Genomic DNA, 141501 nt, shown 5'->3' on the forward strand with positions numbered 1-141501 from the left:
TGCTAGTACATATTGACAAATAACCGAAACTGTGAGATAGAAAAAAACGGTTTTATTTGCGTTACATAAAATAGAAAAAAATGAATGCATCTGCTTTTTGGAGCAGTTCAGCCTTTTGAGCACCAGATGGCGCCAAGTCCCAAACAACTCTTCTGAACCTCTTTGGGTTTGTCAGCATTTCCTGTGCACCATCATTCTTTTCGCTCTTTGGCCTTTGCTGTTACGAGTTTTTCTGCCTCTTTTCCACATCTTCTCTGCTCTGAATGACAGTCTCTGTTTTTTATTCTGCTTCTTCTCAGCAATTTATCCTCATGACTCTTCTTTTCACATATTAATACCTCTAGAAAGTGCAAAAAATAATACATCTTCGTATTCTTATAGAAATCAAATTAAAGGGGGGTTTCTGCAATCTAGTAATTGACTTTATTTCTATGCATCATTTTTATGACCCTCTTTCTATTCTAGAAACTTTAAGTAATTGGTGATAAATCTTGATCCATATATGTCATTTTGAATGCATTTTATTTAGAAGGTTATAATTTTTATTACGACTTTGCATATTAAATGCCATGTACTACTCTGCTGCGTTAGGGTTGTAATCCTGGAGAACCTGATCCTGTGGATCAACAATATGAAGTGGTTCGTATTGTATGGGGTAGTTTGCAGGACCTGGGAGCTCCGGACTCATCTCTTTAGCTGAATCCAAGTAGACAAGTGCAGCCACTATCAACCCTGCCACCTCAGTGACAGGCGAGACGACAATAAAAAGAGACTGTAGACTGGCAGGGATAAAGGTATTAGAAAACGTAAGCGTTGCTCCAAGAAGGCAACACAGGAGCAGCCGTGGAGAATAAAATAAAACAAGGGGCACATTCAGAAACAGCTTAAGGAAAACAAGATAAAATAGCCTTAGTGGAAGTGAAAACTACATTATTCAAATGTAAAAAAGTGAGAACCAAAACTGGAGGGAAAATGTAAAAAAAAATAAAAGCAGAACTTTACAAATCCAAAAGGTCATATAGTTAAAATAAAAGCATTCAGTAAGGCTGTGAACTTTTCTTAAAAGAAATGACAGAAATGTTCAGAGTCTTCACTTCTGAGTCTTCCTCTAATTATTAAATTTACTTGATATCAGATTATGGAATCATTTTCAAACACAAATCAAAGAGTCTAAAAAATAAACTAAAACATATTCCAAAAAATATGATGTTGTTCCCATTTCGGCATGTCCTTTCAGGTGTCGCCACAGTAAATCACCTTTAACTGATTCAGGTGGTTGGGCAGAGAGATTTTAGGCCGGATGCCCTACCAGACACAACCCCGTATCTTATCCGGGCTCAAGGAGACCAAGGCCCACTTGTGGCTAAATAGTTAGTCAGTAGCAAGAAAATGTCAGTTCTTTTGTCTATATAGTTACATTATGTGTTTAAACTAACGAATCCACTTGTGTTGGTGATTACTATGTGCTGTATTTTTGTCTTTTTGTTTATTGTTTTCAAATGCTGAAGAAGTGTACCTTTATAGCTACTTAAAAGAGGATGAAATCCTACATTTTCTTCTTAAGGCCCGTACACACCGGGACGAATATTCGCCAGGCGTTATTCACCAGCGTTTTTCGACACGTTTTTTGTGTTCACACCCAGGCGATTTTCGCTGACGATGAGCCGAGCGAACATGCAATTTCATTCCCTGACATTAGATGGCGCTTAATGTAAACAGAAATACTCCCGTACACAAGGTGGCGCTGCGCAACTTTACGCTTCTTAAACTCGCTTCCCCTCAGAAGAAGAGATCGCAAGTATTTACGCACTTGTCAGAATCATACAAAGAAAACATGAATATTTCAAGCATCAGTAGCTCCAACTGATGCTTGGTTCGGGAATATTTTAGAATGTCCGTCATTATTTCTTCGCGGCTGTGTAGACGCTACTTGGCGTCTATCTTCTTCGCTGGTATGTGTGCTCAGCAAGGCAGTTTTGTGTTTGAGCGCCCCCAACTTGTGTTTTACTGTAACTTCAGAAGCTCCAGACACGTGTGCAAAAGCGCCATTCTCCTTGGTCGAATAGATTTCGACGCGACGCGTCAAAAAAACGGACCCGAGGCGGTTTTTTTTGACGCCTTGACGCGTGGCGTTTTTTCGCGTCGGTGTGCACACTCTCATTGGTGCCCTTTGTTTAGTTACGAGGCGTTAAACATCGGCGAAAATCGCGCGCACGTGTGTACGGGCCTTTACTGTTGCCTATTGTAACAAAAAGCAAGTTTTCTTTTTTTTTAAGCAAGTTATTTTTTTTTTTTTGTAATTGTTTTGTGATAAAATAAAAAATAAAATAAAAATTGACTAGATGAAAAGTGTCACCAGATGAGGTAAAACTTTAGAGTCTTAACTCCTCCTACCCAGTGTGAGGCATGGTGGAAGAAGGGTTACAATTAGGGGTTTTCCTGCAGCTGCAGTGTGTGGGCAGTCACTGACTCACCTGTGAGCTCCTGGATGTAGAAACATCTCCCAGTACTTCAAGTAAATATATCCTTTACAGTAAATAAAGTCATTTTGTGTTAACAATTGATGAAGAACATTTGTTTTTTGTTTTTTTAGTTTATTTTTTCAGAGTTTCTCTGCAAAAGGAAGCACATTCAGATCGATCCAGGGATAAAAGTGTACACAGCTCTTCTGAGCAGGATCCGAGTTAATGATCCATCGTGGGTTTGGAACCGACGCACTCCTCTCCCCTCCCAAAAGACTTTAAGGAATGAAAACAGCAAAGGGCGGGAGGAGACAGCAGTTTTTGTGATTCTGTGACCTTAACGTTCTGAGGGTTTGCTTCTGATTTTAAGCTCAGAGGAACTCATGAAATCCCCAACCTTTTCAGAAAGAATCAAAAGGTTCAGACAAAAGCAGGGAAGTTACTAGCAAACCAAAGCATTAAGCCATTCCGTCAGTGTCAGTTTCAGGTTCTCAGCCTTGCTTATTAACCATCTGCGTGGCTCCATGCTGGGTTGTGTTGACTCTGGCTTCACTCTATTGCAGGCTGGCTCTGAGTCAGACACAGCAGAAGCCAGTCGTCTGTTTGCTCTGCTGCATTATCTGCTCATCGCCGCGACACACAACCAGACAAACCCATGCTAACCTGCCTGTCCATGACTCCTACAGGCAATCTGAAGAAAATACAAAAGTCATTTTATAACGTATTAGTGGAAACAAATACATCCTGTTTTATAGTGCAAGAATGAAAGGTTTAAAATACAAATCAGAATTCTGAAATTAAAAACAACTGTTAAATAAATGTAAAATGATGGTTCAATGGTTTTGCTTGAAGACCTTTTAATCATCGTACATTTACTATAAAAGTCCATCTTCTTAACCCGCTGAATTCCTTTTAAGGTCACAGGATTGCTGGAGCCCATCCCAGCTACTGTTAGGTGAAGGCAGGGATCACCCTGAACAGGCTCCCAGTCTACAACACAACCACATGCGCACACACTCACATACACATCTATAGACAATTTGGAATTTTCCATCATGTAAAATGAAAATCCGACCCTCACAATTCAAATTTGGAGCCATTCGTGTACAACAACATGAACACAAATTCTTGAGTACTTAAAGCTTTTGTTGGTTTAAATACTTTTTTTTTTACTTCGTTTCAGCTGGCAAGTGTAGTGTTTGCTGCGTAAATTAGCTTTGAGTGGCAGACTTTACAGGACATATAGAGCCTCCAGCTGCTTCCTGCATCCAGAACAAGTTCTGTGCACGTTGAACCCACCTCTACCTACAGAAAAGGTTCTGTTTCAGTGCAACTGATGCTTATGCATAAAGACCCACTTCAATGAAAATGGTGTTTTTGGTGTTTTTACCATTTTTCTGATGATGAAAGAGACATACAAAGAAAATTACACTTAAAGTTGCATTTCTGAGTCAATTTTTTTTCAAATCGTTGTGAAACAGGAGCGAGCGAAAAAATAATGTTTAAAAAAGAGTGTATTTGTGACGTGAATTTCTGATTAGTTACAACCACTCTGCAGAATTTATGTCAGAGAAAACAACACAGTTTTTAAAATTTTGGTTAAAAACAGCATTATCATAATTAAACAGACTCTTTATCAACAGATCAAAAGATGATCAGAGTGGAACTTTGAATCTGAGTGAGGGTTTGTTTACTTCAGACCCTTTGCAGCAGAAATCTTCAGTGAGTCTGCCTGATCTTCTACTCCTTCATCACGATGAACACTTGTGGAAAATGTGTCAACATGACAAGATCCCGTTCACACATGGTGGTCATGAAGGGTTCTGGTTGGTCCCCGTGGCTGCACGTCGGGGTGAAAAGGGCAGCACGGCATGCTGGGAGTGCAGAAGCAGTTGGTCTTGAGGGAAAGAGGCCTTTCAGTGAAGAAGAAAAACACACCAACAGCTGGAGGCTCTTTTTTTTTTACACCCACTTACAGTACTCCTTGACCCCTTAAGTTACATTACACCACCCTCACCAACACTCATTCAAGTGATCACTTCCAATTATAAGTCTATATAAACAGCATAAACGCCTGTTTTGTGTTCACATGTTGCTACAAAAGTTTTTAAGTCCATTTTTGGGACTATGTCCAAAAATCACAGGCATAAAATGTGTGTTGAAAGTTAAATCAGATCAAACTTTGACCAGTCATGGACTCAGATATGACCTATGGATGGCGTCCCCTTTAATTCATGGAAAAGCCAGCGGTTTGATCATGGAGGAAAAATGAATTATTGGGGTTTGTTCCTGACTGGAATTCTATGACACCAAACCTTTTATGTAACAGAAGAGAGCTGTGAATGAAAAAGCCTGGAACAAGATTTGCACCACTTTGACTTTTTGGCACCGAGCCTTTTCCAACTGTAGGGTGGTGGTAGTAAACAAACAACAGACAAAGAAACAAAATGGAGAAGCCCCTCCCTGCTCGTCCAGTGTGAACTCTGTGGGCAGAATGTGCGTTCTAGAACCCGTCTTCACATGCCCGCTCTGAACGTAGCTTGACACTAACGGGACTGCATGAGATGAGGATGTGGATGAGTTTCTCTGGGTCTGCTTTAGTCAGGTGGTTCATCCTTGTAAATCTTTCAAGATGGTGAACAAATGGTGTCCTGTGAGTGATTCAACTTCAACCAGATCATTTAGCTTCACTTTAGCTTCGGATTCCAGTTGGCTCGTCTCTGCTCTGTACCTGACCTCGTCTCTGGCTCGCCTCTACTACTGCTACTCCTACACCTGGCTGTGGATTCTGTCTCCGGCTCGTCTCGCGCCCCCGTTCATCCCCCCAACTCCATCTGGATGAAGCTCGTCTGCTGGACTTTAAACATGTAGTTGTAGAGTTAGATAAGTTAATTCTTCTCTATGAGTTCTGGTAAATCGCCTGTCCATCCTGGGGGAGGATCCCTCCTTCATGTGGACACCCCTGAGGTTTCTTCGTTTTTTTCCGGAATCCATTTTTTTTTTTAGGAAATTTTCCTTACCGAGAAGGGGGGTCTAAGGGCAGGGATGCCAGTTTAGTTTAGTCAGTTTGTTAGTTCAATTTAGTATTTTCCTATTGAATTGTATGTATTCATTCATGATCCTTTTGATTCAATGTTTTAATTTTTCAATTACCTATACGAAGCCCATCGAGACGACTGTTGTTGTGAATTTGGGCTATACAAATAAAATTGATTTGAATTGAATTGAATCAAGCAACAACAACAAAACAAAGGTAACACAAAAGAAAAAACAAGACAAAGGGTTAAACATTTCTGTGTGCTTGTAGCAGTAGCACCACATTCCCCTCACAGCGGGTTGACGGTAACGTGTTCTTAGATGTAGTTTAAGTGGGGGGGGGGGGGGGGGGGCTTTAGAACAGCCTGGCTGTCGGGGGAGCATGTTCTGCAGATGGTTTTCCAGGAAAGGGCACTTTCAGAAGTCCTGGTTTTGATTTTTGATTATGTGATTTAAAAGTTTCCCAACAGAATTTTATTGTTCAAGGAAGTAAGCTAAAAGTCCCTTCTCTGCTGTAGACACTGATCTGCGGGATTTCAGGTGAAACGCTGAGTCATTGGAACCTAAATGATTTCATCATTTTATTCCACAGCCCCTCCCCACACCCCACCCCAGTGTCAGCTGCCCCAGCATGCATCTGGAGTCAGCTCTTTTTGTGAGCCTGAGTCTGGGGGGGTCTGAATTCCTTAGAAGAAGAAAAAAAGGATTTCCAACCCCCCCCCCCCCCCCCTCCTCCTCCTCCTCCTCCTCCCTCCTCTGTGAGGAATGAGTCCAGGTTCAGTACCCCCCCATTGTTATGGAAATCTGTGTTTCTGTGCATGTGAGCGTGTGCACAAGCGTCTGCAACACGCCTAAGAGAGCCAAGCACAACGGACCACTGCTCTTAACCGCCTCATCTCCCCTCTCCACCCTTCCTCCCTCCTCATCCTCCACGCCTCCTTCCTCAAAGCCAACAGTCTGGATCAGGCAGGAAGTAATCAGGGTGGACTCCATCCACTCCTCCTCCAACAGTTGGAGGTGCTTGTTCCTTCAGATCTGGGTTGTGTGACTCCAACCAGCTGATAGGGTGGAGTTCAGGAGCCTCAATGAGGAACTTGGTACAGAGCAAACATGTTAATTCGGGCGAAACTCTGTAACACGACTGAAGGAAGTGTTGTCCTGAAGGTGAGGTTGTGGCTTGAGTCCAGCACACACAGCGATGGTATGCACCACCCATCTGGGAAAGGATTTGAGGGAAGAGCTCCTCTGGAAATCCACTCAGTGCTTGTGCTGCTTCTCATTACTGCCAGTGTTGCTGCACATGGCTGCCCCGCAACACCACAACAACATGGTGGTGCAAAGGTCCTTTCCACACCCCCACAATGCATCACTGAACAAGATGAGAAACTATAAAGTACAGTTGAAAGTGGAATCAAGGCTTCAAAGTCACACTCTGGTCATCTTTTGATGTATTGTAAAAGTGTTCCCAGGGGTCTTTTAGTCATGATTTCGCCCTTTTTAGGCAAAATCAAAAAACTTGTGTCATTTTCTGAGACATAGTTTCTGCATAGCGGCAGGAGTTCATTTAGAAATTCGCCTCTGAGTTGTGGGCGGGACCGTTGGCATGGAGTTATCCCCGCTCTTCTTCCCTTCATCCAGAATTGAGAGTTCTCTCTTTACATAATCTCCTGAGCGGAGGAGCGAGCTTGTGGCCCGCCACAAATAAGCTTCTTCTTTTTTTAAAGTATTTTTCAAGTGCTCCTGATCCACAACAATTCGAATAAAGAAATACTCAGACATTCCATTTTAATCCTAATTTTCTTTATAAATGTGCTCCATCATGAGATAAATTCCACAACGACATGTTAAAAACACCAAAAACGTCATTTTCATTGACGTGGGTCTTTAATTAAAAACACAAAGCATCAAGATTTGAATTTTTTATATTCCACTGAAGTAAGACAGGATAAAGAAAACCAAAGAAAAGTTTGGATAACTTTAATTTTGATCAGTTTTAAGTAATTGTGCATGCGAAAAGCAGTCATTTTCATTCGAGGCCTGCTGAGGATTTGTCTTCCTCTGCATACTTAACAAACAATTAACAAAACAGTCTTGCCCAATTTAGTCTTCTTCTAAGGGGCTAACAGGAAAAATCTTTATTTAAAAATATTTATTTTTATGCACAAGATACAAAAATAGAGCCTGTTAGAAGGGATTTACTCCAGAAGAATAGTGTTGATATGAATTGCGAAGCACAGAAGGAGGTGCAGAAAAAAAACATAGCAGGAGTTTATTTACTGAAGTTTTCTGAAACAGGAGGAAACATCAGACTGAGAGTTGTAACGATTGAAGTCAATACAAAGGCTTCAGGTCATTTCAGATCCAACTCATTCCTCGTCATCCGCATCATTCCAATGAAGAGAAAAAAATGTTTGTCCAGTCTATCCAACAAAAACTACGATTCCCAGAGCCCCACCCCTTCAGATTTGGTATAATTAAAAAGGCCCAAGTGTGCCCTGTAGAAACCCAAAGGAGTTCATACAGTTATAGGCAGTGGCAAGGAGATATTCAGGTTTAGAAATATCCTCTACAGAGCATTTACATTGCTGGTAGTCAGGAGGTTAATAGCATCATTAAAATGGTTTATATTAGTAATCAACAGATTAGGTCAAAGGGTTACAGAGAAATCCCTAATCTGAGGATGCAATGGTGACATTAAGGAGGAAAACTGGCTCTGAATGGAAGAATAAGGAGAAACTTCGAGGAGAACTGGATCACTCTGAGAGTGGAACAAACACTCGGTTTCAACGGTATTTCATAATAAAATATTGATTATAGCGATCGTTGAAGCTGTAGTTCCTGAAATACTTTCAGCTTTAGTGGTTGGACATTTCTCTTGAGTATTTCTCTGATAGAGTGTATTTTGTTAGCAAAAAAGTTAATAAATCAATTTTTTGAAGCCCAGACAGTTTGCTTACAGGGAGACTGAAGTGCACACACCCCTAACGGTGGACATATGAGAACTGGACTGGACTGAGTGACTCCTCCCCCTTCGCGTTCCAAACAGGAAGTACCTGCTGGTTCAGAGAAGCCAAAATCCCATTGACATCTATAGGGAAATAAACAACTATTACTCAGTCAGAATAATATTGGTCAGAATAAACATTTTTTCTCTAATACTTTTTTTTTTTACATCTTCTTGATAATCCTATTTTTCTTTTCTCATGAATTATTTTTCTTTAGTTTTTCAAGTTACAAACTGACCAATCGGATGCCTCAATAAAAGTGTGTGGTCTCACGTCTAACCTTTAAAAACCTTTGATTGACAGATTTGCCCGCTTTGAAGTGGTAGGGGTTTGGACTGCCAACACGCTAGCTCCTGATTGGTGGAGAGTGGTTGCCATAGAGATGTTGACTCCCAATGACTTGGACCAATAACTGCTTACGGACATTGTCTGGCTCCAACATGGCAAAAAAATTACTTCTTAGTTGAAGTAGACCATGGGTACAAGCCAGTCACTGGACACTAAAAACATCATATTTTACTGTTCGACTGCCTCAAAACCAATTCTTTCCTCGTATTTCTGAAGATTTTCTCCTTCCCTTCATTTTAATTTTGTAGCATCTGTTGGTGTAAAACAGCCACAGTCTCTTCTAACATGACCAAGTGTTAGTTTTTGGTCACTTTTATTGAACCTTCTATAAAAAAAAAACACCAAAACATTTACACAGAAAATTCCCTCTCAACAAGGCAAATGTCTCCTGTTGACAAAGTGGGTGGATGCTTTAGTGTGGAAGATCAGCAGAGCTCTGTTCGTGTCTGCTCATGGTTTGGTCTCCAGCCGAGCAGGAATGCTGGAGTCCATCGTCGGAGCAGGGAGTGTGGTGTCATGAAGAAACCGCAAACTGCAAATTTAAGGGGAAATATTCCACCACTGAGCAGCTGAGAGCAGCTTCTCTTATCTTTGCTCCCTCTTTTCTTAAACTTGTGGGTTTGGTGTTTGCTCAGGGCGTGATGTGGGCTGATAACCAGAGCTAACGCGCACTCGAAATGCAATTCACATGATGTAAAACTAGTACTGCTTCAACTTCTGAATCTGATAAAACTACTTTTTTTGACCAGTTTGAACAAAAATGAGCCTGAAAAGGTCCAAAGACATCCCTTTTGAAGGCTCTGAATGTGTTAGATTTAACGTATTCTCTTCACCTCCATGCAATCAAGATACTTTCCTGCATTTCAAGTCTCACGAAGTCTGCAAAACAATCATCTGAGCAGAACTCATGAGCTTTGGAAACAAGTCATGTGAACTCTTGAACTCAAATAAATTATTTCGTAATCATCAACAGCATTAATTCATCACTATCCAAACTTGTAATAACAGGAACTTTCAGAGGCAAAAAGCTCCTCCCTCCAGGAGCAGTACATCAAGTAACCACTAGGTGGCTTTGCCAACAAGCACTTACAAGAAATGAATGAAAAGTTGGATTTCAAATGCGTTCTTCATCTCTATCTTCATGATAGATAGATAGATAGATAGATAGATAGATAGATAGATAGATAGATAGATAGATAGATAGATAGATAGATAGATAGATAGATAGATAGATAGATAGATAGATAGATAGATAGATAGATAGATAGATAGATAGATAGATAGATAGATAGATAGATAGATAGATAGATAGATAGATAGACAGACAGAGATGAGTCCTTTATTAATCCAGAGGGTACTCACAAGTCTATCCATCCAATAACACACAATAAATGAAGTGACTGAATGGGCCAAATAGTTTTTTTTTTAAACCTCATTGTTCACGGGGGAAGGGGGCGTGTTCTTTTGAAATCAATTTTCAGATCTTTCTGGTGGAATCTTGTGGTGTTCCAACTGCTGTCAGGCTTTTATCTCCTTTTGGATTTTTCTATTTTCTTTGGGCCAAAATCAACTAACTAACAACCATAGTGTCATGTGACCTCATTGGACGTCCATGTCTTGAACAATCAACACTTCGACTCGAGTCCAGCAATTAGCCATCTGTCTTTATTCTTCTTTGTTTTTGGTGCATAGAGTTGCAGTGAACTCTATGCACCAAAGTGTCATGGTGCCTCTGTCAGCCCCACCCCTCTCTGCTCTGCTCTGGAGGATTCCCAGCTGTTGCCACTCACCTCGTCAGCCACTGTGCTCTGCTCTGGAGGATTCCCAGCTGCTGCCACTCACCTCATTAGCCCTGCTGCCTTGTTAAGGAGATCCACAGCCAGTATTTGTCGCCAGTTCGTTGCTCCTCCATGGTGCTTGCCTAGTCTCTCATGTTTATGCCAAGAAATTTATTCCTGTTTAGTAATTTGTCTACGCCTCGCTTCCAGGACTCAATCATCACTAGTGCTACCTGGAATTTCCTCCGGAACCACCTGTTCTATCCACGCTCTCCTCACCTGCCGTTCATGCGATCTCAGCCTCCGCAGAAGCCATCCAGCCACGCCTCTCCTTCCTGCCTCCTACCTGCAGTCTCGAGCCGAAGGCATCACCTCTGGGAGATCACCTACAAGAACAAAATAAATCAAATTACTTACCTTATAACTCTCCTGTGTTCCTTCCGGGTTCCAGCATCTGGGTCTGTCTCAAAGCCTCGAATATCATGACACAGATAATTTAAAAAGAACGATAATCCAAAACATTTAGGTGTTGTAAAGAAGCATTAATTTAAATTAAAATAAATAACTTAAAGTTTATTTTAAATTTAACACCTGGAATAGGTTAGCAAATAACATTGCCAGCAACACCTAAAATTCATGCTCCTTAACCCTTGTGCTATCTTAGAAGACCCCACCCTTACATTGACGTGTTCTTCCTACCATGACAAAGGTGGATAAAGGTGAAGAGCATTTCATGTAATCCATGGACACCAGTGAAGATCACAAATCATTGAAGAAAAAAGGTTTAGTGCACTGTCTAGTGGGTCTAGATGACCCAACTCCCAATGTTAAAGTGCCTAGGATAGCACAAGGGTTAAGCAACCCTTTAAGTTTTGATACAATGCATTGATGCACTTTGCGTTATGCAATGTAAAGTATTGCACATCAGCACAAGGCTGCTTTTCTCCGCTTCAGAATCCACAGGAATGATGCTAATTGCGTAAACAATTGAAGCATTACGATAGTCGAATGTCAACTCTGGAGCTTAAAGCTCTGGTGTCAAACGGTCAAACAAAAAATGTGAATATGATATGTGAGGAGTTCTCATTAATGCAAGGCAGGATGTTACTTGGAAGTGATGGTTATCAGTTTCTGAAAGGAATTCAACTTTCTGGAAAAGAGATTCAATCAAATCTGGCCGATTTTTGGTTTTTACGGGGAAATTCAACTGTAAACGATAGATTTCCCGATAATGATCATTCTCTTCTCGTAATTAGCAGTTTCACTCAAACAGTTTGAAACATGTTTGTTAATGAATGTAACCTCCTCCATTATTCCCCAGAGTCAAGCTTTTGCCCCAACAGCAACACTTACTGTAGAACAGCTGTGATTCACCACTGAGCTAAAGAAAAAAAAATCCACAAAATGATTAGTTTTTAGTGTTGACCTTTGCTATCAGGAGATATTTTAATGGATCAGTACGAGATTGTCTGGCACTGAAATAATATTGTTCACATGTAAAAAAAAAAGACTTGTTTGTTGGCGTTTTAATCCAGGCTACAACATGTTGACCACATGTGTGGATTCTGCTTGTACACCAACAAAACATGTGTTGTGAAGTCAAATAATGAGTTTTTTTCTCTCCATTCAGACCCATCCACTCACATCTGTCCTGCAAGAAGGAATCTGTCTGTTGGCTGATGAACGCATGCAATAACAAAAGAGGTAGCTTTTTTTTCTTTCTTAGAAATCAGCTGAGAAAATTTTAAAATAAAGTATTTCATGTGAACCATTCCTGTCAGTATGCATCACAGCTGATTTTCAGAGAAAAAAACAGACTCGTCACTCTTTGACTGATTTAATCACATGCAGGAGTTAAACATGCAGCAGCTAAGAAGAGGACAAACAAAACAATCACTTGTTTTTTTTCTCAGTGACAGATGAGTGGAGGTCATTTTCTTCTACAAATTTTGAGTTATGACAAAAAAAGGTTAAAAAAAAAGTGTTTTTTGGAAAAACTTTTTACAAATAGTCTTCATCATTTCTTTTTTTCTAATTTACCTATTCAGAGCTGAAAAATGAACATCCTTAAACAGAACTAAACCATGAATGACAGTATGCAAAGTTCAAAAATAGCCTTGAATGACTTTTTTTAAATTTGTTTAGCTAATTGGAACAGTTTCTTACAAAAAAAAAAAAAAACTAACCAAGATGCTAAGGCGACTTTATTTATGCAGCCTCAGGCAACCAAGGGGATTACAAGTCATAACAAAATAAATATTTTAGACATAGTAGTGCAACACAAATGAGAATTATAAAAATCAATCATATATTTCTCAACTCAACCAGCAAACCAATAAAAATAAAAAACAAATAGAGCCTTATCGTAAATGTAATGATTACCACTTATTTAATACTTTACTACCTTGTTAAATTTTTTCAAAAGCGCTTTGCAGTCATTGTCCCATTCACCCATGCACACACTTCACATACTGATAGTGGCTCCATTGCCAAACACTGGTGCCAACCCATTACCACCAGGAGCAATGTAGGGTTTAGTGTCTTGACTAAGGACACTTCAGCACATTGGCAGACAGAGCAGGAACCAAACCTGGGATATACCAATCAGAGGTCGACCGCTCTACCTCTGCACCACAGCCAGCCAAATGCAAAAGAGAAACAAGTGTATTTTGTTTAGACAGATGATGTGAAATACAGAGAGACCCCACTGTACACAGGAACAGGAATTCCTTTAGAATGTAAAAACATGCATTTGTTGGGTTAACCCTTGTGCTATCCTAGGCACTTTAACATTGGGAGTTGGGTCATCTAGACCCACTAGACAGTGCTCTGAACCTTTTTTCTTCAATGATTTGTGATCTTCACTGGTGTCCATGGATTACATGAAATCTTTCCACGTTTATCCACCTTTGTCATGGTAGGGAGAACACATCAATGTAAGGGTGGGGTCATCTAAGATAGCACAAGGGTTAAAATCATTCACTGGCCTAGTTTTGATCTTTACCAGCACCCTTGCCAAAAAAGTTTTTTTAAACCCAAAATCTCCCCAGGCAGACAAAAAATGTGCCTATCAACATTAATACCCAGGTTTGTGATAGCAGGTTCAACATGTCGGCTCTGCCCCTCCTGTCATCTGCAAAGAAACTAATCGATGCAAGATGGAGAAAATGACAGAAACAAAGCAGAAACCGAATGACCATGAAAGAGGAACAGATGATGGTTAGAGCCAGACCAGTCACACAGACAAAAAAATCTACCTGCAAATCTGCAGATAAAAAAAATTTGTTGGAAAAATTTGTTACGTAGAAAATATGATGGGCGGAACTACTGGCTTCCTGCTGTGCACCATTCAGATGCATCCACTTGTAGACGACTAGATCCATATAGGTCTGTAGGTTTGTTTTTGACTGAAAATGGCATAATCATAATTACAAGACCATGGGAACACTTTTAGAATAGATCAAACGATGATCGGAGTGGGACTTTAACCCTTGTGCTATCCTAGGCACTTTAACATTGGGAGTTGGGTCATCTAGACCCACTAGACAGTGCGCTGAACCTTTTTTCTTCAATGATTTGTGATCTTCACTGGTGTCCATGGATTACATGAAATCTTTCCACCTTTATCCACCTTTGTCATGGTAGGAAGAACACGTCAGTGTAAGGGTGGCGTCATCTAAGATAGCACAAGGGTTAAATCTGTCTCACAGAGGGGAAAAAAAGTACATTTAAGGAACCATCAATTCTAAAAATACAAAGAAGAACTTGTCAGTGCTTTAAACGTCCATCTGGGAAATCACAAAGTAACCTGCGGAAGAAAGAAGGGCGGGACTACAGGCCTTCTACTTTTGTAATATGTCATATTTGAAATAAAGCCAGACACTGCTTTGAAGCCCACTCATGAGTTGGTTACAGGATTGGGGTTTTACTTCAGTCATGAATGACACCATGAAGAAATCCATTTTCATGCCCCGCTTGTCTAAAAATTGAAACTTGAAATAAATGCAAAGATTAAAGCCTGAGTCACGCTTTCAAGTGGAGGACAGGGAAACAAAACTCCAGAGGAGCTTGAAGCGAAAAGTTCCACTTTCATGGCTTTTGTTTCCCAAAGCAGGAATGTTGTTTACAAGGTTTGGACAGGAATGCAGCCTGTGTGCCGAGGAAATGCTTGCTGTCTCCAGAGGAAACGTTCACGGCCACGCTGCACAACCAGAGGGGAGAAAGCGCAGGAAACATGACATTAAGACATCGCCACCTCAAACTACAAGAGGAGGCTCCAAGGATGGTTTACGTCACCGTTTAAACAGTAACTATTATGATAATTCTTATACCTGCAACACCATGACTGGCATAACCCTTAAAATCAGTGAGTAGCCACTTTTTAAAAGGGAGGCGATTAAAAAAAAAGTTAGCAGCAATCAAATCAAATTTTGTTTCAAAACAAAGATTTTAAGAATATAAGCAGAATCTGTGTTACAGAAAAATGTGGATGAAATAATCATCTTTGTAGGTTTGGCTCCGGGTCGATGATGTCTTGCGTTCTTCGGATGAACTCGGACCACAGATGAATAAACCCCGGACAAGATTGAGTGAGAAGATGGTAGTTAGAGTCCAGACCATTGCAAAGCATCGCTCCAAGTGGAGAACCATCTAGATTGCAAAGAGACGAACATTGATGAATTTAAAGATGAAAATATGATTGTGTTTGGCAGAGAAGAAAGGGGAGCTCTTTAGCCATTGCTTCAAAGTGAAGGCCTACTTGATAACGGTTTGTAGAGTAATGTAACAACCCAGCATAGCTGCAAATGAGGTAGATCTTCCCTACTGAAATTGCACCAAAGCTTCACTTATATAGAACTTTTCATGGAATCCAAAAGTGTATACGTTTAATTTCTCTCTGGTTTTGTGTTTTTAGTAGCCTCGAGATCATCTCATTAGATCTTTTGCATTGTAGCTCAGTTAGTCATTCTGCAGGAAAAATTATGGACTTGCTTGGAGTAGATAAAAGTGACAGCGGCCGGTCACGAACACATTTAAACCAGGACCTTAGAGATCTATCAGACATCACAGATTTTTATGGGAATTTTTTACCACTTTGACTGCTGGCTAAGAGTTGGAACACAGCTCAGCCCAGAATACAGCGTTCTAGTCCAAGGTCAGCCGCTAACGTCACTATCAACACAAAAAAAGACCTTTACAAACTTCAGATTGTGCAGAATAGGACTCCGAGACTGGTTCATGGTTGTTCTTCTAGGACCAATGCCAACTGGATAGTCTGTCACATCCAAGACATATCCATATCCATAGTGTGTCACATCCAAGACATATCCATATCCATAGTCTGTCACATCACAGACATATCCATATGCATTGTCTGTCACATCCAAGACATATCCATATACATAGTCTGTCACATCCAAGACATATCCATATCCATAGTCTGTCACATCCAAGACATATCCATATGCATAGTTTGTCACATCCAAGACATATCCATATCCATAGTGTCTCACATCCAAGACATATTCATATCCATAGTGTGTCACATCCAAGACATATCCATATCCATAGTGTGTCACATCCAAGACATATCCATATCCATAGTCTGTCACATCACAGACATATCCATATCCATAGTCTGTCACATCACAGACATATCCATATCCATAGTCTGTCACATCCAAGACATATCCATATCCATAGTGTGTCACATCCAAGACATATCCATATCCATAGTGTGTCACATCCAAGACATATCCATATGCATAGTCTGTCACATCCAAGAGATATCCATATCCATAGTCTGGCACATCCAAAGGATCCATTTCCATAGTCTGTCATATCCATGACATATACATATCCATAATCTGTCATAGATAAAAGTCAAAAAGAAACTTGCATGTAGCCTGGTACTGTCTTCACCATTGACTGTATAGGAGAACTGGACCGAGTGACTCCTCCCCCCTCGCGTTCCCAACAGGAAGTACCCACTGGTTTCAAGAAGCCAAATCCTATAGACTTCTTTAGAGAAATAAGCAGCATTTACTCAGCCATTCTATTGGTCAGAATAACCATTCCTGATGAGCTCCTTTTTTTTAACACGCTCTTGCACATACGATTTGCTTTTCATTATATTTTTATGTTTTCTGCAGTGCAAGTTATTCAAGTTATAAACTAACCATTCAGATGCCTCAATAAAGGTTTGTTGTCTCATGTTGAACGTTCCAAGCATTTGATTGACAGATTCCATGTAGCTTGCTTTCAAGTGGTGAGTGTGTGGATTTCCAACTCCTCCTTCCAATAAGCTCCCTACTGATTGGTAGGAGGAGTTGCCATAGAAACATTCACTCAGACCAATCACTACTTACTGATATCTCCTGGCTCCAACATGGCAGTAATCACATTGCAAACAAATGGCGACTAAATTGACTAAATTAGGGCGTCTGATTTCAAAACTCTTGTGTTAACGCATTGCTACACAAGTCAGTTTTCGGGTTCTACTTACAAAACATGCAGCCCTTAAACACACTTAGAAAAACTCAATATTTTTGAAAGCTTTGTTTTAAGAGCCTCTAATGTTATAGTTTACTCTTCGTTTGCCACAAACTAATGCACTCAAAATAACAGTCATATTAAAAAAAAAAATTTAAATCTGTAAAAACATCCAAATTTGCAGCAAACTCATTTTTGTGAGAATCAGGATCCAAAACAAAATACCTGCAAAAAAGGATTCGGCAGTGAACCAGGGAAATGGTAAGCTTTTATTTCTACAGGATCCAGAAGGCGAAGGACTGTCAGTAAGTAACTGAAGCCAAAAACTTGAACAAAGGGACACTAAAGACATAAAATTAAGAAAATAAAATATCAAGAAATTAGTTAAAAATGAACGTTAAAAGTGAGAGTTTTCAGCCAAATCTGAGTATAAGAGACTCACCTGTTGAAAACATCAAAAACACCATTTTCATTGGAGTGGGTCTTTGATTCTTTTTGTCAAATACTTTTTGTCATTCAGGGTTAATGTAGTTAAAAAAAAACTATTAAAACTTTTGTTTAAAGAATCAAGACGTCCTGAGTAAATTAAATATCTGATAACTTGGTTAATAATTCCACAATTTTCTCCATTAAATGGTGAGTTCAGCTTTTCCATAGAAGACTGAAAGAAAGTCCCAACACTTTAAGGAGGGCATTGGGAAAAAAACAGCTAACATCAACGATTTATAAGGAAACCTGACTCAGATTAGGACAATAACCTCCACAGAAATGACTCAGCAGTCCTGAGACCTATCATTTGTTGGAATTAAAGAGCTTTGTCTGGAAATCAAAGCGCCCCTTTGTATTCATGAAAGCTGCACATCTGTCTGGTTAAAACACTCAAGTTTCCTCCCTTTTTTATTCCTCCTGTTGCTTCTGTGCTTCACATGCAGCAAACTCACATGTTGGCAAAAACATTTCTTCCTTTATCTGCCTTCAAACGCGTGGCTGAGAAATCCGCCCCGCATTACCTGTTCAGGCCTGTTGCAAGAAGAGAGTTTAATCAGTTCAAGGTGTCAAACAACCTTTAAAACTTCAAAATAAAATTATTTATTCAAGTGTTTTTATATTTTCTCTTACAGACTGGATGTTTTCTGATAGGGGTTGTGACCCCCCAGAGGGCGACCCCTCCTAAGAAAGATCAGAAACAAAAAAAAAGGCAGACAGCAGCAAAACATTTTAATGGGACCTTTTTTAAAAGGAATGTGGAAGCCCAGCCCAGAGAAATCTGCTTCCTTAAGACCATGCTAAATGGATTAGAGCCTTTGGATCGCGCACACAGTGATAAACCACAGATCAATACTTAAATCTGAATTACTCTGAACAAACAGTAGAGGAACTGACGTGACGTGACCTTTAATCTCAGCAGTCTTGTTCATTACTGAACGCAAACTGCAGGTTTGGGCATACAGATGAAGATGGCCCACGTCTTTTGTAGAGCACGTGTCATCATTTCAGTTTTAACCTTAGAAGCTTCACCATCTGAAAAACATTTTCCTTATGGGCCTGATGCATCTGGAACAAGTCAGACCCTGCTCTGGATTAACCCCCACGTCTTATCGGAGTGAAATGAGGGGGTCAAAGAGTCAAAGGAGCAAAGAGGAGGGACAGAAAAAGGAGATCATTTCAAAAGAAGTGTGAAGCCCAGCTACACACAGCTATTTTGACGAGGTGATTCTAAAATAAACATCCATATCTCTTTACAGTAAATTTGCATACAAGTAAAGGCATTGACTCTCCGTCCTCATTGACACCTCTGTCCTCTTCTTCTTGTGCCTGCCTCTGTTTTATTTTGAAATTTCTGATTTCTCTTGTACAGAACTTTGTGCTTCCTGTTTGTGTAAAAAAAAAGTGTGCTTTGAAAAAGTTTGCCAGTTACCACATTATTATTTTTTATGAGTAAAACCTCTTTGTTTATTTATGATTTTATTTCAAATCCTCCACAATGACAGACCTGATTAAAATAATTCAAAGTTTAACAAATTTGAATTTTATCTAAATGTATAAAATATGGAGATTTTTTTTTATCTTCAAAAGGCTTTTTACCGTACTGTGCAAAAGTTTTATAGGAAGATGGGAGAAATGTTTAAAACAAATGAAAGTTATAGAAATATTCACATTTCTACAGAAGAGGATTAGGGCCACAGAAAAAGGGTTGGAAAAAGGGCATAGAAAATTCTGACTTTAATCTCAGAATTTTGAGAAAAAAGTCGGAATTCTAGGACTAAAATCAGAATTCTGAGATTAAAGTCAGAATTTTCAATGCTCTTTTTTTTCTTTTTCCATGGCCCTAATCCTCTTCTGGACATATCTTTAATCAATTTACAAAATGAGAATAAAATAAAATCTTAATCCAGTCAAGATTTACTGTTACATCCTTTTGTCTTCAAACCAGCATCAGTTTTTTTCAGTACATTTGCTGCATCAAATTCACTCACTACTCCCTGGTTAGTGCACTATGTAGGGTGTTCATTTTTTTGTGGGGGTGTAAGAATCAACAGCTTCTGTTGCTACACGATTCTTTACCCCGCAGGCGTGAAAACTGTCTACTTCCACATGAAGTATGTCTTGAGATGTTAACAACAATATGTTCCCCTTAAAATATTAAAAATAATGGAAAAGTTTATTACAGTGTTTAAAAAAGTAACGAATCAGGACTGCACGATCCGTACCGGGGATGTGGAAAGTTTTTTTTTTCCTGATTCCTTTGATGACAGTTTACTCCATTTGTTTACTATTTTTGAGGGTACACCACCACTTACCAACACTTTATCAACTCAGTTAACACGGAAACCTTATTTACATTTCCTTTAGCTGCAAAAGCAGCTGCAGTAGCCCGGGGGCGTCTCCTCAGATAAAATGCCCCAATTTCCTCTCTTTTCCTTTTGCAAACGTATAAAAAATGAAAAACAATCAAACAGAATGACTCCAAGCCGTGGCTGTCATGATATCACGCGTCATTGAGGTTTTCATTGTCCGTTATGTGTGAATGTGAGTGTGCATGGGTGTCTGATTGGGGCCCTGCGACATATTGGCGACCTGTCCAGGATGTCCCCTAAATTTTCCCACGAGTAGCTGGGAGAGTTGCCAGAGGGTTCTAATGGCTTTTAATGTAATTTAGCCAATCCCAATCAAGAAATTGTAGTTTTTAGAAAGTGCTGGGTGCTGCATAGTGTTGATTTCACAACATGGTGCTGGTAAAATCTCAACAAGGGCTGGATTTGGCCTACAGGCTGGACTTTGGTCATGCCTGATTTACACCCATATCTATCTATCCATTCATCTCTTTCAGACTCACGGGGTTGCTGGAGCCTGTCCTGGCTGCTTTTGGGCAAAGGCGGGGGTACACCCATGATAGGTTGTGATTCGCAGCGCGCACACTCACTACACACACTCACACATACGCACCCTGGCCCATTTAACCAGTTAACCTATGCAGCATGTTTTTGGACTGTGGGAGGATGTACCCCAAGAGAACCCACACATGCAAGGGGAGAACATACAAACTCCACACAGAAAGGTCCCAGTTGGGATTTGAACCAGGGCCTTCTGGCTGTGAGGCCCATCATATTTACACCATAAGAAGAGATTTCTCTCATGCAGATGCATTTTACTGACTTTTAAAATGATTGAGATTATTTTTAGTATGAGATATTTTCACTCTGTTCTGGCTTTTATGGATGCAGTAAACAGCCCTTGTTAATCTTCCAAATTCCTTTATAAGTTTTCTGGTTTTGTCTCTCCAGAAATGCTGTTTGCATAGCAGAGTTTTCTTGACCAATGGATGCACTGAATACCTCAGTGATGGCTTTTGGTCTCAGCAGGAAGCAGGAGAGGTGGGAGGACAGATCACCAGAGCTACAGCCTGTGCTGCTGCTGCGGCCATCTGCTGCCTTCATTTCCTATCACATACTTGAGGTAAAACAAAGCAGGTCAGGTTCACGTCCTTGCTAAAAGCTCGGCCGCTGCACAAGCACATCGACGGGTCAAAGGAAAGAACTTGAGGACGCCTGCAGAGAAATAAATCAGAATAAAGTGAGGTTAAACTGTGGATTCAGACAGTCGTGGAGATTCTGGGGCACAACAAAAAAAAAAGTGTTGCTGTGGAGCTCAGACGGATTTCTCATTAAGGCAAAACTCTGGACATAGCGTCTCCTATAAGGCAGTGTTTTTCAACCTTTTTTGAGCCACGGCACACTTTAACCTTGACAAAAATCGCGCAGCACACCAGCATCCAAAAATAAGAAAAAAAAAGGAGAAACTCATAGTCTGTATTGATGTACAGCCCCCCCACAATCTCACATGCATTTTTGTGATAATGATTGTGGCAGAAAAGGCTGGAAGTTGCAGCTATTTTTTCTAAAAGATGTAATAAAAGTTAAGTTAGGAGATTTAAAAACTGTTTGATGTGTATTCGTTGTGGTTTCAAGACGTTCAACAACGAAAATTCATTGTGCGCTGAGATGCTGTCAATTTAACCCAATGCATCATGGGAGATGTAGTGTAAACAGCCGCCGAACGCAGACAGACTAGCGTCTCTGAGCTTCATTGTTTTGTTCACTTTTTCCACGGTCTGATACCGGATCCCGTGGAAAGCTACACCACTAAAGACGAGCTTTAGCTGGTATTTTTGTTGGAACTGAGAGACTTTATGAGCAGAATCTGAACAAGGAAGTGAAGACTTTAACCACTTCTGATTGGTCAGACTGATGACGTGTGATTAAGCCTCCAAGAATGATTGGTGGAGACGGTTAAAGGGGCGGGACTTTTCAGAAAACAGTTATAGCTGCAGCTAAATCGCGGTACTGTCATTCTTATCAAAGTGTCTTAACTAGAATCAAATAAACACAAAAGTATTTTACGATCTTTCATATTCCTAACTTCTCAGTGTTTTATCAGGGCCTGTTTGGATGAACAAAGAGCTAATATCCTGGAGATGGTAAATATTTTTAGATCAGTTAATGAGGGCAATTTCCCAAGGCACACCTGTGCCGCGGCACACTGGTTGAAAAACACTGCTCTAAGGTATTCTGGTCTCCTCATGCGGAGACTTGAAAGACCAAAGGCCTGCTTTTCTCTTTCTGTTACCGTTGACATTTTCTGCCCCAGAACACCTTCACCTGCAGCCCAAAGCTTGAGCGTTCTCCACAGAAGACGCCGTCCCTCACCTGTGGACGCAGCTGGAGACACGTGCAGTACAACTGATTCTAGACAGCTTGAGGTTTCTGTTTTTAAAGTTTTATTGTTGGACCCCTTTCAGAAAGCGTTTCCCTTTTCCAGAAAAGAGATGGTTAGCTCATCCATTCCACAGCTGCATCTGATAAAAGAATCTAGTTGATGCACAGAAATAGTACCGCTTTGCTTTAGCCTTTAAGGTTTTAGAAGAATCCCCAAGCCTCAATGGGTGTAAATACTTTCTAAGTGTGCTTTACAATTCCTACATCAGTTGAATAAACCATCTTGGATTTGCCATTCAGTTTAGTGACAGCTCACTCGTTTGATGATGTCATAAAAGTGGCATCATCACCTACAGGCTTCTGGTTCAAACATCTGGATTTCCTTTGCTCGTCTTGGTCCAAACTCAGAGCAGAGATCCATCAGCATCTCTCCAACAGCTTTCCTTCTTAGCAGGACCAGACAGAGGAGGAAGCTCAGCACTGGGACGATTAGTGAGATCACCTCGTTAAACAACTGTTTTGTTCATTTCATACAACTTTTGCCTCCAAAACATCTGGGGGATGTTGTAAAGAGAGTGCACTGAACATTATGTGCTAGCTCTCGGCAACGATTTGACTTGAACAAACGTTCTTCTACAGTAAATGACAGAAATGCTCTTTGCCAAAGGAAACCTGATGAAGTCAAACCCTCAGGGGTCACTACAATTGGACGTCTGTCAACTCGCAACAGTTTGTGTACATTTGTAAATACTTTTTCATACAACTGTAAACAGTTTTTATTCATTTATTTAATGTATATTTATTATTTTTTTCCACTATGCACTGCTTAGTGCATGTTTTCCAGAAGTGTCTGCAAAAAACCAGTGTGCATCTATGCTCACTAGATTGGCAAATATAGACCTCAATGCACTGCGTTTGAACAAGTTTGTACAACAATATGTATTTAAATGTATTTTTTAATAAACCATCAACATTTTCATTTTCAGAACTCAATGGATTCATAAATGGTTCTCGTAAGAAGCTCATATCAATTAGATTTTCAATTTGTGAAATCTATGACGTCATCTTTGCTGTTTAAAAAAGAAAAGGAATGAGCACGGTGTCCGAATTGCTTTTAAAATTCAGGGCACTAGATAGTCCCGCACTATTTAGTGTTGTAATTGTTAGGGATTAGGGTGGGCATTCGGTCACAGCCTAAATCTTTTTTAATCTTTAAAACCAGTGAATGCACTATTTATTTATGAGTCAATAACTAGTCAAATGCACTTTCCACAAATGTTAATTAGTGAAAAGCGGACTGCTCAAAAACCACAATCCAACATTCACCTTTAGGGGGCAGTAGCTAGGACAATGTAGAGCATCCATTAAAGAACTAGGGCCATAAGAAGCAATGTGAAAAAAATTGACTATATGTCTGAGTTCCCTCCATGTTCCCTAACCCCAATAAGACAAAACAGTGCGGGACTGTCCAGTTTCCTGGATTTTAACGTAATTCGGACAACAAGCACACTAGTGTTTTTTAAACGGCAAATATGACATAATCAGTTTGCTAGAGGGAGGGCCTACTAAATATGAACATTTTACGAAGACTATTTAGGATATTTTTATTATTATTATTATGAAAGGTGTTTTAAACTTTAATGACTTAGTGGCTGCAGTCTGTCTGACTGATTTTGATACATTTAAGACTTTGGTGGCTTTTGAAAAAAATGTTATTAGATAAAAAAAATTGCTGGTATTAGAAAAGATGATTATTTTATTTGGTGATTTTGGAAAAAAATGTCATCCTCAGAAAAAAATGTCCCTCATTTTTAAGGTCATACTTTTAACTTTTAAAAACTGCTGCAAGAAATTAATTTTATCTTTGTTTTTTGTTCTTTTTTTCTTCTCTTTATTTTGTGAATTTGATGAAATATTAACAATTTAATGTTATAAGAACAAAAGGTTATGTACTTCACAGGGTGGACTAAATCTGCATCACCACAAGAACAACTGATTTCATGAGCCACCTTAACTTTTTGCATTAAAACCATCTGGCTACCCCTATAAAAATGTTCTTGGCTGGCACCACCGGTTGATTTTTAACACAAACGCAGAACCAAACCTTAACTTCCACTAACGTTTAATTAAAAGTGCAAAACCCTTTCTAAATTCATCCTTAGAGGACTTTAAAAAATTGTGTTATTTTATTCCTTTTTTCCCTTTTATGCAATTGTTTGTTTTTAAAGATTCGAAGCGACATAACTTTAGAACATCCTGAACTCACTGTTCGGCATAACAAATGTGCAGTGTTAGTTTTTCTGCCTGGATTGTGACAGAAATAGACATAACAAACTTCCTTCCAGCTGATGAGACAAATACTGTTCTTCTCAGACCTTCTGGCAGGAAGTTCACATATTTCTTGGAGTCTCATTTGTTTTGTTACAACATCTCTGTCAGTGTGTTTAAACACACACTTAGACAGCCCCTAATCTGGCCTGAATTCAGGGCCAAGCGGCCGTCATCGCGTCTTATCACAAATACACTGACAGAAAGAAACAATAAAACGCAGTGCTATTTATATTTGGAAAACAAACCATTTTGGATAAACTATGATGCACTCTTTCTATTCTCCCCAAAAATCCTGATTTGGCCTAAACAAACCGATTGAATTACCCTAAAATAACATGGTTTCAAATATTTTTTCATCCTCAGAGATGAAAAACCAGACAGCAATTACCATTGTGACTTTTTCTTACAGTTTGAAGTCTTTTTTTCCTTAAATAGAGAGACAAATCACTTTGTGGAAACCAGCTGAAGTCATGAGTTATACATCCAGGTCAACTTTGGACATATAGCAAATCAGACTAAATAAATTAAAAAAAAAGGCTGAGGGAACATAAACTTTACAACAACAGCAGTAAGTGCGGTGAAAATTATTACATTACTTTGGTCACAGGCAAACACAATGAAGCAGTTATGGTAATATAAAGCAAAATACGAGGAAGATTCAAGAAAAAAATTCAGTTTTTGAAAACTAATGTATGGATTTAAAAAGGCTGCACATAAGCAACAACATCAATGGAAACACAAAATGGCTTGGAGCATCTCAGAAAATGGTTTGTAAGATTTTCTAACAAAGTGTTAAATCATAATATTGTTTCTGTATATCCCAGCTATTAGTCAGGTCCTCAAGAGTAATAAAGAACTATCAACTGACAGCTTAGGCTGGGATTTTCCATTCTGGTGAAACTTGTTGAGGTCATGCTTGTAACAGCAAATTCAAAGGCAAAACTCTAAAAGCAACAATATTCCAACCACAAGTTTCTATAAGACTTTTCTTTAGTCTAGGAGTATGAGTAATGCTGTTTTTACCAACTTAGACTGGGGGAGGTAGAAGTCAAACCTCAAATGTTTAAAACAAAAAAAGTACAAATGAAGCTTAATTCCTATATAGGCTACAGCCCAACAAAGGAAATTCTCTGTAAAAAAAAAAAAGATAGATAACATCTTAAGTTGCTGTTAATACTGTTTGTCTTAGTGTTGCAAAAACAACTATTTGGATCCAATTTTGTGTCACTCACTATTTCTTTACCCAGCAATTAAAAATGGAACAATAAGTCTATTTTGTTTCTTTAATTTATGTTTATTTCCTGCCTACCCGAAGCAAAAAGTCGCAGAGCTTTGGAGCAGTGTTAATGAGGAAGATCTTCCTCATCTTCAGGTATTCTGGGTTTGCTGGTTCATCTCTCACACGTCACTTAAATGGTCTTCACTCGGACCCCATAGCGAAAGTGCTCACTTTCCTCACAGCCAATCACAATCAATTTCCTGCCTTTAAATTCACTTAAGTTTTTCTATTCACATTCCAGACATTTCGCCAGCCCTCCTCCGCCCCCCTTCCCCTCCTGATTCTTTTATCACACTCAAGATCTCTCCTTATTGAAGTCTATTTAACTGTACTTAAGTAATACAAGTATACTTAGTCTATAGAGTCTGGTAGTATACTTGAAGTTTACTTTTAATATTCATATTATAAACTTAAAATGTTCCAATTTACTTGGAAGAAGTACCGTTATCAGTCTGTAAACTTTGTACACTACACGTACATGGTCAAAAGAATACTATCTATTTGTACACTAGTACTCAAGTATACTTAATAAAATACACTAAAGGTAAAGCTAAGCTATGCTGACAACTTTTATTCTTAAAGGCTTATTTTTTTCTTATAAAACCGATATTTCTAATAACAGTTTTTTAAATTTAGACTTTTAACCCTTGTGCTATCTTAGATGACCCCACCCTTACATTGACGTGTTCTCCCTACCATGACAAAGGTGGATAAAGGTGGAAAGATTTCATGTAATCCATGGACACCAGTGAAGATCACAAATCATTGAAGAAAAAAGGTTCAGCGCACTGTCTAGTGGGTCTAGATGACCCAACTCCCAATGTTAAAGTGCCTAGGATAGCACAAGGGTTATGGATCTTTTCAAGGACATAAATGACTTTCAAGCCTTTTTTATGGGTTTTTAGTTCATTTGACCCAGTTTTGTATGGAGCGATTTTTGTGCCATTATTCCAGGCACGAAACTCACTCCTCTGAGCATTAAACTTTTAGACACACTAAAAAAATGTGTGTTAAGAAAATATTTTGAACTTAAAACCAAAAGATTGCACTTGTAACTAAGAAAATGCTACCTTAAAAATATGCAATCAAAACAAGTTTCTCTCATGCTCTCGAGACAGAGCAAGATAGAATTTCTCTCGTGTGAATTTTTTTTGGCTTGCACGTATTTTTAAGTTTCAAGAGTTAAATTGTTTTGTTTGCACGTCTTTTTGAGATTCAAGTGCATTTTTCTGTTTCGAGTGCAAAATATTTTTTTGAGCACACTGAATTTTTACACTAAAAACAGTGAGTGTTGCACTTGGAATAATGGCACAAAAATCCCTCCATAGTTTCGTTGCTCCTAACTCTCATTTTATCTTTTAGTTTAAAGGCTACATCAAAGCTACAGTCTTATTTTAAAACTCTGTTGTCGTTATTCAGCTGTATATCAAGCAGAGATGCGTTACACTGCAGCATTAACACTCTAACCAAAATTGTACATTTCAGGGGCCCAGATGACCCCACCCTTACATTGACGTGTTCTCCCTACCATAACAAAGGTGAATAAAGGTGAAAAGGACTTCATGTAATCCATGGACACCAGTGAAGATCACAAATCATTGAAGAAAAAAAGTTCAGAGCACTGTCTTGTGGGTCTAGATGACCCAACTTCCAATATTAAAGTGCCTAGGATAGCACAAGGGTTACTGAGTTTAGGTCTATTTCCCATGTGGAAACTGTTTTTTTTTTTGCCTTTACTTGAACTGTAGGTGAAGCTATAAGCATCAACGCTATTCAGGGAGTTCTTTCTATTTGCGCAACATGTTTTATTAAGAGCTACTAACTAAATAGTGTTGTGTGCTGACATGACAGCAGCCGTAATCATTTCACCCAATGCATAAAAACACAGTGACCCTTGGTTGTTTTATGGTTTAAAGACTTTTCATTGTGTTTATTTATTTATTTAGTCCAGCTGTTGCATATAAAGATACACACTTCTGCTTATCCACAGTGGAAAAGGCCATCGATCCGCACAGCTCTCTGCTCATTAACAGCCTTTGGCTACACAACATAAACACACCCACTGACTATGACCAATAGAAAAACATGTGCAAACTTGTCCCAAATGTCAGCTCATTCTAACCACTTGCCCCGCTACATCCAAAACACACATTCCACTTTAAAAACGTTTGAACGTTGCGTGTCCTCATAAAGCATATTGTTTATCCAAATAACCTCAAGAAAATGACCTGTACAGTAAAGGCTTTTGTCCCGGTGCTAACTTTAAGACAGATGTTTATCAGAACAAAAACTGTTTGCTTTGGTCTGCTCAACAACATCTAGAATATTTCATGAGCCACTCACAAAATAAAAGAATGTTTAAATGATTTTGGACTTTCATTTTGGAATTATTTTTAGTGATATGATGCGTTTCTGCTCAAGAAGCCAGAAAGCACAAAGCTGGAGAGAAGGGGACAAAACAGAACCCGTTTTCTGGCTTTAATGTTGGGATATAACAATAAAACTATAGATCCACTATAAATCTGAAACCTATACAATCACTTTACTGTTATAAACATCTTAAATTATGAAAATAAGCAACAGGCCGGGACATTGCCTTTGTAAAGTGTATTGCAGATATAAAATATACAGTAGATCTTCAAGGAAAACAAAAAAAAAGGTAACTTTGAATCCATCAAAGCAAAGAACCGACTGGCTTTTATACAGAATTCCAGTAACTCCTGCGTCTTTAATTGTCCCTCTTTTTGTTTGGATGGTTTGGAGGGGTCACATCGACCCAAAAGGCAGTTTGACGTCTTTACAAAGAGTCATACATGCGCAGGGTGCGCTCCAGTTGCTGGACAACACGCTGGTAGAAGGCTATCTGTTCCTTGAGGTAGGCCTGCATCATGTCTTTGAAGTCCACCTCTCTCCGCTCATGGAAGTGGCTCATTTCTGCCTGAAGGGCGAAGCCCACAGTCCGGCAGCGCTTCCGGATGCCGTCTGCTTCCCCCTGATCCATCTTTCCTTCGTCACTCATCCGCTGGCTCTCCTTCACCTTCGCAAAAGCTCCTAAATGGAGAGAAAAAGAGTAAAAATCCAGTTAAAAGTGGGATAATACACAAAGAAATTAGGACTTTTTGCCACTAACTAATGCTTTTTCTTCCTCACATAGTACTATGACATCAAAAAATACTCCCGCTACACTATGAAAAGAAGTTACATGCTCCTGTACATGAGTTGACCCATTTTGCCATGAAAATGGAACATGCCATTGTTGTGAGTGTGGTAACTGTATTGGGAAGTATTTGTATGGATAATATAAGTTGCAAACACTTATGACGCATAGGTGATGCCATCGTACGGTCACCTTACGCCACACTTTAGTGGATGAAGCCTTAGTCACATGCATCCATATGGGAGGTTGACCCGTATGGGTGCTGTGGGTTTCCTTCACCAACAAGTTTCAGCATGGTTTGTCTCTCCAGGTTTTTTCTGCACCAATCCCACCTCCACCCAATCTTCTCAGCAGTCAGCATGGATCCAGCAGGGTTCGGAGCTGTTCCCTGCTGTTTTTGCTTTTCATATGCTTTGTCTGATCCCCTTGTGTTTTCACTATGTCTGATGCTTTGGTTCTGCATGGCTGCAGTTACTGGACCTGGTTCCGGAGCATTCTGTTCCTACATATTTTGGATGTGAGCTGAAAAGAACTCACTCAGAAAGACTTTCTTTGGGCAAATGACTGAGACATTTCCCTTTTTGTTATTATGGGACGTCCTTTTGTGCACAGTTCTCTCCAGGGAGCCGGCTGTTCAGCTTGTTCAGCCTCTTTGAGTGCCTGCTGCTGCCCCAGCAGATAACCTGAAGGAAAACTGCACTTTCTACAGTGAGTCCAGTCCCAGTGATGATGGATAAAACCACAGTAATGTCCCACTGACATGTCAACTGCTACCAAGGCAGAAACAATCCTGCAGTTAACGCTGGAGACGGACACCTAAAGCCTGGAAACGTGTGGTGGTGTTCATGTAATTATGGGGTACTGTTCAGGAAGAACACAAGCCCACCAATGCAGAGGAACATATGTGGCTAATATTCACAGTGGATTATGGGAAAAATACTGATGTAGCATTTCCATAAGCGAGTGCCTGCAGAAAAGGAATCTCCCAGTGGCCATGAGTGGTATTGCACGCCGAAGTTCTTCCACGTTTGTTTTCTACTGAATGAGTGTGAATCGTAAGCAAACAGTTGCCAGAGCAACCACAACCAAAATTCCTGAGCAGCATTGCTTTGGGCAGTGAGATAAGATGTTTCACTTTTTTTTTTTTGCATTGAGCACATGGCAAATTTGGGGCTAAAGCTAGCTTAGCACACATTTGCCAATCAAGTCTCGTTTTGGACTCCATTAAATCCCAATTCAGTTTCCAACGTTTAAAAAAAAAAAAGAGTCTGATTTGTTTAAAACGTTCAGTGTATTTTTTGTTGTTTTTAAATATTTGACAAGCTGGCGTTTAATTCCATTTACAAATAGTCCCAAACAGTGAAATTCGTGGTTCATGGAGGAAGTGTTACATTCCTATCCTGAACCCAAAAACTGCCACTTTGATTAATTTATTAGATGCAGAAAAGTTAGTAAGAGTTTTCCAAACATTTTTTGGTCAAAATCCCTCAAAAGATATTTATTAGCTGTGTTACGCAAAAACAGAAATCTATGCTAACCAGTAAACTAAACAGAAAAGAATATATTTTAAAGTAATTAGTCATGTTAAAATAGCACAATGTAACACAATAGAGCTCTTGGAAACAGACAGGGTAAGAGTTAAGAGAGTTTCTAAACACTTTAGAAATATTCTCAGAATAACTGCGCTAAAACATTACTCTTTAGGGCACTTTAATAGGACTTTTTTTACGTTTTTTCTCTTACTGTTTGGTTCTTTTTAACTTACCGTAGTTTTAATTAAAAAACAAAAACATTTTGCAAACTGCATTGAATTTTTCTTATTGGAGATCTGGACCTTTAATAGGAACTCTTTAAGCTTTTGTTTATTTCTAGCAGGAAGTAAAAGACCATTTAATAAAGAAAAAGTAAAATAAGGTATAAAATAAACACCAAAAAGGTTAAATTTAGAATTTTTACAGCGTTTTGCATGTGTATGCATAACAGCTCTGTAATGCAGAAGTTAAGGAGTAATTTCAGGTGAATATCTTCAGCTTTGGCTAAAACGACTAAGAACACATATTGTGAATTTCCAACAGAAGGAACAACTGGAAGCTTTGGCCTTTCGTTGGGGAAATGACGCAGTCACTTCTTGTTTTACTGCATACCAAACCTTTAGCTTCAGCCCATCGAGGACACGTTAGAACCGCATCCACACAGACTGCCATGAGCTCATTTTCCAAGCGGAAAACACGGAAGCCCACAGGCCCTCATGGCTTTCTAGCATCGGACTCATGAGTTGATCGCGTACAACCAACCCTGCACACTCTGAGTGCAAAACGTTGCCTTTTCTTTCTCTGTGTGTCGAGCAGGAGGGACTTTCAAATCCCTGAAGTGTCAGTCATGCTACGCTGCGTTTCTTCTGGAATTCCTGGCATAAGTGTGGGAAAGCATGAACAGCACTCGCACTGCGTTCCAGCAGAGGAGGAGGCGAACTGCAGACGGCAGAGCTGACCTACATTCATGGAGTCTGCTCCACACGTGAGAGGAGAATGTGCATCAATGGATAGGATGTGTGTGGGATATAAAGGAAAAAGCCCTTCTAAACAAGATGCTCTGTGTTTTATTACTATTATGAAATATTTAGTTTGAAAGCATAGATTTTTAATCTAAATAAAATTGATAAATGCTTGTTACATTACTTGTTTCAATAATAAAACTTAAAAAAAAAAGAAGAATTCTCCATGGAATGCAAAAAGACCCATTTTCCTTGATTAATGGGTGGTGGTGTGAAAAGTCAGGATTTGTTTATCTTGCTCGACCAGACAAGCTACCACAATGTTCCACGGGTGACAAATTTATGAGTCTTAGCCTGGAAAGATACCGAGAGCCTCAGATGGAGATGACAGTGAAAAAAGGGAGGAGAAAAGGAGATTGTGTGGCTGAGGAGACAGCAGGACCAAAGCTTTTGAGCAGGGCTTTTTTTGTAACCAGGATATGATCTACAAGCTTTTAAACCGACTACTAGGTCTGCAGGATATTAATGTTCAATATTGCGATATAACTTGCGATATATGAACAAATAGCAACCCAAAAACATCATTTCCATTTCACTGCAACAGTTTTATTTAAATAAAAGTAAACATAACTTAAATTATACTCCAAATGACCCTCGTCTGCATAAAAGGGCTCCATCCGATTGGTCAACAACATGAAGGGGTCTATCAGATAAATAGATTTATTAGATTCGTTAAATACTTCAAGCTGCCATAAGATTGCTTTAGCCTATTTAAGGTAACGATTTATAGCAATTTTTGCCGTCAATGACGATAAATTTGCGATTTATCGTGCAGGCCTACTTTCTGGAGGAGGATTGAACAGCTAATTAGCAAAACGGCTGGACGTCCACTTCAACTTATACCCAAGTTGCTAACTTTGTGATTTGAAATCCCTGTAGAACTTTGGAGACCTTTGCACACTTAAAACCTAAAGGAATTGAGATAAGCTTGGAAGAATACTGTATATACCTGCTTTTATGCTTGGCTATCGGCAGGAAGTCAAGAAAATGTTTGCACCTTCATTTGGTTCGCCTTCACACTAAACCAAACTGCTTCAAAAATGTCAATTGGTTAAGCTGTAGTCACATGGACCTGTACTGGGGGTTGTTCCGCACGAGTGCTGTGGGCTTTATTTGGTTTTACATATCCCATAATGCAGCGCTTCAGCTGCCAGACGAAATATAATGCTGGCATGATTTTTACTACACATCCCATAATGCATTGCCTCAGCAGGCCTCACGTTGCCGAAGAGAAAAAGATGATTCTGAAACCGTAGCCTTTTAAAACCGATTAGAGGCAGAATAAATGTTTACTGACATCACTGCTAAACCCGCTTGTCTCATATGAGGAGCGAATGTGGCTGAAATGAAAGAATATAGTTCAAGATGGCGCTACGAGACATCAAATACATATTTGCTGAGAGTTTGCAAGGCGCTTTGGTAACTTGGAAGAACCAAAAAAGCCATTTTGAGTTGTAACCTGAATCTGTGCAGATGCAGATGCAGTTGCATTGTTTTGGCTCGCTGAAGGTAAAGTTTGACACTGCAGGGCCGGGCGGTTTATTCACTCCATTCCTGCAGAAATGTCCCAGCTCCGTCCACATGCGGCTCCAACCTTGGGCATGTTTGGTCGCGCATTTCTGTGTTAGAAGCTCTTCTCAGTGATGAGGACTAACAAACCAGCAGACAGGTGTCTTCTCACTGATGGGCCCCTGCCGCCCATGCTGAGAATCTCCACAACACAGGACCTCACACCAAACACAAACCAACTTGGAGCAGTAAGGTTCATAGTGTCTGCAGTTGTTAACTGACGGTTATGTTTGACACATAACTGACATGTTTTGACATGTGTCAAACATTACCCGTGTCTGATAACAAAAGAACCAAGAAGTCAGTTACAAACCAACTTATTGACAAAAAAAAGATGCCAGGCGTCCAGCTCTGATAAAATGACACAAGAGTCAAGAAAACAGAATTTGATTTATTGCTGAAAAGCACAGATTTTATCCATAATTCCAGGTTTTTTGTTTGTTTTGTTATGCAGCATTCCTGTTTTGAATTTTTGTACTTTTGACAGTATATTTTATAGAGAGCAACATTTTTTAAATTTAAGTTTATTTTTTATACAAAATGACATAAGAGTGAATAAATTTCAAGCTTTTTTTCTTTTATCATTTACTTTATTTCTAACTTGTATCATTTTGACAGGATATATTTTTATGGAGAAAAAATAAAAGTTATTTAAGGTTTAAGTCCATTTATCCCAGAATGATAATTTCTGTCTATTTAAAAAGGTCTAGTTCCATTAACGTTTATCCTGTTCAGCCCGCGACCTTAAGCGTGTTTTGGATTCTGCACGCATTTCTATGTGAGAAGCTCTTCTCAGTGATGAAGACTAAGTTAGTAATCGAGTTTGACACCCCTAGTTTAAGAGATCACCGAACTGTCCCGCGCAGGTTTGATCATTCTTCACCTGCAGACAGCCCGTTTCCATCCGCAGGGGCAGTTGTGAGTAAGACTTTACAGAAGCTGCGTCTTTTAGGATGCTACTGACTGAAATGAGTGTGACCCAAGAAGAAGGAAAGACAAAGAAGCAAACTCTCTTCCTGCTCATCCACCAACTACTCATAAAAACCTTCATTTCATAATTTACTGCTTTTATTTTCAACACTCTTTGTTTTTTTCTCTTTGCTGGACTGCCCCCTTTAACTAGAAACACCTGATCCTTCACTTTCCCTTTGTTGCTCCACTTTAACACTACAACAGGGTTTGGTAACAAACGAGTTAAAGTCAGAGTTTCCCATTTTGTTTTCTACTGAACGTCTGAGAAAACCAAGTCTCCTGAGAACCATCAGACCCACGAGGAAACTCAACAACTCACAGTTTGTTCAAAGCTGCTTTTCTCCATGATGTCATTCCATGGGCCTAAGCTTCTCATCTTACCCCATGAATCCACGTGAATGGACAGAAACCAAACATGGACTGCCTTGGTTTCACTCACATGCCTTTTGCGTGAAACCAAAGCTTTAAACTGTGACTTTTTGTCTCAAATTTGTCTAAGTCTGTCAGTAGAAAAGCGTGTGGCGTCATTGGATCTCGTAGAAGAAATGTGTGTCGCCCATCTGGTGGCCCTGATCCACACCCCACCGCCTCCCCACCACCACCTCCCCATTGAAAATAGAACTAAAGAGTGACTTTATGAGGGAAATATTGTGTAAGGAAAGACGAAACCTAATTTACTTTGGAGAATTACTTATAAAAATAAACATTCATGTCATGGTGCAGCGGTAAGGCGGTCGACCCATGATCGTAATATTGCAGGTTCGATTCCCGCCTTGCACGCCCATGAGTTGTAGTGTCCTTGGGCAAGACACTGAACCCTACCTTGCCTCTGGTGGGAGGTTGGCACCAGTGTTTGGCAGCGGAGCCGTTTAATGTCACATTTTGTTCGAAGATGTGTTGCCTAGGTTACCAGGACAAAAACATAAAAGATATTGTAATGAGAGTCTCTAAAGGTTCCCATAGCCTTCCCCCAGACCCAGGGTCACCAACAGGAAATGGACTGTAAATCTCCTTCCATCTTTTATCTCTTCAATCTGATGACAGCTTCTCTTCCTGAATGTCCTCTGACATATTTAGGTCCTGGTGTTGACAGAACCTCTCCAACTCCTTGTGGCACAGCTTTAATGAGCTAAGTCAGCATGATTTTTGCGGAGATCCGCTTTTCTTCCTCTTCATAAGCAACTTAGGTTTACAGTCCCAGCTGTTTAAAGTCTTCATCCTTCCTGTTTGAACCTTAAAAAGTGGCGTCGTAAAAGCTGAGTGGAGTCTAAGTCAACTTTGTGATGTTTGAGCAGCTGATCAACCAAACATTGGCTGAAAAAAGTATTTTGATCAAATGTGGCCTCAAAGTTTTATGCATTTGACCAATCGGATGGACTCCTTTAATGTTAGATGCTCGCCCTCTTTGTAGACGAGGGTCATTTGGCATCTAATTTAGGTTAAACTGTTGCAGTGAAATGGAAATGGTGTTTCTGGTTGTTTTGCTATTTGTTCATCTATTGCAAGTTATATCGTTATCGCAACATTGATCACTAATATCGCAAATCGCGAGCCTTCCATATATCGTGTGGCCCTACACAGAACTATCCACTGTCAGTGTAAACAGAGCTTGGTCTCTGCCATTGAACATTTGGTTAGAGGCAGTGGTGCAGTTAAAGATTTGCTTTTATTGTCATTGTCCATTGTACAATGAAATTGAAGATCAGAATTCTGGGAAAATGAACGTAGGGGCATTTCACCCCACCCAGTTTTTGTATTTTCATATATTTACTTTTGTTTGTTTGTCGATTTGGCTATGTATCATAAACCATTTCTCTTTTTTTCCCATAGTCAACTATTATTAGGAATATATGTATATTTTTTATGTGTGTGTAACACACTTTGGTTTGCCTTGTTTTAATCAATTGCTGTCGTAGAGAACCCATGGGGGGGCTGCCACCATGTGAGGGTGGGGGCGGGTTTTTGGATTGTTTAAGTTACAAAAATTTTTCACAAAAAAAAATGTTTACGCATAATCTCATGGCCGCTTGAAGTGTTTAACGGATCAAATAAAGCTCTTTACGCAAACGACCAATCGGATGGACCCCTTTACGTCATTGACCAATCGAATTTAGTCCTTTTAAGTTTGACACCCGCCTTCTATATGGGTCATTTTGCATATAACTGAAGTTCTGTTGACTTTTATTTGAATTAAACAGTTGCTGTGAAATAAAAAATGATGTATTAATTGTTGTTTTATTTGTTTTTGCTATTTCACTCATATTACTAATATCACAAATCATCTGTTTTTCTCATATTGGGCAGCCCTAATCTTTGAGTTTCGAGGCTCACGAAAAACGCTACAATGAAATAGCGTGGATGAGAAGAAAGCTCCTGATCCTATCACTGATGCAACGTTCACATCGGGCTTGGAAACACGTGTTCAAGCAACCACTACCAACAAAAAGTCGCGCATTTCGAGCTTCCAAGTTAAAAACTCTCACACAAGTTTTTAAGTCCATCTTTGGGCTCTACAAACAAAACGTGCGTCCATTGAACGCGCGTTAAAAGTAACACTAATTGACCTTCAACCAATCAGTGGTAGGGACGTATGTGAGTCCATGCACTAGTACCGGGTAGTGACAGTCCAGGGTTAACACCATATGCTAAAGGTGTGCTTAAGAACCCGTGTTCAGTGCATTCTTGAATATACGTCAAATTCCCGATATGAACATAGCAAAAAAAAAATGTGTTAGTTACAAACCGCAAAAACAAGCAGCAAAGTTATTTTTCTATGAAGTTTCATCTCTGCGCTGCATGGCACCCCCACAAAAAAACAGGGGGATCACTTTCAACAGATGACAACATCATACAGCCCAGTAAAAAGATGAAAGAAGGTGGTGAAACACACGACATAACCAAAAGAAAATGGCAAAAACATTTCATTTATAACAAGAGCATAGACTAAACAAAAACATTGGAAGGTCTTAAACTTAATTATGTAAAAAGAAAAAATAAGGCCTCACCAGTCTGCGTGCATGCTAACATAAGCATCAGTGGTTTTAGGCTTCAAACACTGGAAGGACAAACCCGACTAAGATAAGTGAATGTAAACATTATAAAAGAAGGGGGCAAAAAAAGAGCACTGCTCTGAGTGTGTGTCAGCCAGGCTGACGTCTGCGACAAGCACTGCAATGAACAGATGAGATATTGTTCTTTGCTGCACCAGCAAAGACTAAAAAAGAAGAAAACCTGCATGATGGGAAAGTCGCTGATCATGTGATTAGATATCAGGCAAATCTTGTCTCATGAGGTAAAGGATGAGCTGTCCAAGTGATATGTGAATGTGATTCAACTTGTTTGTGAGTTACGACTGACACAAATAACAGGTTTGTAAACTTCCTGAAAAACCAACACGATGCCCAAAACTCCATCATGGAGCAACTCGAGTGAAGAATCTGAACGGACCAGAACTAAAAGAGGCTTTGAAAAAAGTTAAAAGTTAGCAAAAAGTCCAAAAAAGTCACTCACAAAACCTCATCTGATGACCAGCCTCTGATTGTGGTACATTACACACTAAGCACAGCACAGGATGCTTTTTTTTGTACATTTTTAACAGACACAACTCAACTGGCGCTTAACAACAAACTTCTTTTATGCATTTGCTCTCTGAAATCTAACTGCAAAGGTAGCCGTTGAGGGGACACAGGTCAATAAAAGCAAGTGGACATTAATTCTCTGTTTGGATTTGAACCATTGACTCTAAATGAGAACTGGACTGAGTGTGTGTGACGACACCCATAGAAAATGGTTCCGGCTCCAACTACATTAAGTCAATTCAGTCACCATGTGGAGTCAGAAGACGTCAATTAGAAGTGATTGGTTGGAGTCAGTCTGAGTCAGCGTTTCCATAGCAACCACTCTTGCCAATAAAGTGTGAGCTTGTTGGAAGTCCACACCCCTAACACTGGAAACCAGGCTCGGCAGAGTCTGTCAATCAAACGTTCAGCATGAAACCCGACACTTTGATTGAGAAATCCAATTGGTCAGATTATAACTTTCACTAGAGAAAAAAATCAAGACCAAAAAGAATTTAGAATTAGTATCAAAGTATCAGAGCAAGAATAGTTATTCTGACAGAAGAATGTTCGGTAATGACTGTTAATTTCTCTAAAGAAGTCAATGGGATTTTGTACTTCTTGGAAGCAGCAGGTACTTCCTGTTTGGAATGCCAAGGGGGAGGGGTCACTCAGTCCAGTTCTCATATACAGTCAGGGACCTCCATGAAGCAAGCAAAGTGAGAAAAATCTTAAATCCAATTTTTGATTTTGCAATATTGTATCTAAACAGTTGTTGAACATCCACTGCTGCCGGGTTCTTTGATACATTTTTCTTGTCCTGCTGATTAGCAATTTTCCGATGCATTCCCAACTGAGTTCTGGGAAACTCCCAGGTCTGTCTGCAGATTGTGTGACTTCTAAACCTTATTTAAATCCATTCATGAAAACTGCCAATCCACTGATTCCCAGTGGGAATCCCAGGGTTGCTGGAGCCTATCCCTGCAACTGTTGGGTGAGGACGAGATAAACCCCAAGCAGGTAGTCAGTACAACACAGCACAAAAAATGAACAAGAAAAAATAATAAAAAGTCTAGCTGTTCTGAGCTCAGTGGCCTTGTGGTAGAGTGTCCAGCCTGAGACTGGAAGGTTGTGAGTTATAATCCAGTCCAAGTCATTTTCACTTGGGTATAGAAAGACTTCCTATTATACAAGTTGAAAGTCGTTTTCCAGGACATAGCTTCTGCAGAGCAGCAGTAGTTGGACGGTCTATTTCTGCTATTAGAAATGTGCTTCTGAGTAGTAGGTGGAACTGTTAGACCAGAGCAATCTCCCCTTCCCCTCCCCGTGAGCTGAGAGCTTGCAGCAGGGTCCTTGTGGCCCGCCCAGTGCATTTTCTACATCAAAAATAAGCTCTCTTTCTAACAGTATTATTCGTCTGCTCCTGATTCACAATGATTTGAATTAAGAAATACTCAGGAATCCAATTTTAATCTTCATTTTCCTTATATATGTCCTCCATCATGAACAAAATGGCTTAAGAACATGTTAAAAAATACAACTTATATTTGAATGGGTCTCTAATAAGTTCCAAATTTCATCAGGGCAACAGTATCGGCATGAAAACTATTGACAGCCATTTCTTCTCTAATCAACATGGATTAACCGATAATTTAGTTTCCTACAGACTAAATGAGAATCTCCAATTATTTTCTATTATCATTTGTCAAACTTCCACGTTAAGACTAAGAAAAGTACATTTTTGCTAAAGGTAGAAAGCCCCGTTGTGCTCGGTTACCAGACTTGATGGACAGCTGCTGAACAGGACTAGTTTGGTGGGTTATTTCACCACAACAGACAAACTACCATTGCTTTATTTTTCCTCTGCAAGGAGATAAGAAGCCAGCAAACCAGTAGGAAAGGACAAGGACATTGTGTGCAGGGGGACTGGAATTTGAGAGGACGTGGAGGAGAACTTCAGGGCTGCCCCGTGGGGTCACCGGGACTCTACAGCTTGTTCTGATGTTTGAGACTGAACTCCAAAGCTCAGTAAAAGAGGAGAAAAACAGCAAAAATACTGCTGAGAGATTCAGTCACAGTGTTTCCCTCAAATCTCAAATGTATCTTCAAAAAAAACTAAACCTTTAAATAAAAAATAAAAAAAGCCTAAAAAACTCAAATTTCTGCACCACACACCCACATTCCCAGATTTTATTTTTCTAATTTTGGCAATTATGTAGTGATGGAAAACAGAACCACGTCTGAATGTGCATGGGGAATTACATTCATCAGAAATATTTAGTCAGCGGCTGCCCAGATTTCCCAGCACGCACCACGTTATCTCGTGCTCTGGAGCGCAAATTGTTGGAGCTTTAGCAAAAACTGACAAAGAACCCCATTTGTTTCACTGGAGGAAAATGCAAAAAAAGACAAAGTCCAACAGATGTTTTTTTTTAGATACAAACGATTATGTACCAGTCCTTCACATCTGCACAAACTGCATCATAAATCATCCCACAAGTCCAATTTTCATGCTATTGTGATGTTTATTTCCCTATTTTCTATTATATGGAACTGTAATTTGTATTACTGCTTGTAACTGCTGTGGTGTTTCCACATTGTTGCAGTGAACCGTGATTCATTTTAGCCCCTTTTCAGCTCGGTTGTCCCTCAATGAGAGAAAAAAACTCTTAAAATTTGGAGAGCAAAACTTTTACGAGTTTGATAAAATGTCAGATGTCAAAATCTGTTTCGTCAACACCCAACTAGCAAAACAGAGAGTATTATTTACTAAATCACGATGTCTTTATGTGTCATCTTTATTTGATTTGAAGGAGAGACTTTTATGATATCTTTAAATCTCACAAAATCTCACAATAGTTATTTTTGTCTTTGTGAGATTACATCAGCTTTTCTGTTATGTAAGGGTTTGATAATAGGTTAAGAAATCTTTTCTATATGGCAATACTATTGGGTTTTTTGTTTTTTTTGTTTTATTAAGTTCAGGCTTTTGTGTGGGCAGACCCTAACCAGGCTTTAAATATCTGGGAAAAACACCCCATTTTAAGCTTCAGTCATATGAACTCATATGTAGATTTTGGGTTTTCCGGGTCTGTTGAGAGTTGGAGAGTGGACCGGCTGCATCTTAAGGTGAGCGCAGGTGTGTCTTGCTGTTCCCTCGAGGCTCGTGTGGTCACCTTAAAGAGACGTCATGTAAATGGACCATACCATTGTCATGGAGTGGTACGTATTTTGTGAAGTATTTGGAAGAATAATCTACATGTTGTCATGATGTACGCGTGATGCTGTTGTACATTATCCTTAAGCCACACTTTAGGGCAGTTGTGACTAAGACTTTAACAACACTTGCAAAGACAGTTTTAGTTGTCTGGTGGAGGTTTTTACTCTATTGATGTCTAACATTTTTTTATTTTTGGGTTGCAGCAATTGACTGTAAATGAGAACTGGACTGAGTGAGTTTGAAGTCACCCATAGAAAATGCCTTACTTCCGGCTTGAGCGAAATGAAGCCAATTTTTCTGCGATACGGATGTCGCCATATTGAAGCCAGACAACGACAGTAAGCAGGGATTGGTCTGTGTCGATCTGAGTCAATGTTTCTATGGCAACTACTGTCGCCAATCGGAAATGAGCTTGTTGGAAGGCCACACCCCTACCACCGAAAGCCAGCTCATGAAAATCTGTCAAACGTTCAAGGCAGGGCCCAGCGGGCACCAGATGCTACTACCGAGGCGTCTGATTGGCCAGTTTAGAACTTGAACAACTCGCGTTAAAGAAAAAATATAAAGGAAATAAAATACTTTGGATTAGCGAGAAGATGTTAAGAGAAGGTATCAGAGCAAGACTTTATCCTGACAAATAGAATGACTGACTTATAGCTCTCAATAGAAGTCAGTCAGTCAGTCCAATTCTGTCATACAGTCAATCGTTTCAGAGTGAAATACATGTAGCAGAACAGATTCCCATCATTTAATGTAAACTATGAGCTTCTGTGAGGGATATTTAGCTTTAACCACTGATTTAATTGACCAGCAGCTTTGTAACTCCTTAAAAAGTATCAAATTATTAATTTCGATCAATCTGTGTTTAACCCTTTAAGACTGGAGCTTTAGCTTCAGTGTCTACATTCTTTCGACTACCGTAAGTATTCAACCTTCAATGCGATTAATGGAATTCCAGTGGATTGTGAAGCAGAGAAAAGCAGCTTTGCGCGGATACAAAAGTCACTTTTGTCCGCATCAAAATCAGCAAATTCACGTCGATCGCGGAAACGGTAGGTCGAAGGGCGTGAGTTATTTAAATGCCACCGTGTTCAAGGGTTAAGAGAAAAAATGTGGACGTCTTAGCTAACTGCAAGAATCACCAGTTTGCCACTTTTTGTTTAGAATGCATTCACTATAGTCGTTTGATCCAGATCAGGTCGTTTCCAACAATTGGAAACACTTTCACTTCCTGTGTGAAGATTCGTTAAAAGGCGAAGCATCTTAGTCAGGTCAGTTCTCCAGGTAACCACTAGGTGGCCATCAATTAGCATTACTGCAGTGTGGTTCCAAAACAGTTTTTCCCCTTTGTTGCTGAAGTTAGCATTAGTAGTAATTGTAATGGTGTTAAATGTTTGTGAACCTCATCATTACATTCAAATGGAGTTGGGCTTTTTTGATCGATAGGTGGCTGGTTAATAGTCAGCTCTAGACTGGACGGGTTCTAATAACGGACTTCAGTCGGGTCTTCAGTCCTTTTTATCCAGAAAGGTCAGGGATTGGAGACGGTCAAAATGGCTACAAACATTAAATAAAAAGTAAAAACATTACTTGCAACAAATTGGCCCAACCCCACCCCCTCGGTGTAGACAGTTAGTGATCTGAACCCCAGTGTGGACCAAGACGCGGAACCCGCTCCACAACAGCTTGTTGTCCTCACGTCACAGCAAGAACAGCTCAGATGTGTAAAAAAAAAAAAAAAACAGGAGTTTCTTTGATAAGTTCAGGGTTCAAGGGGTCAAATACGTGTGAGGACATTCTGTCTGGCATCATCCCAATCTGCTCTGTGACAGATGAGTTGCATGTCCAGTGACTGTACATAGTTCATGTCCACCAAGATGCAAACCTCAAGCCATGAGGACATTTTGACCCAGGTGGGTTTGGTGAAGCTGCAACAACAACTAGTTTCTAGTCCAGTGACTCAGCAACTACAACCAGAACGATTCCCTGCTGCTCCCGGAGATGATCCTCCTTTCATGTCTGTCGTCAGAACAGTTTGAGCATCAGTGATGACGACAGCTGCATTTCCTGTAGGGGATATCTGGGAGAGGTGCTAAAATACTGATGACGTTTCTGTCTTTATTCAATATTGTTTAATTGCTGGATAATAAAGAGCAACTGAAGTAACAAATAAAGAGAAAAATAAATGAACTGTCAACGTTGATCTTTGCTTTATTCTTTCAAAATCTTTGATAAGAGTTGGTAAAAGACCAATCGTCATCAAAAAGGCCGAATCAGTTTTGTAAGAGCTGTACGTTTACACTGTGATATTGACCGGAAAGCAAAATCGTTTCATCTTGGTTCAGACACGCCCGCTGGGATTACTTTCCCAGACGGGAGATAACTCCTTTCTATGAATCAATGATGGCGGTGCCAAAAAAGACCAGGTTCCCAGGCACATCTGTGAAACCGCGCTGCACCGGGCCGACACATACAAGAAGGAACAAGCATGAGGACACAAGCAGCTTAGAACCCCCCCGGCAGTTATTGAGAGATATGAGTCAGCAGTGGGGGGGTTGAAAAAACATTTGCTGGACGCCGTCATTGCAGTCCACCCACCGAATGCCGCGCAGCATGTTTGAACAGTGCAACGGTGGGGCCAACCGCCCATTCTGCTTGTAGACGGTCATACTGGGTGCCAGTTAACCTTCGTGACCCTTGTGAGTAAAGGAGCGGCTGCAGCACATGCAGGAAACTTAAACCCCACTTCTCAAATCGCAGCACGTGCTGACAAAGACGCATTGTGTTGTATGAGGGGAATGCAAACCCCTATCATGTCGTAAGGAGGCAGACGGTGCTCCTCAGTCCAGTTTTTCCGTCAATATACTTTAGAAAGCAGCCAAAACTGAAACGACCACTAGATCAGATTATTAGGTAGGTTGGTTTGCAAAAGTCTTCAAAGTTTCAGAAAAATTACATCTTCTAAAGGCCCAGAAGTGGTGCAGGTGGATGGAGAACGGTGGAACCCTCACTCAATTTCAGCATAAAGAAATGCTGCAGTTCATTTGGACGTCTTCATCTTTGCTTGGTTTCGATTTCATACTAAACTCTCCAGAAAGGAAAACCGTCGCTTGGACACACCACAACAAGCTACAACAGCTGCTCATTTAAGGAGTAAGACTGAGTAATACAAAGCTGAAGAAGGGGAAAAAACTTTTTGCCGAGACTCAGCTCATTTTCCAAAGTCAATTTCATTTGCTCTTCTTTTTTCTTTCTTTTTGATTATCTTTTTGACTTTAAATGCTTTTGTCGCAGACTTCCTCAGCTTTACCTCCACCCTTTAATTTGCTGTGCTGCAAAGAACCACACAGGAGATCTGAATCCAAACCCAACTGTTTGCTCGACACCAGGATCCAGATAAACTTTAGCAATTTTTTAAACCAAGCACACTTGTATACTTTAGTGTTTTATGTTTATTATGTTAAATGTTATAAACGCAACACCAAGATCTCGCCTTTCTTCACAAATCCAAGAGAGTGACCAAAGACTTAGGCTTACTCGTTTTAGGTCCAGAATAGATCAACTCCAAACCTAAGGTGCTTTTGTATAAGATGTAAAACCTAAACAACAAGACGTCTGCGTTAATAACAAGAATAGCAGATGCAGTCGATGCAGATGTGTCTCTTGCATGTGGTTTTTTTGGATCTTATCAACCCTTTAGCATCAAAGTTTTAGCTCCAGTGTGGACGTTTAAATTTCAAAACCTCTTTAAGCCTTTTACGCAATTATGGTAATTCCAGCAGATTCTGAATCAGAGAAAAGCAGCCTTGTGCCGATATGTTACACTGTACAATAGTAAAACATTTACGTAATCAACGTAAACCAACGCACTTTAACGTGGAGAAAAACTGCTGTGCACTGATATGCTACACTTTTGTACATTAAAACATTTATGTAATCAATGTAAACCAATGGATTCTAACGTGTTCAAAAATGGCTATGCGCCGTTATGCTACATTTTAAAATTGTAAACCATTTATGTAATCAACGTAAACCAATGGATTCTAACCCGGAGAAAAACTGCTATGTGCCGTTATGCTACACTTAACAATAGTAAAAAGTTTATCCAACCAACATAAACCAGCAGATTCTAACATGGGGAAAAGCAACTTTGCGCCAATATGCTACTCTTTACAGTAGTACAGTGTATACCCAGTCAATGTAAACCAGTGGATTTTGACACCTCAGAAACCTATCCAACACAGATTCCACGTCAGAATCCAATGGATTTACGTCAATTGCACAAATAGAGTTACATGAGTTCAGAGAGCATGTTATTTGGCTGTTGCTGGCAACAGCTCTGGTGTTGAAGCCTGGCACGGCGCAGAACCAACAATTCAAAATGTGTTCAAACTAGCAGTCTCATCGAGAGAGCAAAGCAAGAAACTGTGGCAAGCCGTGTCTGCAGCCCGCAGTTTTCACATCTGCCTCTGGCACAAAAGCTTTAAAGGGCCTTTATTCTCTAACAATGCTGGGTTATTAAGCCTCCAGATCAGGACCTTCAATTGTATAGAAATGTAAACGGATGTGGGATTCGCGTTGGCAGAGAAACGCTGTCAGGAGACTCCACCGCCGGCTGAATTTATGTTCCTCGAGCACCGAAACCAGAGAAAGTGTCGAGTCAAGACAGCTGTGAGACTGATGTCTGCAGCACCAATGAGATTTTTTTTTTAAGCCAGACAGTTTTCTTAAAAAAGAAGAAAATCTGTAAGTCATCCTTCTAGAGCAGACACTAACCAAGATTTTGCTCCAAGCATGCAATGAGGACAAAGAGAGGAGGAGGAGTAAACTGGAAAGGGCTGACCTAGATGTTCTGTCTTTTAAGTGTTGCCACAGCTGTATCTGGTTCAGCACAACACTGGTCACATCCAGGGGAGGCATGTGGACCGGACTCTACCCGGACACTGCTGCAGAGCTTCTCCACAGATAAACAAAAGATGTACTCACAGGCAAACACACACAAACAGACCCTCCAACATGTCATATGTAACTAAATCCATCACGTCCTGTATTTTATTTGAATTGATATGAGAAAGTGAATACCCTTATGGAAGAAATGAGACAAAATCACAAGAAAAAAAAACATAAAACAGCAACATATGAAGTTCCGATCAGAAATCTCAACCAAGGAACCCAGATGTTTATGATGGGGGGTTGGGTCTCTTTCACCTGATCTCCCTCTGATTCTCTAATAATTTGGGGATCAGATGTGCCAAACTAATAACTGAGACCACGAGGTTCAAGATGAGACAAACAGAGGAACAAATGGAACAATGTAGATAAATCCACAAAAGAGGAACCAAAGAAGAACAAAGGTGTTTTCTTTATGGTTATAGGTCGGTAAAGTCAATCATTGAACCAATTTTAAATACAGATGGTGTTTTTGTTCTTCAAACTTTACATAAAAGGGTGGTAGGACTCTCTGTGGAGCAATTCCACTTCTGTATTTCATTTTTTTCACCATATACCTATGACTCCAACTTTTATCGAGTGGGTCTGTGAGCTAACAGGATATCAGACTAAAGCAGTCTAGGTGTCCTGGGACACGGAGAGCAGCTCTGGACTGGGATTGCTTCACCCTTTAGATCTCAACAGAACCCTATCTGGAGAGCCAAGAAGACACATGAACATCAAAAGAGTGTTTGTTGAGTTTGCAGAGCCCTTCCTCAGAAGTCATGTGGGACTCACTGGTGTCCCGCTGTGGGGCTGGGCGAGGCAGGGGTTAACATTTCTAAATTAAAAAAAAGCTTCTCACACAAAAGCAAGACATATCGCCAAAAGGGGGAAGAGTGTGATATTCTGTCTAATAAAATTATTTTTTTAATTCACTCTACTGATGAAATACGATCTGATTACCAAAGAGAAAAACGACAGCATGCTCACTCCTTCTGCACAAAACCTGTTCATACAGGTTGTTGAAAGTATTTGTCACACAGAATGATGGGCGTGTAAGCCAAGGGTCCTCCCTGACGCCATGATTCACTGTTTTAGCACATGTGTGATATTACCAATTTAAATAAAAAAGGAATCGGCAAAAACTTCCAGTAGCCTTTAATGCATTAATATAACCTGACGGAGCATGAAGCTACCTTTGCTTATGTGTGCAGACAAACCACTGAGATGCCTGGGATACACTGATTATTGGTGCAATAATCCTCCATCTTTGTACCAGTTGCATGCATACACACTGTAAAATGATCACACACTAGGTAAACATGCTCAAAGGTGTGATAATTACCTTTCTGCAGGTGAATAATGTCCGGGAAGTTGGCGAGTAGGCCTTGATAAAGGGACAGCTTATCCAACATCTGGAAGAGGTCATACTTAGGTTGCTCTGCAAACAGTTCCCCGATGTTCTCATAGGTGCGGCCGGTGTGGGAAATGGCATTGTTGAGGCCGTCCGAGCGATGGGGGGGGTCCAGCATAAACGCCTGGCTGATGGACTGAAAGGCGTTCCCCAGTCGCTGGAACTCCTTCCGGAATCCACCCAGATGTTTTCTCACCAGCTCGGAGGCCACATTTGTGAGCTGCATCACGCTGTCATCCATTTTTTTGGCGAAGGTCTTAAAGTTGTCAACCCGCTCCTCCACATCCTGAAGGTCCTGGTGCTCATTGGGGATCTGAAGAGTCAGCATGAAATGGGCGCCCACCATTTCATCCTTCTCAGCCCGCCTCTTGCCCAGTTTCCACTGTTTATCGTCGGCACACATGAGGAAGTGCTCAAAGCCTTCGTACTGGGAGAGAACGGGGTGACTGGTCATGTGGTTCATCCACAGTATCAGGCGCCTCTTGCGCTTCTCGATGAAGTCCTCTTCAAAGCGCCCCGTTGCTTGCTTCTCAGGCAAATGAGGGACTGAGATCACAGTGAACTTGTTTAGCAGTCGGTTGTACAACCAGTCGAAGTGCTTGTAGCGCCGGTAGACGGGACGCCCGGTGTGACTTGGTGTGACCCTGTATGATATGTAGGTCTTGATGCCCTTGAACTTTGTCTGTTTGGTGGGATCTTCAATTGAGCAGATGAAAGGGTTGGGGTTTTCCTTCCACTTGGGTCCCAAAGGACCCATTTCAATAGTGTAGGATTCTGCAATCTTAGCCATCATGGGTACATCACCAAGCACAAACGCCTCAACCCCAGAGCGCACAAAGCTGGAAAATCTATTCAAGTTCCTGCCAACCATGCTGCCCTTCCTGGAGCCGGACATGCTGTCGGGTCCAGACACCGACTTGGCTCTGTAGTGTACGTTGGGGTTGTTTGACGTCGGGGTCTGGTGGGCATAGCCGTTAGCTCCGGGGGTCCTGATGTGATCACCGTCGTCCACCACGGTGGATCCGTCGTCCCAGTCGTCCCAATCATCGTAGTAGTCCTCATCGTTGATCTGGCCCGAGGTGTTTGGGGTGGACGAGAAGTAGGGGGAGTCGTTCCCCAGGGAGCCCTCAGGGCTGATAGAGCAGTCTGTCACATTGGAGTTGGAGCGTGTGCGAACGACCTCCACATAGGTTTTGGGGAAGAGACCCCTCTCCCCACGACTGTTCTCCCCAAGATACCAGCCGTCCAGTGAGTTTTCATCGAAGATAGTCAACTCTTCATTCTCCTGGATGCTGATCTCCTCTTTGTTTTCACTCAAAAAAGTGTAGAGGGCTACGGCTTTCACAGACATGCTGACACTCCAGAGGGTCCAAGAACCTCTACATGTACATAGTGCCTAAATTATTATAACGAGGGCACCGTGTTAGTGACTCGCTGTAATATTTAAACTCATCTCAGGTTACTGCACAGTTGCTGTGTTGGATGGAACACCACCAGAGGACTTGTGAGAGCTCAGAAGACAGTCAAAACAGGGACATTTTTCCCAACACCAGAAGCCCTTTTAAACCATCAGTTTTTAGTTTAAAGTAGTGACAGCATGATTCCATTCACATTACATACCACTATTGGTTTCACCGAAAAATATATATATAAAACCTTGATGGTGAGTGTAATCCTCCTCAAATAAAGGGATCATCCACTGCCCAGAGACTCGCTTCTCATCGCGCGGCCCGAAAACAACCCGCGATGAGCGTATGTCCGGCGTGAGGAAGAACAGAGGGATGGGTGATGGTATCCCGGCGCATTTTGCTCCTCACGCACAAACTTGATGCGTTTGGCTCGTAAACAGGTTCCCTGCGCGTCTCCACTCCACGGAGAAAGAGCGACCAAAACAAGCTGTCCGCCTCAGTAGACCGTCGACACGAGCCACTATTATTGTTGTTGTTTTCTTCCTCCTTGATTCTCAGCGCGCTACAACAAAGTAACTCTTTCCGTGACGTGAGACAATTGAAGGCAAGTTCTCCCTTTTCATCAGTTCTTTATGTTCTATGAGACCAGCCAAACTGCAACAACACTGCCCCCTGTAGGAGACGAAAAGCAACACACTGTTGAATATTTACATAATATGGAGGATTTTTTTGGATTAAAGATGTTTTCCTTTAAAATATTTTTCCTATTTTATCAAAGAAAAGTATTGCACAACGATGTCTCTAATTTTTACACTGTTTTTTGTTGTTGTTTTTTTAATTTACGGGACTTTTTTATTATTACATTGGAAAACCTTAGTTTTCATATCCAAAACAGCATAGAATAACGAAACAACAATATATAATATAGGAGTGTAATAATTTCAATTGGATAAAATGAGAAATGGACTGTGTTTTTTGTGGCCTGCTTTTTTATTTATCAAATTGCTTTCTGTTAAACTCCGGAATCGTTCTGCGTTTTTTGTTGGCCAACCAGAAGTAACCGTGCGGACCGAAATGACAGCGTGACGCCTGAAAAAAAAGGTAACGAAATGCTTAGATTTCTGTTCTATATAATAGGATATACAGCTAATCTATGTTGACTTAAGTACACCGCTACCTTTCGTTTGCCAATGATTAAATAGCGCTGCAGAGACAGGGTTTAGTGTATTTTGTGGGTTGTGCTATGCTAGCACTTGTGTAGCACTAGCATAACATATTTTGAATGTGAAAGCTTTAATTTTTACTCGCAGTTTAAAGTTAACCTTGCCTAGTCAAATATAATTTATCTATGGTGTTGCAGTTGTTGTTGTGCTTTAGCATGTCGTTTTGAAATTTTACATTAACGCTAAAAGCTGTTTAGTTTGCGTCAAAGACTCGATTTAGTTTGGCCCTTCTAGGTACCCATAGCAAATTTATTTTGCGGCAAAACTCAAGTTCTTTTGATTGTTTGATATCTTTCAGGCCATTAAGGATAAAAAAAATGCGTTTGTTAAATTACAGGTGAAAATATGAATTTAAACCAAAACAAATGATGACAAAACAGAGAAATATGGCACTTTAAGCCCATAGATGCGCCCAAATTTAGAGTTTCATGTTGATAAGCTCCTCAATGCTGTCTGGAAAACCAATTACACTTAATAACATAATCTTTAACCGATTAACTTTTCACTTAAATGCATTTTTGGTATCATTTAAAAACTCCTAACCACATCTTCATTTCACAGTGTCCCCATGGATGACTTGACTCAAGCTCTTTCGACCAGCTTTGCTGTGTCCAAGGAGCCCAATAGCATCTCCGCCCCCCATCCGCGGCTCAGTCAGTACAAGAGCAAGTACAGTGTGCTGGAGCAGAGTGAGCGTCGCCGGCGCTTTCTAGACTTTCAAAAAAGGTGAAAATCTCCTCCACTCTTACACCAGCTATCCTCACCTCCTCCACAAACATCGTACCAGACTCTTTTCTCCTCCCTTTCTTCTCATCTTCTCCCTGTAATCGTATGGAACTGCGTGTATCTACATGTTGCTTTAAATAAACACAAGCATCATAGTTTTTTTTTCTTTTTTTACAAAATGATTAAAAATGAATGTTTGTAAGTGACTGAATATGCATGCCTCGTCTCAGTAAAAGGTTGAATTATGTCAACCACGCGCGGCGCTTGGCCAGCGGGGACTGGACCGGTGCGGACAGCGATGGGGAGGAAGACATGGAGAAACAGGAGGAAGGCGAGCAGAACCAGGGGGGCGAGACGGAAGAAGAGGGCATGGAGATCGAGAAGAGGAAGCTGCCAAAGCATTATGCAAATCAGGTCAGTTTGAATGTCAATTTGGAGAGTCCCTCCACTTTACTGGACACAAAACCATAATGTGGAGTCTTATGTAGCCCACTAGAGGGCGCCTTAGCGTTGCCATTGTGTTTTTCCTCTTGGGTTGCGGTCTGTCTGAGGGATTGGGGTACATATTATCTGATAGAGGATTGTCTAAGATAAGAAACCAGGATAATATTTCATTCCTCCCCATCAGCTCATGCTGTCTGAGTGGCTGGTGGACGTACCGTCAGAGTTGGACACAGACTGGCTGTTGGTGGTCTGTCCTGTCGGAAAGAGATCTCTCATCGTTGCTTCCAAGGTAACAAAGTGTTGCAGCTTTTCTTGAATTTGTCCTTTAATTCCTCCTTTTTTTAAACCTTCAATACAACAGCAGCAGTTGTATCTTTCTGAATTCTCTCCATCTATGACCTGAAGTCCAAACTGGAAATGCATCAATATTTTGGGATTTGAAAAAGAAACTGCCAGTGAATTACATTATTCCATAATGACACCAATGAAGATGCTGTGAAATGACACCATAGGAGTGTAGCTTGGATGAATAAAAACAACAACTTTTGAGATTACCGCTAAGAAACGGTAGATTTCACTGATTCATTCAAAGTCCCACTCTGTCTTTTGGTAAAAGTGTTTCCAGTGGTCATTTAATTATGATTTTGCTGTTTTTAGCCAAAATCCAAAAACGTGTTGTTTTCTGGGACATAGTTTCTACAGAGTAGGGTTGTGCTGATGGACGATGGCTGAATTACATCACGATGGAGAGACACCATCATGATGCCACGCCCCCGCCACACTGCGAGTCGACACCAATAGCCGCGGTTACATGGGCAAAATATGTTGATCGGAACAATGGTCGGGTTAGAATTCAACTGTGCACATGGGCCCAGAAAAACTTTTTCCAATTAGAACAAACGTTCACAAGGTCACACTTTTCATTTGGTCATGCGCAGTAGTGTTTAAGATACGAGATGATCTTCTAAATGTGCTTTTTTTATTGTTATGAATATTATGAAGCTTCTGTTCGATCATCATTTTAATTTTAATCCGTGTGGTCAGTGCTTTTTCTGTGGAAGAACAGTGCTGGAAGAAGCCAGGGTTATGAGGCTTACATGCGCTAACAACAACATTTAGCCTTTGATGAACATAAAATCAATGCAGGAGATGTCACAATCTGCATCTTGGCTGCACGTAAATATGTGGGAATAACATCAGCCTTTATTTAGTCGGGACACGACTAGAAACACTGTTGTGACTGGGTGAATGGAACTGCGACTGTAAAGCGCTTTGGGCCTTGTAGGTAGAAAAGCGCTATATAAGTATACACCATTTACCGTTTACAAATCCACATGATTGTTTGAATGGTTTCTAAGGACTGAGCGACATTTCTGCTTTAAGCTCACACACCGACCCCAAAGCCGCTGTGTGAGCTGGCGGTCCGATCTCTGCCCGGACACACACTTTTACCGGGAGACCCGGTTCTCCTGAGTTCGGTAGCTCGTTCACCTAGAGCCGCGGGACGGATCGCAGTCCGAAGTCTCCCACCCATAGCGCACACGTAACAAATCATCCTCCCTTCCCCTCAAACACAAAGTCCGTCTGCTCTGCTCAGAGACACGGTCGCTCGGTCCACTTGACTAATCAAGTTCAGGAGCGGACTACTTCTTTTCTAATTTTTTTTTTTTAAAGTCACTTTCCTCAGTTTATACTGGACATTATTTTTTCATCGCAAATGAGTCATTAGTTTGGAAATAAAATAAATAAAGTAATAAAGTAAAATAATGAATAATAATTATATAATAACAAAAAATTATATATATAATATTCCTTTCCCCGTTGCTGACAACTCAGAGTAAAAAAAAAAGAGCATTTCAATCAACACAGCAGGAGCATCTAAGATCCGTCCCTCATTTTCACAAGTTTACAGTGTGATTGATAGATGTTTCATGCCGAGCTGATCTCATGTGGCCGTCAGTACATCATAGAGGTGACACCTCACTGGGTGCAATAGCCGGAGGGCATCTGTGCGACATTACAGGACGCAGCACGGACTCAAGAGGGCGAAAAAAAACAACAAAAAACAAGCAAGCTGTGCTGCATGCTGACACAGTGAGAGATTTTACAGCCAGGAAATGAGAATTTCACTTTGACTGTCATGTCAACGCCAGATTTTTACAGTTATGTAGATCTCATTTTTATTTGTTTCTATTGCCAAACAAACAATGGATGTTTGAAATTGTTGTTTTTGATAATACCACATAAAAAAAGTGTGGCACTATTTAGCAAATGGATTAAACTAATCCATGATGAAGTGAAGGATGAAAACTGATGGTGGTGGACGTCTGAAGACTTGTGTGACGGGTTGGAGACAAAGGAGTCAAAGGTGGACATGTACAGGTGAAACACACTGAAAGATGTGCAGCAGGTTAGAGATGGAACTGTGTGGACTGGTTCTACCAGTGGAATGGAACGAATGACGGAAAACCTCTGATGAGCGAAGGAACATGGTGGAGAGAACATACATAGTTGAAGATGTGGTGGTGGAGCCGGAAGTAGCAAAGATCAGTAAGAATGAAGTCGGGTAAGAGGAAGAGGAAGAGTGGAAAACCATTGGTCTTGACGTCTTTGGAGGAAATGTTTAGGAGAGATTGAAGTCGAGTTTCTGTCTGGACACCCTTTCTCTCTAGAGCCAGCGCTGAAATCTTAATTCACGCTTTTATTATATCAAGAACAGATTACTGTAATGCTCTCCTTTCTGGTGTAAAGAAGAACACTCAATCGCGTGCAGCTAGTCCAGAACTCTGCTGCTCGCCTTTTAACCCTTGTGTTATCCTAGGCACTTTAACATTGGGAGTTGGGTCATCTAGACCCACTAGACAGTGCTCTGAACCTTTTTTCTTCAATGATTTGTGATCTTCACTGGTGTCCATGGATTACATGACATCTTTCCACCTTTATCCACCTTTGTCATGGTAGGGAGAACACGTCAATGTAAGGGTGGGGTCATCTAAGATAGCACAAGGGTTAACGAGAACCAGGAAGAAGAAGCACATTACACCAATCCTAAACTCTCTGCACTGCCTCACTGTCAGCTTCAGGATTGATTTTAAGATTCTTTTAATAGCTTACAAGAGTGTTCATGGTCTTGGTCCTTCTTTTATATCAGATTTTCTTTTAGCTTATGAACCTCCCAGAGCCCTGAGGTCCTGCTGAAGGTCCCCAGGGTCAGGTCAAAAATCCACGGCGAGGCCTCATTTAGAAACTACGGGCCTCGTCTGTGGAACAGCCTGCCTGAGGATGTGAGGGCCTCATCCACTTCATTTTCATTAAAAAGAAACTAAAGACGCGTCTATTTAATTCAGCTTTTAATGAGCTCTCTTCTGTGGGATCTAGAATTTTTACTCTTGTGTTTTATGATATTTTATCACATATTTATTTGTTTAATGCTTTTTAGTCAAGTTGTCTTAACTTATTCTTTTATTTCAGGTGTTTTAGACTTTTTTTTTTATGCATTCACTTATTTTATTTGTTATATTTTAGCTGTTTTTATATTTGTACTTTTCTATTGATCACTTTTACATTTTAGACGGTTTATGAGTGTTTTCTCCCCCTTGGCTGGGGAGTTTGTGTCTATGCTGACACCCCAGGCCAACAGGAGGACACGTCGCCGTCTAGGTTCTCTCTACTTTGGCCTTCTTTTTCTTCAGTCATTTCTCCTTTACTTGTGTTTGTTTTTGTGTATTTTCTTATGGGGGGCTTATTTATATTTAATTTTTTGCGTTGGTGTTTTTGCATTCTTGTTGGTTTTCATGTGCAGCACCTTGAGCTGTTTTCTTCACATGAATGGTGCTATAGAAATAAAATTCATTTGAATTTGAAATTTGGACGGTTAAGCAAGATCCTGAGAGCGAGAAGATAAATGAAAAAGTGTTGTGATGTTTATTGTTGAGACAAAATCGCAAATGTATCGTTATCGCGATATCAAGCTGTGCAATATGCGTATCGCAAAAGACGGTGAAAATCGCAATAATAGTAACCTTAAATGTGCTAAAACAATCTTATGGCAGCATAACAAATTAAATAAATCCATTAATGCATTCGACCAATCGAATGGACCACTTTACGTTATTGACCAATCAGATGGAGCTCTTTTATGACAGATGTTTGCTTCCTTTGTAGACATTTGTCCATTGGAGTGTAATTTTAACCATGTTGACTGTTATTTAAACTGTTGCAGTGAAATGGAAATAATGTTTTGCTCTCTGTTCACGTATCGGGTCATATCATCATCGCAATATTGTTCACCCAGATCGCACATCTGGAGTTTTCCTCATATCGTGCAGCCCTACTACAGAGGAATAAAGTTGATGAGACCCACATTAACTGTATTGGAGAACTCAATGAAATCTCAAATCATCAGCAAGACTTTGATATGAAGCAGTTGAGTCGACCGCTTCCTACTTCTTGTGACAAAAATGTTTTCACAATCAGATATTTGAGGTTTGACTTCTTTACTAACCTTCTGGCTTCAGCTGTTGAGCAACAGCCTTTACACGCAACCCCCCCATGTATGTCATGGAAGAGCTCCTGTGGTTGAGGTGAAACAAAAAGCCTCCAAAATGCTGCCAACGAAGGTTTTCTAAAGAGCACACGCCGTTTTTCTCCAGTCTGCAGCACATTTGGGTTTCTCGGTGTCCACCTCAACGTTTGGCGATGTCAGTGACTGATCTTTGACACAAAATGCTTCAAAGAGGAGCTGAAGATCCAGCTCATATCCCAGAACCCGGCTGAAATGTTAACACAACCTCTGTTTCTTACTTGTAATCCACTTTTGTACACCGGCAGACAAACAATTAGGGAATATTTTGTTGGAATTATGAGGAAAACTTGCGATGTGGGTAGAACTGTGACGGTGTGGGATTTTTGATCACAGCGGTGATGAACCAGCAGGGGGCGCGGTCAACTGCAGCCCCCCCCACCCCACCCACCCACCGCCAAAGACAAAATCCTCCGCGTCGTAACTGTATTCATTTGCGACGCGGTATTCTTTATTTACAAATAACAGTAACAACTAACTACTACCTATCCTAACTAATTATCCTAACTAACTATATAGGTGTATAGGTGTTGTAGAATGACTGTGTGTGTAGGAGGAAGTAGCGCACACACGTGTGTTGGGGGTGGGAGTTGATTCTTCTGCAGAGGAGCGCTCTCTAGCAGTACAAGAGCTTCACCTCTGCTCTCTGGTACAGAGAATATTATATACTGACCAGTAATAAACGAGACTGCAGACACTTTGTCACCTTTCTGGCAGCCATGAAGCCTGACACCCACGAAGAACACGGGGAAGGAGGCTCCGCCTCTAATTATGCAGACATGTGACTTTGCGCTGTTATAGAATAGTTCCCAAACAAAGCATGTAGTGATATTCATCGCACTCTAACAGTGGGCGTTCATGTTTGGTGTTACAGAGGGAACAGTAATACACAAAATCCTCTGGCGGGCGGCCGTGTCGCGCACTCAAGAACGCATGCAGCTTGTAATGGAAATGAATACAATGGAAATTAATAATTAGAACGCAGTAAATTTTTCGTATATCCTTGCAAGAGGGAAACTTCTGTTGTAGAATCAATGAGGATGTGTTTCTGAAACCGTGTGCGTGTGTGTGTAAGTAGAGGGAGCGCGTGCAGCGTAGAGGGAGTGACAGCCGCCCGCCGGTGAGAGGCGCCGCGCAGGGAGTGAAGGAGAACAGTAATGGAAGGTTTCCCCCAGAAACCCTTGAAGCGTGAACACAGGACTAGCAGAAAAAGTAAATTATCAGCAAAGATAAATGTGTTTATTATAGTTCCAATCACGCACCAAATGCAGAACTCTGATTGTAGCCTACTAGCAGGCATGCAACAATACTGCTTTGCTAGTTGATGCTAACGTCTCTGAAACGTCTTTGCGGATGCATACCAGAGCCTAGACTGTTCTCTGCCGGACTCAGACCTTCAGCTTCCTCCACAGATTTTCTAAAGACTGGAGTTCTTTTTTTTTTTTCTTTTTTTTTGAGCTGCTCTTTGTGCCTTTGATCTGCTTTTAGGATCATTTGTTGTACGTTTCCACGTACCAGTGCCAGGGCAGCGTTCCTTCTTCTCTTTAGGATTTGAGTCGATGCTGAAAAGATGAGAGGGACCTGGTTGCAGAAAAGATGGCGCCTAACATCATCGGCCGGATGCAGAAATGATACAACTTCTCCTCACCCAAAAGTGCTGAGAATTGGAGTAAAATCTTTATACAAGCTCAAAGAACCGTAACCGTAAGGGTCCCCAGTTAAAATAAAGCTTTTTTTTAAGCGATAAGGGGGGACTTTCCTGTTCTGGACATCGCCTGTAGCCAGGTGCTGTTGGAGGAGATTCTAGTTTGGTTCTAAGTGAGTCGACACTTTGTCTCGGTTCTCCCCTCCGAGTCGGTCAAACTTCAGACAGGTCTGCAGGTCTGCGTCCTCCAACACGGGGGCTGCAGGAGTTCAGTCCCTCTAATTTTCCTGTGTTTGTAACCTCCTGTGTCGTTTTAGACTGACGTTCCAGTCTTCTCATGAACATATAAAGTCCAGGTACTGAGGCCTCACATGGAGCCACAGACCAATGGAGACCAATGTGTTATCTTGTGCTTCTTCCATTTGTAGCTTTGTCTCTGACTTCTTTAAGACACTCTTTATGACAACTTGACTCTGATTGGTTGATTGATTCCATCAGCAGTTTAGAACCTTCCCTTTTTTCTCTGGAATAATCAAAGATCAAATACTTTTATTACCCATTTATAATATTTCTAAAATTTTGACTAAGTTTGAACAAGGCTCCAAAAAGAACCCTAATATCTTAATGTTGCCATGCCAACCAGTGATGTCATGAACTTTTCTCCCATAGGGCTCCACTGCAGCGTACACCAAAAGCGGCTACTGTGTGAACCGCTTCCCCTCCCTGCTGCCGGGTGGGAACAGACACAACTCTGCTATGGGAAAAGGTGGGTGGATTTCAGCGCCACGAAACAGAAATACTCCAAAAGATTTCCATAATCTGGGTTTTGATTGTCGTCACGACAACAAAAGAGGGAGAGGCAGGTGTGGTATAAATTAATAGGTCAAAGGAGAATATATAGGAAATAAAATCGACTTTATTTAAACAAAGAGGTCTAATAATTGATCCACATTAAAACAAGGCTCACATGTTTTCCGAGTCAAAAAAGTCTCCAACTTAACTGCTACTTTTTCTGTGCAAATATTTAATAATGACTTGTACTGAATTAATCGATCTATTTTTAGCCCCATATTAAGGTATTTTCAATTCAATTTGTGACATTGTGGCGCAGGACAAGTTCAAATTACAATTTAAAAAGTGGCGTTATGAAGGTTTCCTGGTATAACAGACTTCCAATCTTCCATGTTACATCACCAAGGAGGTTTTTTTCTTTTCTTTTTTAATCTAGAACTTTATGAAGAATAAAAACCCATCAGGTCCAGAGTACTCTAATTTAACACACAGAAAATAGAAACACTTCTTAGCAATCTAAAAATAATTGACCACAAACTTCTGTCAATATATGTTGACGTACCTTATTCCACAGTTTACTGTCCAATGCAAACAGCCCTCTGCGTAGCCCAATAAATCCCCATAACCAGCAGCTCATTAGGCTGTATCCCTTACATAATGGATTAATGTTTTGGTTTATTTCTGTTAGGAACTACAAAGTTGCATGTTGATGATGTCACAGCAGCAACGACCCTGAACTGCGTACAGGGACACACTTGACGTTGAGAGCAATGGACGACGCGTTTTCAGCCTAGTTAAATCAACCTCCCTGCAAGTTAAGAGTTGGACTCTTGTTGTTTTGTGGTTTTTTTTAAAACACGAGAAATCGAATATTAAATGAGATTAATCCAATAAAAATATTGCACTAATTTGTCTGTAATTGATTAATCGCAATCCACGTAATAATTTGACTTTCCCAGTATATGACTGCAAGTGGATGATCAGAAAAGGAGCAGAGAGCTTTGAGCTGTCCAGCGTATTTTCTACATCGGAAATAAGATCTTTTTCCAACAACATTTTTCATCTGCTCCTGTTTGACGATTATCTGGATAAGAAATACTCAGAAATGCAATTTTAAGTTTCATTTTCTTAATATATGTCCTCCATCATCAGAAAAATGCCACAAGAACATGTTCAAAATACCAAAAACGCCATTTTTGCTGGAGTAGGTCCTAAATAAATAAGCATCGTCATTGTAAATAGCTGATATTCTAACTCTTCAAATGTGGACTGACTAAAGAAAAAGCTTTAATGTTGAACCTCTGAAGCCATTCCATCCTGATTACTGTTATTATTGTAGAGACTCAGTATTACATCTATCGCTTGATGAAAGTGTGATTGATATCTGCTCCATGCAGACTACACCATCTTGGACTGCATTTACAGCGAGGTGGACAGAACCTTCTACATCCTGGATGTCATGTGCTGGAGAGGCCATCCGGTCTACGACTGCCCGGTACGACTGCCTTCTCACCTTCATGCAGCCTGGGGCTATGTCAGAATTCTCACCCTAACCAAAAACTATATAGTGCGGCACTATACAGAGCCCTGAGTTTAAAAATCACTTCAGACACCATGCTCACTGCTTTTTTATTTATTTATTTTTTTAACACGGACATGACGTCATAGATTTCACAAAGTTAAAATCTAATTATTATGAGCATTTTGTGACGATTATTTCTAAGTCTTCTTAAGATAAAAAAAAGTTGATAGTTTAATTAAAAAATACATTTAATTACATGTTTTGGGCAAAAATTGTTCCGATGCAATGCATTATGGTCTTTATTGGCAGATCTAGTAAGCATCAATGCACACTGGCTTTTCGCAGAGACATCTGGGAAATTTCTAGGGCACTGGATTTTGGAATGGTAGATCCAGGCAGCACTGCAAAACGTCGAACGCGCTATATAGTGCACTATGTAGGGGTTAGGGTGGGAATTCGGACACAGTCTGGGAATGACGGGCAAACACTGGAATTGGTCCAACTGGGTCCTAGCACCTGCCCACCAACATAATCACGCACAAATTTGAACTCTTATAAAGTCAATACAACTGATCAATTCAATCTTATTTGCATAGCCCAAAATCACAACAACTGTCGTCTCAATGGGTTTTTTACCGGTAATTGTAATTTAAGAAGATTACTCCTAAAATAGAAAACAGGACAATAAACATCACAAATATTTACAACCTCTGGCTGGATGTGAGTAGTTTTTGTTTTTGTTTTTTGTAGTTTAACATTGGAGTTGATGGGAAAACTTGAAACCAGCTTAGAGTGGTCATTTAAGGAACTGCAACATTTGAGTTTTTCCTCCTATTGAAAGCAGAATGTGGTGGACTTAGTCAGCAGAATCTGGGATGAAATGTACGTTTTGTGTTCCCATCAACAGACGGAGTTCCGGTTCTTTTGGCTCCAGTCTAAAGTCCAGGAGACAGAGGGGATGTCAGAGATCGCCAAACGCAATCCTGTGAGTCCCCTTCAGGACCTCCCAACTTTTTTTTATTTTTTTTTAGACACTTAAGCGTCAGAAGTAACGATCTCCTCATCTTACTGGTTGGTGACTTTTGCCAAATCTGAGTGAAAACAGCATTTTTCACTAATACTGTGTTGCTTTGCTGATTTGTTTGGGCCAACAGTTCCGCTTCGTGAGTCTACAAAGTTCTGAATGCACGCCGGCATCCATTCAAAAGGTTTTGGCTGCAGAATACAGCTTCAGTGTAAGGGCTGATCGACAACACACACACCTGTATAGTACACCACATAAAATCCACATCCAACTTCATGCTCGTCTACATTCTGCTGCTGCAGGTGGATGGGCTTCTCTTCTATCATCGACAGACTCACTACACGCCCGGCAGCACCCCTCTGGTTGGCTGGCTCCGCCCTTACATGGTGGCGGACATCCTGGGGATGGCGGTTCCCGAAGGACCCCTCACCACCAAACCAGAATACGCCAGCCATCAGCTGCAACAGATCCTGCAACACAAGAAACCCTCCAGCGAGGTCCGGCCTGCTGACCAAAGCGGAGGCTACGAGTTGGAGTACCTGTCCACTCCACGGCTGGACAGCGAGGACACTCTGGAGCTCACGGCTCAGAAACCGAGACGAGAAGCAACCATGGAGGTCTAAACCAGAAGAGTAACGCCATTCGCTGTTTGTGTGGATCTGTTTAAATGCAAATTCTAACTCCATGTAAATGCGCTGCATGCATTTGTATGTTGGGCTGTGTAGATTATGCAAACAAGCAACACAATTTGGCCTTTGTTGTTGCATATGTCCCCATGCACATAGAGAGATCTGAGGGTCATAAAGGTCATGAAGATCATCAGTGCTGTCAGTTCATTGCATATATAATTTTCAGTTTTTATCAATTTCACTTCCACAAAGGTTTATTTTAGCGGTTCCGGTATCGGATGAAGAGTTGGAGAAAAAGGACAAAGGGAGACGGTTGATCAATCTGTCTGTCAGTGACCACCAACAGAGAAACAGACTTTAACTACCTTAAGTATCGCATTTCAAATTGTTTTTGTTTTTTTTATGTTTTAAAGTTTCCTAATAAAGGTTTTTTTTTCAAATATGTTTCTTATTTTCAGTCTTTTAACCCGGAAAGGCTTTCAGATTTCGCCGACCCCCCCCCCTGGATTTCCCTTCAGTTCATGCAGCTGTGCCGTTGTTCATGCTGTACGGTAAATCATGACTCGGGTGTTCATGCTGTGACTCATCAGCAGAATTTCTCAGCCCCTCCCCTCTGCACGACTATAACGAGCTCGGCAAAAAAAAAAGAAAAAAAGCATCAACAGGAAAAGACGTGAAAGAGTTGAGGTTGCTCATTTGAGCGATCTGTGCCAGCACGCAGAAAACGCCGCCTCAGGTGATCCAATCAGCAAACGTCACCGATCCCCGTCTGTTTCCTCAATAGTGTTGTGACACCAGTCTGTCGCCTCCTACACATCTGAATCCCACATTTACAAGAAGATTTTGTTGTCAGTAAAATATTGATGTTTTGGATAAAAGGCCCACAGGAAACGCTGTAAATAAATGATCACACGTGCAGAAGAGTCCACAGGTTTATGCACCATTGAAACAAAATAGTTTAGTAGCTTATTTACCTCACTACATCTGCATTTTAAAGAATTTGTGACCAAATCTTACATTTTTAGGCTTTTAGAAATATGTATTATAATAGAAAAGGTAGTTTTTTTTATTTCTATTGACTCAGAATGACTATAATAGTTTAAAAGTGTGGCTTTTTGGTTTCTATTATGTATATTTTGACTTGAATTTTTTGGGGATGTCACACATTTGCAGGTTGTTTTCTCCCCTACTTTTTTATTGTATTTATTTATTTCTTTATTTTTTTGCACTAAGCAAATTAACTGAAAAAGAAAAGCTGCATTTGCTGGAGGAAAGCTGCTTTCTTTGCCCCTTGCAGCTTCAGCGGAGCAGTGGGACATGCAGACGTGCATCATCTGCTGCACCTCCTCTACGGAACAGAGGCAGGTGAAAATGGAACGTTCTAGCCTTTGTGTGGAGATCAATCTTGTTTTTTTTTTCTTCTTGTTTTTTTTAAAGCATCCCGTGTAGAAGAGGAAGAAGGATTGCAATCTAGCAAAACTGTGCACCTCACTTCCAGTATGTAAAAGAATCAAAGCGGCTTTAGCTTTTATAGAGCTCATGTATGATGTCATGAAGTCTTTCTTTTTGGAAAAACTGAAAGCACTTTTTTATTTTTCAAAAGAAGAAATCACCTCATCACAGATTAAAATAGTACTGTACATGATTTTTTTTTTTTTTTTTAAAAAGCAGTCTGCGTTTAAAAACAAAAAGGCGTGTGAAAGAGCAAATTCAATCGTGTGGTTAAAGGCGAGAAGTCAACTATGACTCAGCAGCACACTGATGGCTTTCCAGGAACCCAGCACCTGTCATTGAACAGTGACACGTTTGAGGCTGCTTTCCGTCTGTCTCTGCAGCGTGCACTCCAGGCGTCTTCTTACAGTTCTCAATGAAAAAACGTCCAACTCCACATTTTCAGAGATGTTAGCTGTTCTTCTGAATCTTTTTTTAGTAGCTGTCAAAGCGGAGTGAAAGTGTTAAATAGCATTAAAGAAACAAACTCAATCCTCCCCTCGTGTGATTTTAAATAAAGTTTGGTCCATGTTTTGAACATTTTCTTGCAGCATGCATGCTCCTACAACATTAAACCTGCATTGTTTTTCAAAGTAAAGTCCCTTGCTTTTAGAGACACTAACAGGTTGATCAGGAGGCTTAGATTCAAAATTGCCAGTGGCAGGACTTTGGAATTTTTTCCTGCATCTTTCTAGGTGAATTTGGGATGTTTTATCAGCAGGAATAAAAAGGTTTTCCTCGATTCATTCTCCCAAAGGACGTGACGTGGGATGGTTTAACAGGAAGTCTATTGTTGTCCACTCCCTTTTCCCTTTGCTTTCCAGGCCTGACTTTCTCACGGCTCCTTATTTACCGTTTGCCCATTGTTGAATCTTGTTTGTTGAGCGGAAAGAAAAAAAACCAAACGTGTTGGGTGTTCTGGTTATTGTTCACCTTTCTCCCAAAAGTACTAAAATAAATTGTCTGCTGGTCCCTGTCTTCATTTAGAGGTTGGCTAAGCAGCGAGAGAATCTTTGGGACTAAAACTTTTTTGTGGCCGTTTTGCACACAAATAAAAAATAAACGAGATGAGTAAAAAGCTGAATTATCTTGGCTACACTTATACTAGACAGATTAAAGCCAGTATTTCAGCTGCTCAATATTTTGTGAATGGTGGGTTTGCAGCAGTTGTCATTAGTTTGTTGGTGCCACCAACTCTAGAGCCGTAAATTAAGATGGATTATTATAATATGATACTATTAAATTGACAGGGTTGAACCCTCTAACATGTCACTGGAGAAGCCTAAAGAGCACAGGCTCTATGATCTACTGTAATTCTTTATGTGATTAGAGTGAATCCACTGATTCTAACACAGAGAAAAGCAATTTTACCTCAGTAAAGCGTTTGCTAAAGTGTTGCATATTGGAGCAAAGCTGCTTTTCTTTGCAACAGAATAAGCTGATTGATTGCGTGATGCTGCGTTCACACGAGGCTCGCAAACCTGTGCTCAAGGGGCCATTTCCAATGAAAGGTCTACGTAAAGGTGCATCTATGCGCATTTTGGGCTCCGTGACCAGATTTCTATGACATTAAGTCTTTCAGATACCGGATAGAGCTGTGAAAGAAAAAGCCTGAAGCCCGCTGGCCCCCCCAGCCTGAATGTTTGATTGACAGATTCTCCCGAGGCCAAGTTCACTCCTGATTAGCAACGGTAGTTGCCCTGGAAACGTGACTCAAGCTGACTGGCTCCAAATGGCGGCGGACGTATCGTGGAAAATTAGGGACTGAATAAGCTTCATTGTGCTGGAGCCGGATGTAAACCATTGTCTACGGGTGACATCACAACCGCTCTGTCCAGTGAATTCCTTCACTACTCACTACATAGTGGACTATATGGCGTGTTTGGCAAACACCGTTTGCCGTTTTGTAGTGCCGTCCAAATCTACAATTCCTAAATCCAGTGCCCTAGAAATTTCCCAGAAGTCTCTTCAAAAAACCAGTGTGCGTCGATGCTTACTAGATTGGAAAATGTAGACCACAATGCATTGCGTTGGAACAATTTTTGCAAAAAAATTCATTTTAATTTCTTTTTTAAATGAACCATCAACATTTTTATCTTCAGATGACAGTGGACTCATAAATAATCGTCGCTAAACACTCATAAACGCTCACCTTTTTCATTAGGTTTAGCTCTCTGAATGCCTCAGCCCCCCCCCCCCCCCCCTGCCTCCACCACACCTCCCCCCTGCTCCTGCTCCCTCTCTCATATCACCTCTCACCCTCATGAACCCCCCCACACCTCCTCACCTTTCACCCCCCTCTGCTACACCAAACCTATTGGGCCCACAGTTCATCACACCACCCCCCTCCCTCCCTGTTTCTCTGTAACAGCCTGCCAGGTGAAGAAGCAGCTGGAGAAACTTAACCAGCACAAAGCAGCCGGCCCGAATGGCATCAGCTCTCGAACACTGAGGACCTGTGCCCACCATCTGTCTGCGGTTCTCCAGCATCTCTTCAACCTGAGCCTCAGACTGGAGAGGGAGCCGCTCCTCTGGAACACCTCCTGCCTGGTCCCTGTACCCAAGAAGTCATCTCCATCTCACCCCAGTGATGTCCGTCCAGTTGCCCTCACGTCTCATGTGATGAAGGTGCTGGAGAGACTGGTTTTGGCTCAGGTGAGACCGTTGGTGAGCTCTTCTCTGGACCCTCCTGCAGTTTGCCTACCGACCCCGTCTGGGGGTGGATGATGCTGTCATCCATCTGCTGCAGCTCACTCACTCACAACTGGATGGTGGTGGAGGCATGGTGAGAATCACCTTCTTTGATTTCTCCAGTGCCTTTAACACCACCCAGCCTTCTTTACTGGGTGAGAAGCTGCTGCTGATGGGTGCCGGTGCGTCCACCGTCTCCTGGATCACTGACTACCTGACAGACAGGCCACAGTTTGTCCGACTGGGCGGCGTCCACAGGGACTCTCTGAAAGGTTTAGGAAAAGCATGATGGAGGCCCTTTACAGGTTGAGGGTAATCATGTTTAGTTTCTGTCTGTTAACAAACCTAAAATGAATGGTTTTTATACTTATTTCAAATGTGTTCAGATATTTGTTTGTGTTTGTAGCTGCCAGCCACCAACAGTTCTTTTTGTTCCGTCTTTTTCCATTTTTATGAATGGAGGCAGGGTCACTTGTAAAGTTCCGTTCGGAACCGCCAGGGGGTACAGCAACATGCGGAAAGAGAGGAGTAGAAAGCCTCTCGCGCAGCATAAAGGCGACGTTCAGAGGCGAAACCTTGCGATTCGTGGTATGGAGCAGCCAGCGGGTGGCTGCAGCCCTCTGATCTCTGTCAGGCTAGGTGGGTGAGACGTGTTTCATCGGTTCAAAGCCAGTTATTATCCCCCGAGTTGAAGCAAACCCCCAGCTTTCAGCCCTGTGTTCTTTGTTGTTTTTTTCCCTCCTCCTCTTCGGGTGAAATCTGACACATCAGCGGCTCTCATCTCTAGTTTGGATGCTGATTCATGCTAATTGGCCTGCGTGGATAGCAGCAACACATTTTCGGAGGGGGAAGAGGTTCCACTCAGATGTCGTCGGCTGTGAAGGAGCCCTAAGCCTCGACTGTGACACGAGGAGCACGCGCGCACAGACATCTCCCACTTTATGAGAAGGAGGACGAGGCTGTAGAAAAAGGTCATCGGAGAGCTGACGGGAATCATGGCAGCTACTTTATCGGCGGAGGAGGAACAGGTAGGCCTCCGCAATGTTTTCGTGGGAGATTAACCTGGAGGGATGTATTTTTTATTTTTTTTCTCCGTGCCGACTTTGCGTCCGAGCCGCGATATACGTGGTGCGCAATAGTGGTTTTGTTGCTGGGAGGGGAAAAAAAAGTCCCGAGAACGAAGCGGAAATATTGTATCGATTTTTGGTGCATTATCGCTTGAGTTGCATCACTGACGGTTCCTGTCCAGCGTCTGGAACGAGGTGTGGAGCCAGCGCCGCGGATGAGGACAGTTTCATCTGAGTTACAGAGCGTGACATGACCGGAAATCATTATAGAGGAAGGGTTACCGCGGACTCACATCTTCGCGATTGGGTCACTCAAATGTTTACACTTGAAACTTGAAGAAAGCCTGTAGAGTTATGGTGGTTAAAGCGCTGTGACGCATTAAATTCGGTAACTTTTTCACCCAAATCTATTCTATACTATGCTAAAAAGTATTATTTAATGTCATCAAACGGGTTACAGAGCAGTTATTTATGAACTAAAAGACCAGTTCTGTCAACTTTTCTCTGTTTGAGTCGATGAGAAAACCGTCGATTTTTGAAAAAATATTTAAAAATTGCACGTTTTCGTTTTAGTGAACATGAAAACGTTCTCAATAACTTATTAGAATAAGCAAAAGCCGAGAAACAATTAAATTTAACTGGTAATTTGGTCGTTGTTTTCATTCCAAATGAAAGGGAATTATGGGAAATTAATGAGTCGACACGTTTCAAACCAGTTTATGAGCTTTCCAAACCATTTTCTTGCCTGATACTGTTGGCTCTCTCATAGCTAATAATACATTTATTGAAATTGGACAGTGCAACTTCAAAACTATGCCCGATTATGGTTAGAAAAGTCAGAATTGGCCAAAAGCTAGTTTTTGTCTGTAATCCTCAGCGAGTTTATGCTTCCAGATAAATTTGACAGGTTCCTGGTGTAAAGATCCATATTTATTTTTTTAAAATTGTTGCATTATTGCTAGAATAGTTTAATTGATTAAAATGGCTCCTGTGAACGCCTGTCAGCAGCTGTGGGAAGAGTTCATAGAGTTGAAGGCCATTTGTTTTCTTCAGGTGTACTCTGACATGTCTGCAGTGTCTTCTCTGTGCCTACTCTTCCTGCTGACTCTTCATCATCTGGCCAGCAGAAAGTGCCTTATCTGCCTATTCCATTTCCTGTGTGAGCCGAGGGCCCCTGCTTCAGAACCGGACGCCCTTATTACATCCACAGCCTGGGGAGGGAGGGAAGCGGGGGTAGTGGTGGTGCTTGGTTGGATTGTGTGTGTAGCAGCCTGGCTCCCCTGTGACCGTACTGTTGTAGTGGAACTTCATTCTGAATGCAGCTGTTAAAAGTATTTCCACTAGACGTGGGGGAAGGGGAACCGAGTGTGTGTCTATCATGTGCTCAGAAAGTGTGTGTGTTGTGTCTACTCCTAGGAAGTGGTAGAGTTGGAGAAAGTGGGCAATAGGGAGACAGTGAACGCGTTTGACTTCCTGTTTGACTCGTGCCAAATGGGACTGGGTGCAGCCATTTGGCAGCAGCTGTCCCACATTTGTAAATGGATCAGCATGGCATCTGTAATCAAATTGATCCGCAGAGGCGCTGTTGAAGGGAGCTTCAGTGATAAAGAGCAAGAGTAGCTTAGTCTGCAGGATCAAGGTGTAGTCGGCTCTACCTCACCCAGGCCACTGGATGTAATTTGAGACCGACGTGGCGTGGAAGAGCTAGTGATTAAAACGCACACACATATGTTTCAACAGCTTTGAAAAGAACCCACATCATCAGGCGAAATGTATGCTTTTTATATGTTGTAACTAGTTGGGTGTGCATGCATGCTCAACTGCAGCTCGAATAGAAAGGGGTGGGTTGAGCAGAGCATTAAGGGCGTGGGTGGCTAAAGTGTAGGCGGTTTTCAGGGTGATATATTTCTTAGTTTAGGGCAAAAACTAAACATACAGATGACTCACAAACTGGAAAGAATAGATGGGGTTAATTATAAAAAGGTTAAATGCTTTGTGCACATCAATGACTTGTATTCATGCCTTTGTAACATACAAGCAACAGCGCAGAAGAGCTGAGGGTCAACTGTAGATGGAATCAAACGCATCTTGTTTTTATTGTCATATTGGGTAAAAAATAATATTTACATTTGTGGTGTAATAACTAATAATCTCAGCCTCATAGTTTGCATGCCATCTTTGTTATCGGTATTACTCGACCCCCAACTGTCTGTTCCTGGGTTTGAAGGAGATGCAAAAGTATCAAACGTTGCAGTTCCTAAAATGACCACTAGAAGTTGGTTCAAAGGGAGCAATTTCTCATTGACCTCTGAATATATTGCTTTGTTTTCTATGGATGGCAGATTGTTATAATTATTTTTTTAATTAACTGGCTTGAATTTAGAGGAGCTCAAATTTAGTCAAAGTATGTTTTTTGATTGGCAAGTGGAGAGACCGACTTAAAGTCTCACTTTACCTTGTTCCACCCAGCCATCCAGTTTTGGAACCATTGACTGTATTAGAGAACTGGACCGGATGAGTGTGACGTCACCCATAGAAAATGGCTCACTCCCAACTCCAATGAAATGAAGTCCATTCATTCACCTTTTTTTTTTTTTGAGACGCAGACATTGCCATGTTGGTTTACTCTGCAGTGTCTTCTCTGTGCCTACCCTTTCTGCTGACTCTTCATCATCTGGCCAGCAGAAAGTGCCTTATCTGCCTATTCCATTTCCTGTGTGAGCCGGAGGGCCCCTGCTTCAGAACCGGACGCCCCTATTCACCATTTTTTTGAGACATGGACATTGCCATGTTGGAGCCAGACATCGTCGGTAAGCAGCGATTGGTCTGGGTCGTTCTGAGGCATTGCCTGTGTGGTGAAAGTTAATCAATTAGTCATCGGTGGAGACAGTCAGACCGCTAACAGGATTATGTAATGTCCGCTGTGCGTTGGAGAGTCACAACCTCTTCTGTTTGGTGTTCGAAATCACTGGTCATTTTCAGAGTCAACAAGGTGTAAACAGGAAGTGGTGTTTTTTTTTTTTTTAAACAAATATTTATGCATCCTTCAAGATTTGATTGGAGAAGTCTGCTGTGCTTTTCTAAAAACAAACCGCTTCATCTTCAGGGTCCTGGCTGCTGGAAAGAAATGGCCAGACAGGAGTGGCTTCTCCAGGAACTGAAGGTCACTGCTTGGCGTTGGCAGTCTGTCCTTAAAAGGCCAAGAGAGAAAGCAATCTGTTTTTCTCGTTTTTCTCAACATGTCGTTATCAATTCATCATTAGTTTTCCAGTTGGTACGAACAGTGACTTTCCCCACAGGTTGGAACTGAATAACCTTTTTTGTGTAAAATTGAATCTTGGAGTGCAGGAGCTTTTCAACGTAAACTTTGCTCTTTGATACAACCCCGACGAACTGGCCTCAGCCCCATCAGGTGCAGACACCCCTCTTCCCCTCTTGAATGCAGAGGCTTCTTTACCATGTACGATGCGGCGGGCCCTCCAGCCTCTGAAAGCACTGGCTTTCCTGCAGAGACACAGTGGCATCCTGTCTTCAGGCCCCGAGCTCGTCAGGGATCTTTTTGTGCTGCCGGAGGGCCGTGGATTCCCAGAACCTGACTTCCTGTCTCTCGTGCATGCCTCATCACTGCTCTGTGTTTGTGTGTGTGTGGGTGTGAGAGAGCAGAGAGGAGAGGCCTGTGTTTAAAGTGCGAGCTTTCATTGCCGACTGAGGATTCACTCAGTGCTCACTGGCTGGTCAGGTGGGGGGAATTGTACTTGCAGAAAGCCTTAATAGAGTAATTGGCTAAATGCACACGTATGGAGTCCAAGCCCCGTAAGTGGAAGGAAGGCAGAAGGCTGTAGATACAACCACATGGTGTGAAAAGTGCTGAAATAGCTGACATTTAACAAGACCACGCCTTAAAGACCCACTCTGGTCATCTTTTGATCCAAGTTTAATTATGATAATGCAGTTTTTACCCGAAATTTTAAAATAATCTGTCATTTTTTTAGGACATAGTTTCTGCAGAGTGGCAGGACTTCACCAGAAGTTTGCCTCTCAGTGGTGGGCGGGACTGTTGTTTTAAGCTTAATGTTTTGGCTAAATCTTGATTTTTCGTAATATATATGTCCTCCGTGACAAAAATTCCTCAAGAACATTTTAAAAATGCCATTTTCATTGGAGTGGGTCCGTAAGGCAAGATGAACCTCCGCCTCATCATAGATAGAAATCACTTTTTTTTTCTTCTTTTTTTTTTTTTAACAAATGTCAGTGCCATCTCTCACCAAGCCAACAAATAACCACTGGCTTCTATTTCAGGACTCCACACCTACACAGTTTCACAGCAAAGTGCACTTAGAGCTCTTTAGTGAGCACAGCCTGCTATTATAGCAGCTCATCCTTCCTCAAATGACACCACATGTTTTTATCTTCTGCTGTGTGCCACGAACAAGCAACACTTCTATTCACCTCTTTGCCATTGACTATAGAAGATCTAGACTGAGTGACTCCTCCCCCCTCACATTCAAAACAGGAAGTACCCAAAAACCAAAATCCTATAGACCTCTATTTAAAAATAAACTGCTATTACTCAATCTACTTGTTAAAACAACATACTGGATATAATCGTTTTTTTTTTTCTTGATAATTTATTTTATTTTTTCTGTGATATTTTTTCTTTATTAACCGACTAGTCAGATGCCTCCATTTTTTTAAGTTGTCGAGGTGTGGACTTTCAACAACTTCACTCGTGATTGGTGAGATTGGTTGCCATAGAAACGCTGACTCAGACTAACTTGGACCAATCGCTGCTTACAGACTGACGACGTCTGGCTCGTGAAATAATGGCATGTGAAGTGAGTTCATTTGGTTGGAGCTGGATGTTTGCACATTTCTATGGGTGACATCACCCATCATCTCAATCTGTCAATTTCTCATACATCGTCAATGGTTTTTACCAGAACGTTCTGTGGTTGTTTTTCTCTCAGAAGATGCATCAGGTTTAAAGTCTTGTAACATCTGTGGGGTTTTTATTTTATCTTTATTTATTTTTTTCAGGCCACCAGGCAGTTTCTGGAGGAAATCAACAAGTGGACCATTCAGCATGGCGTGTCTCCACTGTCCAAGGAACTGGCTATCAAATTCCTCATGGCGCGCAAGTTTGACGTTCTCCGGGCCATCGAACTTTTCCACAGTTACAGGGTGAGCGGAGCCACGGCAGCAGAACATTCTCATCAAGTTTTACCATAAAACGTCCAGAGATGAATGCAAGCCGAGGCGAAAAGCAGAGAGGTCAAGCAGGTCACCGAAATATTGGGGCGGGGCTTAAATAAATCAATTTATCATATCAGTACTTCTAGAAAATGATCAAAAACATGAATTGATTATTAAAGCAGTTTCTTCTACTTTTTAAGTGGTTAAAGCACTTCTGTTAGATTTGAAAGATTTCTGTGTTTTCTTTTAAAAGGGATCATTTAAAAAGGAAAATTCAAATGAAATCCATAGCTTTGAAGACTTTCTATAACCAAATAGACAAACTGATTCGTCTGGGTGAGACTGAAGCTCTGAAAGTACCATCTTAAAGAGCCCAAAGGCAGATTATCACTGAGCTCAGTGTGGGATTTTTCTTCTGGTCAAAATCCTAATCTGAAATACAGCAAAACATCTCGTCTATGAAACAAAATCCTACTCCAAGTCATCCAAATTATTCAGTGATCAATAAAACCAAGCGTTTCGTTTACTGGGGTGTACAAAATGAATAGACCACACCCACCTCACCTGTGCACAGGGAGCCTCTGGCATCTGTGTTAGATGGGGCAGCTTTGGCGCCAATGTAGAGCAGTTGACCTCTGATCGGAGGATTGTAGGTTCGGTTCCCGCCTTACCAACTCATGTTTTGGAGTGTCCTTGGGCAACACACTGAACCCTACATTATACCTAGTAGTTACAGGCTGGCAGCAGTGTTCAGCAGTGGAGCAGCCATCACTTTTGGAAGAGGCTTAGTGCAAAATGTGGTAACGGTGCAAATCGCGTGAATCTTGCAGCTCTGTTCCATTATATGACTTGGTGTCACATAATTCTGGTTAGGAACAAACCACAAATATTCATTTCTCCTCCATGATCCATTTTCCAATGCTTGGCTTTTCTGCGTATTGAAAGGGACGTTACGAAATGTCACTACTACACCCCTGATTGGTCAAAGTTCAACCGCTTTAACTTTTGACGCTCGTTCAATGGTTGCATGTTTTCTTACGCAGAGCCCGGAAAACGGACTTAAAAACCCGCTTGAAGACGAGAGTTTTGAATGCGGAAACCGGAAATACGCATTGGTCTGAATTTAGCATCAAGCGCCTAGTAGAGAAGCGTTTGCCATTTACCATTTAAAAAAAAAAAGATTCTGTTTGATACGAGTCTTTAAAGTTATGTTTCCAGGGTTTCCTTCATTTTATCAGATCGATGTTTTTCTGAAGCTTAAACGAGCAAAATGACTATTATTACACACACACAAAAAAAACACACACATAGACTTTAATAGCTGAAAAGACTGAACAGAGCTACACCACTTGCCTTTACAGTGAAGTCACGTCAGTCTTGGAGCTTGAATGGCTCTCCTTCCTAAAAGCGCCTCATTCATGAACGCCTTGAATTTGACTTTCGAGAGGATTGACCCCCCCCCCCCCCCCCCCCACCACCACCACCACCACCACCACCACAGTTTGTGCTGCGTTCGCAACTCGTGTGTCGGAACAAACTGAAGGGAAAATTTTGAGTGCTACACTAGCAGATTTCAGTGGACCAGAGTGAGCGTGTGTGTGTGTGGGGGGGGGGGACACTACAAAAATAGGCCCGTCAATTAAATGGGGGGGGGGGCAGTTTTGCACTGTGACTGCTTTGTGACTGATTAAGGCTGAGCTGCACTTTAGAAAATGGACTTTTGTACTTTGAATAATTCTGAAGTTAACTATTAAACTTAATGTGGTGCTGTGTTGACAATTATTCATCAGAGTGACAAAAGAAAGACTGACAGCTTCAGATAACGGAAAATCACAATCACTGGAGTTTTTTTCTATTCCAACATTTCTGACGGTTGTAACAAATCAAAGTCTGTTGTGGATTTCTTCATAGAAGCATAGCAGTCAAACAGGAAGTCAGAATGCACCTGATGCAACAAGAGGATCACAGATCTGATGAAAAAATGATTTATTGTTGAGATTTTTGTTTTATTTCTGGGACAGAACACAGAAATTCAGATATTTTCTTTTCTTGGTGCAGGATCATCGGTGATGGAGGTGGTTTGATTTGATCGCAACTCAGCAATACAAAAAAAAAGCTAATTCAACCGTCTTACTGACCTCTAAAATGAGCTGCAGTCAAATTGATGGTCCTCCATGGTTATCCTGCTGCTTGACCCCTTTTTTTTTGGTGTTTTTTTTCCTTTAATCCATCTTCAGGAAACGCGTCTTAAAGAAGGAATCGTCAGACTCCAGCCTCAGGAGGAGCCGCTGCGCTCGGAGCTGCTCAGCGGAAAATTCACAGTGTTGGTAGGGACCTCAGTAAAAGCCGCTTCGCTCCTGCTGTACGTTCCTTAAAGCTGTTTAAATGTAGGACGAAGGGAATTATTCGATGTCCTTCTAAGCAACCATCGACCTGGCAGGGACTAAATCCAGCCCACAATCTCAAAAGCTTCACGCCATGCAACACTCCGATCAGCAGCTCGACACCATGAGTCCATGTGTTTGAGTTACACACAGGGTTTTGTCGGGCTTGTTTGAAGCCTCCAATTTAATTGTGTTGACATGAAGTCATCAAACTGTCCTGTCCCAAAAAAAGGGAATGTAGGTGGGACAAACAAGCCTGACATTGTCTATTTTTTTCTGTCCTGCAAGTTATTTAACCTGTAAACTGACCAATCAGATGCCTTGATGGAACAAATAAGAACATTTGATTGACACACTTTGTGTAGCCTGCTTTAGAGTGGGAGGGGTGTGGCCTTCCAACAAGCTCACTCCAGATTGGAGAAGGTGGTCGCCCCAGAAACGTTGGCTCAGATCGACTCGGACCAATCACTCCCTATTGATGACGTCTGGCTCCAACATGGCAGCGTCCATATTACGAAAAAAATGGCCACTGAATTGATTTTCTTTGATTGGAGCCGAAGTGAGTCATTTTCTATGGCTGATGTCACACTCACTCGCTCCAGTTTTCACATACAGTCAGTGGTCCATTCCAGAGCTCAGTGGTTTATGATTACCTGTCAATCAAAAGACCACACCCCATCATTAGCAACATTTGTTTTACAAATTCCAGTTGTGTTTTATAAAATCTGCAATTCAGATTTCATAGATGAAAATTTTAACCTGAGAGGTTAAAAAATTGGGATGTTTTTTAACCCTTGTGCTATCTTAGAAGAAAAAAGGTTCAGAGCACTGTCTAGTGGGTCCAGATGACCCAACTCCCAATGTTAAAATGCCTAGGATAGCACAAGGGTTTTAATAAAAAGCAGACAAAATGGCTAAAGAAGTATGCCACCTAGTGGTTACTTAGTGAAATTAGGAATGTGAAGGGTTCATTCTAATAAAAGTTGTGGATTCTGCTTTGAAGGGGTTGTTTAAAAGAAAAGCAAGACAAAAGGTTCTTTAAGGGTTGAAGAGAGTTTCCTGGGCTGGACAAATTTAGCTCTGTACAACCAGAAACAAGCAAACACGCAGGCTGTCCTGCGTTTCCTCCTCCTTCCTCACTGACGTGCCTCGGTGGCATTGATGCTGCACATCCTTCTGTCTGACGTCGGAGGTCTTCATATCCTGTCTGGGGGTATTTTTAGCCCTTGTGCCAGAGAAGCCTTCCAGGCAAGTTTACCTCCCAGTTCTGCTGCGTGTTGAGCCCCCAGGCCCCTCCCCTTTCGCACTCTTTAAACCTGGTCATTGTTGGCGTCTCGAGGCCCGTCAGAAAACCTGACGGTAAAATGGGATGAAAACCCAGTCGTCATGGTGAAACCTTGTTTTAAACATGTGAGCTGAAGTGCCCCCCTGTGGTGAATCTACACCCTTCACACTCCTCTTTGGATTTTTGTTCTTATCAAGAGGGAAAAAAATGATCCCAGAAGCTACAAGTAGATTGCAGAAACAGAACGCTTTATGCTGTAAATGTTTATGGTGCATTGTTTCCTGTCAGAGTGTGAGGGACCCTTCAGGAGCCTCCATCGCCCTGTACACCGCCAAACTTCACCACCCTAACAAGACAGGCAACCACGTGGTTCTGCAGGCTCTCTTCTACCTCCTGGATCGGGCAGTAGAAAGGTGACGACAAGATACTTTGTTTAGTTACTATAATGATCTTAAAGTCCCACTCCGATCATCTTTTGATCTATTTTCAAAGCGTTTCCAGTGGCGTTTTAATTAGGATTTTGACGTTTTTAGCCAAAATTTAAATAAACTGGTGTTGTTTTCTAGGACAAAGTTTCTGCAGAGCAGCTGTAGTTCAATTGAAATTCACAGTTGTGGGTGGGACTGCTGTGGTAGAGCAAGCCTGTCCCCCTTCCCATCACCCATAGCTTAGAGCTCTCTGTAATTTGCTATTCTGCTAGTCCTCCACAAGTGGGTGCATCAGAATGAAGTTGGGAGTCTGTGACCGTCTAGAGCACGTGTGTCAAACTCGAGGCCGCAAGAGCATTAAAGTTTTTAAGTTCTTAAAATAAAAATTGGTGTGTATTTATTCATATCTAGGGGGAATTGGACTTGAAATATGGGATTTGGCAACTAGACATGCAACTGTAATTGTGACTTTAAAAAGTTATAGTAAATAAATAATGATTTTTTTAACATTAAGGAGTAGTTACGTTTATTTTTCATTACATTTAGTTACATGTATAAGTTATATCTGGCCCTTTAAGGACGGCTTTATGCTGATGTGGCCCTCAGTGAAAATGAGTTTGACACCCCTGGTCTAGAGTCTTTTCTATTTTTTCGTCTGCTCCTGATTCTCAACAATTTGACTAATAAACCACTGAAAAATGCAATTTTGGCCTTTAATTTTCTTCATATGTGTCTTCCATCATCAGAAAAATGCCACAAGAACATGTTAAAAACACCATTTTCATCAGAGTGGGTCCTTAAATCTTTGCTAAAACCAAATGAAAAGAACATGTCTAAATATTGCTCAACTGTTTGTCGTAAACGCCTGTTTGTGTTTTCTCTGCAGCTTCGAGACGCAGAGGAACGGCCTGGTGTTCATTTACGACATGGCCGGCTCCAACTACACTAACTTTGAGCTGGACCTGAGCAAGAAGATCCTCAACCTACTGAAGGTTGGAGTCAAAAGTGCACGGCCATTCTTGATGCGTAAACAGGAAATACCAGGCGGAGCTAGTCCGTTTCGTTTATTTATTACCAGATATTGAAAATGGCTCACAGGACCTCAACATGGCTCTGCATCTTTGAATGAAGACAGAGGACTTTTCTTTTTTTATTTTTATTTTGGTTTGCGGCGCCTTCCGTCCATGAAACCAGGGTTTGACTCCGGGCTGCTCCCTGTTCCGTTCTCTACTTCTGTGCCGGTCCCAAGCCCGGTTGCTTTGAGAGGGTTGCGTCAGGAAGGGCATCCGGCGTAAAACATTGCCAAGTTTACCATGCGACTCGTTCGCTGTGGCGACCCCTGATGGGAAAAGCCGAAAGGGAAACAACATTTTTTTGTCTCAGCGGGGGAACTATGTCCCCCTTCCCTTTAACTTTTATCTAAGGTTAGGATCTGGAATGTTCCTGAGTTTTCCCTCTGTGGCATCAGAGCTTCTTCAAAGGCCAACATGTTGGTTTATTTGTTTTTTGCATAATTTCCCTGTAGCACAGCCGAAATTTGGGGTTTTCTTGCCACGTGGGGGTAGGCGTTAAGGTGAATTAGCAGCTGCACCCACATTAGGAGTCTGATGCTGAACGCTCACACCTTTCTGAAGAAAGACGTCTTTCTGCTAGCAGAGTGGGCTGCTCCGTGTAGTTTAACATGCTTATACAGTGGTGTGAGGAAGTTTTTGCCCCTTTTCAAGATTTCCTATTTATTCCATGTTTTCCATACTTAAGTGTTTCATATCATCAAACACATTTAAATATGAGTCAAAGACAACACAACTAAATATAAAAAGCTTTTTTTCAAATGATTTTTTTAAATTATTCTTAAGTGAGAAAAGAAAAAAGCCTTTATTGCTCTGTGTGAAAAACTGAATGCCCCTTCTGCTAAAACAAAACCTAACTGTGGTTTATCAAACCTGAGTTCAAATTCTCTGGCCACACCCAAGCCTAATGCTGCCACACCTGTCTCCATTCAAGAAATCACTACAATAGGACCTGCCCCACAAAGTGAGGTAGACTAAAAGATCCTCAAAACCTAGACATCATGCCAAGGTCTATAGCAGTGTTTTTCAACCTTTTTTGAGCCACAGCACACTTTAACCTTGACAAGAGCACCAGCATCCAAAAACTAAATTAAAAAAAAAGAGAAACTTATAGTCTGTATTTTTCTACAGTCCCTCCACAATCTCACATACATTTGTGTGATAATTGTGGCACGAAAAGCTGGAAGTTGCAGCTGTTTTTTCTAAAAGATGTAATAAAAGTTAAGTTAGAAGATTTAAAAACTGTTTGTGTGTTCGTTGTAGTTTCAAGACGTTTAACAACTAAAACTCATTGTGCGCTGAGACGCTGTCACTTTAACCCAATGCATCATGGGAGATGTAGTGTGGAAACTGCAGCAAAAGGGCAGACAGACAAGCGTCTCTGAGCTTCATTGTTTTGTTCACTTGTTCCAAGGTCTGATACCAGATTCTGTGGAAAGCTACACCACTAAAGACGAGCTTTAGCTGATAGTTTTGGTGGAACTGAGAGACTTTATGAACAGAATCAGAACAAGGAAATGAAGACTTTAACCACTTCTGATTGGTCAGACTGATGACGTATGATTAAGCCCCCCAAGAATGATTGGTGGAGACAGTTAAAGGGGCGGGACTTTTCTGAAAACACCTGAAGCTGCAGCTAAATCGCAGGATCGTCATTCTTAACAAAATTTCTTTAATAGAATCAAACAGAAAAAAGTATTTTACGATCTTTCATATTCCTAACTTCTCAGTGTTTTATCAGGGTCTGTTTGGATGAAAACAGAGCTGATATCCTGGAGATGGTAAATATTTTTAGATCAGTTAATGAGGGCAATTTCCCACGACACACATGACCATCTCCCACACTGGTTGAAAAACACTGCTCTATAGGTAGGGATGGGAATAGAAGCCCCATGAAGCTTCCCTTGGGGTTCATGTAATTTTGCTGGAAAAATGAACCAACCGTTCAGGGCTTCGAAACCACACAGAACAACGGCATCTGGTGGTGGACTGGACGTATATCGACATATGTTTCAATTATGCTCCTTGTAACACTTCAATGTGGAAATGATGATGAAAAAACGTAAAACAAAATGTTGTTAATGATTATTAAAAAAACAACACATGTGACGTTTTCTGTGAGAGGTGCTTGACACAGCAAAATACACATCACATGAAGAAAAGAAACACAAAGCAAAAAAAACCCAAAGTGACATCTGAACCGTGGTTCAACCAAACAATACATTTGGCGCTTCGTACGTCATCAATCACGTGATCTGGGCTAGTATACACACACCCCGAAACATTGTGCCGAACCACTCTGCTTCATGAAGGTGAATGAAGCGCCGGAGCGTCGTGTCAAATGGGCCATCCCTATCTATAGGCATTCAGAAACAAATGAGAAAGAAAGTAATCTATCTATCAGAGTGGAAAAGGTTATAAAGTCATTTCAAAAGCTTTGGGAGTCCAGCGAACCACAGTGAGAGCCATTATACACAAATGGAGGAAACCTTGAACAGCATTGAACCTTCCCAGGAGTGGCTGGCCGAGCAAAATAGGGGGCTGCGGAGACTCATCCAAGAGGTCAAAAAAGATCCCAAAACAACATCCAAAGAACTGCGGACCCCACTTGACTCAATTAGGGTTGGGGATCATGGCTCCACCATCAGAAAGACACTGGGCAAAAATGACCTGCATGGTAGAATTCCAAGACAAAAACCGCTGCAGGGCAAAAAGAACATGAAGGCTCGTTTCAGTTTTGCCAAAAGACATGTTGCTGATCCCCAAGACTTTTGGAATAATATTCTATAGTCTGATGAGACAAAAGTTGAACATTTTGGAAGGTCTGTATCCCATTACATTTCTACCGTAAAAGAACATCATAACAGTAAAAATATGGAGGTGGTAGTGTGATGGTCTGGGGCTGTTTTGCTGCTTCAGGGCCTGGAAGACTTGCCATTAAAAATAGAACCGTGAATTCAGCCGTCTACCAAAAAAAATTCTGAAGGAAAATGTCATCTGTTCGTGACCTCAGCCTGGGCTCTGCAGCAAGACAACAACCCAAAACATATGAGCAAATCCAACTTGGAAAGGCTGAAGAACAGCAAAATAAAGACTTTAGAGTGGCCTAGTCAAAGTCTTATTGAGATGCTGTGGCAGTTCATGCTCCAAAACCCTCCTGTATTGCTGCATTACAACAATGCTGCAAAGATGAGTGGGCCACAAATCCTCCACAGCGCTGTGAGAGACTCATAGCAAGTTATCACAAACGCTTGATTGCAGCCGTTGCTGCTAAAGGTGGCCCATCTTGATATTAGGTTTAGAGGCGCAATTCATTTTTCATTTTTCAAGGCAAAAACGGTTTAATTTCTTGTCTCCCTTTGATAATAAAACATTTCCTTTGAAAACTGCATTTTAATGTTACTTGTGTTGTCTTTGAATCTTATTTAAATTAGTTTTGGATGTTGGGAAAGATTTAAGTGTGGAAAACATAGAAAAAGTAGGCAATCTTGAAGAGGGCCGAAAGCTTCCTCACACCACTGGATATCAGAGGGTGTTTGTTTGTTTGGCTGTTTTGCGGCTCAGTCAAGTAGCAAAGTAAGGATGACGGTATTTTCAAATGTAATTTAATAAGATGTTTGTGTATTTTAAATGGCCTGCAATCTACCCACACTTACAATCACAATGGATGCACTGGGCCCCCCGGATGTGATTTTTGTCACTAAAAAGGAGCAGCTAGAGTCATCTTATCAGTCAAAATGTTCCAGGTAATCTTTTTTTTTTTTTTTTAAGTTGCATTCTCTCTTTCTCCACCAAGGGGGCGTTCCCTGCCAGACTAAAGAAAGTGCTGATTGTCGGGGCTCCTGTTTGGTTCCGTGTTCCCTACAACCTGCTGAGCCTCCTTCTGAAGGAGAAACTCAGGGAGAGGGTGAGAGCCTTAGAAGTGATCGACCTGTGCGTGCTCACTTTCTGGATCCATTCTGCAGTCGGCTAAACAGTCTCCCTTCAGTTTGTGTGGATTTGCGCGCCTGTTCGATGACCTGTCGAGCTTTTTGCTGGATTCCTCCCCAGGTTCAGATGGTGAAGATGGCCGAGCTGTGTCAGCACCTCCCCAGAGACTGCCTCCCCCAGCATCTCGGCGGCCTGCTGCCCCTGGACATGTACAGCTGGAACCAGCAGCTGCTGGCGGGCCAGAACGGCAGAGTGGACCCCGTGGATGAGCTGGTGGGGATCCCCATTGAAGACTCCTCCGTCCACGTCCCCGGCCCCGAGTCCATGCGCCCCCAGGAGCTGCTGGCGCACCTCGGCAGGCTGCAGCGCTCCGGGATCCACCAGGAGTATGAGGCCCTGCGCAGGGAAACGCCGCCTGGAACTTTCCACTGTGCGCAGTGAGTGGACGGCGGCGGAGGCGCCACCTCTGTCTTATAACATCTGTCTTTTCTTTTATGACATCTGTCCAAATTTATCCAGCAATTTATCTGATCATGAAGGACAAATTTAATTTTTTTAGAGTAGAATTTGATTTTAATGAGTCCCAAATATCAGTTTATTTCAGTGCTAAAACAATTTAGGCAACATGAGATTTTCTGCTATGTGACGTCTTAAAATAAACACTGATGACTTCAGCCTAACGGCTCATGCAAACTTGGTCTTAGCTTATTTTATTTTTGAAGAATTTTTTTTCTTTTCGCTTTGAAGATGCAGAAAGTGTTTCATCATAGACCCACTCCAATGAAAATTATGTTTTTGGTGCATTTAAAAATTAACCTTAAAGTTGCATTTCTGAGTATTTATTTACTCAAATCCTAACGAATCGGGAGCAGACGAAAAAAATACCATTAGGGAAAAAAAGAGCGCATTTGTGATCTCTGTATTGAGCTCCCAGCAATGGGAGAGGAAGGAGGGGGGTCGCTCCGCACCCACAGTCCCGCTCACAACTCAGAGTTGACTTTCTAATGAACTACTGCAGAAGCTATGTCCTAGAAAATGACAGGTTATTTTTTTTTATTTGGGCTAAAACCAGGAGAATCACAATTAAGACCACTGTGAACGATTTGAAAATGGATCAAAGATGATTGGAGCAAAAGACTCCGCCTCCACATTTGCATCAGCACATTAGCAATTAGCAAACTGTATTGGGCAACCCATTATATGTACTGGATTCAAAGATTCATGTGCATTCTGTATGTATGAGTGCAAATATTTCCATCTATGATGAAGGGGAATTGTGTCAAGAAGATGGCATCATTTTTTGAATTTACAGTCCATTTATGACTTCATGTCTTAAGTTAAATATATCAGTTTTTATTTTTATTTTTTATTTTTTTTGCTTGCAATAAACATATAAACCAAAATCATCCTGTTTTTTATTTGTGGTGGTTTCTTGGGGTAACTTTTTTTTTTTTTTGTGCTCATTTTGCCCACAGAGCAGCCTACAATCAGGAGAAGAACCGTTACGGAGACGTTTTGTGCCTTGATCAAACAAGAGTTCGCTTAAAACCCAGGAGGACTGAGGTAAATCCGCTCTGCATTCCAGCTGCAGGCCAGCACGGCGGCCTGTCCAGCACCACTGTGACCACACTGATGACTGTACAGTCCAGTCCCTCACGTCTGATCCTTCTCCTTCCTCTGCAGAGATCAGACTACATCAATGCTAGCTTCATGGACGGCTACAAACAGAAGAACGCTTACATCGGTACTCAAGGTACCCCAGTTTAAAGCTTTGAGTTCTATCAATGGCATTACCACTCACTCATTTTAGCCGCTGACTGTTCATTTGTTTAATGGTTTTTGTTTTTTACTAATCCAGGACCTCTGGAAAAAACCTACAATGATTTCTGGAGAATGGTCTGGGAGCAAAGCGTCCTCGTCATTGTCATGACAACCAGGTAATGCTGGCAGATGAAGGGCAAACACTGAATTCTGGGTTTGTTTGTTTTTTAATAAACATTTTTGTCCTGTCTTTGTGCTGTAGGACAGAAGAGGGCAGTCGCAGGAAGTGTGGACAGTACTGGCCTCTGGATGAAGGGGGGCAGGAAGTCTACGGCCATATAGCTGTGGTGAATCAGAGGGTGGACCACCACACGCACTACAACCACACCACCCTTGAGCTGCACAACACAGAGGTATGGTCACCTGTACAACTGCAGTTTCTGCAACTATAAAAGTCCTCAGGGATTTTGCCACCGTTGACAACGATGCAGAGACTTACTCATCAAAAGATGCAGATGAGGCTGTGAGCTGGAAACTGCGGCCCATAGATTAGAAGGTCGGATTAGTCCAGGCATGCTTCAAAAGTAATTATTGTTTAGGTAGGGAAAAAACTTTGGCCTTATTTCTTAAGAACAGAATAAGGAAAAAAACATATAAAAAGAAAAACTCTGCTTGAATATCATAATGTACTTTTTTTTTTAAATCATAAACACCTTCACCAAAATGATCTGAAACGATCGTAGCCCCACTAAAACAGATTGTACCAAACAGTTTAGTTACATTAACAAAACACTAACAACAAAATAGTTCAAACGTATTAAACGAAACCCTAATTCCTGACCACAAAACAAATGAATCGTACGAAAACAAAATTCAAATTTATGAACACAAAATAGTTGAATTGTCTATAACTACATATATAGATGTATAATCTAATTTCCTTTTAAAGTGCTTAAATTCACAGACTTATTATAAAAAGAAGCAGATTTTTAAGTGGACCAGACAATTAATTTGAATTAAATGAATAAATTCAGACTATTCTTTTTTTTCTTTCTTCTTCTTATTCTGAAGAAATGAAATTTCCCCATTGTGGGATTAATAAAGTTATCTATCTATCTATCTATCTATCTATCTATCTATCTATCTATCTATCTATCTATCTATCTATCTATCTATCTATCTATCTATCTATCTATCTATCTATCTATCTATCTATCTATCTATCTATCTATCTATCTATCTATCTATCTATCTATCTATCTATCTATCTATCTATCTATCTATCTATCTATCTATCTATCTATCTATCTATCTATCTATCTATCTATCTATCTATCTATCTATCTATCTATCTATCTATCTATCTATCTATCTATCTATCTATCTATCTATCTATCTATCTATCTATCTATCTATCTATCTATCTATCTATCTATCTATCTATCTATCTATCTATCTATCTATCTATCTATCTATCTATCTATCTATCTATCTATCTATCTATCTATCTATCTATCTATCTATCTATCTATCTATCTATCTATCTATCTATCTATCTATCTATCTATCTATCTATCTATCTATCTATCTATCTATCTATCTATCTATCTATCTATCTATCTATCTATCTATCTATCTATCTATCTATCTATCTATCTATCTATCTATCTATCTATCTATCTATCTATCTATCTATCTATCTATCTATCTATCTATCTATCTATCTATCTATCTATCTATCTATCTATCTATCTATCTATCTATCTATCTATCTATCTATCTATCTATCTATCTATCTATCTATCTATCTCTAAAAGGCAATAACATGATAATCTATCTCTAAAAGGCAATAACATGATAATCTATCTCTAAAAGGCAATAACATGATAATCTATCTCTAAAAGGCAATAACATGATAATCTATCTCTAAAAGGCAATAACATGATAATCTATCTCTAAAAGGCAATAACATGATAATCTATCTCTAAAAGGCAATAACATGATAATCTATCTCTAAAAGGCAATAACATGATAATCTATATCTAAAAGGCAATAACATGATAAAAGTTTCTGTCATTTTGCCGTCAACAGCTTCTTGAATCGGATCCGTGTTTCTCATGGGCGGGGGGGGGCCTGACATCCAAAAATATTGTGGATTCACTCTGGTCTAGGTTCTGTTCGAGTGACTGATTTTGGGCCAGTGGAGAAAGTTAAGGCCCATTAGATCTAAGGTTAGCAGTGTCACTGAACGCTCATGCCTTTCTGAGGATGAGGAGGAAGAAAAACTCCACATCTGGCGCTCAGTTTAATGATTATTTCTTTCTTCTGCTTAATATTTGAAACAAGCAAATACTATTGGCAGGTTCAACCAGGCATCCCCAGAAGCTAGAGCACAGGAAAGTCAGGCGTTTCAATGAGTGGCGAGCATTGACTGTAAATACTCTAGATAGTCTATGGTAGCAGGTCTGGCTGGGCTGTGCGGCGGCAGCAGACCACATGCAGCGCAGGCCCCTAATCTGTGGGCAGGGCTCAAAAGCACATGCTTTAGGACAACACTGCTGCCTGAGTGGGCCGGGATCCCTCGGTCGGGACCCGCGGAGCTGGCTGCAGGTGCTGTGCAGGGACGGCTAGGTCAGACTGTTCTGTCTCGCTTCCAATCGTGGAGGCACATGGCCTGGGCTTGAATAAATGCTCCTGTGGGCTGAAGTATCCCTCCGCTGTGGCAGCCAGAATGTGCAGCTCAGTGCAGCTCAGACGTATGTCTCAGAGGATCTTCGATTGGCTGTTCTGCATGTCAATCAAGTGACTTATTTCACAGTGAAGATGATTATTTGCTGGAGGCATTTTTAAATGAATGTTTATTTACTTGAGATCTACCGTCACATCCTCACATCACAGTGACGCAATGAGCACCCCTGCTTTAGAGTAACCAGTTAACCTGTGAAGCCTGTTTTGGACTGTGGGATGGGAGAAAGCAGGAGGCCTGGAGAAAACCCCCACAGAGGGAGAGCATGCACACTCCACACAAGAAGGTCACTGTCAGGATTTGAACCAGCACCTTTTCGCAGGAAGGAAAGTAGAGAAGCAATGTCTTTCAGGATTGTGGCAAAAAAACCCAACACTTTAGGACCGTTAAAAGCTTAGCAAAATCAAACCACAATAAACAACAGAACCCGTTTGTTTTATGGTGAAAGAATTTCTAGAAAATGTGAAAGGAAATTCCAGGTGGTTCGCTCTGACCAACTGTGTGGCCTTAGAAATGTTTTAACAGGGAGGCTAATTGAGAAAGACATGAAGGTGCAGGTTTTCCCATCATGCCTAATGCTGTTCAAACAAGCCGACCAAATTCTTGTGCTATTCTAAGGTTGTGAGTCTGTCAGTGTGTGAACACAAAACACACACACACCACCTTCTCAGCTGTGTTTTTGATGGCCGTGCACATAGGATGGTGATGCATGTGCACAAGTGAAGCCATGACGACAAACGCATCCAAAAATCTGCAGACATTTTTCAGACAGCGGTTTCTTAATCTCATTTTCCGAAAAAACGTTTCAAAGTGTCAAATGGTTTAAGTGTTAAAATTAATCAATAATAACTTGTGTGGAATAAAGGGTTTTTTTTTTTGGATTGATGTAACGTTGAAGCGTTTTCTTTGTGTTCAGACGTGTGAACAGAGACAGGTGAGTCACTTCCAGTACCTCAGCTGGCCGGACTACGGCGTCCCCACCTCTGCGGTGACTCTCATCGACTTCCTGGGAGCTGTGAAAAGACAACAGAGGAAAATGGTGAGGGCTGTGAGCTCTCAGTGGATGGGACACCCTCTGGGACCCCCCATGGTGGTGCACTGCAGTGCAGGGATTGGGAGAACAGGTAAGATTGTAGTTTTTTCGTTTTATTCCTTTTCAGTACTGTTCAGTTCGGGGTCGCATGTTGGATGGAGGAGGTTTGCTACATTTAAGTGCATAAGGAATCATGGCTGCTAACCCCTGCAGGGACCTTCTGCGCGCTGGACATCTGTCTGTCCCAGCTGCAGGACGTGGGCACCCTGAACGTGTGCCAGACAGTGCGGCGCATGAGAACGCAGAGGGCCTTCAGCATCCAAACCCCGGACCAGTACTACTTCTGCTACAACGCCATCTTGGAGCACGCCCAAAGGCAGGGCCTGCTCCCATCCAATCAGTGAGCCTCGTCCTCCCCAGCTGCTCCCCACAAATCCGGTTCCTGTGGTCGGTCTGTCAACCCCAGAGCCCTGCTGTGTGACCAAGTAGACCCAGAAAGCAGTTCCTGCACTCCAGGGGAGCCTCACAGTCCCAGACTTAACACAAAAAAAAAGAGAAAATTCAGCGCCGACAAACGTGACGTTTTTGTGTGAAAACATTGTGTCTGCCAAGAATGTGACTTTTTGTTTTTGCTGAACATATCTGACAATATGCAGAAAAGGACTGTGCAGTTAATGGTGTGTGGCCAAGGCACATGGAGCCAAGTATGGTGATGTAAACCTCTATTTATTTCTCACAAAACAAAAAGAAAGGCTTGTGTGCAGCGTACGAAAACATCACATGTAAGATGTCTTTGAATCTATGTCGCCTCCTTTTAAGAACTTCCTGTGCTGACGCTGAGCTGGAAGTGTGGCATCCTCTTAGACTGGTGGAAATGCACATTTAAATTCAACTCCAGGAGAAATGTTTGTTTGCAATTTCACGTATTGATGGGGACGTTTTCCGCCTACATTTCACCCGGGATCTGGATCTTTCTGTTTGATCTCAGAAGCCCCAGATTTAAGGTGATGTTGCAGAAAAAGAACCAGTCAATCCTAATTTCTCTCTCACATAATCTGCCAGATGAAAATTATCTTTGACCACTCCTTTAAGTCAAAGCTTGGCCAACATAAATCAAGAAAAATCCAGCAACTCCTGCCTCGCCTGCCTTAAAGTCCCACTTCGATCTATTTTCAAAGTGCTCCCTGTGGTCTTTTCATTAATATTATGCCTTTTTTAGCTGAAATCCAAAAACCTGTCGCTTTGTAAGACAGTTTCTGAAAAGTGGCAGTAGTTTATTATAAATCTGTAAATTGGTGCGGAGTTTATTAGAAATTCAATTGAGTTGTGGGCGGGACTATTGGCACAGAGAAACTCCGCCCCCTTCTCCCTGTTGCTGAGAGCTCAGAGCAGGTAGCCTGTGCCCCGCCCATTGTCTTTTCTTTTTTTTCAAACACCATTTTTTGTCTGCTCCTGATCTACAATTGAAATAAAGAAATATTTAAAACTGCAATTAAGGGCAATTTTCTTAATATATGTCCTTAATCATCAGAAAAATGCCACAACTTGTTAAAAAAAACAATTTTCCTCAGAGCGGGTCCTTAAGCTCCGCCCTCTGCACACAACTCATAACGTCAGCAGTCATGACCTCATGAATCGTGCAATATTTTATCTTTTATTCTAACATGAGTCACATTTTAGCACTTTGTAAAAAAAGTAAAAATGTATTCCCCAATGTATTCTTTGGATGGTGGCGTGCGAGCCGAGTTCTGTGGATCCACACATGTGGCTGGGAGAACTTAACTATTTGTAAAAAAATAAATAAAAATGTAGTGATGCATAACTCGATAACATGTTGATATTCACCGTAAACACCTTCTTCGTGCTTCGCCAGGTCAAATCAGGACTGTCTGAACAGACTGGGAGAGAGGAAAAAGCACAAACTCGTGCCTGCCACACCTGACCCGACCCATACAGAAATGCCTTCTCAGTTTCTGTCAGCGCTTTCACCGGGTTCTGGTTTCTTGCCATCATTTTAGCCCCAAACTGTGTTGCATGTTGATCTCTTTACTACAGAATTCATATTGAATTTGCTGGTAGTGAAACTTTTTTTTGTTTTTTTAAAGTCTGCCAAGCTCACACTCCGACTGAAGTCCTTTCCACAACAGACGCAAAATGTGCTCCAGTTTTATTTTTGTATTCAGCAGCTGTTTTCATACGACGACTGTTCATTTTTCTATTCTGTTATATGTAGCGTGTTATCGTTCCTATAACTGTTGAATCCAGCTATCCTGTATTAAATACAAACTATGTCAACACTTCTGGCTCTGAAGGTCATGTTTCTTCATTTGTCTTAGAGCTGCAGTGTTAGTGTGATGTCAGTCATAGAAAATGGTTTACTTCTGACTCGCTGCCATGTTAGAACCAGAAGTTTTTACTAAGCAGTGATTGGTCTGAGTCGCTCTGAGTCAGCATTTCTATGGCAACCACTCTCACCAATCAGGAAGGAGCTTGTTGGAATAGCACACCCCTTCCAATGCTGGCTCGAGAAAATCTGTCAAACATTTCGACATGACACCACCATATTTTTGAGGCACCGGATTTGTTTATAACTTGAATCACATTCACTATAGACAAAAATATGAAGAAGAAAAAAAGATTATCAGAGCAAGAAAGGTGATTCTGACAGAGAATGACTGAGTAATAGGTGTTTATTTCTCTATAGAAGTCTTTGGTTTCTTGGAACCAGCAGGTTCTTCCTATTTAGAACGCCAGGGGGGGAGGAGTCACTCAGTCCAGTTCTCGTATACAGTCAATGCTACAAACTAATATTTCATAGGAGAGAATGTTGGGAAAAGATCTTTTCAGTGCATGAGCCGGAAGAATCCAGTCAGCAACCTTCTAGTGAATCGTTATTGTTCCAAAAAAAAAAAGGTCTAAATTCACTCGAGGCCAAAAGAAATTGCTAAGAAGTAGATGGAAATAAACAAAAATTGGTCAAATTCTATTATTTACACCCTTATAAATGTGATTTAACGAACACACAAAAAATTGTTTCAATTTTAAAAATTGTTTTACAGAAATGATAGTTAAAAACAAGAAGCCAGGGGATTAAATTCATAATTTGAAACCTGAGATGATTTGAATGTTTCCTTCAGAATAGATCAAACACTAATAGAACAGCAACATTAACGAATTCTACATCAGGAACCAAAAAGCCTAAAGTCTAAATCTAAATGTCAGCACTTAAATACCGTTACTTAAAAGAGTCCTGATGAAAGGAACAAATTTAAGTTCAAGCATAAATTCCAAATTATTATTGCAGAAGACGCATCTTTCTGGAGATGTTAGGATTCTCCTTCAAAGCAGTAATCCGTTTCAAGAAAGAAGGTAGTTCCACCTCATGTTTTTTTTTGGAAATGTTTATTAGTGTCTGGACAAAAAGCAGAGAAGCCCAGTTGTGCACATAAATGTGATCTCAAATTGAACAAAAAATACAGAGTATTTTTAATGTGACTTGAGATCTGAAGTCATGTTATTGGTTTAACTCTTTGACACACAACTGCGGAAAGATTTTAGCTTGTTGGCTAACAGCAAAACTTCAGACTAAACCCGGGTTGCTGCATCCTGGTCGTAAGCATTTGCCACCCTGCCTGTTCTCCAGTGCTCCCTTTACCTCCAAACTGCTGATTACTGATAGAAGTACTTGATAGAAGATGGAACAAAACTATTAGAATAAGAATTCTGCTCCTATTGTACTTAATCTGACGAAAGTTTGGGAAATTAGCAGTTTGATTTTTCCCTTTTTTAACAAAGTTAATCAAAGGTTTCTTGTTTTTATTTGAGTTACTGATGTTAAAGTTAAAGGTTAATTGGAAATTACAAGTGCTTTTTTTGTATTACGCATATTTTCATATATATTTAACTTCCAAATTATTTACTGAAATAATTAAATTTAAAATTGATGAGAAAAATTTGCTTTTTTTGTATGAAAGAAAAGTTGCTGCAGTTCTTAGCCGAGAACAAAAAATGGACAAAATAAAGTCCTAACCGTCGCAGCATCTTTTTCACATACCATAATAACAAACAAATGTTAGTATTCATTCCCTGCATTACAAAAAACCCTAAAGTAATAATAGTTTTGTCCTACAAGACTAAATGTGTCTAAGGTTTTCCTAATGAAATTCCCTTTCTGATTCAGAGCATTAACTAGTCCAAACGCTTCAATATTTAGTGTGTTTAGCCCCAAATAAATTATATTCTTATTTACTTAAATGATAAAACTGTTTGCCTAAAATATATATGTATACATATAAAAAGTAGAAGCCCATTTAACCATATTATTGTTTTTACCTCAACAATATATATATATATATATATATATATATATATATATATATATATATATATATATATATATATATATATATATATATATATATATATTTTGTATCTGCTTATCAATGAATGAACATGAAAACAGTGAAATAGAAACAGTTTGAAACTCACATTACCTCAGTGGAAAATAATATTTGATAAATTAATCCCTTGGCTCCAATATTACCTTAATTTAGCATCTACTGAAAATCAAAAACATAAGTGGAATTTTATCATATCTGGAAATAAATTCAGGCATCAGGGGCTTAAAGAAGTTAAACATTTGGGGATATATTCAATAGTCAGCATCCAGGGGGAGATTATGCAACACAAAGACAAACTGAAAAAAAACAGACAAGCAACGTCTTGCATGCCTCATTGAATTTGTTGAGGGTTAAAGTCCAGGAAAAGCAAGGCAGTTTTCCTTTCAGAAGCACCTTTCTAACACTGGGATGTTTTTTACCTGTTTCACAGCCTAACATTTTAGTATTAAAGGAAACGTAGTTAAAAGCCACCTTGCAGCATAAAAAATATTATAAAATATGTTAAAGAAAAACAAGTAACTCCTACCTCCCCCCAATAATTAAAACACAATAGTAGCACTTAAAAATCAAGGTGACAAAATAATAATAAACTTTATTTAAAAGGCACTTTTATGTGCTTTGCAAAATAAAAGCATATTTCAAACTTAAAACTAAAACAAATACAGAAATATTGCACAGTATGTGACCAGATGGGACCAAAGTAAATCTCTGAATAGAACTGTGCCCACTGCTAAACAATAGTGAAGGGACAGGATTTAGGCTTCTTGTACTGTAAACACAAAGAGATCCTGTCAGATTAAAGCTTGCTCAGATGTCTGGACCAAAATGGACTAACTTCCATCTTCAACCAAATGAGTTCAGTCGCCACTTATGCACTTATGCAGAAACCGCCATCTTTGAACCACACGATGTGAGTAAGCAGTGGCTGGTCCAAGTCGGTTTGAGTGACCATTTCTATGGCAACTACTCTAGCCAATCGGGAGTGAGCTTGTTGGATGTGTACAACCCCTACCCTCTATCCTCTTTATGTGAGACCACAAACTTTCATGGAGGCATCTGACTGGTCCGTTTATAACTTGAATAACTTTCAATAAAGACAAAAAAAATCATAAAAAAATATTTGGATTAGCATGAACACGTAAAAAAAAAGGCAGGAGCAAAAATGGTTATTCTGACAAATAGATTTTATTTTGAATCTTCTTAGCGTGTCTTTAAAGCAGTGTTTTTCAACCTATATTGAGCCAAAGCACACTTTATCCTTGACAGAAATCCAGCAGCACACCAGCATCCAAAAATTAAAAAAGGAAAGGCTCATAGTCTGTATTGATTTCCAGTCCCTCTGCAATCTTACGTGCATTTTTGTGATAACTGTGGCAGAAAAAGATGGAAGTTGCAGCTGTTTTTTTCTAAGAGATGTAATGAAGATAAGTTAGTTTTCAGTAATAATTTTTAACTAAATTATTTGACATTTTACCCTGGCAGTTGTTTTATCCTCCAGTTTATTAACATGCAATTTTATGTAGCCTCACAAAAAAATAAATATACTTTCTAAATAGTGATATTTTTATGTTGGTGCAAAGGCAACTGTAATTTTTTATCAATATGATCACAATATATTTGATAAATTTTACACAAAAAACTAACATTAGATGCATGTTTTCTGTAGCTACACAAAAAGTGAACATGTTGAAGTTTTATTAGTTTTCCTATTGTCTTAATCAAAGATGAAGTCTTTGAAAACTTTAACAAAAATGTTGTATTTCTTTTTAGATGATTAAATTGTTTCAATTTAGTTTAACTGTGTCTGTTGGTCACTTCACCTTAATCCTGTTTCTTAAATGTTGTTATTACTTCTTCTTAAAATTAACATATAAAATAATTCAGACATTATTAGAAAAGTGTTTCAGTTAGAAAGATGACTTGGACCAAACTCTGGGATGTTTGGCTGTAAATAAACACAAACCTTGAAGAAGAACTAAACTGTTGACCTCTGATTTCATCAAGAAGATTTAAAAACTATGGAGAGAAATTAGACTCAGTCGGATTTGTGCGTGCATAATTCTTGATTTATGCGTAAATTAGGATTTTTGTATGCATATTGTAACGATCCGGCCGGACCGTCACTTGAGCGGGGTAGCGAAAGCAAGACTGCTATTTAGATGGCTTCATTGGAGAGTTGTCCGTGTCCCATACACCGCACAACCCCGGACAGTTTCAAGCAGAATAAACAGGAGGAGAGACGATGTTCCCTTTTGAGCATTTAGCCCATATATTCCAAGTACACATACAGCCCAAACAGCATGGAGGGTCACTTCAGCTTCCAGCCCTCTGACTCAATGTTTCACCCTAAACTCCCCACTTCCCATTAGCCTTAGGGGCTGAAGGCGGGGCTAACCCCCAGGTCGCTACACTTATTCTTGCTTTGTGCGTGCGTAAATTAGGATTTGTGCATAAATTTGGATTTGTGCGTGATTTGTTACTCAAATAATACGTTTTGTGTAGAAGTTAAAAAAATATAAAATGAAAAAAATACAAAAAGCAATTTAGGTATGGGCAAATTAAGATTACAACAGCTTGAAACTACTTACACACACACATCTTTAAAAAACACGCACAAATTCCTTGTTACGCACACACGAAGCCAAAGTTACGCACGGATCTACCGTGAGACTGTTTTCACGTCTCACAAATTCGTCCGTAAATGCTGCGTTTAAATACCAGTGGAATGCTCGGTCATTAGAATTTTCCTATCAGCCTTCCCTTCTAAACGTATTTCCTTCATTGGGTGTTGCAGGGCTTAAAAAAACTTTAAAGGAAAATAAAAATAGAATATAGAGAATAGAGAATATGACGTTCACTTTTAAACGCTAATAGATATATTAAAACTATACTATTCTCCGAGACACCGAATTGATACAAAATGCGTAATAGGAACGACCAGTAGGGGGCACTGTTTTTTTTCTTCCGGAAAAATCAAAGGCAGTCACACTGAGAGAGTCAGAAGAATGGCAGCCCATCTCGGTGGTCAGTGCCCCGAAGTAAGTAGCCTCTATGTTCAACACTAACATCTACTGTCTTCATGTATTGATTGAGTCATTGTCTGGATACGTTTAGAAGGGAAGGCTGATAGAAGAAGACTTTGAGTGAAGACTTTAACCACTTCTGATTGGTCAGATTGATGACGTATGATTAAGGCTCCGAGGATGATTGGTGAAGACAGTTGAAGGGGCGGGACTTTTCCGAAAACAGAGCTGAAGCTGCGGCTAAATCGCGGTAGCGATAAAGACACTTTGATAAGAATGATGATGAAAAGATAATGTTAGTCCTTTTGTGTAAAATTTATCAAACATATTGTGATCTTATAATTGTTCAAAAATTACAGTTGCCTTTGCACCAACATAAAAAAACACTATTTAGAAAGTATATTTTCTTTTTGTGAGGTTACATAAAATTGCATGTTAATAAACTGGAGGGAAAAACAACTACCAGGGTAAAAGATTGCAGAGAGACTGTAGATCAATACAGACTATAGAGTTTCTCCTTTTTTTAATTTTTGGATGCTGGTGTGCCGCTGGATTTTTGTCAAGGATAAAGTGTGCCTTGGCTCAAAAAAGGTTGAAAAACAGTCCTACAAAAAAAACGGTTTTTTTGGTTTAGACAAAAAAAAGCATGGTCATAATTTAAAGACCACTGAAAAACGCTTTTAAACATGATGAACAGAATAGGTCTTTAACTGGTACATACATGTAATGTATGAACTTTTACGTTGAACTCCCTTAATTTGAATAATAATGCAGCATTTATGAACAGCAGTATTGCCCCTTTCCCAGCTTCCTGCCTGAAAGCGCAGGAGCTTTTCGCGGGTCATATTCAAAACAAAGTGACGTATGTCTTCTGGGACGCGCCAATGCCCACAGAGGGGGGCGTTTCCAACTATTTTGTTACAAACACGAATCCGGAGTAAAGGAGTCTTTTTCTTGGGTATGTAAACAGCTGCCTTTCTTAAACATCATTCCCGCTGTTGCTTCCTACTGTAACGGGCGGCTTATGTTAGGAGAGTGTCGGTTCCGTCCGCCGCTACGTCATTCGGTACCGTGAAATAATTCGTAGGACGGCTTTTAGCGCCTTTAACGGCAGCTGGATATCCAGCGACAGTCAGAAGCGTGGTGGACGGGCTCGCGCGCCTGGTAAACGCTTCCCAGGGGGCTGTGCGGCGATCCATTTGCCTCGCGACTCGTCCGCAGCGCGTCGTAAAACATGTAATGCTTGTCTTCAAACGTTTTCGTATAGGCGGAGGCAGGTTAGACATATTACCCCCTCCCGACTACACAAGTAAACAAAGACTGTTACACGTTGAGGGCGGTCATCCCCTCCGCAGAACACAAATGGAGGTGCTCCGTGGTCGGTCGCGGAGAACGGCCGGAGCGGTCTTTTCGCCTTCTCGTTGACTTTGGCATTGTTTAGAAAGGACGACTGGTTCGGCCACCGCCGTCCAGAAAGGACACCGCCGAGGCCCCCGCTATGTGGCTCCCGTGAAGCTTCTGTAAGCGGAGGAGGCTTTGTTAGGAGGGAGCGACCGTTCTTGACCGCGGAAACAGCTAGTTGTTGGGGGGTGTTTCCACCGCCCGCAGTGCGTTTGAATGCATGCTTTGGCTCGGAACTCGGAAATGGGACCCTCACCCCAACTGAGAAATGAACTCTTTTAATGTACACAACGTCAAATAAACTAGTTGTAGTTACAGGGTATAAAGATTTATAGCAGAGCGGGCGAGCACAGTAATGGAAAACCGCTTGGGACGAGGGCGTCTGAGAGTGTGTGTTCTGCCGCCTAACGTCGTTGCTGATTCCTCCGCCTGCTGAAAGGAGGAATCCCGGGCTGCTGTCGCAGCTCCGCCTGTCGTGGGCGAGGGTTTGTTGGGGAAGTTACACCTTTCAGAGGATTTGTAACGACCGTCTTGTTTCGTGATTCGCTACCGAGTCTCCTTAATACTTTTTGTGGGAGGTACTATTTAGGGAGCCAGTTTAGCTCGTGCTGGTTTGCGGCGCCTTCCGTCCGTGAAACCCGGGTTCGACTCCAGGCTGCTCCCTGTTCCCCTCTCTACCTCTGCCGGTTCCAAGCCCGGTTAGAGAAGGTTGCGTCAGGAAGGGCATCCGGCGTAAAACATTGCCAAATTTACCATGCGACTTGTTCGCTGTGGCGACCCCTGATGGGAGAAGCCGAAAGTGGAAGAAGAAGTGGGAGGTACTATTTGTCTCCCTCCTCGCGGAGTCACGTGTTCGAGGACTCCAGGAAGCGCCCAATTCATTACGTAAATGTATTTCAGCGCATCCATTATCCCTCAATTCACACCAAAGATGCAGCAGTTTAACAGCAGAAGCGAGACAGCTGCTTCTGTTTAATACATGTGATAATTCACATCGACGCAATACTTAATATATGCCACATGCACATCGACCGACGGGCCAGCTACACAACGGATGACGCGCGTCAATTCAACGGCATCGATTCACCCTGAAAGCGTTGGAGTTACATTTGGACCGGGTCTTCTGTGTTTTGCAAACTTTATTTCTCCACCTAAACAAATAACTTGTATTTTATTGCTCTACATTTATCATTTAGAGTTCTTGGCGCGATGCTTAAATTCCTGTCACAGATACAGAAATCCTTTATTTTGAAAGAGTAGCGGAAGTTTATTTTGACACTTTGAGTCAGTTTCCTGGTTGATGAAAACATTTTACTTGCAGGATTTTAACATTTCCTCATAAAGTTTAACTTAGTTTTTCTTTTATCTGATTTGTTTTTACTAAAAATCAATTCCAATGCGACGGGTAAACTGTAAAACCAGCTTATACAATTTTTCAAAAATGATTTAGAGCAGTTACATAATTATAAACAAGCTACATTTTAATGACTTTTGTTATGTAATTTAATATTAAACCGGTACAAAATCAATCAAATTTAAAAACCAATTGATTGTTACCACTTATCCGCTGATCATATTCCTCTCATCCGATGACATCACTCAAACTCAGCCTGAGGCAAAGCAAAACTTTAACCAAATAATGTTTGCAGTCATGTGTGAACTGAATAAACTAAATAGTTTCATTTTACAAAAAACTCCTATTACCACAGACATTAGTGCAGGTACAGTTCAGATCACCGTTTTCACTTCTAACCAGGACATTTGTGTCCCAGTACGGTCCACAAATGATTTGCATTGACACTTTTTGAGCATCTTTTTTCCCTCATAAGAAAAAGTTGATTTGGTTGCTCCCTGTTTTTGAAGCGTGTCCCAGAAAGGTACATTTTATGATAATTTGGCACAGCATTTTATTTGGAAGACCCCTCTCATCTTACCCTGCACTTTGACCTTTGAAGGCCGGGAATGTTCTGTCTTGACTATTTTCCCATACATATTTGCTTTTTCCAGAACATACGGAGAAATGAGGCCACCATAAAAAATAATAAAATAAAGTTATATGTTCATCATTTACAGATTAAAGTCATAAATTTATGAGAAGAAATTCTGTTAACAAATGTGAACAACAGCAAAGGAAACAGTAATGTTATTCAATGCTAGTTTTAAAGCGGATATTCACCGATATGTGTATAAAGTGTTACATACTGGTGCAACGCTGCCGTGTTCCGCAAAAGAATATGTTGTTCGCGTTGAGGCTTGAAAAGTTACAGTTAATGAAAGAATGTAAAGAGTGGAGCTAAAGCTCCGGTGTAACAGCTTTACAAATCTGAACACTATGGTTTATATCCTTTTTGAAATAAATAAATCACAGTTTTTGCCCCGTTTTAAGCTCGTGTTGCCCACTAATACGTTTGTTCACATTAAAAAGCTTTAATAAAAAGTGCTACTCTGAAATCTTGTAGAATTTCCATTTCCGCCTAATGATGTCTAAGAGCTGCAGCAACATGTAGTTTTCAAAACAAAGGTACAGAAGGAAAATATTTGGCTTGTCTGACATTTTGAACAGTTTTTTAAAAGTAACCTGACGTAAACCAAGCTGTTTAACAACAACTTGTCTTTAAATATGATTTATGCATTATTCCCACCTCAAACTATGTCCAATAACTGACATAATTTGCTTGTCTCTTAATTGTTTGTAGGCAAAAAAAAATTCTCATTTTATATGTATATGTTTTTCTAATTTATGACTCTCCAAAAACCGTTTTAATGTGGTGGGGCTTCATGTCCTAAGCTGAAGGCTTGTCAACCAACTATACCATAAGCACTCAGTTCAAAATTCACAACACACGTCGTAGCCCCGCCCATGTGCGGATCCAGTGGATGAAACAGCCGATAGTTGCATTCAGGGGCGGGGTCTTCACTCTCAACTCCGCCCATCTCTCCAGCTAACCGAACGGAGATTGTTTTCCTGTCTTGGAAGGAGATTTTCAGTTTGTAGCCGCTGCTTCTATTGTTTATTTTAAATCAGTCGCCACTGTCAAATAGCTCTTGACGTTTGCACCTCGTTCGCTAATTTTCAAGCCCGAAGTGCGGCGAATAATCCACCTCAAACGGATTAAGAATTCATCTGCTAACTTCTGCTTGCTGTTGGGGAGAGGGGTGAGTTCGGTTAAATTCATTCACAAAGCTAATTTGGCTAACTGGTTAGCTCCCTTTCGCTAGCAGAGGTTTTAGTGGACTGCACGGGGGAGCGGCGTCTTCTTCTCACATGTCATTCAATAACAGACGCGCTGCAAACAGTTTCAAAGAGCAGCTGTTGAGACTTCCTGCATTTATCAAGAGTTTTATCATCAGCAGAACAGAAGGAATTCGTGGCGTTACCTGCATCATGTGCTTTCCCCGAAGCCCCCGACGGTGCTCTGTGTTGTTTACATTAGCTAGCAGCTAACAGACACTCCAGATCCCCTGGCAACAAAACTGCTTCTCGATAAGTTATTTGAAAAAAATTAACTGTAAAATATGCTCGGTAGTTGGTGTTTCATGATGCGGTTAGTAAATCGGCACCTTTTCAGTCTTACCTGATAGAATTTGGGCAGAATTTGGTGAAGTCCTAGTACGGCGCGCTCTTAAATGGCGGGTGTGCGGGGCGCTGTAAACTCGAGGTCGCTGCTTGTGTTGCTAGGCCACGAATGCGATGGCGAGTGAAGTGTTGTCATCTTTCGACATGGAAACGCTGCAGTCTGCAAAGTTGGTGTTTTTCGACACTTTTACGTGCAGCTTGGCTTTTGTGTATAGGGAGATTAGTTGCCGACCGCCAGGATTCGGAGCGTTAATAATAATAGCTGCACATGTTCGTCTTGTTTTTGTCATGGTGTCAACGGGACTCGACGGGCAGGTGCTGGAAAAACGTGGGGGTTTTCGCCACTTTTCTGCAGAACACCGTTCACTCAGGAACAATGTGGGCTGTTGCAGTCTTGGAGGAAGTTATGAATGGCACACGGACTCCCCACGTTCCCACAGCACCTGTTTGTTGCATCGCTGACGTAAGGCGCTCGTGCCTGATTGGCTGCGGATTCTGCAAGGGGCACATTTAGTACATGCTACCATTTTGATCATGACAAATGCATCACCTTTACACACTCGTAGTGAGTCTCCAGATGGTTGATGCTGCTCCCAAATACATCTCCAGTAGTAGTACTTAAACCCAAAATCTATGTTGATGTAGTCGATATTTCGTGGAATAATTAAAATGGTGTTATTTTGATTAAAAGTTTGGATCCAACAGCCTCAAAGACCTACTCCGACCAATGAAAACTGTTTTTCTTTTCTTAACTTTTCTTTTGGCATTTTTTCTGATGATGGAGGACATGTTTGAAGAAAACTAAGCTAAAGAAAAATGCATTTTGGGATCCTTTATTCAAATTAGTCAGGAGCAAAAAAGCCCTTTGAAAAAGCTTGTTTCTGTGACATTGAAGCTGGAAACTGCGGGCCACAAGCTCTCTGCTCCGCTCCATTCTGATGCATCCACTTGTACACAAATAGATCCATGTCTGTTTTCGTTTTCCTCATCCGAGCTGGCATCTGGCTCAAAAATATATGGCTAGATATCAATAATACTGCTCGCCAGTTTTGTTTCTGTGGTAATGTTGGTTGGGGGAGTGAAGGGTTGGAAGCCCGTGAGAGGGTGTAAACAGATGGATAATGGGAAACGGGGCTAGACTTACTCCTCACCAATAGTCCCGCCCACAATTCAGAGGTGAATTTCTAATGAACTCTTGTCGCTCTGCAGAAACTATATCCTAGAAAACGACACTGGCTTTCTGATTGTGGTAACTACCGTATTTTCCGGACTATAAGTCGCACCGGAGTATAAGTCGCACCTGCCCAAAAATGCATTATAAAGTAGAAAAAAACACAGATAAGTCGCACTGGACTATAAGTCGCATTTTAACTTTCACAACCTTAAATGACACAATCATAGCAGACTGTTTATCTAATAATTTCACAGTAATTTTTTCTCAAACGTATTTATTTATTCTTTTCATGAAGCATCATTGGCCAACTAATACTCTGTTTTCATCCTGTATTTGTAGAAACAGTTGTCATTTTTATTGCATTTCTGAATCTATGAAATCATTGGAAAATAGAATATTATGTTGTTAGCCTTCAAGATCTTACTGTAAAAAAAAGTTTGCTGATTCTCTGAGTCACTTAACATACTCTTAACACTTAACATACCTCATACATCAAATTTAGCCAGGAACATCATCTCTGTTCCTCACAAATGAACATAACAGGAGGGTTAACAATGTATTTATTTCAATTTATTTCTAATATAAGTCGCTGCGGAGTATAAGTCGCACCCCTTGCCAAACTATGAAAAAAAGGGCGACTTATAGTCCAGAAAATACGGTACCTGCATTTACGTAAATAAAACATTGGGGACACTTTGAACGTAAATCAATAGTTGATCGTAGTGGGACTTAAACTCTTAGTAGTCTTTAGACTCAGTGAGTTAGAGTTGAGGTTCATCTGTGGGGTTTTTTAAAGATGTTTTTCACTTTTTTATGCCTGTCTTCTTTGCTTTATTTGTGGATTTACACTTTTTAAACATGCTTTGTCTCTCTATATATTTGATCTTTTGTTATAAACATAAAAACAATTTAATTTCAATTATTATGATTTTCTGTTTTGTTTTTTTTTGCTGATAAAAATGACAAAATTGACCTCTTTGAAGTGAGGTTTTTGAACAGTTTTAGGTCCATTGTGGAATTATTGTATAATAAAATTAAAAAAGAAGCTGGGGTTGTACAAAAAGATGGATATCAAGCATTGCAACAAAACAGTTTCAAAGATAAATAATAGAGCCAATTGTAAAGGAAAAAATGCCCCAGACTACTCAGGGTTAATAATAAAGTTAGTTGCTTCTTTTATTTATTTATTTTTTGCAGCTGACAAGCAACTGCAATGAACTGCAATTAAACGTTATAATTTGATTGTACCAAAAATCCCTTTTCCCCCCGTTTCTTTAGTCAATTTGAACTATTTAAACCAGTATCCCCCATGACCCCTGCACAGGACTAAAGGGGGTTTAGCAGATGAAGGAATGAATAAATCAATGCTCTCCTCCAGTGAACTTCTTGGATTCTTGGTGCAGCTGAACCTTTATGTCTCTTTAAATCTATGGTCATTTTTTTTAAAGTCCAAGCCAAGTTTCAAAGGTGGCTTGTTGGCACGATGTGGGTCCATAAATTCATCGTACAAGTGGCTGAATATTTAGCCATGTGTTCCCTAAAAGTGACAGCAAAAACTGGAGGCAGATTTATAACTAGATATAGTTTGATGAAGTCTTTTCATTCCCAGGTGTCACAGCTCTCGCGAGCATGAATTCACAATGAAGCGGCGTTTGGAGGATCAGGAAACGGTTTTCGCGTCCCAGCAGCGGCGCCTGGCTGGCAGCGCAGAGGCCTTCCAGCATCGGGTCCTGGCCCCCGCTCCAGCTCCAGCTGTGTATGAAGCCGTGTCTGAGAGCATGCAGCCGTCCGCTGGAGTCCAGTACTCGGTCCCACAGGGATACCAGGTACTGCACACGGTGTTTGATCCGCCAGCTCTGAAGGTTCTGAGTTTAAGAAGTTCTCTAAAGGGACCGACATTTCCGGCAATTTTTCATACACGTTTTCTTCACATTTTTACTGCCTGTATGAACTTTCATTTAGTGTGGGGGGTACTCTGGTTTACCCCCTGCTTCTTTCTGGGTTTGATGACAGTTAGGGAGGGTTATTTATGGTTTGTTTTTTTATCCCAGGTTCCTAGTGTGACCCCAGGCGGTGGTGGGCATGGACACGCCCCCAGCCCAGCTGTGCACGCGGGATCTCACCACCACAGTCCAGCGGTTCAGTCCCATGGGCCCTCGGTGATGCCGGGCCATGGCCATACAGGAGCTCCACAGGGATCTGCACAGGGACACCAGCAGTTCCAGAGACTCAAGGTTTAGACATGAGCCAACCTGCTCTGCCTGAATACTAAGACGTTGGTTTTGCTCCAGACCAAAGCGGCACAAGAGTTTCTTTATTTACTTGTTTTTTCTTCATATTTAAAATTTTTTTTTTTTTATTTAAGAAAAAGTAAAGTTTAGGCAGTCTATGAGATGTTACCACCAACCCCTAAATAAAAAATGCTCCTTAACATACCATAACTTTTCAACCATTAACACGATCAACATGAAGCAGCTGATTCTGACGCGGAGAAAAGCTTTCTTTTCTCATCGGTTTTGTTTTTTTTCTCCACGACAGAATCAGCTAACATGCTTTGATCGTGTAAACACTTTACTACTACAAAGTATCAACACAATATCAACGCAAAGTCGCTTTTCTCAGCTTCAAAATCTGCTGTGCAAATTTCCTCAACAGTTGAAGAGTTACAGTAGTCGAGACAAGGTCACCACTGGAGTTTAAGCTCCGCCGGAGTTAAAGGGTTTATCAGATTCATAAAGTAAAAGCGTAATTCAAAAAAAATAGATTTAGATCTTCAGTGTGAATGTCAGCCTTGATGTGAGGAAACCTTAAGAGAACTAAACCCTCCACATTTCTCAACAGTTAGTTTTCACTCAGAAAGTATGCAGGTTTTTCTGTTCAAAATGAACAAATACGTTTATTTTTCCACTCTTTTCTGCTTAGTTTGAATCAGTATGATTAATTTATTCAATTGCCCTCTGGAAAGCGGAAAAAGTGTATTTAGATGCAGTCTGGATTTCTTTTTTTCTATTCTGTTGCAGAAGGAAACATGGAGGTTACTTTTGTTACTTTTAATTTAAAGAGACAGACTTATTCATGGCAGAGTTAAAACATGCTGAAATATATGCACTTGATCCTTTATTTTTCACATTTCACAATAGTCTTTTGCAGAATTAAACCGTGTTAGTCCCTGTCATGTGTCAGTGTCATAACAGCTGCATTTTAATCTCATAAATACAAAAGGAAATACATTTTTTTTTGACTATGGTCATTGTTGATAATATAAGCAGCTTCTGTTTGTGCTGCGTTACCACACGATTCTGTTAAAAGAAGGAAAAATGAATGTTTTGTGTAAAAAAAAAAAAAAAAAAAGACCATTTAAAAACATTTAAGAATTTCAAATGTTATTTGATGCGACTTCTCCTCTCTCTGTTGCGTTCACGCTCAAAGGATTTAGGATGTTTTACTTGGAAGTCTGAGGCCAGAGTTGCAGACATTTGCATCCTCATGTGTTTCCTCCTGAGGAAGATTTCTGGAAAATGTTAGGCCTGCCGTATTTGCTTTACTACAGCTGCATTCTGGGAATTGGGGTTATTTTGTTGCGTGTAATCTGGTAGGTGACAGAAATGTTTCTCTCCTAAAGGTGGAAGATGCTTTGTCTTATTTGGATCAAGTAAAGCTTCAGTTTGGGAACCAACCTCAGGTCTACAATGACTTTCTGGATATAATGAAAGAGTTTAAGTCCCAAAGGTGAGGTTCCAAAAAATACACAGAAATGATGACTACAATCCAGCTGGAGTTCTGCTAACGTTCTGCCGTGTTCTTGTTCCGGTCTTGTTTTAGCATTGACACTCCTGGCGTCATCAGCAGAGTGTCGCAGCTCTTTAAAGGCCATCCGGACCTTATTATGGGCTTCAATACTTTTCTTCCTCCGGGCTACAAGATCGAGGTCCAGACCAACGACCTGGTCAACGTGACCACGCCCGGTCAGATCCACCACATCACCCCGCATGGCATTTCAGTCCAGAACATCCCCATAACTGGAGCAGCTACGCAGCAGCAGCCGCCGCTGCCATCTGCCCCGACCACCGCAGCCCCTCCTCCTCTGACGCAGCCCACGCCTCCCAAGCCGAGCAAGGTGAGTGGCGGACCGACCGTTCTTCTTTAGTCCGCGACTCCACGACAGACGGTTTAACGCTTTTTCTTCACGTCGAAGCCTCTTCAGTCCCAGGTGTTGACACCCAGCAGCCAGAGCAGTCCGTCCATCCCAGCGTACACCTCCCCCCGCTCGCCGCCGGTGCAGCTCCACCCGCCCCTCAGCGGGACGCCCACTGGCCCACCCCTGCAAAACAACCAGCCCGTGGAGTTCAACCACGCCATCAACTATGTCAACAAGATCAAAAACCGCTTTCAGGGTCAGCCGGACATCTACAAGGCTTTCCTGGAGATCCTCCATACTTACCAGGTCAGAGACTCGCCAAAATTCCCGTGGTTTTCTAAATGTACAAGTTGAGTGGCACCTGCTCACCTTTCTGTCTGCTGCAGAAGGAGCAGCGCAACGCCAAAGAGGCAGGAGGGAACTACACGCCGGCTCTGACAGAGCAGGAGGTGTACGCTCAGGTTGCCAGGCTCTTCAAGAACCAAGAGGACCTGCTGTCAGAGTTCGGGCAGTTTCTACCCGATGCCAACAGCTCAGTGGTAAGCAGGAGAGCAACGTCTGATTGGATGATTACGTATGACACTCATTTAACCCTTTAACACCGGGGCTGTCACCAGCGATACTTAAATAACACGTTCTTTCTGATCCATGGTCACTCTGTAACGCGATCAATCAGCAGATTCTGATACGCAGAAAAGCAACTGATTATAAACCAAAAGTGTTGCATCAGGGCACAAAGCCGCTTTTCTCCGCCGCAGAACCTGCTGGAAACAGTTAGTGTTTCAGTACTCATCAGCATTTAAACACAGGACCTAACGCTCTGGTGTTAAAGGGTTAAGTCTGTCGCAGGGGGCGGGGCCAAACCCGCAGCGTGATACTGTGGCGCCCCGTTCAATCGTCGTTGTGTCCTCCTTCCAGCTGTTGAATAAAACCACGGCAGAGAAGGCAGAGTCTGTACGAAACGACCACGGTTTCACCACCAAGAAGCTGCAGCTAAACAACAAGCAGCGGCCCAGTCAGAATGGCTGCCAGATGCGCCGCCACACCGGTCCAGGGAGCACGCCCCCCGTCAAGGTTCATAGCGTCACTGTAAGTCAAAAAGCTGCAGAGGAGAGAAGGCAACACTTTCTAACTGCTGTGTTTGAATCTGCAGAAGAAGCCAAAGTTGCTGAATTTAAAGGATCCCTCCGCTGCTGATCCCAGCAAACATGGAGGCGGCACAGAATCTCTGTTCTTTGAGAAGGTCAGTGTGTTGGGGTTTTTTTTCTTCTAAAAGGTAGATCCTCCTAAAATGTCTCTAACTTGGTGGTTGTGTCCCAGGTGCGAAAGGCCTTGCGAAGCGCCGAGGCTTACGACAACTTCCTGCGCTGTCTGGTCATCTTCAATCAGGAGGTAATCTCCAGGGCAGAGCTGGTGCAGTTGGTGTTGCCCTTTTTAGGGTGAGTAATCTTGTCATCCGTGGAAGCCGGGATTTCTCTCATCACCAGCCTCACACCAAAAACCCTCTTTTGTTCTTTTCTTTTTTTACAGAAAATTCCCAGAGCTGTTCAACTGGTTCAAAAACTTCCTGGGCTACCGGGAAATGTCCCACATCGAAACGTACCCCAAGGAGCGGGCAACCGAGGGCATCGCCATGGAGATCGATTACGCATCCTGTAAGAGGTTGGGGTCCAGTTACAGAGCCCTGCCCAAAAGCTACCAGCAGCCCAAATGCACAGGCAGAACGCCGCTGTGCAAAGAGGTGAGCTAACCTCTGACATGCAGATGATCTGTTTCTTCCACCTGGAAACATTGGTACTAAATTCTGCCCGAAAGGGAAGCAGAACCTTAAAGACCCACTCTGATTCAAATTGTGGTTTTTTTTAATGTTTTTAAACATGTTTTTATGACATTTTTCTGAATTTCTAATGAACCCCTGCTGCTCTGCAGAAACCATGTTCTAAAAAAAAACAGAGGTTTTTAGATTTTGGCTGAAAACGGCATAATCCTAACCAAAAGACCACTTGGAACAGTTTTCCAATAGATGATGGGAGGGGGTCTTAAAGCGGGTTGGTGGATCGCTTTAAGTTGATTTTCAGCATCTCTCATTCACTGTTTGTGTCTACATTGACGCTGTTCTCAGGTCTTGAACGATACCTGGGTCTCCTTCCCCTCCTGGTCTGAGGACTCCACATTCGTGAGCTCCAAGAAAACGCAGTATGAAGAGCACATCTACAGGTGTGAGGACGAGCGCTTCGAGGTCAGTACTAAGCTCATCTCAAAAGCTTCTGCATGCGTTTTTTCCTTGTTTGAGCTAAAACTTATATTGAGGGGGGAAAAAGGTAAAGCAGCTGGATTTTTCTACTCCATTCAGCTGGACGTCGTGCTGGAGACCAACCTGGCCACCATCCGAGTCTTGGAAACGGTGCAGTGGAAACTGTCCCGCATGTCTGCGGAGGAGCAGGCCAAGTTTCGCCTGGACAACACACTGGGGGGCTCCTCGGAGGTCATCCACCGGAAGGCCATCCAGAGGATATATGGAGACAAGGCAGCCGACATCATCGACGGTCTGAAGAAAAACCCGGCGGTTTCCGTGCCCATCGTGTTAAAAAGGTACGCACAGGACTACAGCCCTGAATTCTGTAGCAAGTTTCCTAGCCTCAAACGTTTTTTATTCTGTCTCTTTTTTTTATATTGACAAAATGGGAATCAGTCTCTGAAGTCCCACTCTGATTATCTTTTGATCTATTGTAAAAGCTTTCCCAGTGGTCCTTTCATTTTGGTTAACCATGGTCCGGGGGAATTTTCGATTCTGATTGGCTGCTGGGTGTGCATTAAAAAGTGATAATCCACGGTGATAATGCACGCCTAAAAAAGAAGTTCCGGTCTTAAATGTTCTATATCACTGCGCTGGCTTCTTTAAAACCAAATTAAGCTTCATCATCTGGACAAAAACGAGCGTTGAGAGGTGAACTTTCTCTCTGAATTGATGCTTTTTTTATCCCTTCATGACGATCAAAATATATCGCTTTCCTTTGCCGCTGCAGTCCAGGTCTGTGCTGGCTAAGCTGCGCATTATTAAGTTACCGTGACAATTAGTCCGCTTTTTTTGTTGTTGAAAAAAGTGATTTAAGCTGAAAAAATAACCAGAATAAAGTACTAAAAACTGATTGAATTTTAGTAAGTGACCATTATATGGAAGGGTTAATGGCCTTCAAAGTGAGCATTATCAGCATTAATACACTTCACGGAAGCAACCATCCTCTGCTTCGGGGCGTTCATTTCTGCACGTCGGCCCTTATCCCTTTTTCTTATGTTTTTTGATTTTTTTTTGGGCAAAATCCAAAGACCTGTGTTGTTTTCTAGGACATAGTTTCTGCAGAGAGGCAGTAGTTTATTAGAATTTTCATCTGAGTTGTAGGCTGGACTGTTGGCACAGAGCAATCCCCCCTCCCCTTCCCGTCCCTGTTAATAGAAACTCTCTGTTTACACACTCTCCCATTGGATTACAGCCCCTCACACCCCCAAGCTAACATTAGCGGTGCAACAATAATGTTGGAGTCATCCAGATGTACAGTTGTGATCCAGATTCCAGCTCAGACGAAAAATGAAGACATACATGGATCTATTTGTCTGCAAGTGGTTGCATCAGAATGGAGCAGAGCAGGAGGCTTTGTAGCCCACGCAGCATATTTAAATGAATATGATCTTTTTCAAACTCATCGTCTCATGATTCACAGCTTCTTGAATAAAGAAATCCTCAGAAATGCAATTTTAAGCTTAGTTCTTGCCTCAAGAACATGTTAATACACTGAAAAAACACAATTTTTTATCTTTAACAGGATCTAAAAGTAAAACTTTCTGCGGCCTCTTAAAATGTTTTATGGAATTTGAAGATAAATGGCTGAAAAATGTTTTCTTTAATCAGGTTAAAAACAAAGGAGGAAGAGTGGCGGGAAGCCCAGCGCGGTTTCAACAAGATCTGGAGGGAGCAGAACGAGAAGTACTACCTCAAATCTCTGGACCATCAAGGCATCAACTTCAAGCAAAACGACACCAAAGTGCTTCGATCCAAGTCGCTGCTGAATGAAATTGAAAGCATCTACGACGAGGTTTGCCTCCGCTCCGCTTCTCTGTGAACGCCGTTCAGGTATGCGAGGAATGTTCTGAGCGCTCGTCTGTTTGCTCCACAGCGCCAGGAGCAGGCGACCGAGGAGAACGCCACCGCCCCCACCGGCCCGCATTTAACTCTGACCTACGAGGACAGCCAGATTCTGGAGGACGCGGCGGCGCTCATCATCCATCACGTGAAGCGGCAGACCAGCATTCAGAAGGAGGACAAGTACAAGATCAAGCAGATCATCTACCACTTCCTCCCCGACATGCTGTTCTCGCAGCGCGGAGAGCTCTCAGACTTGGAGGAGGAGGAGGAGGAGGAAGAGGAGATGGACCTGGAAGAGGGCGCCGGCAAGAAGCACAATGGCGTTGCCGCCGGCGGCAGCCCCTCCAAGTCCAAGCTGCTGTTCAGCAACACGGCGGCGCAGAAGCTGCGCGGCTGCGACGACGCCTACAACCTTTTCTTCGTCAACAACAACTGGTACATTTTCATGCGGCTGCACCAGACGCTGTGCTCGCGGCTGCTGCGGCTGTACGGGCAGGCGGAGCGGCAGATCGAGGAGGAGGTGCGGGAGCGGGACTGGGAGAGGGAGGTGCTGGGACTGAAGAAAGAGAAGAACGACAACCCCGCCATCCAGCTGCGCCTGAAGGAGCCCAGTAAGGATCTGCAGACAGCTTCAACTTGAACCAAGCCAGAAATCCAGGGACTCATGCTTTGAATCTCTTGTCCACAGTGGATATTGAAGTGGAAGACTACTACTCGGCATTCTTGGAGATGGTGAAGAACCTTCTGGACGGAAACATGGAGGCCTCTCAGTATGAGGACTCGCTGAGAGAGATGTTCACCATCCATGCCTACATCGCCTTCACCATGGACAAGCTCATCCAGAGCATCGTCCGGCAGGTAAACACCCGCCCTTCCACCGGGCCGTTGTCCGAGTCGGTGCCTTTCTAAGCTAACCTCCATTCCCCCCCCCCACAGCTCCAGCACATAGTCAGCGACGAGATCTGCGTCCAGGTGACAGACCTCTACCTGGCAGAGAGTGCAAACGGCGCAGCAGGGGGCGCCCTGTCCACGCTGTCTGCCAGGAGCACTGCAGAGGGGGTCTACCAGAGGAAAGCCGAGCAGCTCATGTCTGATGAAAACTGCTTTAAGGTCAGGAGAAACACGCTCTCTAATGTCTTGCTGGCCCACAGCAGTCCTGCACTGCAAAGACCAGGGGCACAATAATGAAGCTACGTCAAATTCAATCTAAAACTGAAGATTATTTCTGCTTTTCTTTATCTGACTTCTATTAAATTGAATTTTAGTTTTTGTAGTAAAGTGACTGTTGAAGGTGGTGAGCTGTTCAGAAGCCAAGACAACGCATGTTTCTTTCCATCCTTTAAAGCTGCCATCTTTGTGACTTCATTCTGACTTTTGCTGGTTTTTAGGTGATGTTTTCTAAAAGCAGAGGGACGGTGCAGCTGACCGTGGAGCTGCTGGACACAGAGGAGGAGAACTCAGACGAGCCCATGGAGGTCGAGGTAGGACAACCTCACAGCTCTCTTCTTCTTTGTTTGTTTTGTATCGATTTGTCTGCTTATTTGCAGACAAACCTCCTTCACCGGGGGTTATGTTTGTGGCATTTGTGAGCTCCTCAGTTTCATCCTGGTTGTGTTTCTGCAGCGTTGGTCTGATTATGTGGACCGCTACTTAAACTCAGACTCCACCACTCCAGAGCTGAGGGAACATCTCGCTCAGAAACCTGTTTTTCTTCCCAGGTGAGTTCTTACACATTAGTTTTTTGTTTTTTTTTCATCAGATGAATCAACTTTTTTGGACAAATATGGATCTTTTGCGGGCGTTCTTTCCCCTCCGCAAACCAGGAATCTGCGGCGAATCAGGAAGTACCAAAAAGGCAGAGAGCAGCTGGATAAGGAAGCCTGTGAGGGCGGCAAGAAATCGCTAGAAAAGGAGAAGATGGAGTGCATGTTTAAACTCAACTCTTACAAGATGGTCTACGTCTTCAAGTCTGAGGACTACATGTATCGACGCACGGCACTAATGCGCGCTCACCAGGTATTTATCTCCTTTAGCGTGGGGTGGCTCCTCTACATCTGTTCTAGAGGACCGATATTTACATGAAATGACCAGAGTTTTTCAGGTTTTTTGAAGGTTTTTGGGACTGTTTTACTTCACTTTTCTTTCTGCTTTTAGACTCCTGTTCAGTCTATTCTGCAGTCCTGTTCGTATTGGATGAAACCTTTTATAGCTTTTTGTCCCAAAAAAGACACCATAGTAATGGACAGAACAGAACTGATTCTTGTAAATGTGGTCTGGTAAAAACACCCGAACTGGAAAATAAGCTAATTTCTAAAGAAAGAAAAGCTGCTGTTATGATTCCATATGAACGTTTGAGTCCAAACAAAGGTAAAAAGAATTTTTAAAAGAATGGCGAAAACATAATTTTTGATTCTACAGTTTTCTCTTTCCCCCCCCTAAAAGTTTTTTATTATTAGCATCAAACTATCAAAATAATCTACAAGTGTGGTTTTTATGAAATAAGAAAAGCAAAAACTGTATTGCAAAAAAGGTTTGAAGCTTTATTTTGACCCCATGTCTTTGCATGTAGTGTTTCGTTGTTTATCGCAAGAGTGACGTTCTAAAAAATAACCCGCAACAAGTCAGATCCATGACTTTTTTTCAAACCTTCATAGAAAAGAAAAAGGGCTGTAATATAGACTGAAAACAAAGATCTGATCGCGATAACAATCGCGATAAAAGTAAATGTAGCAAACTGGACAGATTGATTGACAAGGTCTACAACCAATCAGAACGCAGGACAATATGTGCTGGAAGAAAATGAACGTCTGTAAAGCTCAAATCAGATTCAAGAAAGTTGTGGCTGATATCTCAGACTCAAAGTGCATCATGGGAAATATTAGCAGATCTTACTCGTTGCTTCTCTGTAACCCCACTTTCCTTTTCTGCTCCTCTGTAACTTTTTTCTCATCATGCGAGGGCTGAATCACGGTGCGGCGGGTAGCGCTCTCACCTTACAGCGAGAACGTTAGAATCCTGGCGGGGACCTTTCTGCGTGGAGTTTGCATGTTCTCCTCATGCACACACGGGTTTTCTCCGGTCACTCCAGTTCCTCCCACAGTCCACAGCGTCTCAAGATTGGGAATGTGATTGTGTGAGCTTGCAACCGACTGGCAATCTGTTCAGGGTGTACCCCATCTTCACCCAACAGTAGCTGGGATAGGCTCCAGCAACTCGTAACCCCAAAAGGAAGGGATGGAGAGAGGGATGGAAGAAGGTCAATACCTAATGTTCCCACATTTCTACTGAGACCAACGATTTTACATGGATCCATATTCTTATAGTTAATAAATTGATTTATTTTCAAAAATCCTTTGATCAAATGCTGCGATGAATTGTGGGTATGTTGGTGAACATCCACACCGAGCGCATGTGTCGGGTTACCGTTCGTGAATGACAGCGTTTGAATGACTCTGCTTTCTCCTCAGTCGCACGAGAAGGTGAGCACGCGGCTGCACAGACGTTTCCAGGCGTGGGTGGATGCGTGGGCCAAAGTGCACGTCACGCGGGACATGAACGCCGACACCAACAAGTGGCTGATGGGCGAAGGCCGCGATGGCCTCCTGCCGTGCACCACCAGCCGCCACCCAGAGGTCCTCCACTTCATGAACATCAACAAGTATCGCGTCAAGTACGGCACGCCCCTCAAGGCTCCTTAAACGACAGGAGCGGCGCAGGGAGCAGACGGACTTCTAGGGTCAGAAGTAGATGTAGACCTGAGGGCTTATTAAAGTGTTTTTAAAGCCAATATGGAAACCAAGCGCGCTGCCGGGTGAAGCTGCAGCCAGGGCGGCAGGATTGCATTTGTGTTGCTCTTCCTCTTTTTTTTTTTTTTCTAGAAACCAGCGTTTTTAGCTGAGCCCAGGTTTTTACAGGGCTTCTGGTGCCAACATTTAAGGAATGTTCCCGTTCCAGTCGCAGACCTGAGCTCCCACCAGCACTCGTGGCATACTTCCTTGCGCGGTGTGAGCCCGAGACACGAAGGGAGTGGTGCTTTTTCTACTTCATCATCTCTGCCGGGCGTCAGTTCCGCCTTTCGCTGCCGGCGAAGCCATCAGAGCTCCATCCGAATCGACCCGGGGACGCAGGATTCACAGAAATCAATAAAGACGGACAAGTGCACTTATTTAAGAAGAGGAGGTCGTCTGGGACGCCCAGATCGAAGGTTTTAGAGAAGGAAGATCAGACAGATCTGGTTCTGACATTCCTGCGTTTACGGCCAAATCCCCATCACCAACCGTCACCAGGAGGAGCGTTTCCTGTTTTTTTGTTTTGTATTTTTCCAAAACACATGGCAGCATTATGAAAAAAAACTGTGCCTGAGCCCTAAATTCTGTTTTGGGGGTTATTTAGAAAAGCACTGTTGCATCTAATGTATATTTTAAAAAGAAAAACAAACCAGAAAAGGACAAAAAAAGAAAAGAAACTGCCTCAAAACACTGTTTGGTCTCAGACTGTAAAGTTGTACAGCTTGTGAATGTCGGACACTGACTGACATGGATTCCAGTGTATTGTGTTGTATATATATTCTATATAGTTCTATTAACACACAATCCTTGCCGCCCTGGAAGTCAACCTTTTTAAAAAACACACGTGCCCCCTGCCATTACACCAGCTAAACACACACACACACACACACACACTATGTTGTAAATACACTGTAAATAGTCTCAGACTTTTTATGACAGATCTGTGTTGTTGTGCTAGTAATACTTTCCAAGCTTATGTGGACTTTAGTGACAAACGGCTAAAGTTAGTCTGTATATGAAAAGGACAAAAAGACCATTTATTACGGTTTTTACCAAAGGGAGTTGATCATGAAAAAGCTGCCCCCCACACCCAGCCCTCTTTATTTGTTGTTGCTTTTTTTAATCTCTGTAGTAAAAAAAAAAACTCCAAGAAAAGTTCAAATGTGTCCCGGTCCTTCAGTTTTTACTAAAAAAAAACTTTTGACTTTGGTTTTTTCCTTTAAATGTGACACCTGATTGGTTTAAACTCGCTGCCCCCTCCCCCCAGACGCCCCTCCCTGGGTAGATTTCCGCTGCCAACCTCACCGTATTTTTGATAATGGAAAAAGTCACTCAAGCATGTCTTTAGTCTCTTTATTTAGACATTATTTAAAGTAATAAAAAAACCACATTTGTAGCTTTCAATGGCTCTGTGTGTCATTTATTCCTTTGATTTGTGTTTGGCCCCAAAACCAACAGCAGGTTCAAAAGGTTAAAAGGTCAAACTAACCTTTTTTTACTTTTAGTTTCTAGTTTGGGTTCATTTCAACAATATACAAGATTAGCAGCATTCTTTTTTTGGCAAGTCTTCAACTTCCAGGTTGAAGCACATTTAAAAATAAGTAAAAAAAATTAGGCGTGTTAGTTCTTCAAGAAGCCACAAGGTGGCTCAGACTCCTTTACCAATATGTAAAAAGAACCAACTAAATAAAACTGAACGCACTATTACTGACTGTGGGTCCCAAAAACGGGTTTTTCGCTGTGTGATTGTGCATCCATGGCGTGCTAAGATGAAGTTTTGTTAGGTTTTTCTTTCCTTTTCTCTTAATCAGGGGTGTAGTCTTATGATTGACAGGTATCCGTTAAATCCCCTGTTCTAGAACTGTTCTAGTTCTGAGCTAAAAAAACAGGCTTCAATTTGGTTCAGTAAAAACAATAAATATTCAGTTGTATAAATAATAGGTTTTGTGTACGTTGTGTCTAGAAATGTAACCGATATTTATCACTTTGGAATTATGAAAGCAGTTTTTTAAAAAGAGAGACTAAAAACAGACGATTCGATTGTAATACCACTCCATTCCTGCAGGGGGAGCTGACATGCCATCCAAACAAGAGCACCTTTTCACTTCCACTCAACTCCATAGTGCCTGTGATGATAGTATTTATACCACCTTAAAAGCTGAGACTAAAACAAGTTTACAGTGTGTAAATATAAAAAGTTTTTTTTTAAGTATTATAGGACTGCCACGTTTGGTTTTAGCTCTATGTGAACATACAAATATAGGAAATATTAAACATCTGTGGTCTTTATTGTCTTACTGCAGGCTCCAAAAATTGTAGATCATCGTTGTAGAAAGTTTGACACCAGCAAACGTCATTTCAACGCTTTCATGAACATTAAGCACCTGCAGTAGGAGAGTCACACCTCCAGCTCTAACAAGGACTTCTTTAAGGGGGGGACTTCCCCTGCAGCCTCCTGGAAGTTCATCCTCCTGAATTAGTGGAACTGTTTCTGCAGCTTCTAGCACTAAAATGTTGTCAACACTGCAGGGTTGTTAAAATATTTTCAACCTGCATCAGAGCGGACAGGTGAGGCAACCAAACCACCAGGAGGCTCATCCCACCTGCTTGAGTTTTTGCAGTGCTTTCTGGAAATCTACAGGCGCTTCTGCTCATGACAGGATTGTTCTGTATTTCTGCAGCAGCAGATGCACCGCTGAGATGTCTGGTTTTATAGGATGATTAGTCTCCATGATGACAAAACGCTCCCCCACTGCAGGCTCCTCTCCCCTCTATAAATGGATTAGAGATGTCTGGCGCTCTTACATAACGTGTGCAAACTCCTGCATTGGACAGATTAGTGTTTCCTTGGGTCAGCTAGAAAAGAAAACCAAAAATAATTGTCAATTTATAACTGTGATAAAACACATACAGACAAAAAAAAGTTTTTTTTACCTTTGAAATCTTTGTTTCTGCAGGCAGTGATGGGAAGACAGAGGTTGCATAAGGTTGCATGCAAGCTTTTGTCAACACTCTTCAGTGGCACAAACACAAACAGGAACACACACACACACAAGGCAGCTCACAGCCTCTAGTTCTTTGCATCAAAGCATGCAGTTTTCCATAACCCATTTTCAAATGGTAGGGGTGTGGACTTCCAACAAGGTCACTCCTGGTTGAAGAGAGTGGTTGCCATAGAAATGATGACTCAGACCAACTTGGACCAATCACTGATTACTTACGTCTGGCTCCAATATGGCGCCGTCCATATCGCGAAAAAATGACTAAGTGGACTTCATTCGGTTGGAGCGGATAGTAATTCATTTTCTGAGGGTGACGTCACTCTCAGTCCAGTTCTCTTTTACAGTCAATGGTTGCTACAGTTGCAGTGAGAAACTAATTTGCGGCTTCCTCATAGCATTAACCCTCTCATTTTTGAGGAGAAAAAATGTTTTACTGTACAGAAACTGAATGGAAACAAATCCATCCTATTTTCCACCTTTAAAAAAATAATAACAGTGCACCTTATAATCTGGAAGGACCTATATATTTTTGGTTTTAGCTCATGGTAGTGGTTTGGGGGGAGGCTTTATATCTGGAGCTGAGCTGAGCTGTCCATGATTGTCTGTTCAGCCCATTACAGAAAAACAGGGGGAGGTGCAACGGGTATAGAGTCATGTTACCATGCCAACCCAAAAGAAGAGAAAAGAAGGTGTAACATAAAAATGAAAGAAGTTCCAGACTGGAGTGATGTGCTTGAAGTGTAGCTTTTAATTAACTGTTAGCTGAACCGGCCAACCAAAGCAGAGATATCAGAAAGCCAGGTTTCACGGTTGTTCACATCAACCAACAATCAAACTTTACACCAGAAAGGGTGTAACAACAGCTGCCAACTCTGCAAGGAAAGACAGCTCTTTTAAACAGGAGTGGATCCTCAGCCACTGGTCCACAGCAGATTGTGTCATGAGGGTCAGGTGCAGGAGGGCGGCTCCACACTCAGCTGCATCTTTCAGCTCAGACAGAAGGCACACAGTCACACCTAGACTCCTTCACCCCAGCCATCCAAACTCACATGCATAAACAGACCAGGGGGGTATTCCAGAAAGCAGGTGATGCTAGTTACCACGGTAAGTTTGAGGCTAAGGAAGTTGATAACCTCAGCTTTTGGTTCCAAAAATGGAGGTATGTTTCAGGGTAGGTCAAGTTGCCATAGTAACTCATGCTCTGAACATAACTTGGTCTGGAGCAGGTTTAGTTGAAGGTTAGTTTGTTTTCAGAGAGGTGAAGGAGCATGCCGTATTCCATTTGAAGATGATTTAGTGGATGAAGAAGCTCAGACAATACTTTTTCCACTTTTCTTTATTTGGATGTTGGAAAGATAAACCTTTTTACTTTGATCAAACTTAATTATTTGCTTCAGTTAAGATAAATCTTTTATTTTAGTTAAGTGAGCTTAAAAATAACACGTAGTTTTGAGACAGTTATTTTACTTTCATTCAAATTAATTTAATTAGGTGGGTGTAACTTTGGTGCTGCTGTTAGTTCGGCACTGCAAGGGATTGTGGGATACCATTCCCTTTGCCTGTCTGGACGGATTTGGGTTTAAGTGTGGCTTTTTGACCAAATGTGTTTAGTTGTTTAGCTGTTTTACTGTGTTTTGCCGAGTTATTTTGTCTTACTTTGCTGAAGTCTCTGCACCATGAGTGAGGGAGAGGGAGAGGTTGATGAGGTTACTTAGCAGCCCTACAGACTTATGGCGAAATGTTCAAGTTGGAGAAATGGCAAATGATCTAATGTGTCATGTTGCAAATCTGTTTTTGTTTCATTAATTTTACTGTTATAAAAATATCTGCAGGCTCAAATTTAGACATGAAAGTTCAAGAAGTACAATAAATGAAGATGAAAAAAACTTTAATTGGAGTAATATGACATTTAGTTAGATAAAAATATATATTTGAGTTGTAAAAAATATTGAGTTGGGTGGACGTAAGAAATTAAGTTGAATATATTTAACTCAATTACTTGTTACCAATTGAATAGGAGCCAGTTTAACTCGCGCTGGTTCGCGGCGCCTTCCATCCGTGAAACCAGGGTTCAAATCAGGGCTGCTCCCTATTCCCTTCTCTGCTTCTGTGCCGGTCCCAAGCCCAGATTAATTGAGAGGGTTGCGTCAGGAAGGGCATCCGGCGTAAAAATATTGCCAAGTTAACCATGCGACACATCCTCGAAGGAGAGGTTGTTTCGCTGTGGCGACCCCTGATGGGAATAGCCGAAAGTGAAAGAAGATTTGTTACCAATTGAATCAATTCATTTCAGTTGGATAATTTATATGCGTCACAATGAAAATAGAAATGATATACAATCTCGTGCGTTTACTTTGTCCGTTCTTTTTCTCCAAGCAGAAACTCTTTCTTTTGATAATGATGCAACTGTGTTGCTTTTTTGATGGACGTATAATCTTCATACACCGTCATTAAAATAAAAAAACAGTTCCAATCACACAACATGCAATCCCCCCGCATGATCACACTAATGACCAAAACTGTGGAAAGTTTTTAGCTAAATTCCCTGTCTTCTACAGACTTCAACAGCCACCAAAACAGACTTTTGTTTGACTCCACCCACAAAATAAACTGTTTTTCTATTCACCATTTGAAGCTGAATTTGAGGAGTCAACATCATCTCCAAGGTAGTTGTGGCTTTTTGGACCAAAAAGAGCAATACTCAGAGTTGACAACAGCAGACTGGGGTCTCTTCTGTCCTTAGATTGCAGTGTTTGCTGGGAGTGTTGTGTCTTCCTGCTCCTCCTCTTTTATCCTTCTGTCTTCTTTCTTTCTTTCTCTGGTGTTCTGTCACTTCTCTAAGCAAAGGCGAGACTGGCAGAGTGCTCTGAATATGTGAGTCCCCTCCTGAGAGCGCCATTTATTGAGACTCAGGCGTGACTAAATATATCACAAGATGAAAGTCCATGCTGATGTCAGATGCACAAAAGCACACTTGGTAATTTAACGTGACAACCCTAACCCAACAGCACACACAAACACACACACAAACAGAGTATGTGTTTGTGTATGTGTGTGTGCACGCCGTGGGATTGGCTGAACTTGACATTTTTCATCCTCCCATGGTGTCCATATCCAGTGACTGTGGGTTAATGTGGTACATTTGTGGGTGTGTGGGTATGGGGGGCTGGGGGGTTACCGCATAACCTGGAGGTTTTTATCCACTAAGCTAAAGTTTGCATTCACATCTCCAGATACAACTTTCTGTTTTAGTGGATGAGAAGATTTAACCTGCATCCACAGATGCATTTTTGCCAAAAAACAAATCCTTCCGTTAAAAGAGAGTAAACATCACACATGCCTGAAAACACACTAAAGGTCCCACTCTCATCTTTTGATCTATTGTGTGGTCTTTTAGTTATGATTGTGTTATGTCTTGCTGCTGCTGGTGCTGCTGCATCCTCCGTCATTCTGCTCACCTGGCAGGTGTGGCCAATGACACCTGCCAGGTATTTCAGTCAGAGGAGGCCTCAGCCAGGCAGGCATGCAGAGAGAGCAGAGAAGGAGGCTGAGGAGCAGTTGTGTTCTGAGTTGGAGCTGTGCTGGACACAGGTTCTTTCTTCCACTCAATAAACTGTGTTCCTTAACATATCAGTCTCCATCTTTCATATGTAATGATCCCTTTGTGATTTCCCCCTAGACTGGGACAGGTTTGCCTGTCGGGGCCGTAACAATTGTCATTGACGTTATTTAAAATAAAAAAAATGTGTTTTCCAAGACATAATTTTTGCAGAGCGGCAAAAGTTTTAGAAATTCGCCTTTAAGTTGTGGGCAGTACTGTATCACCACCCCCACTTCCCATCAATCATCTGTTTACACTCTCTCCCACTAGCTTACAGCCCCTCACACCTCTAACCTAACAATATATCTCTACCAATGCCCTTCTGTGCTTTGTTCCTGTATTAATCCATGTGCCTATTTATCTTGGTTGCAAAGATGCCTGACATGAGCTTCCATGTTGTGTTGAGACAGGTTTTAGACTGAGAATTGGATGGATCAGGATCGTTCGCCCTTCCGTTAACCATCCGTCAGCCATGAGGTCATAGAGAAGAATTAGCTTATCTAACTCTACAACTACATATTTAAAGTCCAGCAAATGATCTTCATCCAGTTGAAGTTGGGGGGGGGGGGGGGGGGGGGGCTGGGGGGCGAGACGAGCCGGAGACAGAATCCATAGCCAAGTGTAGAAGCAGGAGCAGAGACGAGGTTCACGGCCAGGTACAGAGCAGAGACGAGCCAACTGGAATCTGGAAGCAATTCCCCCGGAGGGGAGTGGGAAAGAGGGACAGTACATGAATCGCACTGCACCAAACAGAGGCATAATTATCAAGAATAGAGGAGAGAAGGAGGGTAAAAGTAGATGAGAAGAGAGGACAGAACCCAAGTGCACCATAGTTTCCCCAGCTTCAAACTTCTAGTAGAAACTTTATTAAGTTTAATTGTTCAGTAAAAAAGTTTCTTGGAGTCTCAAAGTTCCTAAGAAAAATCCAGTACCAGCATTTTGTGAAGGATGCAAAGTATGGAAGATGAATATACGGTGGCCAGAAAGTTCAAAATAAATCAAACCCTAATTAATCTAATCTAAAACTGGAATACAGTGGTGGACAAAATTGTTGGTACCCCTCTGTTAAAGAAAGAAAGTCCACAATGCTCACTGAAATGACTTAAAACGTTTAAAAGTAACAATAAATTAAAATTTATTGAATATTACATAATCAAAATCAGCCATTACTTTTTAGTTTTTGATTAAAATAATTATTTAAAAAAACAAACTAATGAAATAGGGCTGGACAAAAATGATGTTACCTCCATAAAAGACTGAGAACTAATTGTCCAGGGGGTCATGATGAACTCAGGTATGTCCTTTAATTGACATCGCAGCTGTTTTCTAACCCATAATCAGTCAGTCTGTCAATTTAAAGGGTTGACAAATAGTAACGTTGCTGTTTGGTGAAAAGGTGTGAACCACACTGAACATGGACAACAGAAAGCCAAAGAGAGAATTGTCCCAGGACATTAGAAATAAAATTATAGACAAACATCGTGAAGATAAAGGATAGAAAACCATCTCTAAGCAGCTTGAAGTTCCTGTGACGACAGTGGCACATATTATTCAGAAGTTTAAGACCACGAGCCAGTAGCCGACCTCCCTGGACGTGGCCGGAAGAGGAAAATTGATGACAAATTGAGGAGACGGATAGTTCCAACTGTATCCAAAGAGCCTAAAACAACCTCCAAAGATATTAAAGGTGAACTCCTAGATCAAGGTACATCAGTGTCAGATCCCACCATTCGTCCTTGTTGAGCCAGAGTGGACTTCATGGGAGACGACCAAGGAGGACACCACTGTTGAAAGGAAATCATAAAAAAGCCAGACTGGAATTTGCAAAAATGCATGTTGACGAGCCACAAAGCTTCTGGGAAAATGTCCTTTGGACAGATGAGACAAAACTGGAGCTTTTTGGTAAGGCACATCAGCTCTATGTTGGTAGACTCAAAAACGAAGCATACAATGAAAAGAACACTGTCCCTACTGTGAAACATGGAGGAGGCTCAGTTCTGTTTTGGGGCTGCTTTGCTGCATCTGCCACAGGGTGTCTTGAAGTTCAAAGTTCAAAGTTCAAAGTCAACTTTATTGTCAATTCTTCACATGTGCATCACATACAGTGAATCGAAAATCCGTTTCTTACTCTCTCGTGTCTGTTCAGTAGAAGAAAAATAAAAACAAAGTATACGTTTAGAATAAAATAAATAAGTAAAAAGAAAGAAAAAGATACAATTTACAATATACAACATAGGCAATTTGCCATAAAAGTGCGAGTGCACTTAAGGCAGTGTCTCAAGGCAGCGGGGGGGGGGGGGGGGGGGGGGGGGGGGTTCGTTTGAGCACTGTTCATGGGGGGATATGGGTGGTGGGTAGGTGGAGAGGGGAGAGGGTGTTTAGCATCCTGATGGCCTGGTGTGTGAAACTGTTTCTGAGTCTAGTGGTCCGGGAGCAGAGGCTCCTGTACCTCCTCCCTGAGGGCAGAAGGCTGAACAGGTTGTGTGCAGGGTGGTGTGCATCCTTGATTATTTTTAGTGTTTTGCGGGTGAGGCGGGTGATGTATAAGTCCTGCAGGGAGAGGAGTGGTGTTCCAATGATTCTCCTGGCTGTGTTGACTATGCGAGTCGTGCAAGGTAAAATGAAATCTCAAGATTAGCAAAGCATTCTTAATAGAAATGTGCTGCCTAGTGTCAGAAAGCTTGGTCTCAGTCGCAGGTCATGGGTCTTCCAACAGGACAACGATCCAAAACACACAGCCAAAAACCCCCAAAAATGGCTAAGAGAAAAGCGTTGGACTATTCTGAAGTGGATTCTATGAGCCCAGATCTGAATCCCATTGAACATCTGTGGAAGGAGCTGAAACATGACATTTGGAGAAGACACCCGTCAAACCTGAGATAACTGGAGCAGTTTGCTCATGAGGAATGGGCTAAAATACCAGAAGGCTCATTGACAAATACAGAAACCGTTTCATTGTAGTGATTGCCTCAAAAGGTTGTGCAACAAAATATTAAGTTGTGGCTACCATCATTTTAGTCCAGCCCTATTTCATTAGTTTGTTTTTTCAAATAATTCTGTTAATCAACATCTCAAAAGTAATGGCTGATTTGGATTATTTAATTTTCAATACATTTTAATTTATTGTTACTTTTGAACGTTTCAAGTCATTTCAGTGAGCATTGTGGACTTTCTTTCTTTAACTGAGGGGACCAAAAATTTTGTCCACCACTGTATAAAACCCTGATTGTGTCAGAATTCCCTCACAACTCTCTCTATAACCTCTAAAAGACTAGTGCACTAAGTCGTAAGGGAATTTGGACAAAGCCTCTTCCTGTTTGACTTTCTACTTTGGGGTCCCTAAATCTTGCCATGGCGAGATCCTGTTGGTCAAACTCCACATGTTAGTCCAACAACTGCTGGAGAACATTCTTGTAGCTAAACAAAGATGTTAAGATGGGCCTTCTGGAGGCTTCAAGTGCACCAATTAGCTGGAATTCTTTCACAAAAGGAACTAAAAAGTATATTCACCAAACTATAACTTACTTTGAGCTTGCAAGGAAGAACTCTAAGAGTGCAAAAGGAGAAAAAAATGTCCTTCTTTAGAAGTGCAATTGCATGCCAGTGTTTTTCAGAGGCTGTTTGCCCCAGAAGAGAGCATCTGAGCACCCCCCCCCCCCTCCACCCAATTCAGCTGTAAAATAGAGCAAAGAACAATAATCCCCTATTCAGTGGTTTGGATCGTTCATCTGAACAGCAGCTCGTCATTAAATTAACATCGCAGCAGGCGCGCGCCCTAGCCGGTGCTTCCCAGAGCATTGCAGTGCACTCAGGAGGAAACTCATTCTTTCATGGGGTACCAGGTCAAAAAGCGAGCTTGGCACAGTCCCGTCCGGGGCCTTGGCATTGACGAATGGGAACGGTGGCCGTGCTGCCGCTTGAGCCCTCGTGGTTCGGAGGCTTGAAAAGACAAACTTTCAATCCCTGGCAGCCATGAAGGACAAAGACTGATTTGCCCCCTTTTGTTTTTGAAGTTGTGCCACTTTCTCGCCACTTTCACCCCCAACAACACGACTGTGGCCCCACAGCGACGAGGCTGCAGCACGTGATGCTGAGGCTAGGCCCGGTCTATGCTCTTGTGCTGTGCACCTGCTCTGAGGAGGGGAATGGACAGATTTCTAAAGGAGGAAAATTAGCATGTTTAGGGAGTAGAGCTTGCTCTAAACAGCAGTAAATCAGCCTCTGAGCCTAAAACACAGTTTGAATTAAGAAAAAAAATCCCTTATCAGCAAAGAAAACAATATGATTTGATGTTTTTTCTAGCTTTGTCTAACTGCCACAAACTTTATTATAGTCTGCAAGAGTTCTGATTTAAAATGACAGATTTTAGGTGAAAAAGAAAAATGTTCAATCTAAAGTGCCGAATTAGAAATAAAAAGAAAAAAATATATACAGTCCATTCATTACCACTAGCCTTTAACTACCCTGCCAAGAAAAAGTCAATAAAAACATTTTTTTGTTCCTACTTATTGCCTTTGGGGAGTAATGCACACAATCATGTGTTTTCTGCATGTTTGGTGGAGCAGGAACTTAAAGTGTTGAGTCTCTTTGTGTCACAAGCAGAACTTTTTGTGAAAATACAGAAAAAAAGCAAACTACTTTTTCACACCATCGTAAAGCTGTTTGCATCAACTGATGATTTTAATTTCAATACGTAACAGAAAAGCAATAAACATGTCTTTTTAACACCACATCTGTTACACACAGAACTTTTCCTTTGTTTAATTTGTCCAACAAAAGTTGAGGTATGCTCCAGCAACCCTGTGACCCCCCCAAAGGGATAAATTTATTGCAAAAAATGGAGTGTGATGAAATGACAATCAGCAAGGTGTTACCCCGCCTTTGTCCTTCATCTACTGAAGGGCAAAGGCGGCTTCAGGCTTCAGAAACCCAGTTAGGAATAAGCAGGTTTGAAAAATCGGTGTATGGTTTTCAGTGCTTTGTTAGATCATCTATCATGTTTCAGCATTTTGGACAGCCAGGGGTCAATAACAGGCATAAGATCATCAGAGGAGAGACGGAGTAGTCAGGATCCAGGCCAGAGTCGGGGCAGGCGGCAGGCAAACAGAGTCAGAAACAGAGACAGGAGACAGAAGATCAGGTCCAGATATAACACTCAGTAATGAAGGCGGAGTGACTAAACAATACCTAACACTGAGCTAAGTGCAGTGTTTAAGTATGCTGTGGTTGATGAGTGGATAAGAGTCAGGTGTGCGGCATCCAGGAATTGCACGCTAGGGTTGCTGGGAGATGAAGTTCATTCAGTACTCTGGAGATGCTTCCCGCTTTCTGACTTCTGATAAATGTAGCCCCTTCATTTCAAAACATTTGCACTGACCTGTTGCAGATTTTTTTCAGCAGATTCCTGGCCTATTTGCAAAAATCTCCGGTGTTTAGGAAGCAGTGTTCAGGTAAATCCAAGGTAATTTTGAATTTTGTCCATAAAATTGTGGCAATGCCTAAATAAAAACAAGCAAAAGGTAGCCTGCAAAAATGGGAAATCTGGAGTCTACTTTTGAACTTGTTTATTTGTTGAAAATAATCTATCTAAAAAGGGAGCTCATAATTCAATTTTTTTCAGACATCCTCAGTCTGCACGAAAGTGATCTTGAAAAAAATACAGTAAAGAAGCCAATCTACCCCTAAATGGCTTATAGCACAACACAGATTTTGTGAAGTTCAGACTCAAGCTAATTGAATTGCTAAGACAAGAACTTCAGAGAGCTTCAGGCAAGTGGATTCCCCATAAACTGAAGCAACATTTGAAAGAAGAGCGGGCTAAAATTCCTGCACAGCAGCTGACAGTTGAATGACTCATGAAAGGAACAGTCGAGCATTCAGCACGCTCTCTGCAAACTGCAGTGTTTTGCTCAAGCGCACATCAGTGTGCTGCAAAAGCAGAGATTTGAACCCTCATCTACTCACCTACTGACATCCAAATCTCCCATTCTCCGGGGTTTTCTGTCAGACAGTAATGGGAGAGAGTTAATTCAAGATTCTACACATACTTTAAACATGAATGATCATCATTTCATCTCAGATTGTTCTTTTTAAACCAACAACCGCTAACTGTTCCTGTTTGCTTCCTGTGATTTGCAAAACAACAGGCAGCGCAAATGGAAAGGCTGGTGAAGCAAAAGAGGTCAGATAGATGAAGAAATGTTAACGCCGCTGCATCTGTTTATTTCAATGTCTCTGCCTCCAAATGATGAGCCCAGAAGGGTTTTCACATGAGCGCAGAATTTTTTTACATCGGGTGATTTCTCTTTGAACTTTAAATCCATGTTTTGCCAACATGACAAACGTCTCCCTGCAGATTATTTGGAAGTGAAAGTTCATTCTCTGTGTGGGTCATTCCTGTTCTGTATCCACGGGGATGTTTTGGAACGGAACTGTATGCGAAATCAACAGTCATGGACAATTTAGAAAAGCATTACGGAACATGAAGGTATCTATGTTTAAATGAGAGCAATTTGAGTGGAAATGGAGATGGAGAAGGTGAAGGACTTTAAGGACAACGGCGCAATGGAGACAGTGGGAAAGAGGTGAAGAGGCCTGTGAAAGCTGGTTGGAATGGGTGGAAGGTTTCACGTGTGATGTGTGACAATAAGTGTCAGCAAGAATGAAAGGAAAGGTGTAGCAGACTGTGGTGAGAGCAGCCAGATGACATCAGTGGTTGGTCAGAGTCGGTCTGGCAACCACTCTCGCCAATCAAAACTGAGCTTGTTGGAAGGCCACACCCCTACCAATGAAAGCAGGCTCCGGAGAATCTGTCAAACGCTTTAAATGTTCGACATGAGACTGCATGCCTTCATTGAGGCCTCTGATTGGCCAGTTCATAACTTGAATAGCTTGAACTAAAGAAAAACTATCATGAGAAAAATGAGCTGAGCATGAATGGTTGTTCTGACAATTAAATGACTGAGTAAAAGCTTTTTCCTTATCCGTAGCAGTCTATTTTGGAACCAGCGAGTACTTCCTGTTTAGATCGAGAAGGGAGGTGTCACTCAGTCCAGTCCTCATCTACAGTCAATGCACTGACCTCACCATCAATCACTTATTTACCATAATTCTGAGCTTAAACATTCTTTATTAAACAAAATGTAGCAAATTGAGAGTGGGATACGTTTTCAAAGAATTCATCACCTTAATACTGCATATGTAAATTATCTTCATGTGCTTTACGGGCTTCATGTGGGGAATCACATCACACAGCTGTCATCAGTGACCTTTCTGCTGGAGGGAAAGGAAGCATCTCTCCTTTGGTCTTCTCAGGCTGCAGCTAGTTAAGACCAGTAACTATTAGAACAATAGTCAGAATAATTCAAAAAATTAGATTGTAGAATGGTGGACTTCTGTGAAGATCGTAGGTTTGGCTCCCATCCTGTCCTCCCATGCATCGAAGTGTCCTTGGGCAAGACACTGAACCCCACAATGATCCTGGTGGTTATAGATTGGCGCCAGAGTTTGGCAGCAGAGCTGCCTCAGTGTGTGAATGGATGTGTATGCGGGTGAATGGGACTGTGACAATAAAACACTTTGGGTCTTCTAAGAAGATGGTAAATTGCTATAATAGTATACACCATTTGCCATTGTATGAGTCAGTCAATAAGAAGTAATAAGAAGTAATGACTACAACGTGTTTTCTGTAAAGTTTTGAAAAATTAGCAAATCTTTTTCCCACCAAAAGTGTTATACCAAATTTCATTGAGGCAGCCATTTCAAAATGAGCAGGAAAAGCCCTCTACTGCCTCTAGTGGAATGATGATGAAGTACAGGACACCACGGACCAAGTTACTGTCTATAAACGGGTTTTGGAGAAAAGTTTGGATCATGCTAATGAGAGAGGAGTCTCAGAATTGTATATCAAATATTATATCAATGTATAAAATTGATATCAGACTATGTATATATTTTATAAGTTTCCAGCATTTCGTGCAACTTCTTCTTATTACTTAATCACTTTAAGAAATTTTACCCCACTGCATGATAACTGCATGATTGTGATATGGGAACAACACTGGCATTTATTAAGTAAATTAGTAAGTATTAAGTAAACAATATGAAAAAAATAATAAGTGATGATAACAATATTAAAGTAATGCACACAAATGAATAAATCAAGTGAAGAAACAGTTGGCATTTACGTAATTTCCTGTCAGGGACAATAAAGTAAATTTGAATCTGAAATCTCCAATTGCAGACCAGATTTGGGAGTCAGTGTGCTAAATAATACATGACCCAAATGCCTGGAGCAGCTAAAGAAAAGCAAACATATAAGATCAAAAAGTCCACAAACAATAAATAACACTCAGAATTTCTATGTTTTCTGTATATAAATGAAAAACAAATTCTCAGAAGAGTTGGTTCCAATTTTATCGTCTTTATTGTTTATGAACACATGTTGGATGCTTTGTCTCTTAAATCTCACAGAAACAGCTGTCATCAGGGTTGCATAAATGGAAGGACACTGACGTATCCTGCTACTGCTACAGACACGATGATCACTACAGATAACCAGGCTCAGCTAGCTGCATGTGGACTCTAATAGGAGTGATGCAGAGAGATTACACAGGATGCTCGGTAAACATGTTAGCAGGTCGTTAGGATGGATTCAAATGACATTTGTTGAGCTTGAGATCGTTGAGCTTCACTCTCGCACGTAGACCCTCGTGCACACCACGTCATCTGCACCAAACGTCTGCAGGAGGCACAAAGAATTCTGCATTTCAGTCATATGAAGAAACAAAACTTTCCCATCTTGGTAACACTTTATGAAAGTGGTTCATTTACACTGACCAAAAATATAAACGCAATCCCATTTTTTATGGTATGAACTCAAAGATGTGAAACATTTTCCACATACACAAAATAACCAGTTCTCTTAAATATAGTTCACAAATCTGTCTAAATCTGTGATAGTGAGCACTTCTCCTCTACCAAGACAATCCATCCCACCTCGCAGGTGTGCCATATCAAGATGTTGATTAGACAGCATGATTATTGTACAGGTGTGCCTTATACTGGCCACAAGAAAAGGCCACTCTGAAATCTTCAGTTGTCTCACACAGCACAATGCCACAGATGTTGCAAGTTTTGAGGGAGCGTGCAATTGGCATGCTGATAGAAGGAATGTCCACCAGCTAGGGAATTGAATGTCCATTTCTCCACTATAAGCCGTCTCCAAAAGCATTTCCGAGAATTTTTTGTGCCGTACATCCAACAACATCACCTCATGTTGCAGCATCATAATGCACGGCCCCATGTTGCAAGGATCTGTACACAATTCTTGGAAGCTGAAAACATCCCAGTTCTTGCAAGGCCAGCATATTCACTGGACATGTCACCCATTGAGAATGTTTGGGATGTTTGGGATGCTCTGAATCTTGAAGAAGAGCGGACCAACATTCCACAGGCCACAATAGACAACCTGATCAACTCTATGCGAAGGAGATGTGTCGCACTTCATGAGGCAAATGGTGGTCACACCAGATACTGACTGGTTGTCTGAGTCCCCTGACCCCCTCAATAAAACAAAACTGAAGATTTCAGAGTGGCCTTTTGTTGTGGCCAGTCTAAGGCACACCTGTGCAATAATCATGCTGTCTAATCAGCATCTTGATATGGCACACCTGTGAGGTGGGATGGATTGTCTTGTCAAAGGAGAAGTGCTCACTATCACAGATTTAGAAGGATTTGTGAACAATATTTCAGAGAACTGGTTATTTTGTGTATGTGGAAAATGTTTCACATCTTTGAGTTCATACCATAAAAAATGGGAGCAATAACAAAAGTGTTCTGTTTATATTTTTGGTCAGTGTATTAATGTTAGATAATGCATAATTAAGCATTATGTAACTCTTGAAGTCTTAACAGTCCCTTTTTGTATTAATTTGTATTATATGTGTTTTATTTAATGCATTAGTTCGCAGTAAACAAAAGTTTATAATTTACTGTTAGCACTTTGTTTGATGCTTAATTAATACCTAATTATGCATTAATCAACATTAATAAAGGGGCCCTTATTACAACGCGTTACCCAAATCTCCATGGCAACAGTTCAGATTGACTGAAAAAAATGTCTGAACTCATAGTTTTGGTCACCATATCAAAGCAATTAAACTGACTTAAATTACAACTAAATTCAATCAGGTTGGATGCTTTCTGGTGAGAACTTCCTCTGTGCAACAATGAAAAACAACAAGACTAAGAGAAAGCTGGAGCATCTCCTGGATTTATGTTCATTTCTGATTTCATATCATGCAGCTCCAGACAAAGTCCACACTGCTCTCCCCTCCAAGAGTTTCCACACTAAACCAATTGCACAGATCCTGCAGATTGGGCGGGAATGTGCCCCACTTAGAGCGTAAAGTGCCACATGCTGTCAGACTCCAGCTCCATGATGGCTCAGCTTGCCTGCCTCCGTGTCTGGGAGGATTTTTGGCAACTTGCTCACATCTCAAATTCAGAGAGTCTGTTTTAAAGTTTACAGATCATTTTTTTAAAGACAAAAACTTCACAAATCGCAATATTTAACTAGGATTTTTTTTTTTAAATATTCACTTAAACATGAGCCAGATGGGTTAACTCTAAGGAATGCTCATGTTGTCCACAGTCAGGCTTCTTTGTTGATGAACTGCAGATTTGAGGCAAACGATGACACTTGTTTTCATAAGCTTTCAATTTGACTCATTAAATACTTCCACATGAATGTACAGACAGGTTCTCTAAATTACTGAGCAGAAACTATTTTCTGTAAAATTTCTTTAATTGATTTAAATATTTTGCAGGATTGATATTGAAAAATCTACTTTGAGATCATTTTCCGGTTCAGCACTGATGTTAATATTTTTCCTCTGGCTTTTGTTTTTGTGTTAAAGGTTGCTGTTTCTTAGAATCAAAATGTATCGCATTTTCAAAATGTATCGCAATCAGAGTGGCTGATTTACCTTACTTTACTATTGCATTTTACTTACATTTTTTATCATTCATTTAAGTAAAATATTTGAAACAGGCAATGGTAAACCAAAAAAACTAAAAATACTAGTTTTTATATATTTAGTTATTTCTCTGTCATGGTTCTATGAAGTTCCACAGATCCAGAAAGAGTTTTGTTAGTAGATTTCCAAATACAGATCAGATACAGATTTTTCCATATCTATATTGCTTTTTTTAAAGACAGCTTGGTCTTTTAGAAGCTTTTTAGTGCTTCGCTTCTTTTAAAGTTATTTCTTGATTCAGAAAGTCCAGAAAAGTCAGATCTGAGAGACAAAATAATCTGATTTCAGCTTTCTAGAACATGAAGTTAAAGAACCACTCCAATAAAAAAATGTGATTTTTGTTGCATTGGGTCACAAGCTCCCTGCTCTGCTCCATTCTGATGCATCCAATATCAGACAAACAGATCCATGTTCAGTACGTCTTTGTACGTCCGAGCTGGAATCTGGCTCAAAGCTGCTGTATAGCTCAGATATTGCTCACCAGTTTAGTTGCACTGGGAATGTTAGGACGTGGGTGTAAGAGGCTGTAAGCTAGCAGAAAACAAAGAGCTCTCAGCAACAGGCTGGCTTACTCCACACCAACAATCCTGCCCACAACTCTGAGGCAAATTTCTAATGAAATCCTGCCGCTCTGCAGACACCATGTCCTAGGAAACAACACAAGTTGTTGATTTTGGCTAAAAATGGCATAATCATAATTTGAAGACCACTGGGAACGCTTTTACAATAGATCAAAAGATGAATGGAGTGAGAGTTTGAGTTAATTTATGAATAAGTGAAACAAACTCTAAAAAAAAATCGTTTCCAAATTTTTTATCCTTATCTTAATTTCTATTATTGACTGATTTTTTTTTTTTTAAATTGAAATAATATTGAGCATACTTTAAAAGCCCAGTAAGGTAACGAATGCAATATTTTAATCAGCACTGTATACTCACTTCTATAAAGTTCTCCAGTCCCTCAAAAGGAAGTGAAGGTAATACAAAGTGACTGTGTTGCTCAAATCTGATTTCAATCTTTCCACATCTGCCCTTTACATCTGCACACATGCTCCAGTGACCTTTCTTTCTGTCTTCGTCGTCCTTCATGCTCAAACAGTCATTTCAGTTTATTTTTTAGCACCAAACCAGGATCCAGCATCAATGAGAACCATGTCATCTCTGCCGTTACACTGCGCTCTAAGCACACAGAGGAATTTGGCTTTCATTCGTGGGGCAAACCAGTTTCATTTTACAGTGAGACGGTGGTGTTTTGGGATGGTGACCCCTCTTCATGACGTGAGAAAAGCCGGGAAACGTAAAGCCCGAACCGAAGCTCTGCAGTTCGGGCCTTCCGGGGGCAGCTGGCCGGTGTCAGCCGGGGGGCAGGCACTCTGCTTTTATCACCTCCACACGGCAGAGGAGCTAATGTGTTCTGACCTCTCAGCTTGACAGTCTCACCACGGAGGAGCTCGGCACGAAAACGTCAAGGGCATCGACCGAAGCAGTTTGCCTTCCACTTATGTGGCCTCTGCCCTGGAACATGAGGCTGCGCAAACATCCTGCGAGGATCTTGCAAGCATCTAACCTTCTGTGTTTGTTGTTCTAGGATTTTAACCCTCACACAGAGGAGAACAGAGGAGAGCGTGGGAGCGCAGAGGGAAGGACTTTGCCTCGTTTCCCAGTGCTAGTCTGCTTCCCTACACATGGATCCAGGGGCTTAAGATCCTCTGACTCCAGCACTTATTAATCTCCATAATACCAGAGGGGCGGGGGTGAGGGGGGGGGGTACAATTATGTCAGGGTAGCAGCTCCCCTTGGTTCTCCTTTGACATCTCTCCACAGGGCGGATGAAAGCTCAGCTTCTTGGGAAAGAGGCTCTCTCGTTTCCTCAACGGTCAGATCTCCAGGGCGACTTCACACACTCCCTGTTTTCAAACATTTCTCAGGCACTAGAGCCGCTGGAAGATCAGACTTCCTCCTGGTCGGCTTCAAAGTGATGAAAGATTAAAGATCTATAATTTATGACGTGAGTAATGGAAGGAGAGACCCCTCCCAGGTCCTGATGTGAGATCTTGCTCTCACGTTGGCGAGAACGAACCAGAAAACAAAAGACTTGCCTTCCAGCGCAGGAACCCTGGGATAAGCGTCTGCGAATGATCATTCTTTTGTTTGAGCGCTCATTCATCACGAGGCTCTCGAGGACTGCAAGTTTACCAGGGTGAGCTCATCTCCGTTCAGCTCCCGGGTCCAGTAGGTCTTGGGGCCGTCGCCGTCCACCAGGGTCTGCTGGCAGTGAATCTTGTTCTCTGACTCCCAGGTGGCGAGGCTCTGCAGGGACGGGAGCAGACCTTGAAGCATCATCATGCTAAAGAGGACAGTTCCCAAATGCAAAACATCTCTAAACAGGATTTCAGATTTTGCTTCATCCCCTTTATTCTTCACAATCTCTGACATTCACCAAATTTGGATCAACGGATGCAATTACATTAAATCGGTGTCCAGAAAAAAATGAAAAATGTACGCCAGTATTTTTTAACATGGGATTGTTTAGGAAGCTAAAGTTTGATGACTATGATCATGGTTTGATCACAAATATTAAAAACTAAAATGAAAGTTTGACAAGATGAAGCAGCTTTAGAAACAAGGTAATTCAAAGTGCTCAAGATAAAGGACAATATTTTTAATTACTGGTTGGTTTTACATTGAACCGAATGGAAACTTATTTGCCGGAAAGTGAACCCCCCAGAGGTCTGTTAGTGAACTGCATTCCAGTGATTTTATTTTCAAACTGGCTTCAATTTGGAAGTTCAAAGGCTGGCACTTGTTTTTGTAGAAAAGATCCGATTGGAAACTGTGGTTCAGCCCAATAACTTCACTCTAGAATTTGGGATAAAGGGTCAAATAAAGGGTCCCTTTACTTTACATTATATCATGTGATTTTAAACCATTTTGGATTTTATCCTATTTTCACCATATGAGTCATTCTTGAACATAAACATCAACTTGGTAGCATTTTTGTGATAAATTTGCAGGTTAAAACTTGAATGAATTGTTTCCACCTATGAAAAGAAAAAAGGTTTTTAGGTGGAAAATGTGAACTTTTATTAAACTTGACAAAACCATGATAAAATACTGTTTAACAACAGTTTTTCTAGACCAGATATGATTTAACTACTGAAACAAACACTTAATCATCATAAAAAAAGAAAATCAGAATGAAGGCCCGTACACACCGGGACGAATATTCGCCAGGCGTTATTCGCCAGCGTTTTTCGCCACGTTTTTTGTATTCACACCCAGGCGATTTTCGCTGACGATGAGCCGAGCGAACATGCAATTTCATTCCCTGACATTAGATGGCGCTTAATATAAAACAGAAATACTCCTGTACACAAGGTGGCGCTGCACAACTTTACGCTTCTTACAGTCGCTTTTCCCTCAGAAGAAGAGATCGCAAGTATTTACACGCTTGTCAGAGTCATACAAAGAAAACATGAATATTTCAAGCACCAGTTGCTCCAACTGGTGCTTGGTTCGGGGATATTTTAGAATGTCCGTCATTATTTCTTCGCGGCTGTGTAGATGCAACTCGGCGTCTATCTTCTTCGCTGGTATGTGTGCTCAGAAAGGCAGTTTTGTGTTTGAGCGTCCCCAAGTTGTGTTTTACTGTAACTTCAGAAGCTCCAGACACGTGTGCAAAAGCGGCATTCTCATTGGTCGAATAGATTTCGACGTGACGCGTCAAAAAAAAAAAACGAACCCGAGGCGTTTTTTTTTTGACGCTTTGACGCGTGGCTTTTTTTCGCGTCGGTGTGCACACTCTCATTGGTGCCCTTTGTTTAGTCACGAGGCGTTAAACGTCGGCGAAAATCGCACGCGAAATTTGTCCCGGTGTGTCGGGCCTTAAGTTTAAACCATAAATAATAATTACCGCTTGAGACAAAAAAAACCCCAAAGTGTTAAAATCTGAGTTTAAACTTGAGTTGTTCTCAACACAAACAGAACATTTGTTTGTGTAGTGGTTTGCTGCTGCCTCCTCATTTTAAATGGATCTTCAGCCGGACCCCACATGACCGCCTTCCTTAATTTAACCCCAACATCTACAAGGAGGCATGGCCGCTGCACCACAGGTCAAAACAATTCAAAGACGTTGGTTTTAGGTTTTCAAGTCTTATGGTTGAGCATCCCGTCAGTGAGATTACCAGCACCTGCCCCCACTTTGCGTCTCCCAGCAAAGCATCACAGCTAAGTCTGTCTCCATAGCAACCAGTTGAGTTTGTCGGAGTCTTTTGCCTCGGGGAGGAAGAACCCATGAATTGAATCTAATGTGATACGCTGCATGCAGCATCCTCGTATAATGCATTTAAACCTCAGCTGGCAAACAGGAAAAAGAATAAATCTCTGTTTTGAAGGTTCCTCCTCTTCACATAACGCTGCCACTCTGCACTAAAGCCTCTGACTCCTCTGGGACTGACCGGAAGTGTTGGATCCCACCTGTGAGCTGGAGCTTTAGGTTTTTTTTTTTTTTGTGTGTGGACATTTTTAGGATCAGATCATATCCCTGTGACCTCATTTTTCTGTAATATTTATACTGTATAACATGTGCAGGAACTGAATTACTTAGTTTTTCAATTGTATGGAAATGCATTACAACTGACTGCATTTTAGTTATGAAAAAAGATACTAGACATGTTTGGGAAATGGTCATAAAGAATAACTCGCCTTCTTAATCACCAGGTTTGCCCTCAATTGCAAATATTTTTCGTGGATGAGCAACCTGACATGTAAAACCCCTTTACCCTCATAAAACCTTGGAAAGGTGCTCATACTTGTTAGACAGTGTGTAAAGCCAAACTAACGTAACAAAATAACTAGTTACATTTCAGTTTAAAACTGAGATGTTTCTTTAAACAAAAATATGTAATAAATTAAAAATATATTTATTTTACTATTTTAAAATATGCTTTTATACAGCAGTTTAGATATGAACACAAATCAGTGCAACTATAAGGGGTTTTGGGTTATAGTTGCCTTTTGACAGCCGTGTGAGTAATGCTTTTTGATATTAATACCTCGATTAAAATCAATAGATGTTATCAGTGTATTTGCAGCTATATTTCTCAGCAAAAGAAGACTTTTGGGTGGGAGAAAACCCCAACAGAACCGTTTCTTTCAGATCATTATCCACTCTGCAGGAGACAACTCTTCATAACAGAGAAAAAAAGTTTTTTTTCATAACCGAGGTAATCTGAGCTCTTGATCTGACTTTTTTCTGTTTAAACTAAACAACAGCTTAGACAAAAATAAAACACACCACCCTTTACATGGTTCCCTGTAGCCGTGATGCGTGACTATTGAGCCGTTGCAGGGCCCGCTTAGAGCGTAAAATTACTGGAGGAGGAGTTACAGACTGTTAATAGGAGTGTGGTCATGTGACCTAGGGGCCCCGCTGAAACTAGTTTTGTTAGTTGTTCCATTTTTAGTGAGTTGTATGATGTCATCAAATCCTTTCAATATTTGGAAAAAGTAAATCTGGCAGATTTTAAAGCAGATTTGAAAAATCAGGATTTAAAAGTCATCCATCGATCAAAACACCACAACCCCTTTATGTAAAATGTAGAACTCAGACGTAAACTCAAAATATGGTTACAGTTGTCATAAATATTACTTTTTCCATGGAGATGACGACGGTTTTTTATTTAAAAAAAAAAAACTGGAACTATAGAGTAGAAAAACACAGCCTTACTTGGTCAACACCTGATCTGGAACTAGTTACTTTCTTTTTAAAAAAAACTTCAATCTAGTTATCAAAGGCTTACCGCAATGGTTAAAAAATGGATATATATATAAATATATAAAATCAACATTAATCCTGTCACCAGTGTTTGAATGTGTGTTTGCCTGGGTGACTGGGTCTGTGACTGTAAAGCGCTTTGGGCCTTGTAGGAAGAAAACTATATAAGTATACGCCATTTACTGTTTATCTGTGAAAGTCATTTAAAATGAGACAGAAGAGGCAAAAAAACACAGAAAGGCACTGGTCATAAAAAGTCAAATGAAAGATTAAGGTTTCATATAAAAACTCTGACGCTGAAGCTAAATTGCCACCCTGTGACTTCAGTTTGAAGCATTTTAAGCACATCAAGGGAAACCCGGCTCACGTCTCTGACACCAGCAGTCCTCTGTTGTAATCATATTTACAGCTGTTTCCTCATGACAGCAGATTATTATTTTTAGGAACCTCATGACACAAACACGGGCGTGGCCCTTAAACTGACAGATAACACTCAGTTTTGAAACAAATTTGAACGAGCATGTTTGTTCTTTTCTGTAAAGAAAAAGTTTGTGTTTTTCTTTCCTTCCTCTAAATCTCTGTAACAGTAATATTTTTCTCTAAAAATTCCATGTTGGGTGAATGTGAGGAGGGGCTTTTTGCATAAATCAGTTCCCGATTTTACTGACTGGCAGAGTAATCCATTCCCCTTCTACTCTTGTATGATGACCCTAGTATTTCTTTAGATGGCTGATTTTTATATTTGATTGAGAAATGTTCTTTTAAAGCAATTTCAAACACATGACTTTGCATGAAACTAACTAAGTGAGGCTTGTCAAAGAGTTTTAGAACATCTAAAGTTCTGGCTAGACTTTGACAAAACGTGAATTTGGCATAAATATGGTATTTGAGGCACGGTTTTTTGTGAACCGCTGTACGTAAAAGTCTAATATGGCCAACTCAGGGTAGTTAATGAACCTGAGGTGACTGGTGTGACTTAACTAAGTGGAAAAGATTCTCACATTTTAAGTTTTATAGTTATAGTGAGCATTCTTAGGTCATAAATGGTCAGTTTGACACTTTAAAAAACCCACTGGGGACACAATATTGAGCACTCAGTGTTTTTGCAAAACCACATATAAATTGAGGAGAAACTATGACAAAAATGTTATTTTAAGATAAAGAAAAACCTTCACTGCTAAAGTTTTAGGAATGAAACATTTCAGGAACCGGGAAAGAAGTGTGTATTGGACCATGAGTCACTTCTCAACTCTGCAGTTTCAGCAAAACTGGTGAGTTTCTTTCACATGAAGCTGCAGAGGAAGCCTGCATACCCGACTGCAGAAAAGTCAATACGTAACCATTATCATTCAGAGATAACCAAAAAAGCCTTTCAAGCCTCATTAGATGCTGATTTTTATCAGTCATATAACTATTCCTCTGCAGAATCATGGGGGCTGCTTTGCCACAACTTCTCTGTGGAACAGCGTGACATTTTATTGTGAAAGTCCCTGTTAGTGACAACGTTTCTTCCTGTCTGTGACATCTCAGTGTATCCAGCACCTTGGGGGGAGATGAAAACACAGAGCAGACTATGACAAGCCATTTATTCTTCCAAACGTAGGCATTTTGAAGTATGTTGTTATTAAAAAGCATAAACTCAAACACTGTAGTGGTTCGTTTGTCTCTAAACTTATTTAAATAAAAACGCCAGGATGATTACTTTTCAGTTTTTAAATGTTTTAAGGATCTGGGACGGTGACGTAATCCTGTATTCAATTTTCTTCATCCCACTGATGAGATAAGTGTCCCAGGGTTGCATTTATATCAGACTTTTCCAGGAAACCATTGTCTGTAACACAAAACGCCTGTTCTGTCTGGCTTTACTTAATGCATTTGATTACATACAAGATGTTTCTTATTTATCACCACTTGCTCATTTTAAACTCGTATTTTCCTTAATGATTTTCTAAAATCCAGTGCAGATTTACTGGCATTAAAGTGTCCTGTGAGTTGCTGAATGAAAGCTTAGGGATCAGAGAATCGGCCCCCTCCCCTTCATCAACAGCTTCAGAGAGGAGCTTTCATCCAACTTGAGCTTCTCCTAATACCTGCTCAGACGTGGAGATGATACCAAGTGAAAGACAAAATAATATATATTTTATATTAAAGGGTATGTTTTAAATCATGTGTTGAACTCAAGGCCTCAACTCTGACTCAAAACCTCAAAGTTTACCCAAACCACTCAGTTATTGAAAGGACCTCCTGCGTCTACAAAATAAAAGCCTCAAAATGTTTCTTTACGATTTCATAAAGACAATAACAGCTTCATAAGCCCGATGATGAAGCAAAGGCGGGGCTTTACCTTGCACTTCCGCCCGTCCACCGTCTCCTCATCAAACTCCTCCCCAATGTGAAAGTTGATCTCGGTGGTGCGCACACTGGTGGACGTTTTGATGTAGAACTGATCTCCATCCTGACGGATCTCCACCTGAGGGTTGGAGGCTGCAGCCACGGCGACCTTCCTTAGCATGGCGTTCACCCCTGAACACACACGACACAGAGCTTGTGAGTCGGGTGGAGGGGGGCTCGTGTCATTATTGTAACATGAGCTATTTTAAATACATAAAGTATGATTGGGGGGGGGGTTGAATATGTTTGGGAGGATGAATGCTTCTGTGATGCCCAGTGATATTCTCTTGTTTTTCTTTTGTTTTGTTTTTCACCAGTGTGACCCTTAAAATAGATGTCCTTTGTAGCCACTCATCTGTAATACAAAAATAACTATTTTTGCATCTTTTTTTTTAACTTACATTAAAAAACATAAAGCCCCAGAAGCTGACATCACCTCTCACGCCATATTCCATCAGCTCAGGACCGCTGATATGGCGAGACTTGCCGGCTGCATGTTTCCCCACACTGCAAAAACCTCAATCTTAAGAAAGTAAAATGACTTTTTTCAAGAAAAATTGTCCAATTTTCTGCCTCGCACGAAAAATGATCTCATCAAGAAAGTTTTTCATTTTTAAAATAATCTTAGTTTAAGAAAACGTGTAAAAAAAAAATCTTAAAATAAGTATAAATATGTACAGTATTTTACCCCATTGACAGATATTATTTTGTGCCTATTTAAAGATTTTTTTCACATTTGAAGAAGCTATTTTTGCATCGATGTTTGCGCTTCAACAACAATTTTTTGTTTTTACCACGACTGCTCGAAATCTGTTTGTCTCAGACTAAAAACTTTTCCTTGGCTCTGACAGATCCCCAACTATTTATCAAAACTGATGGTGGAGTTTGGAGGTCAGTCTTGGGGACTGCTAAGTCGTGTCCGAAGGGAAAAGATCCAAACTCTGGAGGATGTCAGAGTGGGTTAGTGCTGCCTCTCTTCTTTGTCTGATGGCTGCAAGAGCGGCAATCCTGTCAAAGGGACAACCCAGGCTTATGACAACTGTCAGACACGCACGCTCTGACTCTACGAGGGGCATTTGGCCTCATGTCCTACCAAATCCTGGATCTTTGATTTTGATTTTTTCAGATTGTGCCTTTTCTTTTAACATCCTTAATGACTTTTGGGGGTAAATGAATCCACCCTAAATGGACAGAGGTCTAGTCTGGTTAATACCCAGGAATTAAAAAAGTATTACTGTGACAGCCCTTTGGACCCTACCCTTGATCCTGGAGGTCACGCTATGTGTTTTCACAGCATTAATTATGCATGGTCCTCACTGAACCGTGAAAATCTGCCCTAACATCCAAGGAAACGATGAAATATCGATGCACCTTAAGAAATGCAGGATGAACAACCTCTCCGGGGGTCCCAGAGAGTCATCTGGGTCAGCAAAGGTGCATAATGAGAAACTCATTATTAGCTACACGGCAAACTATTTGATTCTTGCGAAGATTTAAAACCTTATTTTAGAGATTTAGGATATTATTATTATTTTAAATGAACTTTGCTCCAAACCTTTCCAAGCTTTTCTCAAAATTAGCAGATTTTTTTTCTTTAAGAGCTACACTCTAGAAATAAGAATATTGGCATTAAAATGAGTCAAAATCCTTTTTTTCCGTCTTGACACAAGAAAAATTTGATTTAAGACTCAAAAAAACTGAAACTGCTCTGTAATTTATGGTTCAATTTTAAGAAAGTTATTTTAATGTTATATGTTTTAAAGTTCATTAACTGTTGGTCTGGCATTAATTGTCATTATGTAGGAAACAAAAATGTACATTTATGTTCTAAAAATAAGTGTTTGAATAAGTGATCTATTAGGATGGATCAACTTGTACTAAGATCGTGTTATCATTTTGTTCACATTTTGTTCTAAAATTAGTCAATTAGGTACATTAAAGCTCAGAAATACAAACAATTTGCTTAGAACTAGCAAAAAAAACAGTTATTATTGGAATGTATAACATTGAATTTTTATTATTTCTATCTAACAGCGTTTTTATTTAAATTTTTGCTTTTTGAATGTTTGTGTGATTGAGATAACTTCTTGTTAGGTAAAAATGACAGTCTTCATGGACTGATTATTTTACTATTTTCTAGTGAGTTTCTTCTAATATTACTGCTTCTTTCCTTTTTTTGGGCCACCTCTTCTTGCAGTGTTGCTTTGCAGCACTGGAACTTGCAACAACCATGCAATCCTTAGCAATATCAGCTGTCAGACTTTGAGAAGCAGTCCCTGTGAATTGTGCACACACACACACACACGCACACACACACACACACAGATGTGTCTCTGTCTTCTCTGTCTGGTTCTGCGGGGGAACGTCCAACTCATCAGATTATTAGAAAGACGTAGATGGAACACAGCGGCTCTGCAGCATTGGAATCCACATTGAGTGCTCTGTCAGCCTCTGGCGCTAACAGGTGATCTGTTGGAGCAGATGTGGCGATGGGTGAGGCTCTGAACCCAGTTACCCGAGTCAGAGGAGCTCCTGCCTGAAGAACTTCAAAAATCAAACAGAAAATGGGCTGGAAAGCCTCTGAATAGTTGGGACATACAACTTTTTCTATGGTTTTTAAATCAATTAAAAGTATTTGCTGCTTTCAAGGACTTTGGCGAAAGGAGCGGGTGTTGGGCCCCAGCAGAGCTTCTCAGCAGGACCTCTCTGAACACGTTCTACACAAAGTGTTCTGCAGAGCCCCAGGGTCTCACCATCGGCGTGACGAAACGCTGTGGCACAAATGAATGACCCAGTTAAACCGCTCTCAATCTAAAGCATCAGTAAAGAAGAAAAAATAATTAATGCATGGCCTATTTAAATGCTCAATAACACTGCCCCCCCCCCCCCCCGGTCCCCTCTTCTCTTTATAAAACAATGGCACGTCTGTTTTAGGCAGGAATTCAGCATCCATAGTTTCATGTCTCCTGTAATGCCCCCCCCCCCCCCCCCCCACACACACACACACACCTCCTCAGCAGCATCTCCTGCCTCCTGTTTCCCGGACGCTGCTGTGGAACAATATGATGTTGTGGGAAGTGATGATGGCATTCCAGAGCACAAGAAACGCTTTCTCCTGAGAGCGCATGATGGATGTGTCACGCAGAAAACAAGCAGGAGAGGGCTTACCGAGGGCTTTGAGTAGTTCATCAAAATTCTCACTCTTCCGCATCTTCCAGTTGCCGGCAAAGTTAGGCATGTCTGCTCAGGCTGGAGGGGCTGCAAAGGGGACCTGTTCCACGCTCTGATGTGCGTCTCTTCAAGTCTTCCTCCTGCTTTTTCCTCTCTCCTCCTCCTCCTCTGCTCTGGGATCAGCCTCCCACTAAGCAAGTCTTGAGGTTTTTTTTTCTTTTCTTTTACTTCACACAGATGGAGGCTCTCTTTAACACAAACACTCACCGTGCCGCCCGCTCATCAGTACGTCTCAGTGAGCCGGCTGCAGTCTCCAACTGGAGCTCCTTTATAGCTTTGACGGGAGGCAGAGGAGGTCCCTCCCTCTGAGAGCTCAGTCTCCATCCGTCTCCTACCAAAAGGAGAGTTTGTCACTGAAAAAAACAGCACCTCTAGAAATAAGTCAAAACTTCCTAAAATATGGAAAAAAATGCTTTAAAAAAA

At 41.2% G+C, this 141501-nt stretch overlaps 5 protein-coding genes across 16 annotated transcripts; 3 read left to right on the forward strand and 2 right to left on the reverse strand.

Moving 5' to 3' along the window:
• Positions 1-27845: 27845 nt before the first annotated feature.
• On the reverse strand, positions 27846-48926 carry snx33 (sorting nexin 33). The gene is made up of 2 exons (XM_004069477.5): positions 47254-48926; positions 27846-28998 (listed from the first exon to the last, which is right to left on the reverse strand). The coding sequence occupies exons 1-2, from the start codon at positions 48671-48673 to the stop codon at positions 28745-28747; spliced, it is 1674 nt and encodes a 557-aa protein (XP_004069525.1). The 5' UTR covers positions 48674-48926; the 3' UTR covers positions 27846-28744.
• Positions 48927-49194: 268 nt separating this feature from the next.
• snupn (snurportin 1) lies at positions 49195-61758 on the forward strand. The gene is made up of 10 exons (XM_020703824.3): positions 49195-49335; positions 49786-49832; positions 50516-50680; positions 50911-51094; positions 51309-51413; positions 58021-58117; positions 59541-59638; positions 60573-60650; positions 60820-60900; positions 60992-61758. The coding sequence occupies exons 3-10, from the start codon at positions 50523-50525 to the stop codon at positions 61310-61312; spliced, it is 1122 nt and encodes a 373-aa protein (XP_020559483.1). The 5' UTR covers positions 49195-49335; positions 49786-49832; positions 50516-50522; the 3' UTR covers positions 61313-61758.
• A 4208-nt stretch (positions 61759-65966) lies between these two features.
• On the forward strand, positions 65967-88694 carry ptpn9a (protein tyrosine phosphatase non-receptor type 9a). 5 transcript variants are annotated; one of them, XM_020703828.3, is made up of 14 exons: positions 65967-66139; positions 66288-66528; positions 71605-71748; positions 73998-74087; positions 75718-75842; positions 76744-76849; positions 80724-80834; positions 80978-81294; positions 82333-82420; positions 82541-82610; positions 82716-82794; positions 82881-83031; positions 86281-86488; positions 86611-88694. In XM_020703828.3, exons 2-14 carry the CDS (start codon positions 66496-66498, stop codon positions 86799-86801), a joined length of 1713 nt encoding a protein of 570 aa, XP_020559487.1. In that variant the 5' UTR covers positions 65967-66139; positions 66288-66495; the 3' UTR covers positions 86802-88694. The 5 variants fall into 5 exon arrangements, with proteins under 5 accessions (XP_020559487.1, XP_078805385.1, XP_020559486.1 ...); XM_020703827.3 differs by having other exon boundaries at positions 66006-66139; positions 66213-66528; XM_020703829.3 differs by having other exon boundaries at positions 66016-66139; positions 66272-66528.
• A 5943-nt stretch (positions 88695-94637) lies between these two features.
• sin3aa (SIN3 transcription regulator family member Aa) lies at positions 94638-113443 on the forward strand. Of its 8 annotated transcripts, none has more exons than XM_078949264.1 (21): positions 94638-94778; positions 101582-101798; positions 102024-102206; positions 103595-103701; positions 103795-104089; positions 104168-104416; positions 104497-104649; positions 105029-105184; positions 105264-105353; positions 105431-105549; positions 105641-105851; positions 106233-106349; positions 106464-106702; positions 108018-108201; positions 108283-108862; positions 108940-109109; positions 109188-109361; positions 109640-109732; positions 109875-109969; positions 110075-110267; positions 111719-113443. In XM_078949264.1, exons 2-21 carry the CDS (start codon positions 101613-101615, stop codon positions 111947-111949), a joined length of 3825 nt encoding a protein of 1274 aa, XP_078805390.1. In that variant the 5' UTR covers positions 94638-94778; positions 101582-101612; the 3' UTR covers positions 111950-113443. The 8 variants fall into 8 exon arrangements, with proteins under 8 accessions (XP_078805390.1, XP_011474175.1, XP_020559491.1 ...); XM_011475873.4 differs by having other exon boundaries at positions 94649-94778; positions 105029-105199; XM_020703832.3 differs by lacking the exon at positions 94638-94778 and adding an exon at positions 98082-98377.
• Positions 113444-127044: 13601 nt separating this feature from the next.
• Positions 127045-141359, reverse strand: crabp1a (cellular retinoic acid binding protein 1a). Its single transcript, XM_004069481.3, has 4 exons — positions 141016-141359; positions 137801-137979; positions 131877-131990; positions 127045-127382 (listed from the first exon to the last, which is right to left on the reverse strand). Exons 1-4 carry the CDS (start codon positions 141083-141085, stop codon positions 127332-127334), a joined length of 414 nt encoding a protein of 137 aa, XP_004069529.1. The 5' UTR covers positions 141086-141359; the 3' UTR covers positions 127045-127331.
• Between the last annotated feature and the right edge of the window lie 142 nt (positions 141360-141501).

The sequence above is a fragment of the Oryzias latipes genome, chromosome 6 (genome assembly GCF_053564925.1).
Source record: "Oryzias latipes strain Hd-rR chromosome 6, Olatipes_Hd-rR_3.1".
Taxonomy (NCBI): domain Eukaryota; kingdom Metazoa; phylum Chordata; class Actinopteri; order Beloniformes; family Adrianichthyidae; genus Oryzias; species Oryzias latipes.

Bases quoted from the DNA above. Each gene is read 5' to 3' on its own strand.
- snx33 (XM_004069477.5), bottom strand. From the start codon at position 48,673: ATGTCTGTGAAAGCCGTAGCCCTCTACACTTTTTTGAGTGAAAACAAA. The intron at 28,999-47,253 runs GTAATTATCACA...CTCTCCATTTAG, and splicing joins CATTATTCACCTGCAGAAAG to GAGCTTTTGCGAAGGTGAAG.
- snupn (XM_020703824.3), top strand. From the start codon at position 50,523: ATGGATGACTTGACTCAAGCTCTTTCGACCAGCTTTGCTGTGTCCAAG. The intron at 51,095-51,308 runs GTCAGTTTGAAT...CCTCCCCATCAG, and splicing joins CAAAGCATTATGCAAATCAG to CTCATGCTGTCTGAGTGGCT. The intron at 60,651-60,819 runs GTGAGTCCCCTT...TTGGGCCAACAG, and splicing joins AGATCGCCAAACGCAATCCT to TTCCGCTTCGTGAGTCTACA.
- ptpn9a (XM_020703828.3), top strand. From the start codon at position 66,496: ATGGCAGCTACTTTATCGGCGGAGGAGGAACAG. The intron at 82,421-82,540 runs GTAAATCCGCTC...CTTCCTCTGCAG, and splicing joins TAAAACCCAGGAGGACTGAG to AGATCAGACTACATCAATGC. The intron at 83,032-86,280 runs GTATGGTCACCT...CTTTGTGTTCAG, and splicing joins TTGAGCTGCACAACACAGAG to ACGTGTGAACAGAGACAGGT.
- sin3aa (XM_078949260.1), top strand. From the start codon at position 98,487: ATGTCATTCAATAACAGACGCGCTGCAAACAGTTTCAAAGAGCAGCTG. The intron at 106,350-106,463 runs GTCAGTACTAAG...TACTCCATTCAG, and splicing joins GTGAGGACGAGCGCTTCGAG to CTGGACGTCGTGCTGGAGAC. The intron at 108,202-108,282 runs GTTTGCCTCCGC...TTTGCTCCACAG, and splicing joins TTGAAAGCATCTACGACGAG to CGCCAGGAGCAGGCGACCGA.
- crabp1a (XM_004069481.3), bottom strand. From the start codon at position 141,085: ATGCCTAACTTTGCCGGCAACTGGAAGATGCGGAAGAGTGAGAATTTT. The intron at 131,991-137,800 runs GTAAAGCCCCGC...CCGTCCCTGCAG, and splicing joins TGGACGGGCGGAAGTGCAAG to AGCCTCGCCACCTGGGAGTC. The intron at 127,383-131,876 runs GTAAACTTGCAG...TGCCTCCTGCAG, and splicing joins ACGGAGATGAGCTCACCCTG to ACGTTTGGTGCAGATGACGT.